Below are 144,179 nucleotides of genomic sequence, written 5' to 3' on the forward strand. Positions count from 1 at the left end.
TGGCTGGGGCTGGGTTTGAACCCGCCACCCTCGGCATATGGGGCGGGCGCCCTACCTGCTGAGCCACAGGCACTGCCCACAGAAAAAATGTTTTTAAAACATAAGCCAGGCATGGTGGTATATTTCTATAGTCCCAGCTACTCAGGAGGCTGAGACCTTAGGAGTTCAAGGTTGCAGTGAGCTATGATTGCACCCCTGTGCTCCAGCCTGGGTAACAGAACAAAATCCTATCTCAAAAAATAATTATAATTTCATAAATTTATAATTATGATCACTTGTATTTCATTTACACAAAACTAATTATTCAGCCTGCTATTATACATTAATCCTCAAGACTTTAGGGGGAGAAAGGTCAACTATTCCCCATGAGAAATGTCTTCAAGGTGTTTTTTTCTTCAAGTAAGAGAATAGTATAGTTGAGGGTTTAAACTATCATAAAAAGTATCCCTAGAAAAATTCAAGAAAATAATTGCATTCCCCACCACCATCAATCGTCACCACCAACTCCATCCCTACTGCACAGTACTTCTTACAGCCCCGTGGCATCTCCATGGGGTTTGAGGTCTCTCTCTGTTTAGAATTTGTATGCTGCCAAGCGTGATGGCTCCTGCCTGTAATCCCAGTACTTGGGAGGCTGAGGCGAGTGGATTGCCTGAGCTCACAGGTTTGAGACCAGCCTGAGCCAGAGGGAGACCTCGTCTCTAAAAGTAGCATGTTGTTGTGGCAGGAGCCTGTAGTTTCAGGACTTCAGAGAATTGCTTAAGTCCAGAAGTTTGAGGTTGCTATGAGCTATTACGCCATGGTACTCTACCAAGGGTGACAAAGTGAGACTCTGTGTCAAGAAAAATAGCATTTGTATGTGGAGCCATATTTCAGTGGTGTATCTTTCCCCAATTTGGTCTGGCCATTTGGGACATTACCACGCAGGTTTTTCTTCTTCTTTTTTTTTTTTTTGAGACAGAGTCTCACTATGTCACCCTCGGTAGAGTGCTGTGGCGTCATAGCTCACAGCAACCTCAAACCCTTGGGCTTAAGCAATTCTGTTGCCTCAGCCTCTCAACAGCTGAGACTATAGGTACCTGCCACAACGCCTGGCTAGTTGTTGTTGTTGTTGTAATTGTCGTTGTTTACCTGGCCCAGGCTGGGTTCGAACCTGTCAGCCTCGGTGCATGTGGCTGGTGCCGTAACCACTGTACTACAGGTGTCAAGCCAGGTTTTCCTTCTTGTTATCAGTTTTCTGTTACTTACAATTTCTGTTGGTGACCGTGCTGGCTGCCTGTGAGTCATCTATTTTTTGGCTTTAGAGGCCATTGGTCATTTTCCTTCTTTGCCAGCAAAATAATAAATTTCTCTTTCCTTCTCCTCAAAAAAAAAAAAAAAAAAGCAAAAGGCACATCTGTTCTGAGCATCATTCTTTCTTTCTTTTTTGAGACAGAGTCTCACTGTTTTGCCATCAGTAGAGTGCTGTGACATCACAGCTCACAGCAACCTCAAACTCTTGGGGTTAAGCAATTCTCTTGCCTCAGCCTCTCAAGTAGCCAGGACTGCAAGTGCCAGCCATAACACCCAGTTATTTTGTTGTTTGTTGTTGTTATTTTTGTTGTTTGTTTAGCAGGCTCAGGCCAGGTTCAAACCCACCAGCCCTGGTGTACGTGGCTGGTGCCATAACCACTGAGCTACGGATGCCAAGCCTGAGGGTCATATTTCTAGAAATATTTATTTTATGTATTTTTTTGTGCTAACTGCTGAGAAATACCTAAATCCCTACTTTCAAGGTTCCCACAGTCTAATAAGGAAAATGGATAAGAAAATCTATTGTAGCACATTTCAATTACTAACTTAATGAGGCATTTCAGGACACTTTGGCCCTCAGAAGAGGAATACTTTTCACATTCTTAGGGAATTACAGATAACTTAAAGAGATTTGACTTCATGACTGGATCTTGAAAAAATGAATAAAGGTGAGCAAAATGGAGAAGGATCTGCTGTTCCCAGCAGAGGGAACAGTTTTACAAAACCCCAGAGGTAATAGAAGGAGGTGGAAAGTTAAAAATATATATATATATTATAATATAAAGAATAAAAAAGAAAGAAAGAAAATAAATAAACAAAAGCTCAGAGGCATAAAAAGACCTGGAGAATTCAAGAAATTCCAAAGGCTAGTAGGAATGCTAACATGATTTTGAACATGCATTTTGAGGAACTTAAACTTTACCTGGAAGAATGGCGTGCCCGTTGAAATAACGGAGTGATTTAAACAGATTTACATTTAGAAATTCAACTCTGGCAATAGTTTGGAGGAGGGATTATAGGAAGACTGGAGACAGTCGTCAGGAGACTGTGTGGCAGTTCATAAGAGGGACGAGCAGGACCTGCACCAGGTGAGAGACAGTTCATGGGCTGCACGGACGGCCTGTGGAAGTCCCACTACCCTGAGTCTGGGGCTGGAGCTCCCAGCAGAGGACAGACTAAGGCAGCTAACAGACAGGCGTCCAGGGTAAAGGCTTGGTCCATTTTTCATAAACTGGAGAAATACCTGATGAAAAATATAACCTGCTATGTCAAGAATTTATAGTCATTAGGACAGAAAAAAATTAAGGATTAGTTAGAGATTTTAATTCAGTGCTGGATCTCATTTACGATATCCCTGCTAAATTCAGATCCAGACTGTTGAATACTTCCAGTGGGAGCAATCATATATTCCCGAAGAAAACTCTCAAATTCGTTCTAATTTAGAAAGAACAAGAGGTCAGGCATAGTAGTTCACACCTGGAATCCTAGCACTCTGGGAGATGAGGTGAACAGTTTCCTTGAGCTCAGAAGTTCACAACCAGCCTGAGCAAGAGGAGACCCCATCTCTACACAAAATAGAAAAATTAGCTGCTATTGTGGCAGGTACTCATAGTCCCAGCTACTTGGGAGGCTGAGGCAGGAGGATCACTTGAGCATAGGAGTTTGAGGTTGCTGTGAGCTATGATGCCACTACACTCTAACCTGGGTGACAGAGTGAGACTCTGTCTAAATAAATAAAAATAAAATGAAATAAAAAAGAAGAAAAACAGGGAAGTATTGTTGCAGCACTTCATTTGCAAGTCATCCTTGAACAATGATGCATGATTTATACATAGGGCTGACTTTATGGACTTGTAAAACGAAGCTATTCCCTAACTAATGTATTTGTGGGGCAAGGAAGCAAAACTTGCCTCCCTCGCCACCACCACTTCAACCCACCAGTCTCAAATCCCACCATTAGCATTTCTGAAGATATAACACATTAAATTAAGTCACAGGAAGGTGTTTATGACATATCAGATAGATTTCTCCCTGACATTGGAGCCTTGGGAAATGCAGAACCACTGGGAAAGGAAAGAGCACTAAAGGAGGAGAGGAGGGTGACTCCAGGCCAGGAAAGGTAAAGAAGAGGAAAGTGAACTAAGGCAAGGGACGGTAAAGGGGAGGAGGGTGACTCCAAGGCAAGGGACGGTAAAGGGGAGGAAGGTGACTCCAAGGCAAGGGACAGTAAAGGGGAGGAGGGTGACTCCAAGGCAAGGGACAGTAAAGGGGAGGAAGGTGACTCTAAGTCAAGGGACGGTAAATGGGAGGAGGGTGACTCCAAGGCAAGGGACGGTAAAGGGGAGGAGGGTGACTAAGGCAAGGGACAGTAAAGGCGATTAGGTTGACTAAGGCAAGGGACGGTAAAGGGGAGGAGGGTGACTCCAAGGCAAGGGATGGTAAAAGGGAGGAAGGTGACTGCAAGGCAAGGGACGGTAAAGGGGAGGAGGGTGACTCCAAGGCAAGGGACGGTAAAGGGGAGGAGGGTGACTAAGGTAAGGGACAGTAAAGGCGAGGAGGGTGACTAATGCAAGGGACGGTAAAGGGGAGGAGGGTGACTCCAAGGCAAGGGATGGTAAAGGGGAGGAGGGTGACTAAGGCAAGGGACGGTAAAGGGGAGGAGGGTGACTCCAAGGCAGGGGATGGTAAAGGGGAGGAGGGTGACTCCAAGGCAAGGGATGGTAAAGGGGAGGAGGGTGACTAAGGCAAGGGACGGTAAAGGGGAGGAGGGTGACTCCAAGGCAAGGGATGGTAAAGGGGAGGAGGGTGACTCCAAGGCGAGGGACAGTAAAGGGGAGGAGGGTGACTAAGGCAAGGGACAGTAAAGGCGAGGAGGGTGACTAAGGCAAGGGACGGTAAAGGGGAGGAGGGTGACTTCAAGGCAAGGGACGGTAAAGGGGAGGAGGGTGACTCCAAGGCAAGGGATGGTAAAGGGGAGGAGGGTGACTCCAAGGCAAGGGACGGTAAAGGCGAGGAGGGTGACTAAGGCAAGGGACTGTAAAGGCGAGGAGGGTGACTAAGGCAAGGGACGGTAAAGGGGAGGAGGGTGACTCCAAGGCAAGGGACGGTAAATGGGAGGAGGGTGACTCCAAGGCAATGGACGGTAAAGGCGAGGAGGGTGACTAAGGTAAGGGACGGTAAAGGCGAGGGTGACTAAGGCAAGGGACGGTAAAGGGGAGGAGGGTGACTCCAAGGCAAGGGACGGTAAAGGGGAGGATGGTGACTCCAAGGGAAGCGGGCCAGGGGCTCCCAGCAGCCCCGAGAGGCCTGGCTGAGCTGAAACGTGTTCCAGATGCTGTGTTCTGGATTCTTCCTATGTTCTTTTGTCTGGACAAGCATGTGGTTGATTCTTGTGTGATTTTGTTGTGCAGTTACGTTTAGTAAGTGCTAACTCTGAATCCACGTAGAAAGGAAGAACAGCCTCCCCCTCCCTTGACTCCTCACCTCACATAACCACACAGAGTCACATCCCATCCTGCCGAGGCCCAGCTCAGTTTGTTCACACCAAAGGCTCTTGCCCTAAAGCCTCTGGAGAAAAAGTTAGGAGGAAAGTCAGGGGCACAATAGGTGCCTCAGGAAATGTGTCACTGTCTTCTTTAAAGTTTCTTTATTTTATTTATTTTATTTATTTTTTTATTAAATCATAGCTGTGTACATTAGTATGATCATGGGGCACCATAAAATGGTAGGTTTTAGGTGAGCAGAACTATGCTAATGATGTGAGCTGGCACCTAACACTTTGCCTTTAAAACTTCAGGCAATTGGAATATTTGTCTCTCTTAGGATAAGGGTTTTATGAGTGTATGAAAAATACCATACCTCATAATAGCTTTGCGAAGTAGCAAGTGGCAAGTTTTTAGCTCTGATTTTTTCTTTGGAAAATTGACAATAAGGTAAAAATGCTTTAAGATACAATAATGCAGTGATTTTTAAAAATGTTCCTACAATTATAGCTGAAGCACTCAGATTAAAGATGTAAAAAGAATTAGCATTTGATTAGTACTTTATAGTTTATAAACTCATTTGCATTTCAGATTCTTCTAACAGGCCTGTGACGTAGGTAAGAGAGGTGTTGAGCCAGTAACTTCATAGTTGAGGACTTTGAGAAACTTGCCGAAGGTTTATGAGAACATTCTAAGTCTTTTTAAAAATCCAGCTATAAGCCAGAGTATATACATTGTTTTCTGTTTTTGAAATAATTATAATAAAATCATAGAGATTGTAACAATTCATACACCGTCTTGTTTAATTTCTCCTAGAAATGGGTAGTAAATAATAATAGAAGTAACTTTTATTGAGCGCCTATTTGGAGCTAAGCACTATGTTGGCTGCATGAATTATCTCTAATCCTCACAACAAAAGTGCGCGATTATCTCATTTTGCAAAAGAGGAAATCCAGTCCCGAGAGAATGGGTAAGCTGCCCAGTGCTGAATAACTATTAAGCAGCAAAGTCAGTGTTCAAACTGTCACCTCTCAGATTCCAAAATTCTTTGGTAAAGTGACAAGAAGGTACATCTTTCTTAAATAACTATAATCATCAATTTTTAGTCACTTCAGAATTACATGTATCACATGCAGGATACATTCATTCACTCACACAACCATGCACACTGAAAACTTCTATCTTCCACAGACTGAGAATGTTTACAACCAGGATGTTAGCTGAGCACTGGAGACAGAGAGGGAGACAAGACGCCTTTGAGGGGTTTGCAGCCTGGGCAGGGACAACACCCTGGGACAGTGAACAAATGACTGTCATGCTAGGGGGTGAGCTGGGAGTTGGGACTGATGACAAAGGGAACTGACAGGCACCTACTCCCGCTGCCTCAGCTGAGCCTCAATACCTTCGTCTTGAATATGTAAAACATGGAATCAAAAGCTCCAGTGGACAATAGTTTATTTAATAGTATATGATGTGCTTACAGGCAATAAAAAGTGGACTTTTAAAGAATTATTTTCATTTTGGGACTGGAAATTCCAGAATAAGTTGCATAGCGAATAAACTGTATAAAGCAGGGTTGAGGAACCTTTCATGTTGGAAGGTCGCATTCAAGAAACTTCAGTTAGATATACTTTAAAATGTACATTATTTTGTAAAAATCAACTACTACACACTTAATTCAAAAAATGAGCACCGTTTGTTAATTTTAAAGTTAACATTTTAATGACGTTATTGTGTCTGCTTTTTGTTGGAAATTGTTTGAGTATGTGGATGCAGCAAGGAAGTCCACAGTGTAAGCTGATGCTCTACCTGGGAGTCTGTCTTACGTGACTTTTTTTTTTTTTAAATAGAGTCTCACTTTGTCCCCCTGGGTAGAGTGCCGTGGCATCACAGCTCACAGCAACCTCAAACTCTTGGGCTCAAGCGATTCTCTTGCCTCAGTCTCCCAAGTAGCTGGGACTATGGGACTACAGGCGCCTGCCACAATGCTTGGCTGTTTTTTAGAGATGGGGTCTTGCTCTTGCTCAGGCTGGTCTTGAACCTGTGAGCTCAGGGCAATCCACCTGCCCGCCTCCCAAGTGTTGGGATTATATTTGTGATCTTAAGGGCACCTTGATTTGGGGTAGGTAGGAGAATGTAGATTCTCGGCATTAAGTGGTTGAAAAGCAAGAAAGCATTTTTTTGGCATGTTGACAAAGGTGTGGGTGTTCCACCGCATTTTTCCGTATTTCTACTGGATCTTTCTTAGCATCAAACAATGACTTTAAATGTCATTACTTAGAGCTCAATCAATTCCGTCTGTAACTCTTTAGGTGCCTTGATGATATCAACTAGATATTGTGAGCATCACACAGGGACATAAAATGCCATCTATTGAGAGCTCAGTAAGTTCCATCACTTGATCTTTAGTGGCTAGGTGATATCAACTGGCTGAAATGCTAATTTGAGGGTGATGTCTTGATTCTCAAAGTCAGTGACTCTTTCATCGTATTCTCCAACTAATGGGTTTATTTAGGTTGAGGGAGGTGGCTCACACGTAATCCCAGCACTTTGGGAGGCTGAGGTGGGAGGATTGCTTGAGCTCAGAAGTTTGAGACCAGCCTGAGCAAGAGTGAGACCCCGTCTCTACTAAAAATAGAAAAATAACCTGAGAGTTGTAGCAAGTGTCTGTAGTCCCAGCTACTCAGGAGGCGGAGGCAGGAGGATCACTTGAACCCAGGAGTTGAAGGTTGTTGTAAGCGAGGCTGATGCCAGGGTACTCTATCCTGGGCAACAGAGGGAAACTTGCTCTCAAAAAAAAATTTTTTTTAATGGGTTTGTTTAATTGGTCTATAATAGCTATGTATTCTTCAGGTGATTCACACATACTATCTTGCCCATCAGTGACCTTGGCTAACTAAGGAAAATGTTTTATGAGATTCACAAAATTCAAGAAATGTAAATCCAAGCAGACAGAAACAGAGGAAGCTCTCCCAGCAAGACAGACAGGCTAAACAGGTTGAAACTTGTGTGGGAGAATCAGAAAAAGTGCTGTCAACTGTGTTTCTTAGAAGTGAAATGTGGGGGCGGCGCCTATGGCTTAAGAGTGGGGCGTCGGCCCCATATACTGGGGGTGGCGCTTCAAGCCCAGCCCCGGCCAAAACTGCAAAAGAAAAAAAAAAGTGAAATGTGGACTGTATCACAGTCTGTCTCAAAACTTTCATAGTGACTCATATATAAATAAAGCTGTCAGAGGTTTGGGCAGCGCCTGTGACTCAAAGGAGTAGGGCGCCAGCCCCATATACTGGAGGTGGTGGGTTCAAACCTGGCCCCGGCTGAAAAAATAACTGCAAAAAAAAAAAAGCCGTCAGAGGTTTATGTAATTGCCGAAGTGGCTAGAGTAATTTTCTCAGTTTAGCACCAGTAATTCTTGGTGAGTCCTCATTTGTTGTCCTGCTGCTCACAATCAGGCAGCCGTAGCAGGCGATTGTAACCATTGTCCATCCCACAGTCCCTTCCCCCTTAGCAAGCACGTCATCTGGTCAGGGTTCCTTGACCCAAAGCTTCATTCTGAAGGCTCTGGGTCATCCGCATTCCCATCTAAGTTATGTTGTTGTAATTTTCCCTCTAACTTTAATCACAGGACAGGGGACCAGCATTCCAGGGATCGCCCACATTCCAGACACACATGCCCTTAACCCATTGTGCAGTAGCAACAGATTTTCCCTTGGTAGTTAAAATCAATCACTCCAGTAACTACAATAACCCCATATTTTTCCTGTTTATTCATTGGCATAAGAACCAGGTAGAAGTCTCAACTTCCAGCTTAATGGAACCATTATTATGTCCTTTGATGGAAACATTCCTACCTTTGAAACTAAAACCTCTGGACTAGCAGAAACTAAAGTCTGTGATAAGAAGCAAAAAGCTCACTAGTGGATGACAAGGGGTAATAACGAAAGAAGCCGTGCCCATGTTCACCCCTCACTTCCCAGACCCATGAGTCTGGCCAGGGAAGCAAGAGCAGTGCGTCAGCTCTGATTTATACAGCGTCCTAGAGGACATTGCCTCAGCCTCAAAAGCTGCGCAGTAATGCTACGTGGCTGGTGCCACACATGAGTCTTCAAAGGCCATTTCATCATTCTATCAGGCCAGTAGCTTCAGGATGAGGGCACAGGGTGAGACCTGTGGGTTCTTTGCGCGTGGTCCCATTGCCACACTTTATTTCTCTACAAAGACTAGTGCTGACGGTGCAGGTATCCTGTGGGAGAAGCTGGCACCTCTCAGCGTGATGCTCAGTGTGTACCTGGCCCAGGAATCAGAGAAGCTGAAGGTGCAGAATTTCTGTCCTACATCAAGGAGGTGAGCCAGCAGACAGGTGACAATGGGCAACCTGCGACAACCCTCAGCCCCTGCACTGGCCCGAAAGGAAAACAGCACGGCTGCTGCCTCGTTCTGACTTTGCAGTCTTGGGCCACGTGTCTCCTGTGGCCATTCTGAGAATGTACAGGGAGGAGAATTCTGGAAAGTACAGTCCAGCCTGGCCACGTCGACACATCACAGAGCCACCACACGAGGTTGGTAAGTGCTGTGGAGGAAAAATGAGCAGGGAAGGACAGATGAGAGCCAGGAAAGGGCAGGTTTCCATTTGTAATGGTAGCAAAGGCAGCATAAGAGCGTAATACTGAACAAACACGTGAAGGGAGAGAGGCGATGACCTTGTGAGTGTCTAGGAGAAGCGCATTCTGAGTCAGAGAACCTCTGCTCCAGGTTCTGTACTGATAAAAGGGGAAAATATCAGTACCCACCTTGACCTCATTAGGACAGTATCAGCACCCACCTCAACTTTTGTGAAGATAAAACAAGGTACTATATGCCAAGCACTTAGAATAATGCCCAGAATTTTAAAAATAGCTTATTATTAAATGCTTTTAAATATTAAATTATTATCGAGCATTATTATTAAATGCTTATATAAAGTGCTATTACTGGCTTGGCACCTATAGCAGAGTGGTTACGGTGCCAGCCACATTCACCGAGGGTGGCAGGTTCAAACCTAGCCCGGGCTAGCTTAACAACAATGACAATTGCAACAAAAAATAGCTGGGTGCAGTGGTGGGCGCCTGTAGTCTCAGCTACTTGGGAGGCTGAGGAAAGAAAATTGCTTAAGCCCAAGAGTTTGAGGTTGCTGTGAGCTATGACGCCATGGCATTCTACCAAGGGCAACACAGTGAAACTCTGTCTCCAAAAAAAAAAAGTGCTATTATTTTTGGCATATTCAGTACCATATGATTCATAAAGCCCTTGCTATAATAGTTCAGATGTGAAATGATCAGGAAAATAATCACGTTTCATATTATTGCCATCTCATTCCTTCCAGATCCAAATTGGCCAGTGATTCCATAGTATCACTCAATTTTACTAGGTTAATGGGCTTCAGATTTCAATGTGAACCATACATTTCTTTAGCTGGAATTCTCTGCATCTTAATTTAAATGTTTAATTTCTTTTCTTTTCTGTTTTTGTTTTGTTTTTGAGACAGAATCTCAAGCTGTTGCCCTGAGTAGAGTGCCATGGTGTCATAGCTCAGAGCAACCTCCAACTCTTGGGCTCAAGCAATCCTCTTGCCTCAGTTTTTCTATTTTTAGTAGAGATGGGGGTCTTGATTTTGCCAGGGCTGGTCTGCAGCTTGTGAGCTCAAGCTATCCACCTACCTTGGCCTCCCAGAGTGCTAGGATTACAGGTGTGAGCCACGGAGCCTGGCCTGTTGTCATATTATGTATTAAAATTAAAACACATTGCATGTTTGTTATTAAGATTAAATTTCAACATATCTTTAGGGGAGAATAAAAAATAACAATAAAAAAAGATTACAAAGTATTACCTTGTTCCAGTGGCCACTTTAGCATCTTATTAGTGGAATGAGCTAGAATGTATTTCCTAAAATGATAAGAGATAAAATACACAATATCATTCATTGTGTTCTAGCCAAAAATGTTTAACTTGAAGCTGTGTAACCTTTATACTGAACTTCCAGTTTATGGGACGTACAGAGGTAGAGAACAAGGGAATGACTTCCCAGGGAAGCCTGCAGACAGATCCAGAATACGGTAGTCACAGGACGTGCGTCTCTTCAGCAAATCCATGTCACAGGTGACAATTCCAGATTTTGAGAGTATCAACATGTCACTGTTTTTTTGAGACAGAGCCTCAAGCTATTGCCCTGGGTAGAATGCTGTGGCATCACAGCTCACAGCAACCTCCAACTCCTGGGCTTAAGTGATTCTCTTGCCTCAGCCTCCCAAGTAGCTGGGACTACAGGCGTCTGCCACAACACCGGCTGTATTTTGGTTTAGTTGTCATTTGGCGGGCCCAGGCTGGATTCTAACCTGCCATCTCTGGTGTATGTGGCTGGCCCCTTAGTCGCTTGAGCTACAGGCGCCAAGCCAACATGTCACTGTTTCAAAATGACTTTTGGACACTGTTCTGTCTCTGGAGGAGAGAGCAGCTGCAGGGGTCAGCTCTGCGCAACCACTTTGCCAGCACCTCGTATGTGGGCAGGCAGCGCTTCACTGCTCACCACCAGGGCTGATGCTTCTCAACTCTTACATCCTGCCTAGAGTTTTCTTGTGATGACAAGGCCGGAAATACTCCGGCTTACCGGGTGCCTGAGCATCTGTAAACCATGGGCTCAGTCTTTGGCCAACAGGAAATACGAATTGGCAGTTAAATCCCCCCTTGTTCCCGCCAGACTTTCCTGAAATGCATTAATTCACCCAGCCTTCCGGAGGATGGCCCCACAGGAACAAGGGACTGGGGCCTGGTGCTGCACACTGAGACTCGTCCTCTGTCTCTGCTGCCCCAACCTCCCTCTCCCTCCTGCAGCCTCGGGGCACACTCTGGAGAGTGCAGCCCCTGGGTGCTTGCTTCTCAGCTCTGCTTGCAGCCACAACAACCAGAGGCAAAGTGTGGAGCTAGAACATGCTAGGGAATAACTAGAAAAACCTGTGTATAGAATGGGTTTTAGCGCATACCAAGGAATTACTCCTTGTGTATATATGATTGTTAGTTTGGTAAGCAAGAAGTATTTCCCTCACACATGCATACTGAAGTACTTAAAAGTGGAATGATATGCTTTAATTCACTTTAAAATACTTCGGCCCTGAAAAAAAGTGAATTAGAGGAAAAATACGTTTCTCTTTGGCTTTGTCAGATGCTAATGATATTAATCCTGGTCAAATTTTGATTTAAAAAAAGGAGGCCCCAAACTGATGAAAAGCTAAATAGGATAACTTAATTTTATGCCAATTTTTATTCATTTTCATAGCTTCTCCATCATGTAGCGTATATCATAAATTTAAGAAAATTTGTATAATGCGTTTATTATTTTTACATATATGAAAAATATGTGTGAAATATATATGTATATATTTTTTATATAATATGATATATAAACTGAAGTCCAGAAAATTAAAATGACGTCCAAGAGTAATGGTAAACCAAGGAGGTTAGTAATAAACTAGGGTTCACTTAGCTTTTTGTAGGACCATACCTACCTCCTCTTTCAGACACTAGCACATCAAAACTGTAAACAAAAAAAACTATAAACAAATCCTAGAATAATCTGAACGTATCATTCATCTCACCTTTCATTGGCCATACAATTCTACTGACAGTTGGTAAAGTTATAGTTTTATCAATGTAATTTTTTTTTGTTTTGAGACAGAGTCTCACTTTGTCACTCTTGGTAGAGTGCAGTGGTATCACAGCTCATGGCAACCTCAAACTCCTGGGCTCAAACGATCCTTCTACCTCAGCCTCCTGAGTAGCTGGGACTACAGGTGCCCGCCACAATGCCTGGCTATTTTTAGAGATGGGGTCTCGGTCTTGCTCAGGCTGGTCTTGAACTCCTGAACTCAAGCAGTCCACCCACCTCAGCCTCCCAGGATAATCAGTTTAGAGTTCAAAGGAGCAAAGGTTTCAGCAGTTTACCACTTACAGAGCAAGAAAATGGACACTTTTTCCTTCTTAAATGTATGTTTCACTTCCTTATTCTTTCCCCAAAATAAACATGATTGTGTGTCTTTTCTATTTTTTGAGACAGGTTCTCACTCTGTCAGCCAAGCTGGAGTGCAATGGTGAGATCATAGCTCACTGGAGCCTCAAAGTCGTGGGTTCAAGCAATACTGCAACCTTGGCCCTAAAGTACTTGGGACTACAGATGCAAGCCACTGTGCCAGGCTAATTTATTATTTTATTATTTATTACTTATTTACTTAAGACAGAGTCTTACTATGTCGCCCTCAGTAGAGTGCTATGGCATCACACCTCACAGCAACCTCTAACTCTTGGGCTTAAACGATTCTCTTGCCCCAGCCTCCCAAGTAGTTGGGACTACAGGCACTCACCACAACACCCAGCTATTTTTTTGTTGGAGTTATCATTGTTGTTTAGCTGGCTTGAACCCACCAGCTTCAGTGTATGTGGCTGGCTCCATAACCACTATGCTATGGGCGCTGAGCCCAGGCTAATTTATTTTTATTTTTATGTTGCCCAGACTCATGTTGAACTTCTGGGCTCAAGTGATCCTATCCTCCTGACCTCACAAAGTGCCCGCTACCTCGCCTACACTATGACAAACGCACTATGGTAAAGGGCACAGCCTCTCTCAATAAAGAATTATGGGCCCACACTGTCTGCAGTGCCAGTATTAAGAAACCCTGATTTAGACCAGCCTGAGCAAGTGAGCCCTCATCTGTACTAAAAACAGAAAAATTAGCCAGATGTTGTGGCAGATGCCTGTACTCCTAGGCACTCAGGTGGCTGAGGCAGGAGGATTGCTTGAGCCCAGGAGTTGGAGGTTGCTGTGAGCTAGGCTGAGGCCATGGCCTGTGCCCAGGGCATCTCAGAGTGAGACTCTGTCTCAAAAGAAAAGAAAAAAGAAACTCTGATTTAAGTCAGTTCATTTTCTTTTAAACTTCATAAAAATATATCTTAAGTGTTTAAATGAGAAGGCACTATCTCATGGAATCCACCCATCAGCCTACCCTACTACCATCAAACCTGTCTTAGAAGTGAGGAAACAGAGGGATAGTGAACATGTCTAAGATGAAACAGCCAGTAAATAGCTGAATTTGGAGTCTGTGGTGCCAGAGATCCCAAGCTTAGCTAATAGGCTGTAACTTATGTCACTGCTATAAATGGAAACCGGTATCACATGTAGTAGAAAAACATGCAAGTAAATCTAAATAATAGCAAAATAGTGGTAAGTTCTGGCCAGATACTCTTGCCTGCTGAAGTCTCCGGGCCTCAAGCTGTGCTCTCTTAAAGGTAAGCCTAAAAAAACAACAAAAAGGGCCTGGCACGGTGGTGCTAATCCCAGCACTCTAGGAGGCCAAGGAAGGTAGATTGCTTGAGTTTGAGACCAGCCTGAGCAAGAGCCAGACCCTAGGGCAGTGCCTGTGGCTCAGTGAGTAGGGCGCTGGCCCCATATACTGAGGGTGGTGAGTTTGAACGAGGCCCCGGCCAAACTGTAACCAAAAAAAAAAAAAAATAGCTGGGCACTGTGGCAGATGCTTGTAGTCCCTGCTACTTGGGAAGCTCAGGCAAGAGAATTGGCTAAGCTCAAGAGCTGGAGGTTGCTGTGAGCTGTGATGCCATGGCACTCTTCACTCTTCTGAGGGCGACAAAGTGAGACTGTCTCTTAAAAAAAAAAAAAAAAGCCAGACCCTATTTGTAGTAAAAATAGAGAAAAATTAGCCAGATATAATGGTGAGCACTTGTAGTCCCAGTTACTTGGGATGCTGAGGCAGGAGGATCGCTTGAACCCAGGAGTCTGAGGTCTCTGTGAGCTATTATGCCATAGCACTCTACTCTGTCTCAAGAAAAAAAAAAAAGAGAGAGAAGGCTGTTGGAAAGCATAAAACCAAGACTTTCTCCTTGATATCATCAGAAAAATGAAAACAAATTTCAAAAGAATAACTTTTCTAATACGTGATTCGTGTTATATAATATTGTGTGTGCCACTTAAAATCCCAATTCTTCACTAAGACAATACCCTGGATGGTTTGATTCTACTAGGTAGACCTGCGTTCAGAATTCTGGATCCAATGCTTACCATGGGTCTTGTATCAGACGTGCGTTAGCCTCCTCATTCGTAGAATTGGAAGCTAACTATCTCTAAGCTTAGCCCTACAGTAACACCTGGCTTATAGGGTTTGGTGATAAGTGAGATGTAAGGAGTCTTGGAAGAATGCTGGCAGAAAATTACACACACAGCAGAAAATAAATATTCGTTCCCTTCATGTCCTGATGGTTCTGTGGCCTCTTTCCAGCACTGGCCTTGGTTCCCACATGCTTTTGTGATGACACAGCTCTCTGCATCCTGGTAGGACGGGCCGTGTGGCTGGCCCCAGGACATCACAGGAAACAGAGAGCCACTTTCGATCCTGTCCAGAGTGACTGCACAGGCCTCGTAGGAGGACCAGGCCTTTTGAGCCATGCTGTGTGGCTGGGGAGGGTTGTTGATGGTTCAATGACAATTTACGGAAATTACAAGCATGACAGTGACTCTGATAGGTGACGCAAGTCCCTGGAGGTTACCACAAGGAGGAAGCAGGCAGGGGAGAAGGAGGCGGCTTAGTTCTCAGGAATAGAATTGCGGGTTTATCTGAATTTCTTTACGCATACCCACCTGCTTTAATTTTAGCCCTGCCATTTGGCCATGCTGTCCTTGAGTCTACAGCTGAAGGCCATACTTTTGATTATTCACAGTAACTTATAGGACTGGACTTGTAATTCTGTGTTATCAACTAAGGCAGATTTCCAGCTGAGAGTTGGAACTAGAGGCCTTCTGTCTTTCTGCTGTGATTCCAGAGCTTCTCTTCTACTTGATTCCTGATACCGTAATTTTTTAAAATAGCGCTTTTTATAAGGCTTGAGATTTTCATGTCATAATTAAGGATAATTAAAATGCAGACATTAAAAAAAGAAAAAAGAAAATAAATAAAATGCAGATATTACTAGGGGTTTTTACACTAACGTACACTCAGAGTACGTCCTCCCCACAAGAATGCAGACTTCATAAGGACAGGGGCTTTGATTCCGACCCTACACCTCTGGCCTCCTCTCTGCCTCTTCCTCTTCAGTCACTCACCCCTTTCACCTGAAGATCCCCTGATCTTTTCAGAGTCACTTTGTGGCAAACTTCTTCTAGATCCTCCCCTTCCTCCTCATGTAAAAGCAACCCTTTCACCAGCTGGGCTCCTGTAGCCCTTTGATCTTGTTTGAAGAGGACACGGTTTGTGCCTTGGTGATGTTTTACCTGTCAGTGTCCACCGCTAGAAACTTGTTCCTTCAAGTTGTGACATGTGTTTCTTCTGTGTCCTCACTTTTAACGTGGTGACTGTTTATGAAGATGGCAGGTGTTTAATGAATCACTAATGGACTGATAAGGGGTCCTTCACCTGCAAGGCTCCAGGAAGGTCTCGAACAGCCCCTGTGAAGACTGCAGGACAAGATCACTGCCTTTAAAAGCTCTATTTTAGGCAGAATATCTTCTTGCTCACCAAGGTTTTCTTTTGCTAACCCCTTTTATTCTGTGTCCAAATGGAATCCCAGAGTACAGTCCATAAACAAGGGATTTGGAAATACTTGGTCACATTTCAAGGTGGGACTGATTACTTGGGTTCTGCTGAGTTTCCTGGTTACTCTGATGCCGTGCAGACTTCAAGGATAATGACAGTGAGGGAGGGTTGGAATATTTCTCCTGAGGAAAAACAAGTGGTTTTACTAGCAGGGACCAGACTCCCGTTGCTACAGGACTGGGGATTGTGTTGTGTAAAGCCTTAGTCTCCAGCTGTGTGAGGATCGTGGGCTGCTCTGGTTGCTATGGTTGTGACTATGATGACTACTGAAAACAGAGGGATGCCAAAAAGAGGATGTGGTAATGGCCGTGGGCGTGAGGGAGCAAACGGCCACAACTAGGGGTTGCTGAGAATCTTGGGGTTCCAGTGCAGAGATTCAAAACCTAAGATGTGACTTGCATATTTTATTCTTTTCATTGATGCAAAACCTCAGCTGCTCATAACTGCTCCCTTTCACCCTCTGGCTCTGCTTTCTGTTGTTCTGAGGGAGGAGGTGGGTGAAGGGCAGCGGTGTTATTACCTAGGGCCAGCTCTAAGGGCTCTGGCAGCTACTGAATTAAGCCAACTGCAAATTGTGTGGGGGAAAGTAACAGCTGCTGATTCCTAGGATATTTTTAAGTTGCACCCAGTTGGGATCTTATGTCTATATATGGTTCTTCAAGCTGAAGGACCTCGCAGAGGTGGGTGCGCTGAAAACAGAGTCCTTGAAGCCACAGCACTATCTTTGGATGGCTGACAGCTTAGCAGCAGCCTGCCCTCTGGGAAACGCCAGCAAGGTTCAAAGGGGAACACTCATCTCACACACTCAGCAACATTATCACCAGGCTTTTTTGAGATTCCAGGAGAGATTTCTGTGTTTAGTTTCCACATGCATTCTAGAAAACAAACTTTTAGAGCACAGCAGATTGAAGCTCCTGCAAACCAAAAAGGCAGCTGGTGGGGTTAATTTTAGACTTTCAGACCTTGGCAGTGTAATATCAATTTGGGAAAAGCAGCTCTGAATGGGCTCACAAAGGAACCACCCTCCCCTCCTCCCTACAGCAGCTATGAAGTGGCTACATGGTTTGAGATTAGCAGAAAAACAATCAATTCTGGTCAATGGTAAACTTGACAGATGAAGAAATTCAGTTCAGTATTCATGGAGCAGGTATAAGGTCCATGATGGAAACTTTTTTCTTTCCTTTTTTCTTATATTTTTTGTTTCTTTTTTTTTTTCTTGAGACAGTGTCTCACTTTGTCACCACAGGTAGAGTGCCTTGGTGTCAGCTCACACCAACCTTAAACTCCTGGGATCAAGCAATTCTCTTGCCTCAGCCTCCCAAGTAGGTGGGACTACAAGCACCTGCCACACGTCTGACTTTTTTTTTTTTAAGAGACAAGGTCTCTTGGGCGGCGCCTGTGGCTCAGTGAGTAGGGTGCCGGCCCCATATGCCGAGGGTGGTGGGTTCGGACCCAGCCCCGGCCAAACTGCAACAGAAAAATAGCTGGGCGTTGTGGCGGGCGCCTGTAGTCCCAGCTGCTCGGGAGGCTGAGGCAAGAGAGTCGCGTAAGCCCAAGAGTTAGAGGTTGCTGTGAGCCGTGTGACGCCATGGCACTCTACCGAGGGCGGTACAGTGAGACTCTGTCTGTACAAAAGAGACAAGGTCTCACTCTTGCTCAGGCTGGTCTTGAACCTGTGAGCTCAGGCAGTCCACCTGCCTTAGCCTTCCAAGTGCTAGGATTACGGGCATGAGCCACCATGCCCAGCCCATGCTGGAAACTTAATTTTTTTTCTTTTTCTTTTTGCAGTTTTTGGCCGGGGCTGGGCTTGAACCTGCCACCTCCAGCATATGGGGCCGGTGCCCTACTCCTTTGAGCCACAGGTGCTGCCCAACTTTTAACCTATGGCCTAAGAGCCTCAAAATTATACCTAAAGTAGTAAAAAGTTCAGAGAGGCAGAGCACAATGGCTCACCCGCTTAATCCCAGCACTCTGGGAGGCCTAGGCAGGCAGATCACCTGAGCTCATAAGTTTGAGCCCAGCCTAGCTACAGCGAGACCCTGTCTCTGGAGATCAACCTGAGCTAGAGCAAGAGAGACCCCATCTCTAAAAAAAAAATAGCCGGGCATTGTGTCGGGTACCTGTAGTGCCAGTTACTTGGGAGGCTGAGGCAAGAGAATCACTTGAGCCCAAGAGTCTGAGGTTGCTATGAGCTGTGATACAATGACACTCTACTGAGGGTGATAAAGTGAGACTTTGTCTCAAAAAAAAAAAAAAAAGTGTTCTGAAAGGCTTTTCAAAAACAAAAATCAATTTCTTTTCTTTTTTTTTTTTGAGACAGAGTCTTACTATGTTGCCCTCCATAGAGTACTGTGGCGTCACAGCTTACAGCAACCTCAAACTCTTAGGCTTAAGCAATTCTCTTGCCTCAGCCTCCCAAGTAGCTGGGACTGCAGGCACTTCCCACAACAACTGGATATTTTTTGTTGCAGATGTTGTTGTTTAGCTGGCCCAGGCCGGGCTCAAACCCCTCAGCCTCAGTGTATGTGGCTGGTGCCATAACAGGGCACTGAGCCACAAAAATCAATTTCTACGTTGTGGTGCCTCAAAACACGAAAGTGATGTTGGCAATGATGAGTGGAGGAAATAGAAGTTTTATTAAATTATTCTGTTTATAAGTACAACTGGAATTTAAATGCAATGAGTAAATATATATTACTCACTTCTGAATATACAGAATCTAATTCTCCCAAACAGTGGAGGTCCCTGAATGATTCACACCTTATAATTCCCTAAAATCTAGTCATTCTATTGCATGGACCTCATATTCAAAAGAATAAACAGCTTGAAGTCACACAGGTTGTGGTTGGCGGAACAGTCCATCTTCCATTTTGCACATTAAGCAAGGAGCTCTGTGTATGATGCTCCATGAGTTTTAGCAATAATGTAGTACACAGGAAGACTGCAAGCCTCAGGGACCGACCTTTCACTCCTCCACTCTCTTCTACTATGTCAATTTAATTTGTCTTTGAGAAGCACTTACAACTGTATATTGGTTTGTCCTTAATGAAGCAAGATGCAGCGTTAAAATTTAAAGACCACTGGTAAGGGCCAGGCTGTTAAGTGAGATTGCGTACATGCCCAAATCCACTTAGAATATATTTATTCTAATTTAGTTCATTCAGGAGATGGAGAGATAAGGGAAATGGACTTTACTGAATTCAGATTGTACTTACTAGCTCTGATCTTGAGCAAGTTTTATAACCTCTTAGCATTACCTTCCTTATTTATAAAATGGGGAAACTAACACCTAATACAGGATTAACTTCATGGGGCAGTATAACAAATAAATAGAAATAAGATATATGAAAATCTTATAAGCCTCTCAGAAGACATTCACAAACAGTAGTCAGAAAACAAAACCCTTATGTAATGAACTAATTAGATGAAATTATGACATCAATCTGAATATTGTGCAGCCACAGCACTCCTACCCAGCAGGATGCACTTCATGGGTTCCCAAGGACATGTTTGCCCAGGTTACATTTTCTAGTTGTTTGTTGCTCAGGTGTCTGTTTTTCAGAGTCAGATCATATTTCTGAGTCAGAAGAGAACAGCTATTCAAGAAATTCTGAGGCCCAGATTTAGTCACAGGATTCGAATTCAGAATTTCTTTACTCAAGCATTAATAGCATTTGCTTTTAGTTTTATAGGTAAATAAACCTGTTTATAATTATAATTAAGCAGAAAAAACTGGCTAATGTGAGGGCAAGGAAAGAAGCTACTAGTCTAAAAAAATTATCTTCAGGCTTGGTGCCCGTAGTACAGTGGTTACGGCACCAGCCACATACACTGAAGGTGGTGGGTTCAAACCTGGCCTGGGCCAGCTAAGCAACTGCAACAAAAAAATAGCCGGGCGTTGTGGTGGGCGCTTGTAGTCCCAGCTACTTGGGAGGCTGAGGCAAGAGAATTGCTTAAGCCTAAGAGTTTAAGGTTGTTGTGAGCTGTGATGCCATGGCCCTCTGCCAAGGGTGACATAGTGAAACTCTGTCTCAAAAACCAAAACAACAACAACAAAAAAACTTCACTTTCAGCAACTTTAAATCCCCATCATTAACAGAAAATTCTAGGTTTTTTTTGTTGTTGGCCAGGGCTGGGTTTGAACCCGCCACCTCCGGCAAATGGGGCCGGCACCCTACTCCTTGAGCCACAGGCGCCACCCTGAAATTCTAGGTTTTTTCAAGAGTGGACTTGTTTTTATTATGGAAAATTTTAAAACTACGCAAAAGTAGACAGCACAGTATGACAATCCCTATGTACTCATTATTGGGCTTTGATAATGACCATCTTGTGGCCAATCTTGTCTTATCTATACTCTCACTTTCCCAGACCTTAAGCAGTCCTCCCACCTTGGCCTCCCAGAGTGCTGGGATTACGTACCTGAGTTACCTCATGGACCCCTCCCATTGTATTCTGAATCAAATCCTAAGCATATTATTTCACCTTTAAATATTTTAGTACATATATCTAAAAGGTAAAGACTCAAAAATAATCTTAACTATAATATCATCACCAATTTTTTTTTTTTTTGAGACAGAGTCTATGTTGCCCTCACAGCTGACAGCAACCTCAAACTCTTGAGCTTAAGCAATTCTCTTGCCTCAGCCTCCAAAATAGGTGGGACTATAGGTGCCCGCCACATCTGGCTACTTTTTGTTGTTGTTGCAGTTGTCATCATTGTTTAGCTGGCCCTGCCCGGGCTCAAACCCGTCAGCCTCAGTGTATGTGGCTAGCACTGTAACCATTGTGCTATGGGCGCCGAGCCCATCAGCAAAATTAATACTAACTTCCTAATACCGTATAAAAAAAAATCCAATCAGGCTGGGTATGGTGGCTCACATCTGTAATCCCAGCACTTTGGAAGGCTGAGGCAGGAGTATTCCTTGAGCCCAAGAATTTGAGACTAGACAGGGCAAGACCCATTTCTGCAAAAAACTTTAAATAATTAGCAGGCATGTGTATCCTAGCTATTTGGGGGGCTGAGGCAGGAGCATTGCTTGAGCCAGGTTGAGGCTGCAGTGAGCTGTGGTTAGGCCACTGTACTCTAGCCTGGGTGATGGAGAGAGAAAAAGAAAAAACATCCAGTAAAAACATCCAGTCAGTGTTCAAATTTTCAGCATACACACATTGCTTATTGTTATTTTTCAGATTGCTTGTTTCAATCAGGATGCAAATAAGTGCATATGTTGCAACTGGTTGATTTTCTCTTATGTTTCTATTATGTCTAGGATTCTTCTTTAGCTCTATTATTTTTTCCTGCAACTCCTCTGTTGAAGAAATTGGGTCTTGCATAGTTTCCGTATGGTTTGGCTTTTGCTGATTGTGCCCATGTGGTATAATTTCAACATGTTCTTTACAACATTATTCTGTTCCTTATATTTCCTGTAAATTGGATCTAGAGACTTGATCAGATTCTGTTCTGCAAGACGTCTTCATTGGTGATGGTATATTCTAACACAAAGTCCAGGTGTCTCTCCTGTGATACTAGTGAACGATTAATGGGCAGATCCCTTAATCCATCAGGGGTTACAAAAATACTAATTCAATCATTCCTATTTGAAAAAAAAAACAAACAAAAAACTGAAATACTCCAATACAAAAAAATGAGTCTCAAGCAGTTGCCCTGGGTAGAGTGCCATGGCGGCATCATAGCTCACAGCAACCTCCAACTCTTGGGCTCAAGTGATCATCTTGTTTCAGTATTTTGTATTTTTAGTAGAGATGGGGTCTTGCTCTGGCTCAGGCTGTTTTCAAACCTGTAAGTGTAAGCAGTCCACCTGCCTTGGCCTCCCAGAGTGCTAGGATTATAGGCATGAGCCACAGTGCCCTGCCAGGAAAAAAACTTTAGAACTGGAAGACATCTTAGAAATCACGTAAAAATCACTTTCACTCATTTTAAAGGGGGGTGAAACTGAAGCTCTGACAGGTTAACTCAACTCTTCCCAACCATACATATATTTCTGAGGCACAGTCTCTGTCACCCAGGCTAGAATGCCATGGTCTTATAGCTCACAGCAACGTCAAACTCCTGGGCTTAAGCAATCCTCCTGCCTTAGCCTCCTTCACTAGCTGGGACTACAGGCGCCCACCATGATGCTGGGCTGGTTTTTCTATTTTTAGCAGAGACAGGTCTCTGCTCTCAGTCTGACGATGCTCCTGTCGCGGCCTCCCAGAGGACTGGCATTATAGGGGTGCACCACCGCGCACCACACCAAACAATTTCTTAGGCTGTAACTAAGGTAACACAATTCTTACTTTCAGCATCAAGCTCTATGTTAAATTTCATATTTTCATTACCTTCAAGTCCATTTTGCCTTTGGAATGATAGAGAAATGTGTGTTAACATATGTACGTATTATGTTTTGTTCAGATTCCTTGAGAACTTACTATTGGATTTGATGTGGGTAAAGAAAATGGTAAGGCTGTGGGGTCACATATTCTAGGTGTACCCGGCATTATGAAATAGAATTTGAAGTGTCGCTCTGGGACTCTTAACTCTGAGAATGAAAGTTCTTCTATCAGAGGCACTAAATTGTTTGCAGCTTCTAGAATGTTTCGTGCATCGCAGCGCTTTATAATAAGCTTCGCCCCACAAACGGTTCACCAGCGTTGCAGCGACGACGGCCTCCCACCCGGGTCACCTTCCCAGCCGCTGCCGCCAGACAGCGACGCCGACCTCCTCCTAGCTCGGGGTTTCAATAAGCCCGTAACACGAAGGAGACCTTGGAACTCATTCTCGCCTCGCTCTGTATTGTGGCAGAAACACACCCAGACCATTCCAGCCGGGCGAAGCTGTCTTGTTTTTACCTGGTGGCAGAGAAAGACTCCGTCACCTTGGTCGCCCTTCGGTGGGCGCTCGACGCTGCGGGACGAGCCCCGCTGGTGACTGCCCCAGGCCCTTCCAGGCCCCCGCCACGACCCCCAGCAGGCGGACAGGCCCCGGAGAGGTCGGGCACGACGCGCACGAACACAGCGCGGCGCGGCGCCTTAGCCGAGAGCCGCGAGACCCCCAGCCGCAGCCGAGGGCGAGGTGGGCGGCGCCGCTCTCGCGAGACTTTGCGAGATCGGCCGGCAGGCGCTGAGGAGGGGGCGCGGCGGCGCGGGTGAGGGGCGGGAGAGCGCCCCGCCCCCTCCCCACCCCTGCCCCCTTCTTTCCCACCCCTACCTCCCGCCTCCCGCCTCCCGCCTCCCGCCGCGGCTCCTGTCGCGCATCCCGCTTCCGCCCCGTCGCTGGAACTCGCTCGGCGGAGCGGCCGCCGGACCGCCGGGCCCCGTCCTCCTCCCGCAGCTTCCTCCTGGGCCGACGCCGTCCGAGGCCTCGCGACCGCCGAGTCCGCAGCCCGCCCCGCGGCCGACATGAGCTTCTTGTTGTGAGTAGCCGGCCCGCGCCGGCTTTGTTCGGGCTTCCCTGGAGCCCCGACCCCACCTCGGCCCTAGTCCGCGGCCCTCTGTCCCCGCCTCAGCCCAGCCCCCGACCCCGGCCGTCCTGACCCCTGCCCTGTCCCCGGCCTCGGCCCCAGGCTCCGGGCTGCCTGCGGCCGCCCCCGCGGGAATCCCAAGCGCGCTGGGCCCTTCAGCCCCAAGGAGGCTGTTCCCCTCGATGTACCCGGAGCTGCGTCCGGGTCTCCCCGCCACCCCAACTCCTGCCTTGGTTCCTGTTCCCGGGTTTACTGTTTGCATGTTCTTGGCGGCCGCCTCCTGCTCTCTGCGCGACCCTGCCCATCCCCTGCTCCTTCTCAGCTCCCCACGCCTCGTTTCTGTTCCCGAGCACGGGCCATCGAGCGCCGTTCTCTGCCGACACCCCAGGACCCTCTAACTTCCCTCTTAGGCCTCAGGACCGGGATGTCGGGATGACCGGGCCTCGGATGTAACGCCGGAATGGCCAGGTGGCGGGTCGGGGCCTCTGTGACAGCCTGGCTCTTCGGGAGGCGGGTCTGGAGCCGCCTTGACCCCGAAGCGTCTCCTCTCGGAGAGCCGCCCTGAGGAGACGGCCACCCGGGCCACCCATGTGGGCGGGGTAGCGTCCTGATGAGAAGGCCACCACTTGGGCGGGGGTAGCGTGTCTTGGGTAGATTAGGTCCCGGAACTTGTCTGCAAATCATTGGTAAATGCCACTCTTCCACTTATCATTTATTCCAGACTAGCGGGGAGGAAAGGGCAGGGAGATGGGCCAACCAGATGTGGGTGTGCGGGCAGCAGACAGGCCTTGGTCCTCCAAAAACAGGGGTCAAACCCCAGGAGTAACCCTTTTGAAGCCCTGGTTCTGACTCACTTACCTGTGTTTAGTCTTTTTGAAAGCAAATCCCACATGCTCCTTTACTGCCGGAGAAAAGATAGCACTTAAATACTATTTTCAGTTATTTCTCTTCTTTCCCTGCCTCCTGTAATTTTTAGTCCTCACATGGGTGTCTGAATCCTGAGAATCACCTTTATTTTCACGTCCTCATTACATGTAGGACGCTAATTCTTCTGAGGGTGTTTCAAACTGAGTGACCACAGAACACTACCCTCTGGCAGACTCAGTAACATTTCCCATCTGCACAGGGCGTGGATTGTGCCACCTTGCCTGACACCTTTAAGCTTGTGAAGCCCCTTTCTTAGGCTCATCTTGGAAGTTGATTCTGAGTTTGTCAGATTGAAATAGTGCTAGAGAGAGACCTGGGTGTCTTTATAAATGTCTTTGTTTTCTGTTTCAGTCTGATTGACATATCCAGGCATCTCAGCTCAAAGCTTTTTAACTTGAAGCTTCTCTTCTTGAGTGTAACTTTACATTTCTGACGTTTGATTTTCTTTGAGAATTTAAAAGCTTTATTTGAAATAGCCTCGTAGATGTCTATGCCTGCTTCCCATGGGGTCATGTCTCTTGGAACTAGTAAACTAAATTGGTTAAAGCAGAGAAGAGCCATATTTGGCTGAAACTAGAGATGGAGAAGGTTCTGGTGCTATGTTCTAAATACAAATACAATAATGTCCTATTTTTACATGTATCACTATTTAATAGATCTAGAAATGTGGTAGATTAGTTCATTTCTTCTAAAGGATATTACCTGCATAAGAAAATCTTGCTGTAACTAATGTATATAGCACCTTAGAGAGTTTGCACTATTTGGGGCACAATTTTTCTGTCAGGTCACATGTAACAGTTAATATATCTTTGACATATATAGGCTGTGTACAATCTGAGAAAGTTGTCCACCAGTAGTTTAAAACTATGAAGACCACATAGAAATGATTATTATTGGAAGTGAAAGAACAAAGTTTTGGATATTTTATCTATTTATTGTTTGGTATCGCTTCCTGAAATCTGTTTTTGTATCAAGAGATGAGCAGTGAATGGGACAGTTATAGTTGGGAGTTGAATACAGATATCTCCCTCCAGTTCCTAGAGGCTTACTGGGAAGCCAGGAATGAGTTGTGGAGGGAGGGAGTGAGGACGCTGTGAGATGGGGCAGTGAAGGTGCTTGAGGGCTGCATATGGAAGGAAAGACTTACTGATTAAAAAATTCACTGTGCTAGGCATGATGTAGACACTGGGTATCATTTATAATAAAACTGACAAAAATTTCTGTGTTAGTGAGGTCTACGTTCTGGTAAATATTCATAAACACAAAACATCAGTACTAGTATAGGACGGTAAAAGTGCTTACGTGCCATGGAACAAAGTGGAGCAGGGTAAGAAAGGTTTCATATAGGGAGTGGCGGTGGGTGAGAATAACCCAAAGAATGGGTCTAGATCACATGCAGGAGTATACCTTTGTGTAGCTTTTTTTTGAGACAGAGTTTCATTTTGTCACCCTGAGTAGAGTGCCGTGGCTTCACAGCTCACAGCAACCTCAAACTCTTGGGCTCAAGCGATTCTCTTGCCTCAGCCTCCCAAGTTGCTGGGACTGCAGGTGCCCACCACAAAGCCCAGCTGGCTGTTTTTAGAAGCAAGATCTCTCTCTGGCTCAGGCTGTTCTCAAACCTGTGAGTTCAGGCAATCCACCTGCTTCAGCCTCCCAGAGAGCTAGGATTACAGGCATGAGCCACCATGCCCTGCCCTTTGTGTAGCTTTTGTACAAATGCTTGGGATAAATTGCACTGCTATGTGGGTCTGGCTGGAGAAAGTTTTGGTTGTGCTGCAGTTTGGCCTCTGTGACTGCAGATTAAGCTGACCTCCCAGATGGTCAGTGCGGAAAGTTCACAGGAACTTAATTTAAGTTTGTAGACTCAAATCTCTATATGTATCGTCAGCACCTCCTATGTGCCAGGCATTGTGCAGGGTGTGAGACCTAGAGATGCTAGACAGTACATAAATAGTGTGAGACACAGTACAACCTGAGGGTATGGAGAATGTGGAGTGGCTGCAGGAAGGTTCATTAGAGCCTTCATGGAGGGGGAACTAGAGCTCTTTAAGAGGGAAAGGGGAAATGGGAGATTTCAGTCAAAGGAAACAATAAGACATGAAATCGCCTCATGAAATGAAAATTGTTTTCATGTTTATGTGAGAGGCTGTAGTTTGGAGCTAGAAGGGGATCTATCCTTGATTACCTACAAACATTTACCTCTTTTCACTAAGAGGCAGGATCACCATCTTCAAGTGGTCTCATTATTATCATCTTTTTTTGTTTGGAGACAGAGTCTCACTGGGTTGTGAGGGCTAGAGTGCTATTGCCTTAGCCTCGCTGACTCAGCCTCAAACTCCTGGACTCACACAATCCTCCTGCCTCAGGCTCCTGAGTAGCTGGGACTACAGGTGTATACTGCTGCTGTTGGCTGGTTTTTCTTATTTTTCGTAGAGACAGGGTCTTGCTGTGTTGCCCCAGGCTGGCCTCAAATTCCTGGCTGCAAGCATTTCTCTGGGCTTAGCCTGTAGAGTAGGTGAGCTTGCAGGCATGTACCACTATGCCTGGCTGCAGTTAACTTTTAAAGAGAAGTCTGTAGTAAAGGTGTTTGGGGATGTAAGTAAATCTAAACCAGGTGTGTTTCTGTTTGGGACAAAACAGGTTGGGAAAGGAAGGAAATATTTATTGAAGACTAGGCTAAGTACCTTCCATTTGTCATTCTGTAAGAATTTAGGAAAGGAGACCCAGGACTTTAGCTGTGTTTATGTTTTTCTCTGTCTCCCAGTCTCCCTCTGTCCTCCATGCTGTCTTTCTTTCTCTTTTTCTTCCTACTGCCCAACCCCCATCTCAGCAATCCTTGTTGTCATACATATAATTTAACTGATTTTAGTGCCTCACTATCCTCATCTGTAAAGTAAGTTAATATTTTAAAAAATAAAAAATAAAGATTTGCTGAGTGCCTATTATATACACTGTTTTAAATAATCAACTTAGTTCAATAACTAGCTGGAATCCCATTTCACAGATACAGAAACTGACACAAAGACGTTATATGATTTTCTCAAAATTATGTAGCCGATAAATGGTGTAGTTTGGATTTGAATCCTGAAAGTTTAGATCCAGAGATTCTGCCTTATTCTGTTTTATCTGTAATTGATAAAACTCTGTCTCTGGGAGGCTGAGGGAGGTGGTTTGCTGGAGCTCACAGGTTGGAGACCAGCCTGAGCCAGAGTGAGACTCTGTCTCTAAAAATAGCTGGGCCTTGTGGTGGGCGCCTGTAGTCCCAGCTACTTGGGAGGCTGAGGCAAGAGAATTGCTTGAGCTCAAAGAGACTGAAGTTGCTATGAGCTATGACATCATAGTACTCATCATAGGGCGATGAAGTGAGACTCTGTCTGAAAAAACAAAGCAGAACAAGCTTTCTGACACATTCATATGTGTATGTATGTATGCCATCTATGTGTGTGTGTGTGTTCAAAAGGTGATATTCAAGTAGGTCTTTTTTTTTTTTTTGAGACAGAGTCTCACTTTGTTGCCCCTGGTAGAGTGTCATGGCGTCATAGCTCACAGCAACCTCAAACTCTTAGGCTTAAGCAATTCTCTTGCCTCAGCCTCGAGTAACTGGGACTACAGGTACCCAGCTATTTTTAGAGACAAGGTCTCGCTCTTGCTCAGGCTGGTCTCGAACCTGTGAGCTCAGGCGTCCACCTGCCTTGGCTGCCCAAAGTGCTTGGATTACAGACGTGAGTTACTGTGCCCGGCCATTTTTTTGTGTTTTAAAGAATCCCAGATAATCTAAAGGCCTTCCTTTTCTAGGATTCTTCAAGAATACAGCAGTGGAAGAGAAAATAGAAACTTTTAAATGTAAATAATAATATAAAATTATTATTTTTTTTGAGACAGACTATTACTTTATTGTCCTCAGTTAGAGTGCAGTGGTGTCACAGCTCACAGCAACGTCAGACTCTTGGACTTAAGTGATCCTCTTGCCTCAGCCTCTTCAGTAGCTAGGACTACAAGCTCCTACATAATGCTCTGCTAGTTTTTCCATTTTTAGGAGTGACACTTTTGAACTCCTGAGCTCAGGCAGTCTGCCTGCCTTGGCCTTCCAGAGTGCTAGGATTATAGGCATGAGCCATCACTCCTGGCCTTTTTAAAAATTATTTTTTAGACAGAGTCTTGCTGTGTTGTCCAGGCCAAAGCAATTGTCCTGTCTCAGCCTTCTGAGTAGCTGGGACTATAGCACATGCTACTATTCCTGGCTAATTTTACATATACTGAGAGTGCCAAACAAATGTATACACATTTTAAGAAAGGAAAAAACTGTATTAAAATCATAAGAATCGGTATATACCAATAACAAAAAATGAATACAAGTCATGTTTGAGGACCTGTTGTAATTGCAGAAGTCAAATGGTGACTTGAGCATTATGCACCCTGTGTATGTACATGTAATATATATTTACCTTATATATCATATATGAATGTAATAAAAAATAATATATTTTTGAGCTCTTTATTTTTATTTCCGATTAATACCAGGGTACAGACGATTAGGTTACATTGCTTGTGTTAGGTAGAGTCCAAGTTGTTGTTGTGCCACACCCAGGCGGTGTGCCAGGTGCCACCTACACCGTGTCCATCAGGTGGGAGCACACCACTCCCCTCCCTCCTGTCTTCCTTCCCCTCCCCTCCCCGCTTGAGTTTAATTGTGTTTTTCTTTTTTTTTTTTTTTTTGCTATTCTAAAAACTGGTTTTAATTTTTTTAAAAAGAAATATTATAATTTAAAAAGAGAGTTCCAAGAAATTTAATAGAATCCCCACCAATAATTATTTATAAAACATCTGAGATTTAAAACATAATTATAAAACGCTAAAAACCAAAAGGACTCATTCTTGCTGTTTCTTTTTAACAAAAATCCATCAAGAGAGTTTGGCAAGTTGTGGCAGCTACAGCCCTAGTCACCCTCAGAATCACTGTCCCTCCTCTTGGGGACAGAGCACTGTACAGAGGACAGTAATACGTCTTCAGTCGGTTTCTTAGGGTTCTCCTCCAGGTCTTTCTTGATCACGCCAGACTCAAGACAGTTTCCACTCCAACACATCTCTTGTCAGGTTCATGCCACCAAATACCAGGGGACCAATAAACTGAGCCTTGATTTCACCTTCAAGGGAAACAAGTATTGTGGGCAGATTCCTATCAGGGTAGTTGGGTATGCAGGTTGTTGAAATGGCTTTGATAAATTTTACATCAGGAAACTTCCTGGCAAGTTCATTGAAGTGTTGATTTATCAGGGCACAGAGGGGAATCCCTTGTTTGTAAAGGTGCAAGATTACCCATAAGCCCTCACCGGCTTTGATAACTTCTTGAACATAATCCTTTCCTGAGATTTCCAAAACTTCTCCAAATTTATTTTTCAGTTTACTTGCTTTCCACTCAGCCAGTCTTTGCTGCCTGTACATTTCAATAGCATGTTCATCCTCCTCATTAAATTCATCTTCATGATCCTCTAGCTCTGCCAAAGTCGTATCTTGGTATGTTTTCACCACTGACTGCTGGAGGGCTCTCTGCTCCTCCTCTTCTGCCTCCTTTACCGAATCTTTCAGACTTTCCTTCGAGGGCAAGATGCCCTTTTTGCGTAAGATGTCATTCCACTCAGTGTCTGCATTGGGGTCATTTTATCTTGGGTCGTTCACGCCACTCCGGCCACAGCACCCCAGCCCCTGAGCTCCCTTCTGCGCACGCTAGTTGTGTTTTTCTCTTTATGTGGGTGTGTTTTTGTCTGTCTCCTGGTTTCATATTAGTATTGAGTACATTGGATACTTTTCTATTCTTGTGATACATAACTAAGTAGAATGTTCTCCAATTCCAGGTTAATATAAAAGGTATAAAGTCTCCCATCTTTTAAAAAAATTTGTAATAATATATTAATTACACATCATTATATATCAAATATATAAAAATTATGTAAACTATGTGATATATTCTTTTTTTTTATTTTTTAAAGAATTGCCATTTTATTTTATTTTATTTATGCAGTTTTTGGCCAGGGCTGAGTTTAACATGCTACCTCCAGTATATGGGGCACCCTACTCCTTGAGCCACAGGTGCTGCCCTATATGATATATTCTTATAAGTAAATAATCTATATTGTATATATTTGTGTATATATGTCCATTCTTGCTATGTTGCCTCGGCTTGAACTCCTGGAATCAAGCAATTGTCCCAGCTTGGCCTCCCCAAAGTACTGGGATTATAGGTGTGACCTGCTGTACCAAGCTTGCCCAGCCTTTTAAACTATGAGCAATAAATTTCTGTTGTTTATAAATTACCCAGTCTGGCCCAGGCACGGTGGCTCACGCCTGTAATCCTAGCATTCTGGGAGGCCAAGACGGGTGGGTTGCCTGAGCTCACAGGTTCAAGACCAGCCTGAGCCAGAGCAAGACCTCATCTCTAAGAAATAGCTGGGCCTTGTGGCGGGCATCTATAGTCTCAGCTACTCGGGAGGCTGAGGCAAGAGAATCACTTAAGCCCAAGAATTTGTTTTGAGGTTGCTGTAAGTTGTGACATCATGGCACTCTATTGAGGGTGACAAAGTGAGCCTCTGTTCCCCACCCCCAAATAAAAACCAAACTATAAATTACCCAGTAGAAGGTATTTTGATGTTGCAGCTCAGTCTGACTAAGACGGTGTGGACTTGTGGGTTTCTGTTACTCATGGAATTATAATCTGTAACTACCATTATTTATTTTGGTCTCAAACTGTCCCAGTTTTGGATAGTAGGAGCCATAGTCAGGATGGCTTCTGTGTCCTTTTGACTCATTCCCATCTTTCTCTGAGCACTTCCTTAGTTTCCGGCTGAAGTTCTAGGTTTATCTTGTATTGGTTTGTTTTCTGCTCACATTCTGGAAGTGGCCATTTATCTGAGGACCTTGGTTCTGTTCAGTGGAGAATGATATTTTAGAAACCAAAGTCTAGCTATAAGTGTGCTGATTACTAAGATGTGTTGCTGCTGACAGACCATCCCATTAGACAGTGCTAGAAAATACAAAATACACACACTCATTTATATCCACATACTTTTAAAACACTGTCTACATGTATGTATCAGACAAGTCCACACCACTGCCTTCAGTTCCAAACCAGTAGTGCAGCCATCTTCCTTTCCATGTTTTCATTTTCTTCATTGTCATTGAGAAATCTGCCTTCTGTTATCCTCAGATATTTATTACTCAGTCTCCTCCCTGTGTGCATCACAGCTGCTCTCTGAGCCTGTCTGGCTCCCCTTCTTGTCACTATACGCACAGTTGTATACGGCCACCATTACTGGCTCCCCTCCTGGTGTGTGTGTGCCCTATTACAGCCGTATTCAGGATGAAAGTGCTTGGAGACTCCCTTGTGTGTGGTATTTGCGCGACAGTGATGTGTTTTTCCTGTGAATTCTGTGTTTACAATTAACACTGCAGAAATGTTGGAAGGATAGGAGATACTGAATGTAAAAGGCCTAGCTCAATAAATTGCAGTTGTGTGCAACAGTGATACCAGATGCACAGGTATTGATATTTCAATGCTGATGATTGCTGGTGCTGTTTAAGGACCATTCCTTAAATTACAGCAAATTCCTGTAGGTTTATTATGGTATATGTCAATGTTACTTTGATTTTCTGAGTTAAAATTTAAAAGCAGGAGTTTGAAGATAAGCAAACATTATTTGGGTAGTAGATTAAACATTCATAGCAAAGTAGCCTTATTATTATTTGCAATGTAAAGGTTGAGTTTTCTTTTATTGCTAACTCTTGCTTCATCTTTCTGCCTATGTTTTTTGTTCTAAAATTGCAATTTGGTAAGAGTCACTGGGTGTGGTGACATACCTGTAATCCTACCTTGGATTAGGAGGGTGAGGCTGGAGGATCCCTTGAGGGATCCAGGGTGAGGCTGGAGGAACTCTTGAGGTCAGGAGCTCGAGATAGGCTTGAGCAAGATCTTTACCTTGTCTCTACTAAAAATAGAAAAAAATTAACCAGGTGTTATAGCAGGCGCTGGTAGTCTCAGTACTTAGGAGGCTGAGACAGGAGGATTGCTTGAACCCAGGAGTTTGAGGTTGCTGTGAGCAATGGTAATGCCACTGTGCTCTAGCCCCAGGGACAGAGGGAGTCTGTTTCAAAAAGACAAAACAAAACAAAAGAAATTTGATTAGAATTTAGTAGTTGTAGTTTTGTAATAGGTTAGGGGTGGGGAACCTGTGGCCTGAAGACCACATGAAAAGCAAAAGCAAAGATAATTGCAATAAGACCTGCCAATAATGCCACAGAAGCCACTGACACAGTTGCTTATATGTTTGGGAAAAAGGAAAGTTGCGCAGTCATTCAGAAATTGTGAAGGAATGCATTTCCAAGTTGCGGAATGCTTAGATCTTGATAACATTTCAAGGTACAAACCACTGCTTCTTTCAAAGAGAACATACGTGATCAGCAATATGAATTAGCCTTCAACTTAACAGAAATTTCATGCAATATGTCAAAAGGAAAATGTGTATTTTTCAGTTGCTTTGAATAAATCAACTGATACTACTGACTCCACACAGGTTTTATACTTCATTTGGGTCATAACAAGATTTTCTTTGCTATAAAGAGTTACTTTTTGGGGGCATCATTGGAAGAAAACACAGAGAATAGATATCTTCAATAACTTTTAAGACTTAAAATGTCGTGAAATTGGACTGAGTTTGGTAAACTGAATGTATGTACAGAGGGTGCACCTTCCATGACAGGAAAACATGAAGGGTTTGTTAATTAACAGATCCAGCTCCTCTCATTTCTTTTTCTTTTCTTTTCTTTTTTTTTTTTTTGAGACAGAGTCTCACTTTGTTGCCCTTGGTAGAGTTCTGTGGTGTTACAGCTCACAGCAACCTCCAACTCTTGGGCTTAGGCGATTCTCTTGCCTCAGCCTCCTGAGTAGCTGGGACTACAGGTGCCCACCACAACACTGGCTATTTTTTGTTGGTATTGTTACTGATGTTTTAGCTGGCAGGGACGGGTCCCAACCCACCACCCTTGGTATATGGGGCCTGTGCCCTAGCCACTGAGCCCCGGGCACCACCCCAGCTGCTCTCATTTCTATTCATAGTATCTTGCATCAGCAAAATCTGCATGCCAAAGCACTTTGCAACCAGTTTTAAGTACCGTTAACTATATTTGTGCGAATACAACATGTCTCCTAACATGCTGAAGTTGAACAATGAGGATCTCAGTGTGGATTTGCTGTACATTCCAAAGTGCACTGGATATCACAGGGGCAGGGACCAGCCCATGTTTTATCTCTACAAGAACAGGTAGTTAAATTTTATGAAGAACGGAATCGGCAGAGGTGAGTTAACTTTAACAAATAGTGTTCAGGTTTTGAAATTATTAAGTACTTAGTAGATTTTTTATTTTTTTTTAGAGACAGAGTTTCACTTTATGGCCCTCGGTAGAGTGCCGTGGCGTCACACAGCTCACAGCAACCTCCAACTCCTGGGCTTAAGCGATTCTCTTGCCTCAGCCTCCCGAGTAGCTGGGACTACAGGCGCCTGCCACAACGCCCGGCTATTTTTTGGTTGCAGTTTGGCCGAGGCCTGCCACCCTCGGTATATGGGGACGGTGCCCTACCGACTGAGCCACAGGCGCCGCCCCAATACTTAGTAGATTTTTACAAAATAATGTTCATTTTATTTTTTATTTATTTATTTTTTTGAAACAGAATCTTACTTTCTTGTTCCTGGTAGAGTGCTGTGGTGTGATAGCTCACAGCAACCTTATACTCCTGGGCTCAAGTGATCCTCTTGTCTTAGCCTTCTAGGTAGCTGGGACCATAGGCACCCACCACAACACCCAGCTATTTTTTAGAGATGGGGTCTCGCTCTTGCTCAGGCTGGTCTTTAACTCATGAGCTCAAGCAATCCACTGGTCTTGGCCTCACAGAATGCTGGGATTATAATAATGTGCATTTTAAAATATATCTAATTGAAGTTTCTTAAGTGCAGCCTTATTTGATTACAGCTAAATTAATGTGGCTTTAGAACATGAAAAGTTTCCCCATCTCTGTATTAAGTATTGGAAATAATTTTTTTTTTTTGAGACAGAGCCTCAAGCTATTGCCTATTGCCCTGGGTAGAGTGCTGTGTCATCACAGCTCACAGCAACCTCCAACTCCTGGACTTAAGTGATTCTCTTGGCTCACCCCCCTGAGTAGCTGGGACTACAGGTGCCCGCCGCAACGCCCGGCTATTTTTTGGTTGTAGTTGTCATTGTTTGGCAGACTCTGGCTGAATTTGAACCCGCCAGCTCTGGTGTATGTGGCTAGCACCTTAGCCCCTTGAACTACAGGCACTGAGCCTGGAAAGAATATTTTTTATGTGAATATTCTTTTGTAGAAATAAGTAATGGCATAAGTAGTGTAAATGTATAACTTGATGTAAATGATGAATAATTACTGAGAAACAGTAGGGAAAAGCAATTTAAGGCAACTTTACTGGTATCACGGTGTCTTGGATCATCTGAGAAGACAGATGAGCACCACATGGGTCTCTTGCCCTTTAGAAACCCTCTGTTTTCTAGAACTTTCTGCAGTAGCTCCTTGTCTGAATACTCCCTGGGGTTGTAGTGTCTGTTCATATGGCCCTGGTTCCTATCTAACTCACCTTTCCCCACACTCTGCCAGATATGCATTTGTCTCTCTTATTTTCAGCTCTTAAAAATGGCACTTTTGAGTGGGTCAACATCAGACTGATTGTGCAACAGTATTTTGAGGTCTGCTTATGTCTTGACTTACTGTTGAGGACTCCAAAGGGGTCTTACCAGGCAGACCCTTCAGCCCTTTAATTAGTCCTTTGTCAAGCATATCAGTTTTTCATTTGGAAAATGGCAAACCATTAAGAACTGAACATCAATTAGCTGGGTGTTTTAGTGGTACCTGTAGTCCCAGCTACTGGGAGGCTAAGGCAGAAGGATCGCTTGAACCCAGGAGTTTGAGGTTGCTGTGAGCTAGGCTGACAGCCCGAACTTTAGTCTGGGGAATAGAGTGAGACTAAGAAGAACTGAAAATTTATTTTTACTTTTTATTTATTTTTATTTTTATTTTTTGGAGACAGTCTGACTTTGTTACCCTTGGTAGAGTGCCGTGGCATCTACCTCAAATTCTTGGGCTTAAGCGATTCTCTTGCTTCAGCCTCCTGAGTAGCTGGGACTACAGGCGCCCGCCACAACACCTGGCTGTTTTTAGAGACAGAGTGTCACTCTGGTTCAGGCTGGTCTCAAACTCCTAAACTTAGGCAATCCACCTGCCTTGGCCGCCCAGAGTGCTGGGATTAAGGCTAGAGCCACCATGCTCAGCCTTAAGAATTGAAAATTTAAAAAGTTTACGTTTCAATTTTTTTTTTTTTAGACAGAGTCTCACTGTGTTGCCCTAGGTAGAGTTCCCCAATTGTAGTTAGAACCAAACTAAAGCAAAAAAGTACAATTCTAATTGGCAAGACATTTGGAGATGAAAATGTGTGTCAATTGAGCTCTGTTGATTTTAGCTTTTTTTTAGTGGGAAGATATTTGTGAGGTATTGCAGTGTTTAGTGATTACTTATTAGAGGCATTTATGTCATTCAACATCTAGGAAGAAATACAACTGTCATGTAGCAGAAGAAAAGCTGCTCTTGGCAGGGATCAATAACTCTACGTAACTATAATTCCTTGAGAAGTCTGCTTTAGACAGCTTAAAGTGTGGAGCTTTTGTTCTACCTAGGTGCATGTTAAAAATGCAAGTACAAGATTTCAGGTCCCAATCCTTAGATTAGAATGCATTTAAAAAAGATCCCTAGATAATTTGACAGCACCTTCCAAGTAGGAGAAGCTTTAACAATAGTAAATGGGTGGATGGATGCTTGTATATTGACTTAAGTGATTCAACATAAGGTAAAGAAGAAACATCCTTGGTATTTAATACAGTGCTACCTCTTGTCCTTGAGAGGTGCCCAGTAAGGAGCTTCAGTGTAGATCCCCCCTATTGTTCTTATACACTTGTAATTATTTTATTGTTTGAGATCTTTTTTTCACTTTCTGGACTGTAAGTTTCATGAATGTTCACCACTTTATTTCTCAGCATGTTAGTACATTGCTTAGCAAATAATTTTTTTCTCTCTATGTATTTTTAAATTAACTGAACGTGGAGAGAACAGTGGCCTGAGTGAGGAGATGTGGGTTTCAGAGTCCTTGGTAGGTGAACAACTCCATGTGACCTTGGGCAGATAATTTAATTTCTTAGCTTCTGTTTCCTCTGTCTAGTGAGGGGAAAGGAATGCTTTCCCATTGGGTTAATGTGGGCCTTGAATGACAGAAGATATATGAAAGCTTTTCATAAACCAGAAAGTCCTATATAAACACTGTCATTATGCTTATTTATAAATTTCTAAGCCTAGTGTATAAACTCTTTCCTCATTCCAATTTTCAAAGCTATTTTATAAATGTATGGTGTTACTGCATAATACAGTAAATATTTATTGGCCACCTCCTATCGGTGCTGGTGGTGGAAGGAGGAAGGACCAGGATCAGAAATTAGTAAGAGGTGGTCATTGCTTTCAAGAATCTTAAAATTGGAGACCAGCACGTTAAATGGATGTGTTCTTTTATAGTTGTTTTAACTCAGTTCCAACTCGTCTGGCTAATTATAGTTAAGGATTCTGACGTTGCATTGAGTATACAAACTTATTTAGGTGTTGGTATGAAATAGTTGCAGTTTCAGAGGGGAGAGATGCATAGAAATTAGGAAGGCTGCTTGACTTGAACGCATCTTTCAGAGAGTCACAATTCTGCAGTTCAGCCAGTTCCATTTGGTAAATCGTATCCACATTTTCAGTGTCGATAGAAAATGGGTTGCGGAAAAGCTGTATGTCCTGTTCATGGAGATGAAGCTCTTTAAATCTAAAGTGGAACTCCTTTTACAACTTTTCCAGTGAATCCATACATGTTTTATTTGGGAATGCAACCAATGTTTTTTCTGCTAACAGATTTTGAGTTGTGGGGAGATGGCAGAAATTTTCCTCCTTCATTTGTTTGATGAGGAGGCCTAATTTTACTTCAAATGCTTTCACATGTGATTGCATATCACAGATGAGCTTCCCCTTTCCTTGAAGTTGCACATTGAAATTGTTGAGTAGCTCTGTTAACATCTGTCAGAAAGGCAAGGTGCCATTTCCATTCTGTATCACTGAGCTCTGGTACTTCTTTGTTTTTTGAAAGCAGAAAAGCTGTAATCTATGGAAGTAAGTCATAGAAATGTTTCAAAACTCTCCCTGGACTCAGCCAGTGGACTTGTGTGTGGTACAGAACATCTTCACAGGCAACATTTAGCTCAGACAGAAATTCCTGAAATTGTCTGTGGTTTAGTGCATTACCTCTAATGAAGTTAACACAAGATACCACAATGTTCATAACAGAGTCCCACTTCAGTGATTTACTACACAGCACTTGTTGGTGGATGAGGCAGTGTATGGCTGTTGGATGAGAATGGTTACGTTTGTCCATCTCTTGGTTAATGCGAGCAATTACTCCTTTTGTAGACCCCACCATGCTAGGAGCACTATCAGTTGTCACACTGGCTAGTTTTGCCCAGTTCAGCTCCAAACTATTCACGGGTTGGCAAACCTTTTCATAGATATCCTCTCCTGTAGTTGTTCCTTTGATGCTTTGCAGTGCAGCAAGCTCTTCTGTGACTTTGAAATAGTCATTTGTCCCATGAATAAAAATTAGAAGTTGTGCAGAATCATGAGCATCATTACTTTCATCAAGTGCCAAGGAAAAATAGGAAAGGGTTTTTGCGGAGTTTTGCAAATGCTGATGTGCAAATTGTCTCCCATTTCTTCAATCCTTCATGTAATTGTAGGTCCTGAAAGACTCACTGTATTAAATAAATCGGCCTTCTCTGGACACATCTCTTTGGCAACAGAAAGAAGGCATTCTTTAACAAATTCTCCCTCCACAAATGGTCTGCCAGTGCACGCTATTAGCTTGGCAACTTGAAAACTTGCTCACAGGGATGAAGTATTTAGCTGTTTCTGCTTCACAAAAGTATTTTGCTGAGTTGTCAATGTGTATTTCAGTTTTAATATTTTATCTTTTCTCACTTCTCCGACCAAACAATCATATTTATCTTTATGTTGAGTTTGATAATGTCGACACAAATTGTCTTCTTTGAACACAGACGCTATATTCTGGCATATCAAACACACAGCTCTTTCCTTGTACTGCATGAAAAAGTAATCATAAGTCCACTGTTCTTTGAATATCCTACATTCCTAGTCAATTTTTCTCTTTCTTGATATCATTGTTTCCTAGGGATTCCAAATTGCTATTAGTAAAATACCAATATATATATACATACAGCACTACAAAAACAATATATCAGCAATAACTTTGACCACACAGAGACATATAGACTGCCCTGCCCATCAATACAGTCTGATCAGTGTCCATCAATGCAGTCTGATCAGTGTGCATCAATGCAGTCTGATCAGTATCATCAATGCAGCCTTGCCAGTCCACATCATTTCAGCCTCACCAGTGCCCATATGGTGGAAGTCCACTTTTACCTCAGGTTCACACTGGTGTGGTGCAGGAACAGGCACGATTACAGAGCCGGTTCCTCCACCACCTTTCCAGTTCACACTACCCTGTGTGAACTGTACTGCGATCTGTGAACTCACACAGGAATCTGATCGCATGGGTGAGAAGACCCATGCGATCAGATTCCACTGCAGGAAAAAAGAAGGCACATATGCCTTTTTTCTTCCGAATCTAATGCATATGGCTACAAGCATATGGCTGAACTCGCACTGCTCAGAGATTGCAACAGTGTGACCTGGGGCTTACACAGCACACAACATACAACATCGTATACAACTGAATAGCAATCCGAATATAAATGCACTTACTGTCAATTAAATTGGGTTTCCTGCTCCTCAGCTGTCTGCAGAACCGGATTAAGTTCCCACGGGGCCCTAGGCAGATTACCAGTTTGGGGCCCCCATGCGATAACACTGAGCACTGACCATTTGCGATAACACTGTCTGCTGACAATTTGCATTAACACTGAGCGCTAAACAATTTGCATTAACACTGAGCACTTACAATTATCATTACCACTGAGCACTGACTGTTTGCATTACCTCTGAGCACTGACAATTTGCATTAGCACTGAGCGCTGACTATTTGCATTATCATTGTGATGCAACCCCCCTAGAAACCACCCCCAACCAACTAACCAACTTAAAAAAAAGGCTTTCCTAACTTCAAAAAAAGAGGCTCTTCTAACTTCAAAAAAAGGTGCCCCCATCTGCAAAAAAAAAAAAGACCTCCTAACTTCAGGAAAAAAAAGGCCCCTCCTTAACTGCAAAAAAGGGGCCTTACTAACTGCAAAAAAAAAGACCACCTAACTGCAAAAAAAAAAAAAAAATCCTGACTTGTTCTTACCTTGGTCCTTAGGCAGCAGCAGGCTCTGCACAGGCAACCTGGTGACTCCTCCGATTACACAAGAGACTGAGATGAGGAGTCGAGAGACAGAGAGAAGGAGGGGCAGGGAAAGACAGAGAGAAGGAGCAGAGTCAGAGAGTAGGAGGGGAATTGGAGAGTGTGGGGCACATTCCACACATGCACACTGCGGCTGGAACAGTGGGTTGCTAAGCAGGAGGGCAATAACACCCGGCGGGGAGAGACAGAAGGAACGGAGTTGGAGAGTTGGCACACGTTCCACACATGCGCAGGACAAGTCGGCTACTAAGCAGGACAGGCAGCTGTGGCAAAAACACCCGGCGGGCCAGATAAATGTCCACGGTGGGCCGCAGTTTGAGGACCTCTGCTCTAAACGCTCGCTAGAAACAGTAAGAGGAAGGTGAATATTCTGAAACCTTATATAATTCAATATAACCTTGTCTTTGATTTGTATTATGTCAGAGGAGTGTAAGTTCTAGGTTGGAAAGAATTTTTCCACAGAATTTAGCTTTAATTTATCTGGGGTCTGAGTTCCACTTGTTATTGAGAAGTCTATATATCATTCTGATTCCTGGTCTTTTGTATGAAACTTTTTTCCCCTGGATTATTTTACAGTCTTTGTACTACTGAAATGTCATAATGTCATTTTCCAGTATGGGTCTTTTTTCATCTACAAAGGTAGAACCTTTTTTTGGGAGGTTCTTTTGTAATCTACAAAGGTTTTTTTTTTTTGTAGAAACAGAGTCTCACTGTACAGTCCTCAGGTAGAGTGCCGTGGTGTCACACGGCTCACAGCAACCTCTAACTCTTGGGCTTACGCGATTCTCTTGTCTCAGCCTCCCGAGTAGCTGGGACTACAGGCACGCGCCACAACGCCCAGCTATTTTTCTGTTGCAGTTTGGCCGGGGCTGGGTCCAAACCCGCCACCCTCGGCATATGGGGCTGGCGCCCTACTCACTGAGCCACAGGCGCCGCCCACAAAGGTATTTTTAATTCTATGAAAATTCCTGCTTTATATTGTTGGTGAAATATATATATGTTTTTTAATGCATTGTTCTGAAAAAAAAAAAATTTTTTTTTTTTTTTTTTTTTGAGACAAGAGTCTCAAGCTGTCGCCCTTAGTAGAGTGCCATGGCATCACAGCACACAGCAACCTCAAACTCTTGGGCTTAAGCGATTCTCTTGTCTCAGCCTCCCAAGTAGCTGGGACTACAGGCGCCCTCCACAACATCTGCTATTTTGTTGCTGTAGTTGTCATTGTTGTTTGGCAGGCCTCCGCTGGATTGGAACCCGCCAGCTCTGGTGTATGTGGCGGGCGCCATAGCCACTGAGCTACAGGTGCCGAACCTGTTCTGAATTTTCTGTGTCTTCAATGCCAGTCTTGGACTGGTCCTTGATTTTCTTTTCTTTTTCCTCCATCTTTTTGTTCTTATGCTTTATGTTCTAGGAAATTTTCAGTTTTATTTTCTATTTCTTGAATTTTTCATTTTAAAAAAAGTTAAGCATTCTATTTAGTTTTCTTTTTTAATATAGTATCCTGTTATTTCAGGAAACATCTTTTTCTTGTTGCTGAGAATATTATTGATGGTTTTGGAGGTTTTTTGGACCTTTTTATTCTGTATAGTTTCTCCCCCAAGTTACTTTTTTCTGTTTTGGTGTCTTTCTTGTTAGAGGCTTCCTTACAGTGTCTGGTAACCCCTTTGCTTTCTGCTTTTATTTAAAAGTGGGACAACTAAAAAGCTAATTGGCTCTCTGAGTATTTTGTAGTGGCAGGTGCATCCAAACCTATTCCCAAAGGCTGAGGGAGCTGAGAGACTGAGGAAAGAAACTGACAAGTCCAGTTTCTCAGAAAGAAATACTTAATAGGGACCTAGTAATAAAAACAGTGTCTTGAGTGGCCAGCAGGAAAGTGGGGGCCCTGCACATTCCCCCAGAAGGCACCTTGACACAGCAGCTTTGGGTAAGACGCAGCTTCCGCATCTCACACCTGGCTGTAGAACTTGTGACCACTGGTGGGGGTGTTAGATAAGCATCTTGGTGAGGAGCTGGTCATCTGTGCTGTAGGCAGTACTTACAGACCTCCCACAGGACCCGGACCCTGCCTGAGTGCAGCATCAGGCGTCACCTGGCATTGCTTCCAAAGGGCATTGCTCTGGCCGTGCGGCAGCTGTTCTCTCACAGTGTGAGTGTGTGTGGAGGACATGTCATCTGCAGGCTTTTTGGGATATGAGGATCTGTCTAGGGTATCCTTGATGACCTCCTGGTATAGATTTCTTTCTACGTCTTTATACCTGCTGTGGTTAGATTTGCCAAGAAAAGCTTTTCTGGCTTTTCTATCAGGCTGACTTCTTTTTTTCATTTCTTTTTTTTTTTTATTGAGACAGAGCCTCAAACTGTCACCCTGGGTAGAGTGCTATGACATCACAGCTCACAGCAAACTCCAACTCCTGGGCTCAAGTGATTCTCCTGCCTTTGCCTCCCAAGTAGCTGGGACTATAGGCTCCCACCACAACGCCTGGCTGTTTTTTGGTTGCAGCCATCTTTGTTGTTTGGCGGGCCCAGGCTGGATTCAAACCCGCCAGCTCAGGTGTATGTGGCTGGTGCCTTAGCCGCTGGAGCCATAGGCGCCAAGCCTCAGGCTGCCTTCTTGACTATCAGATTTTAATGCAAAGCATTTAGGCAACTGCTAAGTCACTGAGATCTAAGTCACTTGAGATCTGTATCTCCTGTAAAGATTGTGTTTCATCACTGCCAAGGAGGCGGAGTTAATCTTTTATTGTACCTTTTCTTCAGTTTTGAGGTATATGTCAAGTGAAATTCTGCCTTTATACTTTACGGGAGAAAATAAAACCGAGGGTGGCGGGTTCAAACCCGGCCCTGGCTGAACTGCAACAAAAAAATAGCTGGCCGTTGTGGCGGGCGCCTGTAGTCCCAGCTACTCGGGAGGCTGAAGCAAGAGAATCGCTTAAGCCCAGGAGTTGGAGGTTGCTGTGAGCTGTGTGATGCCATGGAACTCTACCGAGGGCCATAAAGTGAGACTCTGTCTCTACAAAAAAAAAAAAAAAGTTATTTTATTATGGAGAAGCATATATTAGCTTTATTATTTTTTTTTTGAGAGATAGTCTCTTACTTTTTGTATATACATATCCCCTCTACCCCCCAGTTCAAAGTAATAGGCTTGCTTACAATTGCTAAGATACTTTGGTTTGGTTGACCTGTTTTTGTTTTTGTTTTTTAAGAGACAGAGTCTTACTTCGTCACCCTTAGTAGAGTGCCATGGCATCACAGCTCACAGCAACCTCAACATCCAGCTCTTGGGCTTAGCTGATTCTCTTGCCTCAGCCTCCCAAGTAGCTGGAACTACAGGCACCTGCCACAATGCCTGGCAATTTTTTTGTTGTTGTTGCAGTTTGGCTGGGGCTGGGTTTGAACCCACCACCCTTGCTATATGGGGCCAGCACCCTACTCACTGAGCCACAGGCACTGCCCTGTTGACCTGTTTTTTTAGCCAAGTTTATGTAGGGCAGGATTGTAAAAGCTCTAACATTGACAATGAAATTTTGATGTTAAGATTAGGAAATATTCCTCAATTTATCAGTTACCTATTTTTTTTTTATTATTATTATTTTTTTTTATTGTTGGGGATTCATTGAGGGTACAATAAGCCAGGTTACACTGATTGCAATTGTTAGGTAAAGTCCCTCTTGCAATCATGTCTTGCCCCCATAAAGTGTGACACACACCAAGGCCCCACCCACCTCCCTCCTTCCCTCTTTCTGTTTCCCCCCCATAACCATAATTGTCATTAATTGTCCTCATATCAAAATTGAGTACATAGGATTCATGCTTCTCCATTCTTGTGATGCTTTACTAAGAATAATATCTTCCACGTCCATCCAGGTTAATACGAAGGATGTAAAGTCTCCATTTTTTTTAATGGCTGAATAGTATTCCATGGTATACATATACCACAGCTTGTTAATCCATTCCTGGGTTGGTGGGCATTTAGGCTGTTTCCACATTTTGGTGATTGTAAATTGAGCTGCAATAAACAGTCTAGTACAAGTGTCCTTATGATAAAAGGATTTCTTTCCTTCTGGGTAGATGCCCAGTAATGGGATTGCAGGATCAAATGGGAGGTCTAGCTTGAGTGCTTTGAGGATTCTCCATACTTCCTTCCAGAAAGGTTGTACTAGTTTGCAGTCCCACCAGCAGTGTAAAAGTGTTCACTTCTCTCCACATCCACGCCAGCATCTGCAGTTTTGAGATTTTGTGATGTGGGCCATTCTCACTGGGGTTAGATGATATCTCAGGGTTGTTTTGATTTGCATTTCTCTAATATATAGAGATGATGAACATTTTTTCATGTGTTTGTTAGCCATTCGTCTGTCGTCTTTAGAGAAAGTTCTATTCATGTCTCTTGCCCATTGATATAAGGGATTGTTGGCTTTTTTCATGTGGATTAATTTGAGTTCTCTATAGATCCTAGTTATCAAGCTTTTGTCTGATTGAAAATATGCAAATATCCTTTCCCATTGTGTAGGTTGTCTCTTTGCTTTGGTTGTTGTCTCCTTAGCTGTACAGAAGCTTTTCAGTTTAATGAAGTCCCATTTGTTTATTTTTGTTGTTGTTGCAATTGCCATGGCAGTCTTCTTCATGAAGTCTTTCCGCAGGCCAATATCTTCCAGTGTTTTTCCTATGCTTTCTTGGAGGATTTTTATTGTTTCATGCCTTAAGTTTAAGTCCTTTATCCATCTTGAATCAATTTTTGTGAGTGGGGAAAGGTGTGGGTCCAGTTTCAGTCTTTTACATGTAGACATCCAGTTCTCCCAACACCATTTATTGAATAGGGAGTCTTTCCCCCAAGGTATGTTCTTGTTAGGTTTATCAAAGATTAGGTGGTTGTAAGATGTTAGTTTCATTTCTTGGTTTTCCATTCGATTCCAAGTGTCTATGTCTCTGTTTTTGTGCCAGTACCATGCTGTCTTGAGCACTATGGCTTTGTAGTACAGACTAAAATCTGGTATGCTGATGCCCCTAGCTTTATTTTTATTACAGAGAACTGCCTTAGCTATACGGGGTTTTTTCCAGTTCCATACAAAACGCAGAATCATTTTTTCCAAATCTTGAAAGTATGATGTTGGTATTTTGATAGGAATGGCATTGAATAGGTAGATTGCTTTGGGAAGTATGGACATTTTAACAATGTTGATTCTTCCCATCCATGAGCATGGTATGTTCTTCCATTTGTTAATATCCTCTGCTATTTCCTTTCTGAGGATTTCATAGTTTTCTTTATAGAGGTCCTTCACCTCCTTCGTTAGGTATATTCCTACGTATTTCATTTTCTTTGAAACTATTGTGAAGGGAGTTGTGTCCTTAATTAGCTTCTCATCTTGACTGTTATTGGTGTACACAAAGGCTACTGACTTGTGGACATTGATTTTGTATCCTGAAACATTACTGTATTTTTTGATGACTTCTACGAGTCTTGTGGTTGAGTCTTTGGGGTTCTCTAAGTATAAGATCATGTCGTCAGCAAAGAGGGAGAGTTTGACCTCCTCTGCTCCCATTTGGATTCCCTTTATTTCCTTGTCTTGCGTAATTGTATTGGCTAGAACTTCCAGCACTATGTTGAATAGTAAAGGTGACAGAGGACAACCTTGTCTGGTTCCAGTTCTAAGAGGAAAAGCTTTCAGTTTTACTCCATTCAGTAAAATATTGGCTGTGGGTTTGTCATAGATAGCTTCAATCAGTTTTAGAAATGTGCCACCTATGCCTATACTCTTCAGAGTTCTAATTAGAAAAGGATGCTGGATTTTATCAAATGCTTTTTCTGCATCTATTGAGAGGATCATGTGATCTTTATTTTTGCCTCTGTTAATATGGTGGATAACGTTTATAGACTTGTGTATGTTAAACCAGCCTTGCATCCCTGGGATGAAGCCTACTTGATCATGATGAAATGACTTTTTTGATAAGCTGTAATCTATTGGCTAGGATTTTGTTGAGAATTTTTGCGTCTATGTTCATGAGTGAGATTGGTCTGAAATTCTCCTTTTTGTTTGGGTCTTTTCCTGGTTTTGGTATCAGGGTGATGTTTGCTTCATAGAATGTGTTGGGGAAGATTCCTTCTTCCTCAATTTTTTGGAATAATTTCTGCAGTACAGGAATAAGCTCTTCCTTGAAGGTTTGATAGAATTCTGGAGTGAAGCCATCTGGACCAGGGCATTTTTTGGTTGGAAGCTTTTTTATTGTTTCTTTGATCTCAGTGCTTGAAATTGGTCTGTTCAGGAGCTCTATTTCTTCCTGGCTGAGTCTAGCGAGATGGTGAGATTCCAAATATTGATGCATTTCTTTCACATTGTCAAATTTCTGGGCATAGAGTTTCTGGTAGTATTCAGAGATGATCTCTTGTATCTCTGTGGGATCAGTTGTTATTTCCCCTTTATCATTTCTGATTGAGGTTACTAGAGATTTTACTTTTCTATTCCTGGTTAGTCTGGCCAGTGGTTTATCTATTTTATTTATTTTTTCAAAAAACCAACTCCTTGTTTCATTAATTTTCTGAATGATTCTTTTGTTTTCAATTTCATTGATCTCTGATTTGATTTTGGATATTTCTTTTCTTCTACTGAGTTTAGGCTTAGATTGTTCTTCTTTTTCCAATTCCATAAGATCTCTTGTGAGATTGTTGATGTGCTCTCTTTCAGTTTTTTGAATGTAGGCATCTAAAGCGATGAATTTTCCTCTCAAAACTGCTTTTGCAGTATCCCACACGTTTTCGTAGCTTGTGTCTTCATTGTTGTTATGCTCAAGGAAGTTAATGATTTCCTGTTTAATTTCTTCCTTCACCCATCTGTTATTCAACAGAAGATTGTTTAGTTTCCATGCCTTTGGGTGGGGTCGAGCATTTTTGTTAGTGTTGAGTTCCACCTTTAGTGCCTTATGGTCTGAGAAGATACAAGGTAAAATTTCAATTCTTTTGATTCTGTTGATATTTGTTTTGTGTCCCAGGATATGATCAATTTTGGAGAATGTTCCATGGGGTGATGAGAAGAATGTATATTCTTTATCTTTGGGATGGAGTGTTCTATATGCGTCTATCAAGCACAGTTGTTCTAGAGTCTCATTTAAGTCTCTTATATCCTTGTTTAATTTCTGTTTAGAGGATCTGTCCAGCTCTGTAAGAGGAGTGTTAAAGTCCCCTGTTATGATGGTATTATCAGATATCATATTGCTCAGACTGAGTAAGGTCTGCTTCAAGAATCTGGGAGCATTTAAATTGGGTGCATAAATATTTAGAATTGAAATGTCTTCTTGTTGTAGTTTTCCCTTGACCAATATAAAGTGACCATCTTTGTCTTTTTTGACTTTAGTTGCTTTAAATCCACATGTGTCTGAAAATAAGATTGCAACTCCTCTTTTCTTCTGAATTCCATTTGCCTGAAAAATTGTCTTCCAACCCTTGACTCGGAGCTTTAATTTCTCTTTTGAAGCCGGGTGTGTTTCTTGCAGACAGCAAATGGATGGCTTGTGTTTTTTAATCCAGTCAACCAATCTATGTCTCTTCAGTGGGGAATTCAAGCCATTAACATTTATTGAGATAATTGACAAGTGTGGTAGTATTCTATTCGTCTTATTTTGTGAGAGTCCATTGCTTAGTTTTATCTTTTGCATCAGTGTGGAGGTTAGGTTCTGTCCTTTAATTTCTGAGTTCTTACTTTGCTGCTGATCCATTGTGGTGGTCAGTGTGCAGAACAGGTTGAAGTATTTCCTGTAGAGCTGGTCTTGTTGTGGCGAATTTCCTCAATGTTTGTATATCCGTAAATGATTTGATTTCTCCGTCAATTTTGAAGCTTAGCTTAGCAGGGTACAGAATTCTGGGCTGAAAATTGTTCTGTTTAAGTAGATTAAAGGTAGATGACCATTGTCTTCTTGCTTGGAAAGTTTCATTAGAGAAGTCTGCGGTCAATCTAATGGATTTGCCCCTGTAGGTCAACTGGCGCTTACTCCTGGCAGCTTGCAGAATCTTTTCTTTGGTCTTGACTTTGGACAGGTTCATCACAATGTGTCTTGGAGAAGCTCGGTTAGAGTTGAGGCGACCTGGGGTCCGATATTCCTCTGAAAGCAGTGTGTCAGAATCTTTGGTGATATTTGGGAAATTTTCTTTTATAATATTCTCTAGTATGGCTTCCATTCCTCTGGGGCATTCTTCTTCCCCTTCTGGAATTCCTATAACTCGTATGTTGGAACGCTTCATGAAGTCCCATAATTCTGACAGTGAACGTTCTGCTTTCTCTCTCTTCTTTTCTGCCTCTTTTACTATCTGAGTTATCTCAAAAACTTTGTCTTCTACCTCTGAAATTCTTTCTTCTGCATGGTCTAACCTGTTGCTGATACTTTCCATTGCGTCTTTAAGTTCCCTGATTGACTGTTTCATTTCCTTCAGCTCTGCTATATCCTTTTTATATTCTTCATATCGTTCATCTCTTATTTGATTCTGTTTTTGAATTTCCTTTTGGTTATTTTCCACTTTATTAACAGTTTCCTTCATTGTTTCCATCATTTCCTTCATTGTTTTCAACATGTGTATTCTAAATTCCCTTTCTGTCATTCCTAACATTTCTGTATAGGTGGAATCCTCTGCAGTAGCTACCTCATGGTCCCTTGGCGGGGTAGTTCTGGACTGGTTCTTCATGTTGCCTGGAGTTTTCTGCTGATTCTTCTTCATGGGTGATTTCTTTTATCTGTTTACTTGCCCTAATTTTCCTTTCAATTCCTCTTGCTCTTTAAGTTCTTGTGCCTGTGGACTAAGGGTTACAGGACCAGAAGGGTGAGAACGTTTAAGAGCAAAAAAGCGATGAAAGAAATGAGGACCAAGTGATAAGAAAAAAAAAAAATGAAAAAAAAGAAAAATAGAGAAAGGAGAGTGGTTGGGTGAAAGGAATATTGACAAAAAGAAGAGAGGCACAGAAAGAGGGAGACAGAGCAATATAGGTGTACAGTAGGGTACTTTGATACAACCTTAAAAAAAAAAACAACACCTTCTGGGGGTGCCCAGTGGGGTGGTTCCCTTGAGGTCAGCAGCTCTTTGCTAACCTGATCAGACACAGTACCCCACCTCCACCAAGTAGAGAGGAAAGACAAAAATGCTATAAATCAAACCAAAACAAGCAAACAGAAAACTTTACGGGATAAAATTGGCTGGAAAAACCAAATAATAGTGGTAGAAACACTAACAAAAATGAAGTTCTGATTATTGAAATAGGCAGCAATGGGAAATTATAATTAAACTAGAAAAATTGAGAAAGAAAAAGGATGTGTATGGAAAAGGTTGAACTTAAAAAACAAAACAACAATCTAGAACGTCAAAATAAACAAAGAAAACAACCAAACCAAAAAAAAAAACCAAACAAACAAACAAAAAAAACCACACACGCAACCAAAAACAAAGCAGTATGTATATGGAATTGAATATTGTCTGGGCAACACGTGGTCTTCTGGGGTATGAGATGTTAATCACAGTTCTGATATGACTGGAGGCTGCTAGTTTCTCGAACCCCAGCAGGTAGACACCCTAAATCTCTCTTCAGCCCACTTAAAAGGCACTTTGAACTTGTTCACTTACTGAGCAGAAGCTTTCTCAGTGAAGTGCTTGTTGCTGGAATCACTGCTGAAGTGGCCATCCACTTACCCTGTGTGTCAAAACTGGTCTCCCTCTGCCCCCGAGGGTTAGGGCTGCAAGGCGGCTCAGACCCCGCCCTTAGGCTACTTGGTCGCTGGGTTACCAGCTCCCACCCAATTCCAGCTCTGCGACCCTGAGGGCGGAGCTTGCCAGGGCAGATCGCTCACAATGTCTGCCTGTGACCCAGAGCCAAACTCTATTAGCTCCGTCTGGCTCAGCGGCTCAGACTGGGGCCCTAGACAAGGGCCAAAGTTCTCCGCACTCCCGCTCAGGCTCTCCCCAAGGCAGTTCAGCTGAGTGCCAAGTCCAAAGACACCAAAACAGTTCACCGGTAAGGCCTTTCTGGTTTGCAGTCTCGCTGCTACTGAACTTACAGTTGCGGGCGGGTTTAGGCGGATTGAACACACGTGACCACTTGCCGGTTTTCCACTGTTTTAGTCCTCCTCTTGGGGTCCAGAAGTCTCTCGCTGACTCCCTGTATCCTCTCAGGGGTGATGATAGGCAGATCCCACCAGCCAGAGATGCCTGGAGTCCTATATCCCCAGACTCACGGTGCCCAGATGCAAGGAAGCTGTTACTCGGCTGCCATCTTGCTCTACCCTATCCCTATTTTTTTTTTTTTGCCACAGTTAAAATCTTTTAGTTTTGTCATACTGAATGAACTGAAGATGACAGATTGATTCTTTTCTTTAATATTGGTAACAATAGCTTCCTTTTTTTTTTTTTTTTCCTGAGACAGAGTCTCACTATGTAGCCCTCAATAGAGGGCTGTGGCATCACAGCTCATAGCAACCTCAAACTCTTTGGCTTATGCGATTCTCTTGCCTCAGCCTCCCAAGTAGCTGGGACTATAGGTACCCGCCAGAATGCCTGGCTATTTTTTTGTTGCAGTTGTTTAGCTGGCCAGGGCCGAGTTCAACCTGCCACCTCACTTGGTGTATGTGCCCAGAGCCCTGCCGACTGAGCTATGGGCGCCGCCCAGTAATAATAGCTTCTTACTGGCTTCTTGCAACAAGATAGATATTTCCCCCCTTCATTGTAAATAATTAAGATAATAAACATTTATCAGACATTCTGTTATGCTCCTGGTTCTGTGTTAGGTCCTGGGGATTCAAGGATGTCTAAGGCATGATTCATATCCGTGAGTAACTCTCAGTCTGTGTGTGGGTGTGGGAAGGAGAGGAGTGTGAACAAACACACAGCAGGAGGTGAGCCTGCCCTTTATGGATCAGTAGAAGTGTGGCAGGGCATGAGGTGAGGAAGGTTGTTTTATTTACACATATACATGTGCAGGTAAATGTACACGTACATATAGTCATTAATTGAACATTTCTAAAATGTCAGTTCTTACATTGGGCGTTTGCTATGTGACAGCTACTTCAAAACAAAGGTGCTTTAAATGTAGCACTCATTTATCCTAATAGTCCTGCAAAATCAATGGTGTCATCCTCAATTTTTTAGTTGTAAGCCTAGGGAGGTTGCATAATTTGCCTGAGATTTCATTAGCCAGTAAGTTACAGGATCTGAAACTGGCTATGAAATCTTAGACAAATTATACAACTTCCCTAAACTTTACAACTAAAAACTTGGGCATGGTGTCACCACTTTTGCAGCACTGTTATAGCAAAAGAGTCAGGAATCTGAAAAGACAGAATCTGAAACTGGGACTTTTCTTGCAGTTTCTGGCTGGGGCTGGGTTTGAACCCACCACCTCCGGCACATGGGGCTTTTCTTTAAATCCTTTGCCCTTGAAACATCCCTGATGCCATGTACTCAGTGAAGTTAGAAAAGCAAAGGAGACTCAGCTCGCATCTTGAAGAGCCATCTAAAGAGAACAAACGTGTGTAGACACGTAGGGTGCTGCAGACTGCAGCAAGACACAACCAGGAATGCAATTTCCCATCTCAGCTTAGGAAAATCTTTATTTAAAAAAAGATGCTTGAGCCCTCAAGTTGTTTCTTGGTCGAGATACTGATATATTTGGAATTACTATCAGCTCCGTTGCCAAGTTGAGGCTCAGTCTGAGCTCAGTATATGAAGTTTTGGTTTCTTCCTTTTAACTATCCAGCAAATTGTATAGAATTCTGAAAGTAGAGTTGCTGCTATTGCGTGGAAATCACCCAGTCATTCCACTATGGGTGTTTTCTAAAAATATCCTGTGGTTTCAGTACCTGTTCAGTGACAATAATGTATTTAGTGCTGGTGTGATAACACCTCAGATAACTTCACAGGAGTAGAAACAAATTGTTCTTTGCTTGTGAAGTGCTACGTTATTTCTTAAGGATTAGATGGTAAAAGTTTATAGGATATTGAATATTGAATTGACCTACCCTCCTTCCATTCTTGTGTAAAGTCGTGAAGTTAAACTTCATAAAACTGAAGGTTTTGTTGTTGTTATTTTGTTTTTTTGTTTTATTTTGAGACAGAGTCTCACTTTGTCACTGTGGGTAGAGTGCCATGGCATCATAGTTCACAGTAACATCAAACTCTTGGGCTCAAGCAATCCTCTTGCCTCAACCTCCCCAGTAGCTGGGACTACAGGCGCTCACTACAATGCCTGGCTGTTTTTTTTTTTTTTTTTTTTCATGGTTTTTGGCCAGGGCTGGGTTTGAACCCGCCACCTCCGGCAATTGGGGCCGGCGCCCTACTCCTTTGAGCCATAGCTGCCGCCCATTGCCTGGCTGTTTTTAGAGATGGGAGTCGCTCTTTGGCTCAGGCTGGTCTCAAACTTGTGAGCTTAGGCCATGCGCCCACTTTGGCTTCCCAAAGTGCTGAGATTACAGGTGTGAGCAACGTGACTTTGGGAGGCAACACAGCAGTTTCATGTCCAAGTGCAGCATTCCCTAGTATGTGTTCAAGAGCAGGGTACTAAATGCAGAAGAAAAGTTTCCATGGCTGAAGATGTTTGGGAAATCCTAGACTTGACCCCAAGCAGTTTTTTTCACTGTAGGATCTGTTCAGCTTTCACAGTGCTTGTTGTTTTAATAGTAGATGAATTCTCCTTTCACGGCAACACTCATTTAAGGCTTCCTCGTGTCGCTTGTGGCTTGATAGCTTACTTCTTTTCATTGCCGAACACACAGCCCTGGTATGAACGTACTGCATCTGTTTATTCATTCACTTGTCAGGGGGCTTTTGGTTGTGTAACAGCTTCTGGCTGTTGTGGTTAAAGCTACTATAATTATTTGTGAGCAGGTTTTTGTGTGGACATAGGTGTTCAGATCTATTAGATAAATACTAGGAGTGTGATTGCTGGATTCTGTGAAAAGATTGTACTTAGGTTTGTAACAAAGGGCCTAACTGACTTCCAGAGTGACTTTACCATTTCTGTGTTCCTACCAGGAAGGCATGAGAGTTCATGTTGCCCTGAGGCCTCTATATTTAGTGTCACCAGTTTTTCAGGTCTCAGCCATTCTTTTTCTTTCTTTCTTTCTTTTTTTTTTTTTTTAGAGACAGAGTCTCACTTTTTCGCCCTCAGTAGAGTGCTGTGGCATCACACAGCTCACAGCAACCTCCCACTCCTGGGCTTAGGTGATTCTTTTGCCTCAGCCTCCCGAGTAGCTGGGACTACAGGTGCCACAATGCCACTATTTTTTTTGTTGTCGCAGTTTGGCTAGGGCTGTGTTTGAACCTGAACCTTGGTATATGGGGCCGGCGCCCTACCCACTGAGTCAGAGGCTCCGTGCGGGACTCAGCCATTCTAATAGGTGTGTAGTGGCATTGCATTGTTTTAATTTGTGATTCCCTGGTGACACTTTGTAGTGATCACTTTTCATGTGCTTGTTTGCCATTGTAGATCTCATTTGATGGAGTTCTTTTCTTTTTCTATTTCTTCATTGTTTTCTTCTTTTTGAATTTTAAGAACCCTTATATATTTTTGGTACAAGTCCATCAGGATGTGGTGTACAATTTCTGCCGTCTAGCCTATGACTTGAATTTTGGTATTCTTTACAGCACCTTTTATAGAACAATTTAACATTTTCCCTATAAAGTTCTAATTTATCAAGTTTTTCTTTCATGATCATACTTCTACTAGTTTAATATCTAGAAACTCATCATCAAATCCAAGGTCATACAGATTTTCTCCTGTGTTTTCTTCTAGAAATTTTCTAAGGTTGTGTTGTTTTTTTAGGTCTATAATTGAATTCAAGTTCATTTCTGTGAAAGGCGTAATGTTGGAATCTAAGTTTATTCACATTCGGGTGTTGCCGTGTTTTACTATCACCTGCTAAAAGACTGTCATTTCTCCACAGAGTTGCCTTTTCCCCTTTGTCAAGATCAGTTGACGTATATTTATGTGGGCTGACTTCAATTCATTTTTTTTTTTGTGCCCTAAAAAATTTTTTTCTTTGTGCCTTAAAAAAAGTTTTATTGAGGTATACACACATACCATACAAATCACCCATTTAAAGTGTACTATTTGAAGTTTTTAAGTTTTTTCCTAGCATTGTGCAGCCATCTTCACAATCAATCATATTTAAACCTCATTTTAAACACTTTTGCTCACTGTGGACAGTATCTCTTGACTTGACCTTGCTTTGTTAAAGGAGAACTTCAACCTCTCTACCCTTCCCTAATTGTTTCTTTTTTGTCCGCTTTTTCAAGGGGATAACAGTCTCTTATTTCTTTTTTTTTTTTTTTTTTTTTGTAGAGACAGAGTCTCACTGTACCGCCCTCGGGTAGAGAGCCGTGGCGTCACACGGCTCACAGCAACCTCTAACTCTTGGGCTTACGCGATTCTCTTGCCTCAGCCTCCTGAGCAGCTGGGACTACAGGCGCCCGCCACAACGCCCGGCTATTTTTTTTTTTGTTGCAGTTTGGCCGGGGCTGGGTTTGAACCCGCCACCCTCGGCATATGGGGCCCGGCGCCCCACTCACTGAGCCACAGGCGCCGCCCAACAGTCTCTTATTTCTAAAGGTATTACTTATATTTATATTTGACATACCCTCTGTTTGCTAAGTTTTCTTTAGTATTAGATATGTTGTTGAGTTCAATAGTTCCTTTTGGTGTTGGTTTTACTGGAATATTTAGGGATTTGGGATTTGGGACTTTCTGCTCACTTGGGTGAGAACATTGCCTCTGAGGATAGGAAAGAGCATGAGCTGATGTCCTGTGTAGGGCTGTGCTGGTAGGCGCTCTCTCTCTCTCCTTTTTTTAAAAGACAGAGTCTCGCTTTATTACCCCAGGCTGGAGTACAGTGGCATGATCATAAGTCACAGCAACCTCGAATTCCTGTGCTTAAGTAAAAAGTGGTGGTTTTTAAGTAAGAAAAAACAAATGAGGTTCCAGTTGAAAAACTTTGAGTAATAATCACATAGTTAGTCTTACTGACTCAAACTTTAAGAAAATTGTAAGCAAAACATTCGTTTTTCATGTATTTTAAAATATCTCAACCAATTTTCTATTAGAATAAGGTTTTTACTATTTATTTTTTGGTTTATGTGGCTCAAAGAAATGTTTGCAGACTCTTATCAAGGATATAATTGGCTTGCAAATGAGGTTCTGCCAGCCAGGTACTGAGATGCTTTCCATCAAATTAAGGGATTTTTCTTTCCTAATTGAAAGCCACTAATAATGCTATGCCTATTCAAAATAAAGATATCTGCATTTTTTTTTTTTTTTTAGATAATCAGTAATAGGCTACTCTGAATTAAAGGGGTAACTTTGAATGCAAATGTAGGTAGAATGTTTGTATTTCTGCATGAATGAGAACTAATTTTGTATATAAAGAAAAACGTGCAATCTCCATTTATGATAAAACTTACTTTTACATTTTCCGATCATTAAAAACAATTTACATTAAAAAAAAAAAAAAAAAGAGATCCTCCTGCCTTAGGCTCCTGAGTAGCTCCTTAGCCACCTGGTGAGTCTACAGGTGCCCACCATGATTCCTGATACTTTTTCTATTTTTATTTTTTTTTTTTTTTGAGACAGAGCCTCAAGTTGTCATCCTCGGTAGAGTGCTGTAGTGTCACAGCTCACAGAAACCTCCAACTCCTGGGCTTAAGTGATTCTTTTGCCTCAGCCTCCGAAGTAGCTGGGACTACAGGCGCCTGCCACAACACCCGGCTATTTTTTGGTTGTAGATGTCATTGTTGTTTGGCAGGCCTGGGCTGGATTCGAACCCGCCAGTTCTGGTGTATGTGGCTGGCGCCTTAGCCACTTGAGCTACAGGAGCTGAGCCAGTTTTTCTATTTTTAGTAGAGATGGGGTCTAGCTCTTGCTCAGGCAGGTATGCAACTCCTGAATACAAATGATTCACTCACCTCAGCCTCCCAAGTAGCTGGGACTACAGGCACCTGCCATCTTGCCCAGCTTGGGGAGGAATCTTCATATGCTGATGTGGGTCCAAGACTGACCTTTGGATTAATCTCAGTACTTGGGAAAGGCAGTGAGTGGTTCTAAGCAGAGGACATCATCTGAGGAGTGTATTTAAAGCGATCCCTTGGGCACTGAGCAGAGATGGGAGAGTGTATGTGTCAGAGTTGAGGAGCATCAGTTCAGTTCTAATTAAACATCTGAGAAGAGACATACTTTAAAAAGAGGGTGTCAGTACTTTCGAATGAAAAATGCCTAAGTATTTGTCATTTGACTTGGATATTTGGGTTGATGGGTGTCTCAAAACAAAAAACAAACAAAAAACCTTTCTTTTTTAAAGGGATGGGAATCTTTCTTTCTTTTCTTTTCTTTCTTCTTTCTAAAGACATGTAGTCTTGCTGGGTTGTCCAGGGCGTAGTTGGGTGGCTCTTCACAGGTCTACTGACAGCCTGGCATAGCCTTGAACTCTCGGCCTTAAGGGATCCCCTGGCCTCGGCCTCCGGAATAGCTGTAACTGCGCAGTGCACTGCTGTGCCCTCCTCCCTTAAAAACTCCTAAACCATTTCTAAGCCTAGTTTCAGTTGACCTGTTTAAAACGTTATATATGTATATATTGTATAGATGTGTGTGTGTGTGTGTGTGTGTGTGTGTGTATGCATTCAGAAATTTGAGTGAACTAGCCATTGCTGATGTTTGGCTACCTAACTGCTTAATGAGAAGTCTGGATTAAGATTGATTACTGATGCTTCCTATAATTGGGTAGAAGAAAATGTGGCTTCTCTTTCTTGCTTCAGGATTTTTGTGTGTGTTTTTTTTTTTTTTTTGATATAAAATTGTATCCTTATGCCTTTTATAGGAGGAAAACTAGGCTCAGCGTCCATAGCACAGTGGTTCCGGCACCAGCCACGTGCACCCAGGCTGGCGGGCTCGAACCCAGCCCAGGCAACAAAAAAGTAGCCGGTCATTGTGGTGGGTACCTATAGTCCCCGCTACTTGGGAGGCTGAGGCAAGAGAATCGCTTGAGCACAAGTGTTGGAGGTTGCTGTGAGCTGTGATGCCACGGCCCTGTACCGAGGGCAACATAGTAAGACTGTCTCAAAAAAAAAGGAGGAAGAAAACCAATTTATTTGTATGAGGATAGGAGACTTACAATAGGCATAAAATGAATAAAATGAGTAAAACTTATCATGGAAGTATTTTTCATTTTTTATATTATAAGCTATAATCCTGAGTCATTAATTTGTTGTCAAGAGCTGGATTAATTGCAACTAACATTTTTTTCTCCTTGTGAGTTAAGGTAGGGAATATAGAGAAAATTTGTTGGGGTTTGGGTAGAGAACATAGTAGTTATAGTAATTATATTGCTGGAATCTAATGTGTCCAGCAAAATTCAGCTCAAGGGGGCTGAAAGGATATCCGCTGCTTATTTGTGGGCACTTGAGATCACCTCTGCTGCTATTTTATCAGGCGATATAGTACAGTGGACTCTGGAAGGTCATGCCTTAAATATTGAAGTGCCTTTTTTTTTTTCTATTCACAGTGGTAGTCGCTCTTCTAAAACTTTTAAACCAAAGAAGAATATTCCAGAAGGTTCTCACCAGTATGAACTCTTAAAACATGCAGAAGCCACACTTGGCAGTGGCAACCTCCGGATGGCTGTCATGCTTCCTGAAGGGGAGGATCTGAACGAGTGGGTTGCAGTCAACAGTAAGTGCCTTTCTGTTTCTCAGCAGACTGCGACTTGAGCATTGGGTGTTATCTCGTCTAGGATCTAGTCAGCATCCCAGTATCACATAGTGATGTCTCAATTCAACTTTAGCTGTTATATTACTTCATTTCTGAATATGGCATTTTATAAAATTCTTGTGTCCTGTATAACGTATTATAAAACATATATTTACTATTTTCAGTGCAGTGATAATAATGATAATAATAACAATATTTGTCCAACAAAAATTATGTGTTTGTCACTCTGCTGTCCTTTCTACATGGATGATTTTATTTCTTCTTTACAACCTTATGATGTAGGTACAATTATTATCCCAGTTTAAAAGGTAGGGAAGCTGAGACAGGTAACTTGCTGAAGTCATGCAGCTGTTCAATTCAAAGTGTGGGCTCAATGAAGCAGCTATGGAATTTGAAAGTCTATACTTTAATCACTATGCTAAGGGTGCTAATTTAAAAAAAATACATTTGAGGCTTAGTGCCCATAGCTCAGTGGTTAGGATGCCAGCCACATACACCTGGGCTGGGCAGGTTCGAACCCGGCCTGGGCCTGCCACACAACAACAGTGACAACTACAACAACACTAATAAAAAGTACATTTGAGTAGTTATCTAATGAAATTAGGAAAATATGTTCTTGAGATACTCTTAATTCCTAGAGAGAATAACATATAAGTAAAAATTAAATATATTTTGAGGACTTAAGCCAGAGAAAGTCAGGGAATAAAAGAGTTAGGGTTTTTCATCATTAGTTAAAAAAGATAATAGAATTTATAATCGAAGGAAGTTTATTTGAATTTAGTAGAAATAAAATCAAATCTAATTGAAAGCATACATGAAATATCTAGGCTTTAAGGAAAACCAAAACAGTATTTCTCTTACATGTATGTAATGTTTGATGATATCTTACTATAATTTGAACTATGTCATAGGATTTATGAATTAAGCTGTCACACATACTAGTAACTTCTAGAAACTGGAAGGATTTTACTGAGATGTCTTAAAACCTTACTGTGACAGCATTTGCACAAGAACTGTCTTGTTATGATGTGGTTATCCTCCAAGACCAAGAGAGTATAGTTATTTGAAATAAAGAAAGTGATTTGTTGGTTTTATTAATGAGACCCATATTACCTATAAGATGATTCTGTGGAACCTCAAAGACATTACTGAGGATAAATCTCAGTATATGTGCACATTCTTCTTTTTGTACTTGTGCTTTTTTGTACTATTTGAGAGCTTATTTACTAGGCAGTCACTGGGTCATGGACAAGATAGATCCTGTAGGTTTTTTTTTTGTTTTTTTTTTGAGACAAAGTCTCACTATGTCACCCTGGGTAGAGTGCTGTGGCGTGACAACTCACAGCAACCTCAAACTCTTGTACTTGAGCAATTCTCTTGCCTCAGCCTCCCAAGTAGCTGGGACTACAGGTGCCCGCCACATCACCCAGCTATTTTTTGTTGCTTTTGTCATTGTTGTTTAGCTGGCCCAGGCTGGGTTTGAACCCACCAGCCTTGGTATGTGTGGCTGGCACCGTAACGACTATGCTACAGGTACCCAGCCAGGAGGTTTGTTCTTAAGTTGAATTTGTATGCAAGTTTGAACAGGTACATTGACCTATTGCCTGTAATAGCCATCGTTCATAAGTGTGAGTCGTACACAAGCCTGATGTTTGTAACTCAGGGACTGCCTGTAATTCTAAAAATGTAAAGATGGCTACATACAGCTTTTGTACTATAAGAGAATTCTACCTTTTAAGTATAAAAGCAGACCATCATTTTCTGTCTATATTCTATCTCTGTCTCGGTTGCCATAGGTAAGTGTCTACACAGTAGGCTCCCCTTCTTTGCAGGGATACATTCCAAGACCCCCAGTGGAGGCCTAAACGTGTGGATAGTACTGAATCCAATGTTTTTTAAAAATAAATATGTATGATAAAATTTAATTTATAAATTATAGTAAGAGATTTATAATAATAGAATGATTATAACATTATACTGCAATACAAGTTATGTGAACATGGTCTTTCTCTCCCTGTCTCTTTCGGAATATCTTACTGTACTGTACTCAGCCTCCTCCTTGTGCTCTGTCAAGGCTGACAACCGGGGGGCCGCTGAGTGGTTAGTGGGAGGGCAGCAGGTACACGGGGGCATGCTGGTCTGAAGGGTGAATCACATCTGGGGCTGAATGGAGTGGGATGGTGAGATTGTATCATTTTATTCAGGATAGCACATAATTTACAACTTATGAATTATTTATTTCCGGAATTTTCCTTTTAATATTTTCAGCCTATGGTTGATTACGAGTAACTAAAGCATGGAAAGTGAAACTCCAGATAAGGGGGTGGTGACCGTTTACTATTGAAATGCCTAGAACTTTGAGAACTTCACTGGCTGGCGTTGCACAGTTTTATCGTAGCTAGACAGAAGTGATTTTGACTGAAGCAGGTCATCTGCTTAGAACATATAATTACACTTTGAAACTACAGCCCTGCCTTTGAAGCATTTCTTATTTATGGTCATCTTCCCAAGTGACATTCAGCAAGGTGCATAGGATTTAAGTCTAGACATACTTCTTTCTTTTTTTTTTGAGACAGAGCCTCAAGCCGTCCCCCTGGGTAGAGCGCCATGGCATCACAGCTCACAGCAACCTCCAACTCCTGGGCTCAAGCGATTCTCCTGCCCACGCCTCTCAAGTAGCTGGGACTACAGGTGCCCACCACAACGCCCAGCTATTTTTTGTTTGCAGCCGTCATTGTCGTTTGGTGGGCTGGGCTGGATTCGAACCCATCAGCTCAGGTGTATGAGGCTGGCGCCTTAACCATTTGAGCCGTAGGCACTGAGCCGAGTCTAGACATATTTCTAAACATTTCAGGTACATAAAGGAATAAAGAGAGTTGTTGATGAGATTTTTATCTTAGCGGAAAGTGAATATAATTACCTACCTAATTAGGGGAGAAAAATAGACTAACAAAATAAAATCCTAAAGAACTTAAAGAGAGAAAAAGAATCATCTAATAAGTGAGATAAGTAGATAGCAAACAGCAAGAGAGTGGGTTAAAATCAAAGTTTTCGTAATTATATTAAATGTAAAGGACAAAATGACCCAATAAAAAAGACTACAATCAGGCTGTGGCCTGTGCCTTTGGTCCCAGCTCCTCGAGAGGCCAGAGGACTGCCGAGCCCAGGCGTTGGCACCTGCAGTGAGCTGGGCCTGCCTCTGCACTCCAGCCTGGTGACAGAGAGATCTCATCACTAAACAAAGAGGGCAGCAGGTATGGCACGATGGCAACAAAACAAAACAAATCTGAATGCTGCTTCTAAGGGACATACTTTAAATGTACACATGCAAAGTGATAAATGATTTTATTCACAAAGAGTATAAAATTCCAAATTTATATCTTTAATAACATCTCAAAATTGTAATAAAAGGAGGGGGAGGAGTCAAATAAACATTCTTCTGTCAGTAATTGATAGGAAATGTAGACAAAAAAAAAATCAGTAAAGAATTAGGAAATTTTGGCTGGGCTCAGTGGCTCATGCTTGTGATCCTAGCACTCTGGAGGCTGAGGCAGGTGGATCACTTGAGCTCCGGAATTTGAGACTAGCCTGAACAAGAGACGGTTTCTACAAGAACTAGAAAAATTAGCTGGGTGTGGTGCTGAGTACACTGTTCTTATAACACTATGATTATTATTACTAATAGTATTAAATTTAATAATAAGATTGTTCACTCTGAGGTCAATATAAAAATTATGAATAGCATTAAAATATATTAAAAACCTATTAATCTGATGAGAGATTTGGAAAACTATTCCTTTATAATAAGTGCTTTTTGTGCTCTGCTTAAGAAATATATTCATGTAAAAGGACATGAGTATGTTTTCTGTGCTCTTTTAAACTTTTGTCTTTCACATTTAGAGGAACCACTCTTACTTGGGATTGCTTTTTGGGTATGATGAGTAAAAAGTCAAGTTTTGTTTTGTCCGTAGCAATAACCAGCTGGTGCAGAGATGCCGTCTGCGCCACCGTCCTCTGCCTGCTGCTCTGCGTGGCCAGGGCTCTGGTCCAGGCTGTGTGTATGTTGCTCTTCCCCCCCTGCTAGGACCACTCTGCTCTATTCCTTATAAATCTTAATCTGCACCTTGTTCTTTAAGAATTTGTTGAATAGTCTTGGCTCTTTGCATTTTTGAATAAATTTTAGTGTTTTGGGGCCTGTGGAATGGTGTCCCCTGTCATTTAAATTTACAGCTCCAGTATTGTCAGCATCTTTTCTTAGGACTTTCGGCATCTGAAAACTTCTTTTGTGAAGTGACAGTTCGAAACTGTCTCACATTTTTCTCCTGCATTGTCTTTTTCTCATTGGTCTGTAGGAGTTCTTCATACATTCTGGATGCAAGAGTTTTATTGTTTCTATGAGTTGCAAATAATTTCTCCTGCTTTGTGCTTGTCTTTTTGCTCTCTTAATGGAGTCACTTGATGACCACAAACTCCCAACTTCAGTGCAGTCAAATACCGATGCTTTTCTTCATGCTTTTCACCCATTTTTTTTTTATAGGGGAAAGAACACTGATAAACCTAAGATTTTAATTAGGTAAAATTAGAATTTAATTCCGGCCATTTAGTTTTACTTACACCTGCTACATATTTTTGCAGCTGTGGATTTCTTCAATCAGATCAACATGCTGTATGGAACCATCACAGACTTCTGCACAGAAGAAAGCTGTCCTGTGATGTCAGCCGGCCCCAAGTAAGACAGTTAAAGATTGTTCTCATTGTCAGGAAGAAGGTCTCACCATATGATTTCTCTACTTAGCATCTTTTTCCGTGATTTGCCAATGACTAATTTGTTTTTCAGATTAATGTAGGGATACGTGCTATTAGGTTACATTGTTTGCATTTGTAGGGCAAGTTTGTGTTTAAGCCTTTCACCTAGGAGGCGTGCCATAGACCCCTGCGTTGTGCCCAGTAGGTGGGGGCTCACTGAGCCTCTCCTCCTCCCTCTACTCCCTTCTTGAATTGAATTGTGTTTTTCCTTTCATGTGGGCCAGTAGTTCATCTGGCCTGAGCCTCTCAACACTTACAAAAATCGACTAATGCTGGATAAAAGATTTAAGTCTAAGATGTCAAGGATAAAAACTCTAGAAAAAAGCATGAAGAAAACTCTTGCTATAGGCCTGGGGAGAGATTTTATGAGGAAGACCCCGTTGGCGACTGCATCAGCAACAAAAATAAACAAATGGGACCTGATCAAGCTTAAAAGCTGGTGCACAGCTAAGGACACAGTAAATAAAGCAAATAAACAATCTTCAGAATGGGAAAAAATATTTGCATGATACGAATCTGACAAACGGTGATAACTAGAGTCTACAGAGAACCAAATCAACAAGAAAAGAGCAAACAGTCCTATCTGTGACTGGGCAAGAGAAATGAACAGAACCTTCTCCTAGGAAGATGGAATGATGGCCAAGGAACACATGGGAAATGTACTTTGTCCCTAGGCACCAGAGAAATGCAAATCAAAACCACCTTGAAATACCATCCGACTCCAGCAAGAATGGGCTACATCACAAAGTCCCAAAGCCACAGGTGTTGATGAGGGTGTGGAGACAGGGGACACGCATAAACCTTGTGGGGTTACAAACTAATACATCCTCTATGGAAAGAAGTATGGAGAATTTTTTTTTTTTCCTTTTTTTGCAGTTTTTGTCTGGGGCCTTGTTTGAACCTGCCACCTCCGGTATATGGGGCCGGCGCCTCACTCCTTTGAGCCACAGGCACCGTCCAATATAGAGAATTCTTACGGAGCTAAACATAGACCTCCCATTTGATCCCATAGTTCCATTATCAGGTATCTACTCGGAAGAAAAAAAAATCATTGTACCGTAAGGATACGTGTACTCGAATGTTTATAGCAGCTCCGTTCACAGTTGCAAAGACATGGAAACAGCCCAGTGGCCACCAACCCATGAGTGGCCAATAAACTGTGGTCTGTGTACACTATGGAATACTGTATAGCTGTAGAAAAAGATGGAGACTTTTCATCTTTTGTATTTACCTGGATGGAGTTGATGCACCTTCTCTTTAGCAGAGTCATCTCAAGAATGGAAAAGCAAGCATCCCATGTGCTTAGTACTAACGACTGGTCTTTGAAGTACAGAGTCTTCAGTCTTAGCTACCATGGATGCTCCTGTATCATAATTCCCTCTGCCCTGTTCTCTCTGTTCTTATGTGTCTTCCCTGGTCTGCCCAGACTAGATTACTGGGTGCACCTTGCTGCTCTCCCCGTACTTATGTGCTCTGAAAGCTTGGCTGCTATGTTGTCCTGGGTATTTTTCTTCTCTTCCATTTCTGTCCTATCATCTTCTGCTAATATTTTAAGAATCTTACTCATCTTCAAGTCCAAAATCAAATGCTTGTTCTTCTTATTTCTTCAAACTAGATGTATCTTTCTGTTTAATTTTTCACCATTATAATGATTTCATTTCTTTGTTCCATTACTCTTATACTATTTGTCTTAACCTGTTAGATTTATTTTTCTTTTAAGTACCTTTTGTTGTAAGGGCAGAGCCTGCCACTTAATTAATATCCAATCAGTGTGGATTGGATCAGTATGTTTTTGAAGCTGGTTTTTATCATCACTATTACTGATAAGAATGGCAGCTGCCATTTATTTGATGCCACTTGAAGGCATTTCATGCATTGTAACTTTCACTTCATGTAGCAAGATCCATCACAAAAATATTGTTCCATACATTGCCGTGGTCTCAAAGAAATTTAGTCAAATGATGAAGGAGCTGTTACAGGGCTTCAAGAGCTCAGGAAAGTTCTGGAGATACCACATAAGGAAGTTAAACATAAACTGCCAATTCTCAGTAAAGAAAAAGGAAGAGCACAGTGGAAAAGCAGATGGCTGTGTCTGCATGCTCTTTCCAACTGGGGAGGAGGAGCCGCAGAACTGTCCAGAATCCACTGCCTCTGAATCTGCCCCAGGGCCTCTGTCCCTGCCCATGGGCTCTCGGCCCTGCCTCTGCGTAGACTTCTTCCTGGCAGAGGTGTGTGTCCTATGATTTTCACCCTGCAGGGGACTGTTCTCTTTGGAGAGGTGTCCACTGTGGACTCCGTATGGGTTGTAGGTGCAGATACCTCTTTTGTTTTCAACATACTCTGTTTGAACTCCTCCCTCCCTTCCCATCCCCTCTCATCTTTCCTTCTTCCTTTTTTGAGAGAATCCTGAGTTATAGTTATCACTGAGGAGATGCAGTGGTCCTGGTTCTTTATCCATTGGCGGATGCAGGGCTGTGTGGGATCACCCCTTGTAAGCCCTGAGCACTGGCTTGCACAGTGGTCTGAATAATGGCTCAGAGGACTTTGTTTATTATCATTAAAAAAGAAATGGTAGGCTGGGCTCAGTGGCTCACACCTGGAATCCTAGCACTATGGGAGGCCAAAGCGGGTGAATTGCCTGAGCTCATAGGTTGGAGACCAGCCTGAGCCAGAGCGAGACCCCATCTCTAAAAATAGCTGGGTGTTGTGGCAGGCGCCTGTAGTCCCAGCTACTTGGGAGGCTGAGGCAAGAGAATTGCTTGAGCCCAGGAGTTTGAGGTTGCTGTGAGCTGTGATGCCACAGCATTCTAGCCAGGGTGACAAAATGAGACTCTTGTCTCCAAAAAAAAAAAAAAGTGACTGTTTTGAAGTTTGCAATTTACAAAATCAGAGTTTGATGACAGAAATGAATTTCAAAGAGAGTAGTCTGTCAAAAGTAGAATAAAAAATCACTGAGGGTAAAAATAGAGCTAGAAAATGAAGGAAGTGCAAATGTGACAGAAGAGAAAGAATAGATCAGGGAATTACAGTTGCGAGCTGTAGTAGACATATAGCTCATGGCGAGAAAAAGTGAGAGCTAAGCTCAGAACACTCAGTAATCATAAGAAACACCCGAACATCTCAGTAATATGACACCTTGGTGATAAAGTCGTGGGGAGGGACAAGAACAGCAGTGACTGGCAGTCCCCACACCTGTGGTGCAAGAGCCCCAGGATCATGTCTATAAGAAGCTGCAGGAGAAGGTGGTCAGGGACCCTCATTCTTTCACAGACTCGCTCACAGTGACTCTTTGCTTTTCCTGCCTACAGAACGCCTGCACGGCGCCTCTTTACGAAAGACTGCTAAGATTTATTCTCTTACTAAAACTGCTTCAATCCCTGCAAGACTCTCTCTCTCCCTCTCCCTTCTGCTAAAGCGAATAGCCCTCAGGCACTTAAGGGTGATTGTTCCAGAGCTAGACAGCACAGTGGTCCTTGTTTGTAACATAGCTAAGCCGGGGCTGGAGACCTGGCCAGTCCTGGGCCCTGATAACTGGCACCCTGGATGGAACCTGGCAGTGAGCTCCAGAGGTTTGTGCAGCCTACAATTCTTTATTTCTCAAAAAGCCTCAGGATGTTGAAAGTTGATAGTATTCTGCTAATACCTAAAACCTATAGGCCTCTTTGTTTGGGTTGCTCCTTTTTTTGTTTGTTTGTTTGTTTGTTTGTTTGTTGTGGGGACTATAAGCACCCACCACCACGCCTGGATAATTTTTCTACTTTTTGTACAGATGGAGTCTCACTTTGCTCAGGCTCGTCTCACCTTCTCACCTCAAGTGATCCTCCTACCTTGGCCTTCCAGAGTGCTAGGATTACAGGCATGAGCCAAGGTTCCCAGCCAGAGAAATCATTTTTAAGGAAGAAAAAACATAAAGTTTAAAAATGGTCATAGTAGAACTAGGAAGTAATCTAGTTTTTCTACTGCAGTAATATGTGATTCTAAAATATAAATGGTGTCTATGAGAGAAAACTGTGTAAGAAAATGCATACACATGAGGGTGATATAGAAACATGAAATGTCAATTTAATGGGAATGCTTAGTTTGAATTATAATAAATGCAAAACAGTCCACTGTTAAAAATGCATTTTTATTTGGAAAAATAGATTGTTTGAAAAATGTCTGTATAGGCCTGGTGCCTAAAGCTCAGTGGTTAGGGTGCCGGCCATATACACTGAGGCTGGAGGGTTCAAACCCGGCCTGGGCCTGCTAAACAACAATGACAACTGCAACAAAAAAAGTAGCCGGGTGTTATGGTGGGTGCCTGCAGTCCCAGCTACTTGGGAGGCTGAGGCGAGAGAATCGCTTAAGCCCAAGAGTTTGAGGTTGCTGTGAGCTGTGACACGACAGCACTCTACCAAGGATGACATAGTGAAACTCTGTCTAAAAAGAAAAAAAGACAAATGTCTGTATATATTCATTATATACCACATCCATGTATTATGTACTGATACTCTGTGTTTTATCTTTCCAATGCAGATATGAGTATCACTGGGCAGATGGAACAAACATAAAGAAGCCTATTAAGTGCTCTGCACCAAAGTACATTGATTACCTGATGACTTGGGTTCAGGACCAGTTGGACGATGAGACCTTATTTCCATCAAAAATTGGTATAATTATTTTATATAATTGGGATTTATCTTGATTTATCTAATTTTATGTATTTCTGGAATTGTTCTCTCTCCTGCACTGTCTAGCTGGAGAGTTCTTTGGCTGTGCTGATGTATGTGTATGTTATAAAATTTACAAGGGAAGGCACAGAAGTCTGTTCACCCAGTGGAAGAATAAGCAGGTTGTCTATCTGACTTGAGTGTAGCCTCTTGAGTAGCGGGGACGACAGGTGCATGCCCGCCTCATTAGAATTTGTTTTTGCAGAGACTGGGTCTTCTGTGTTTTCCAGGCTGGGCACGACCTCCTGGCCTCCTCCCAAGGTGGTCCTCTTGCATTGGCCCCACAAAGTACTGGGACTGTAGGCATGAGCCACCATAACCAGCTGATGTTAATATTTCAGAAGAGTGTACATTATTTTTTAGAATGCCCTTTTACTTCGGTTCATCCTGTTTCCTTCTGAATTACAATATTTTAAATGACCAGTAGGCAATGTGATGACACTCAACCCAATAGTACTAGTATTTGGTTTTTGTGGCAGTTGGCATGTGGGATTTTATATATATTTTTAAAAATAAATTTTATCATGTATATTTAAGGTATACAATATGAAGTAATGAGATTTATATAGTAAAATGGTTACTATGGTGAAACAAATAAACATATCCATCATGTCACAGGGACCCCCCCCAGCAATAGCATCTAATTTACTCATTCAGCAAAGATCCTTAATATAAGAAACTTTTCTTCACCAGCGTCCTCATGTTGTGTATTAGATGTTCACACTTGTTCATCCTATATATCTGCTACTTTTTTTTTTGAGTCAGAGTCTCACTCTTGCCTAAGCTGGAGTGTGGTGGCGTCATAGTTCACAGCAACCTCAAATTCCTGCGCTCAAGCCATCCTCCCTAAGCATTCTGTATAGCTAGGACTATGGGCACCCGCCTTGACGCCGGGCTAATTTTTTCTATTTTTTTGTTGGTTTGTTTTTTGAGACAGATTCTCACTTATGTCACCCTTGGTAGAGTGCTGTGGTGTCACAGCTCACAGTAACCTCAAACTCTTGGGCTTAAGCAATTCTGTAGCCTTAGCCTCCCAAGTAGCTGGGACTACAGGCGCCCGCCACAAATTTGTTGTAGTTGTCATTGTTTAGCAGGCCCAGGCCAGGTGTACGTGGCCAGTGCCCTAACCACTGAGCTATGAGTGCCAAGCCTAATTTTTTCTATTTTTTAGTGGTGATGGGGTCTCACTTGAATCAGGCTGGTCTCAAATTCCTGAACTCAAGCAATCCTCCTGCCTTGGCCTCCCAGAGTACTGGGATTACAGAGGTGAGCCACGTGCCCCGGCCTATCTGCTACTTCATATCCTTTGATTTATATCTCCCTATTCTTGCTCCCCCACTTCTAGCCCCTGGTAATTACATTTTTATTCTCTCTATATATTTGACTTTTTAAAAAAGATTCCACATGTGAGTGAGGTCCTGCAGTGTTTTTCTTTTTGTGTCAGTCTTATTTCACCTCGCACAGTGGTTCTCACCCTTCCTTATGCTGTGGCCCTAATACAGTTCCTGTCGCGGCCCACAGGTTGAGAACCGCTGACCTAGCATAACATCCTTCAGCTCTATGAATGTTATAAATGACAGAATCACCTTTTTAAAGGCTGAATAGTATTCCATTGTGTGTTTGCATGTGTGTTAGAAACACCACACTTGTGTTACCCTTGTTTGTTGAGGGACCCCTAGGTTGTTTCCATATCTTGGCTACTGTGAATTTGGGAGTGCAGGTATCTTTACGAATTTGGGAGTATAGGTATCTTTACGATGTGATGATTTCACTTCCTTGGGGTACATATCCAGAAGAAGGATTGCTGGGTCATATGATAGTTCTATTTTTAAATTTTTTAGGAACTTCCATCCTGTTGTCCAAAATGGCTACACCAATCTCTTTTCCCACCATTAATGTACAAGAGTTCTTTTTCCTCCACAGGGATTTTGTATTTTTCTAGTTTTGTATTTTTTTAATGCTGTATAAGTGCTTTAATAGACAAACATTGAGTCTAATTGAGCACAGACTAGCTCATTTTGTATATATACATACATACACACACACACATACACCTGGAGTAGTAATAATTTCCATAGGAAAAAATCTCATTATTACGTATTTGTACAGTTAATCATTGTAATAAACTTATGTTATTTAAAACACTAAATGTGTGGAAGTGTACATAAAACCAAAAAGAGCCAGCGCATTAATTGTGTTCAGCACGTTTGTACCAACATTCTTGGTGTTAAGAAATCCAAGGATCTGAGTGAGTTTTTAGCTTCACTGCCATCCTAGGGGTCTGTTTCATCTTAGTGAAATGGGGTGCTATACATACTGAAGGGCATAGTGAAGACGACTTCTTATTTCTTGGAAGCTTTGAAGTTTCTTTTCTTTCTTTTTTTTTTTTTTGAGACAGAGCCTCAAGCTGTCACCCTGGATAGAGTGCCGTGGCATCACAGCTCACAGCAACCTCCAACTCCTGGGCTCAAGCGATTCACCCCCACCCCCCTCCCTCCCCCCAAGTAGCTGGGACTACGAGCGCCCACCATAACACCTGGCTATCTTTTAGTTGCAGCCGTCATTGTTGTTTGGTGGGCCAAGGCTGGATTCGAACCCACCAGCTCAGGTGTATGTGGCTGGCGCCTTAGCCACTTGAGCCACAGGCGCCAAGCCTGAAGTTTATTTTCATTCATGATAATGTTGAGAACTTCTGAAAGGTGTTGGTTATTTATGGCAAATTCACATTGCCTTTTCTTATCTCTTTACTAGGTGTCCCATTTCCGAAGAATTTCATGTCTGTGGCAAAAACTATACTGAAGCGCCTCTTCAGGGTTTATGCACACATTTATCACCAGCACTTTGACCCTGTGATCCAGCTGCAGGAGGAAGCGCATCTCAATACATCTTTCAAGCACTTTATTTTTTTTGTCCAGGTAAGTTGGATAAGGAGGCCTTTCATGCTTTGTGCTAGGTGTTCACCTTCATAGTGTTAAGGTGGGCATGCATCTGTGCTGTCAGGTGGAGTCCAGCCTCCTGTAGTCTGTGTCCTCTCCACACTTCACATGAATGGTAAGAAGGACGGGCCTTCTGATTCTGAAATTCCTTAGTCTCCGGGTTGATGGCCTGCAGTGGCATCTGAGAGGATGCGTCTGAGATCTAGAATGGATCTGAGTGGTCTTGCATCGGTTCTTGCATCAGAAGCGAGTGAGAAGCTCGAGTGGTTCTGTAGCTCTGCAGGTAGACATGCCTCTCGGACATTGGTACTTCCTGCACTCCCTCAGCCCTCCGCTCCTGTCCACCCTGGACCTTTTTTTTTTTTGTAGAGACGGAGTCTCACTTTATGGCCCTCTATAGAGTGCCGTGGCCTCACACAGCTCACAGCAACTTCCAACTCCTGGGCTTAAGTGATTCTCTTGCCTCAGCCTCCCAAGCAGCTGGGACTACAGGCGCCCGCCACAAAGCTCCGGCTATTTTTTGGTTGCAGTTTGGCCGGGGCTGGGTTTGAACCCGCCACCCTCGGTATATGGGGCCAGCGCCTTACCGACTGAGCCACAGGCGCCGCCCCCTGGACCTTTTTTTTTAGCAGAAAAGGGTTCTAGAAATGGGTTTTGAATATCACATCCTTTTTTCCTCTTCTTTAAAAAAATTTTTTTAATTATGGGTACATAATAGTTGTATATCATTATAAGGTACAAGTGATGTTTTGATGTAGTCATATAGTGTGAACTAATAAATCAGGGCAATTGGGGTATCCATCGGTCACCTCAGGCATTTAACATTTCTTTGTACTAGGAATATTCTAGTTGTACTTTTTTAGTTATTTACAAAGTGTACCCTAACTTATTGATTGTAGCCACTTTGTTGTGCTATCAGATATTGCTCCTTCTATCTAACTTAACTATATTTTTGCACCCATTAACCATCCCCACTTTATCCTCTCTTCCCTGCTACCCTTCCTGGCCTCTCTTAATCACCCTTCTGCTCCCTGTCTCATGAAGTCAAGCGTTTTTACCGTTTAGCTCCTACATGTGAGCTTTGTCTTTGTTTGGCTTATTTCACTTAACATGATGCTCTCCAGTTCCATCCATGTTGTTGTAAATGGCAGAATTTCATTATTTTTTACGGCTGTATAATATTCTACTGTGTGTATGCACTACAATTTATTTTTTCCCTTTCTTTTAAAAACCACATTCTAAAATTTAAGTTAGGGACTGTCCATTATGTCTGAAGAAAAAAATTAATTAGAGTGTTTCTATTTCCAAGATTTGTTACTCTTTGATCTGTCTGTCTGGTTGACCTCCCCTTTGTTTAGTTCTCTAAGAACTAGCCTTCAAAAAAACGCAGACTTGGCTTGGTGCCCATAGCTCAGCTGCTAGGGCGCTGGCCACATACACCAAGGCTGGTGGGTTTGAACCCAGCCCGGGCCTGCCAAACAACAATGACAACTACAAAAAAAAAAAAAAAGTAGCCAAGTGTTGTGATGGTCACCTGTAGTCCCAGCTACTTGGGAGGCTGAGGCAAGAGAATTGTTTAAGCCCAAGAGTTTGAGGTTGATGTGATCTATGCCATCACGGCACTCTACTGAGGGCGACATAATGAGACTCTGTCTCAAAAAAAAAAAAAAAAAAAAAAATGCAGACCTAAGAGGATGGTCTCATCTGCTGTAATAATTTGAGAAGTAACAGGCAAAAGTGAAAAAGAGGTGGAAATGGATAAGCTGTTGGTCAGGAAAAGCCCAAGGCATATATTAATAAATGCCTTCTCCACTTTCCATTGCCACTGAAGAGAATTTTGTTCGTTTTATGTTAATACATACGCCTCACACTGAAGACACACATTTTTATGTCTTAATTTCATTTGTGAAAACATATTTTAGTAATTTCATTTGTGAAAACACATTTTAGAGGCTGGGCGCACTGGCTCACACCTATAATTCTAGCACACTGGGAGGCTGAGGGAGGTAAATTGCCTGAGCTCAGGAGTTTGAGACCAGCCTGAGTAAGAGCGAGACCTTGTCTCTGCTAAAAATAGAAAAACTAGCCGGTGTTGTGGCAGGCATCTATAGTCCCAGTTACTCAGGAGGCTGAGGCAAGAGGGTCACTTTAGCCCAAAAGACTGAGGTTGCAGTGAGCTGTGATGTCACAACTAGTCTGGATGACAGAGTCAGGCTCTGTTTAAAAAAAGGGAAAGAAAACACATTTTAGAAGGTTGTAACTTGCCAAAACTGTTGTTATGAAGAATCACTTTACTATGCTATTCCATCTCCAGACCTATAGGAACGAAAAATATGTTGTCCCAAAACTTGCATCTGTGTTTTGGTGGTTTAGGAGAGTGTTATTTTCCCTCCAAAGGGTTATTTTTACTTTACTTTGTGATCTTAGAGTACACTATGTTTCCCAACTAGTGCTAGGAGGTGAGCACCTAGCATGGATTGCATCTCATTCTGTCTGCATCTCAGAGCACTGTGAGTCGCTTACTATCAGGTACACAGCATCGCCCTGTGAATGGGGGCACCTGCCTTAGGCCTTCTACAGCTGTACCCTCCTCCTAGACTAAGGAGGCCACAGGGCCCAGAACATCGCCGCCTAAATCCCTTCTGCTGCACGTATGGGTATCTGAGACCACAGGTACCCTGCTCACATTTCTAGCATCTTCAGGGGTCTTTTCTTGTTGTCCATTCTCTTGAGGGCAGGTCACATCTCTCACTGTGTGCTCTGTGGCTGCTGTTTATGAGGGCAGGCAGATGTTTTGTTACCTGTGCACCAGCCCAGGAAACCATACTGACCTGCACGAGACCTTTTTAGGTTCAGGGCAGATGGGGTTGGAAGAGCAGGGAGGTTTCCTGAGGGCCACAGGTCAGGGACCTGGGGCTGGCTGTCCTCCTGTCTCTCCTTTCAAGTGTAGAATCCTAAGGAGTTTTGAGAATTCTAGATTTGAATCTGCTTTCCAGGTCGTGATGAATGTGTATTTGTCAAAGTAGGAGGACAGGATGTGTTTTATTTGGCACCATAATAGTTCAATGCACAATTTAGCAATCTAGTCGTATAATCTGCGCATTTGTGTTCTTCACCCAGACCCCAGATATCTTAGGGGTGAGCCTTGTCAATGGTATTAAATGCCACCTGATGCTTCTCCCCAGCATTTACTGTAGTGTTTGGCATATAATAGATTCTAATAAAGGAATTAAATTGGTAGTTGAGAATGCCTCACCTTGGCAGAAGATCAGAAGTGTTCATAAGTGAACTGAAGTGGCAGAATGGAACTTGTAAAAAAGCACAAATTGAATTCAGGCTTTCTTATTTGCTCTTCACAGCATTTCAGTTTAACTTTGTGAATGCCCCTTATGCCTGTCACCGCACACCGTGTCCTGTGCCTGCCTGCGGGGATGCTGGTTCACAGCACCCTTTACCCTTCACGCAGGGTGCATGCTGGCCTGAACTGCTCATTCCTTTAGGTCTCTGCTTGGCTGATGATGCACATTTTTAAATTTGCCAGGTTATCCTTTCCACAGGAAGCAGCAACTGCCACTTACTGGTACTTAGTGCCAGGCATCACATGACATGGTCAACATCCAATGTGACAGTATCTACAGTAATTTTATGAGATAGAGGGATTTACGCTAATATGACAGGTGTAAAAAATAACATCAGGAATGGCCAAGTGATTTATGCCCAGGACTCAAAGCTGGTGAATAGAAAAAAAAAATCAAATGTACTTTTATTTACTTCAAAAGCTAATTTCCAACAAATGTGAATGGCGATCTGCTTTGCAGTGAGATGCCAGTGATGTTTTTGCTCTGCCTTTCTTTATCCTGCATAGGAATTCAACCTTATTGATAGAAGAGAACTCGCGCCACTCCAGGAACTGATTGAAAAACTCACCTCAAAGGACAGATGAGGGACGCAGAGCTGTGGAGATCGCTCCTCAGATGATGCAGCATGCAGTGTCTTTGGGGTTCTGTTGTATTTTGTTTTTATCTGGATCATTTCTGTCTTAGATTTGGGGCTTGTTTGGGGTCCTTCTTCTTTATTCTGAATGTATAAAACCATTTTTTGTTGCCAGAGAAAGCAAGGACATTCTCTATACATTTGAGTGGGGTAAATTTTGTCTTAGTAGCATATGATATATATATATTTTTAACTTGGTTTTGGTTACTTGAGGAGTTTTTAAATAATATTGTGTGCTGAAAGGAAATGGTCATTGATCAAACTGCCAATGGATGGAGTTCTGTGTTATGTAAATTGTGGCCCATTTTGAAGTCCCCAAAAGACTTAAGTTTTTAAGTGCCTTGGCGGGCTCACTTCTGAGGTACAAAGCACAGATATAGGCACAGAACTGAACAGGGCTTGAAACAATGTTAGGATTACTTCCCAGGGCACTTACTGGTGCATGTTGTGACAAATATCTGTGACAAAAGCCATAGTTTACCTAAATTGGTGATCTCCAGCTTTTACTACTTTGAAGAAATGTAATTTATAAAGATATGCATGTAGAACATAAAAAAATCAGTGTTTCTTAATTATTTTTGATATTGACAGTAGTATGTTCTGTTCAACAAGTGCTTTAAGTTCTTTTTCCATCTCCTGATAATCTGTGATATTGAGATTTGAGGATATTGAAATGTAATACGCATTTTGGCTTTTTCCACATGTTAACTACACTGTAGGTGAATAATTCAGGTCATACATAGGATTGCCATCCTCAGAGGTGATGCTGAACTGTGAGGTTTCTTAGCGATTGCCAAAAGAGTCATAAGGGGCTGCAGAAGCCCCTTCTCCTTTGAAGAGGAGGTGATAGAAGTATGTGTGGTTGGGGGCCGGTGAGGGAAGGGAAATTAAGTATGGAAAGTCAAGTTCTAGAAAATCCTGTCTTTAAAACCCTTGAATAGGATGGTGTGAAGATTTTAGTCAATAACTTATAAACAAGTCTTAGAGACTTCTTTTTAGGAAGCAACTTCCATGAGAAGTTAAAAATAAATTAGTAATTTTAAGTATAGACATTAAATATAGAATATAAGGACTGTTTGGGGAAATTGATCACTTTTTAACATTTCCATTCAGTGAATGGAGCTGATGTTTGGCTATCATTTTAAAATGATACAGTACCTTCTTAACTTATCATAGGCCCAATTTGAAGCATTCTGACTTCTGATTTTTCCACTGTGAAAGGAAATCTTTTTCTTTGCAGTGATATCAAATAATGAAAATGCTAATTAAGTAGTTAATAACTTTTAAATCTTATTTGTCATGACTTCCTAGTGAGTTATTACCTTAAGTAACAAGTTCACATACTTAGTTTTTAAAAAGTTACTAATTTTTTTTACTTCAGTTTTATTCTTAAGAGATATCCTTTTTAGATTTCTAGTTCTAATCTTGTCATTTCTGGTAAATGTGCTTTTTTCAGTTAGAATTATATTCCTTCAGTTGAAACATAGACTTTTTCCTTGTAGAATAGAAATGCTTGTTCTGAAATTGTACAGATTAAAAACAATAGAAAAGAATATAAAATGAAATCAATTTGTTTTTGCCATTAACAAATAGAGCAGTGGTACAATCTAATGCCATTACAATTATGAACACCAGGAGCTGCCTTCTTCTCCATTTCCTTTCTAGCAATTATTAACCAGGTACCAACAGTGCAGGTAACAGGAGAGAGCCTGACAGAGGCAAATACATTGGACATTTATTGGTATAGTTCATTTATAAACTGCATTGAGAACTAGTTGACTTAGTTAAGCAATCTTTTAGTGTCCAAGTAGATAATAACAACCACTGTGGGTTGATTCAGAAATAAAATTGGTGTTAAGTGATTCTGAGTCTTACCTGTTTGGGAAAATGAAGCACAGCATTACACAAATAGTCTTCCAGTCTGCATCTGACTTCCTGTGAAATAGCCAAGTATAAAGAGAATAGTGAAAACGTGTTCTTTCTCTTTTAAGCCTTATATAGTAGTATGCTGTAAAAAATGTAAAAATATTTCTATAAATTAATGTTTAGTAGTAGGCACATTCTCCCTTTGTATATAGATAGAAGATTATTTTCCCTGTGCCATAATCTCAGGTGCCTGTTTCTGAGTTTTTCTTTTAGAATTATTAGAAAATAAGGACGTATGTATATAGAGGATAACAAAGCCTGGAAGTTAACTAGGAGAAGGCCTGGCGCTGTACATGGTGTTATATGGCTACACGTAAGGAAGTCACAGAGAATATGAGGAAGAACTGATTTAATAAAAAGATGGAAGTTAACTAGGAGAAGGCCTGGTGCTGTACACGGTGTTATATGGCTACAAGTAAGGAAATTACAGAGAATATGAGAAAGAACTGATTTAATAAAAAGATTTGATTTGGTTGGTTCCAATGAAAGTTAGTAAGATGTCTTTTTAAAAATAAGAATCAAAACTTGGCTTTGCAGCAGAGTTTGGTTATAAATGTCTATTTTGTTCTTTTTAGAGTTCTTTAATTTATAAATAACAAGGATAATTATTTCCTCCTGCTTTTTATACGTGAATATAAAGCAAAGTCGGTTTTCTCATCCTTTGTTAAGAGCGTCCCATAAAATATAAAGCACTAATCGTGTTACTGTCAGTCACGGTACTTTGGTTAATGTTAATATGAAGCAAGTTTTTGGAATTATTTTAGATAATGGAGAAAAGTTGTGGTAGAGAGAAATTAACTGAGTGAACGTCTTTTGGTCGGGAGTAGGTGACTGTCTTTCTTTGCTGTCTTTCTTTGATGTTCCCTTGCCCATAAACACCAGGGTGTCACACTGCACTGTGCAGTAAGCAAGTGTTAGCTGGGAGAGACTTGGGAGCTTGGTTTACTTTAAACCAAAAGATTTCAGATTGTTTCTCTCTACTTTCCCTCTGTTAGTCATTTATAAATTCTAAATGGTCAGCATAGAATGTATCAGGTAGATGTGTTCAGTGTGTAATAGATCTAAGACTGAGTTACAGCCCGGCTTATCAGGATGGATAAAACACTACAGTCTCTTATCAGGAAACATGGATGATGTGAGTATTTATATTGTACATAATCACAAGACTCCATGTTATGTGTTAGCATTTTCCTTGCTTATGGGAAAATAGCAAAATAGCATTTCCTTTATACCTTGTCTACACCCTCTCTGAGAGAGGTTTTGATTACCACCGAAATAGTACAATATGTGAGATATATATATTAAGTTGTAGAACTTTCTTTTAGAATGATTGCGTCACATCTGAACATCCACAGGACAGTTGATCTTGAGAGTGGTTCACTTGGGCACTGCTCACCTCAGCCATGTACAAAGTGTGGTGCATTTGAATCCTCCTAGTGACACCAGGAGTCAGTTTGTGACCAGGCAGGAAAATCAGTTGCATCATTGATTCAAAATCAATTGCATTATTGTTGTAGTTGCACCACATATTTGGCAGCTTAATATGACCTCTTTTAATCACCAAAGTATGATAACTTAGCTGTTCTCTCAGAACTAAAGCATTATGGATGTTCAAAAGAATGTTGCATAGCTTTAGAATTTGCAGAAGAAAATATTTTAAGCATTGGTATCATCTTTGAATAAAGGAATAAATTCCAATGTCATTCTGAAGTGGACAATATCATTGGATGTGTAGGTTTTACTTTTAAAAAAATTCAGTTCAATTACCTTCTAATTAAATAGCATATTAATTAAAACAAAACTAAGAACTTTTCTATTTTCTTTGTTTTCCTGAAATTGTTTCAATTTTATCTTGACTCTTGTATTATAATTTTGATTGAATGCATAGTATCAAAAATGGATCCAATATTTAACATAGAAGTAGTTCAAGGAAATAGCCTTTACCTCTATTCTTTTTTTTTTTTTTTTGGAGACAGAGTCTCACTTTGTCACCCTCGGTAGAGTGCTGTGGCATCACAGCTCACAGCAGCCTCCTTCTATTGCCCCTTATCTTTTTATAAACGAAAGTTTTCACTTAAATGAATAATTTGATTTTAATTAAAGAGTGGGGATTATTGGGCAGTGCCTGTGGCTCAGTGGGTGGGGTGCTGGCCCCATATACCAAGGGTGGTGGGTTCGAGCCCAGCCCTGGCCAAACTGCAACAAAGAGATAGCCGGGCGTTGTGGCGGGCACCTTTGGTCCCAGCTACTGGGAGGCTGAGCCAAGAGAATTGCCTAGGCCCAGAAGTTGGAGGTTGCTGTGAGCTGTGTGACGCCATGGCACTCAACCGAGGGCGATAAAGTGAGACTCTGTCTCTACAAAAAAAAAAAAAGAGTGGGGATTATTATACAAAGAAATTGGAATAAGTTTTATGTATTATGCTGAGTTTTAAGCCTATATTTCACAAAATATTTAGAACTATATAACCATTTCCTATATTATCTGTAACTTAAAATTTTAAATGTCTTTTCAGAAGATGTGGGACCAAAAGTACATTTGTAATATGGAAATGTGACTGCATACCAATAAGAAAATTTCTCTTACTTTGAAACTTAACAGGACTAGGAAAGAATATACCAATTTTTAGAAACACAGATCTGTACTTCAAGGACCACTGTAAGATAATTTAAATAATTACCACAATTATTTTGTCATAATGTTAAGAATCACCATTATTCAGCTATCAGCTTAAGTGAGTGAGTTGATCAGAGTTTAGAGGTAAAGCTATGTCAAGATTGAATGGAAAAGTTTAATTTGAAAATGTAACAAAAATTCTGATGGCAGATGATTTGAACTTTTAAGGCTTTCCTAATAAACTAATCACAATTCATTTTGAAGTTATCAAGCTATGCTTCGCATCTGTCACTCATAATCAAACTGGTTCGCATTTTGGCAAAAGGCAAATATAGATTAAAATGTTGGGCACTCTCAGTTTTGTAAGTGTAATACAGGTTTTTCTTCATGTAAAACAATACAACAGAAAACTTTGGATTACAATTCTCAAAGATAGCAAAATCATAGGCCTTTTCCAGCTGTATGTTTGCCCCCTCATCCCTCATGTGGGCACACACCTGTGCACAGTTGTGCATATATACACATACACACCCCCGCACACACTTGAAAAGAAAGCAGGTAGGTGGATTTTGCAGGTCTTTATTGTTAGAGATTCTCAGTGCTTACTGTTAATTTCAATACAGAGGTTTCAGTTTGTTTTGGTTGACAGCTTTCTTTAAATTATATCAACCAAATCTGAGACTATAAATGATAGAAAGTTAAAATTTTTATTAATAATTTATTCATATATTATTCTTATAGGTGGGTGTTTGTTACAGTTTTGCACAATTTTTATTTTTATTTTTTGTTTCTGAAATACTTAGATGTGCAGGTTGTAAAATAGATTAGTGTATTTTGATTTTAAAACATTTTTCTCCTTAAATTGTTTTGCAGGCAGAAATGACTATTTTTAGGGAAAATAGTTTTTTATAGCCATGAAATTGTATTTGTTATTTTTGTACATGCATGATGCGGGCGGTGAAGGCACTAATCTTGTAGAGGACACTGACTTTTGTTCTACTTGAACTTTTCCTATTCATTTGTTACTTACAAGTACCACTAGCAACAGTGTATGAAACTGGGGTTGAGAGAGAATACAATATATAATATGAGAACATGTAAAGATTGAACAGAAATCATTTCTGAACACAAAAACAGAGGAATACTGCCATTGCCGTGTAATGGAAGCATAAGGGTAGCCTTTACACTGTGGAGGTGTTAAAAGAACACATAAAGATGGGCATCCTGCTCTCCTGGGGATACAGTTCTGTATTACAACAGCTAGGAGGGGGAAATTGTGTTCTAAGATAGGACATTGAACATGGGCTCTAAATTATAACCTATGTCAAGATAATGCAAATTCTAGTTGTTTATCAAAGTTTAATTGCTTTATCATTTTTATTTTAAAAGGGGATGCTGAATGTCAGAAAATCTGTAGTATGTTTATTTGAAAGATGTAAATGTGTACAGACTTGTATGTGAAAGGATGGGAAATATTTAAATTCTAGGTTTTTCTTTTAAGGAAGAAACTGAATGTTTATAAGAAAAGATTAATAAATACTTATGTTTGGCCATGAATTCTGACATTGTATTAGTTTTTGTTTTTGCTATAGGTAGTCCCAAACTAAACACATTCCAAGGGAAATATTGATGGCATATAGAACATGTTGAACATTTAAAATGTTACACATCATTTTCTGTAATGTTCATAACAACCCTGTGTTGGTATCTCAGTGACTTACATACTAGAAAGCTAAAGCTCAGAAATTGTATGTGGTCTTGATTTGGACTAAGATTTAAAAACTCTAATATGCCTGAACTTGAAGTCAGTGTTTTTTTTTTTTTCTTTAGTGTGTAGTACGACGAGAATAATTGTCAGCAAAATAATGAATCATTTGTTGGCCTTTCCACCTAGCTGTTATCTAATGTCTTCTTTATATGTCATTAAGAAACATTAATAAATCTGGAGAATCATTTACTCTGATGTCTAAGCTCCTAAAGGAAATCTTAGAACTATTCTCAGAGTACCATTATTTAGAGGTATTTATGTTAGAGGCATTTGTATTCGGACCTTCTGGTTGAGAATATTTAATGGTAGTAGCCACAGTTGCTCAAAGTTATTGCTGAAGAAGAGTTGAGGAGTTTAAATGCTTGTCTGTGATGTTGACTGTCTGCTTTATAAACACCTTGTTACTTTGCATACAGTACTTATTAGAAAGCATCTGCTGTTTGTAAAGAAGTATACACACATTAACTGTATTTTGATAATTAGGTTCATTTACCTCCATTGTACTTTTTTTTTAATTTCAAGATACTTTATTCTTAAAACAGGTCACAACACTAAGCTTTTGGCCCATTCTGCCACTGTACAAGCTACAAATGCTTGCTGAGCAGCGGAGGGGCGCTCTTTCATAGCATGTCTGAAAAGTGAATAAAACCATATAAAACAAATATTCAAATAGTTTCCATAGGAACACAGATAAGTGTGACCCCATCTCCTAATCTTACATATTGCTGCATCAGTGCCAACCCTATTCTTACAAAGACATTTCAAAACTAGCAATAATTAAGTTAAATGGTCCCCCCAAATCCCTTAATTCAAGCTAAACTCGCAGTTAACAGCTACAGAATGATATCTACACGTTAATACTGGCTGAAGCACAAGTTGCTGGGGGACGTTTCATTCCACTTTCCCAAGCACAAGACACAGGCAGAGTGCCAACATCCTGTTCTTCTACTTCAGGTAGGGAGTCGGGGTTCTGGATTTGTTGCACGAGTTGCCACATCGGTCCTGACATCACATAGTAGAAAGTCGGCCTCTGGAATCCATTGAAAGTAGAAGCAGCAGCTACAGTGTAAGCACCCATATTTTCAAAGAGCATCCAGTCGCACACATGCATTTCTGGCAGGTCACAGCGCTCAACAATCCGGTCAAGGCCATCACATGTTGGTCCCCATAGGCTAGATGAATAATACTTCTCATCTGGTTTAGGTCTCTTTTGCAGAAGAGGCTTTACATAAGCATGATCAAAAAGGATGCAATTAAACGATCCATATACTCCATCATTCACGTAACACACAAAGGTTTGTTCACTGGACTCATCTTCATCATCAGAGCCTGTCTGTTCCTTTAATACAAGTTTTTTGGCAATGATATTAACTGCAAGTGTGAAAGCTGATGCAACATAATATCTGCCTGGCTCAGCTATGATTCTCACTCCAGAGTCTGATGGAAAGTACTTGTCCAATGCTGGGTTGATTACACCAGTGATCTCTTCAAATTTAAGCTTCACGTCCTCAGATCCAGGAAAGCCACTGCCAATATCAAGCAGGTACATGCTGAAACCAACCTCAGTTCCCATGTCAAAGACACAGCGGGCATCAGAGATTGCCTGCACGAAGGTCTCAGGATCAGTACAGCCACTTCCTACATGGAAGCTGACACCAATGACATCAATATTTAGCTCTTTTTGCCTGTTCCAAAAGAAGTCTGCTGGTTTTGAGTGTTGCACGAAATTTAACACTGAGTCCACAGACTGCTTTGGAATCATCAGTGGCAATCCGCAAAACCAACTTAGCCTTTGGATGTGCTCTGGCAACTTTCATCAACTCAACTTCATGTCAAAAGTCATCATCTGGATTCCATTATTGGCAGCGTACTTAATTTGAGACACTTGTTTACAAGGGTTTGCATAGATAATCCTCTCTGGAGGCACTCAGAGACTTTGCACCAATTGTATTTCAGTCTTGCTAGCACAGTCACATCCTGTCCCAATGGCAGCGAGGGTCTTCACAATGGCTCTACTTTCATTACATTTGACTGCATAAAAGGGAGTACAAGAGGAAGAGCTTTTAGCCATCTTCGGTGTTTCTTCAGAACATCTTCGAGGTCTGCTACATAGAAGGCATCCTAATCATCAGAAGAGGAAACTTCATTGATTTTTTGGTCCAGAATGTCCTTGGCAGTAAAACCTTCATCAAGCAAGTGGTGAACTCTTCATTACTAATGTTGTTCATGGTTTCTTGATGTTTCTCTGAAATGCAACAAACTCAGAGCATCTGGGCGCTGCAGGCCAGCTCCATGGAGAAGCCAGGAAGCCACCGCCCTTGCAGAGCCAGAGCCAGAGCCGGAGCCGCAGGAGTGCTTGGCTGCCCCCGCCGCACCGGTCAGCACCTGGCTCCCGCCTGCCGGAGACCTCGGCCCTAGGTGGCACTGGGGTGGCTGGGGCGGCTTGGGCGGCGACTTCAGGGACTGACCTACCTCCATTGTACTTAATGTAAATGATTAATTCCTCATATAACATTTAGAATGATGCATTTTTCACCATAAATATTCTGAATAGTTACTACTTTAAGACTTAAAACTTTTAATAGAAGTGGCTCGGCACTTGTAGCTCAAGCAGCTAAGGCTCTGGCCACATAAACCAGAGTTGGTGGGTTCGAATCCAGCCCAGGGGCCCCAAACAACAATGACAACTATAACAAAAATGGCCAAGCGTAGCTTGTGCCTGTAGTCCCAGCTATTTGGGAGGCTGAGGGAGGAGGATCACTTAGGCCCAAGAGTTTGAAGTTGCTGTGAGTGGTAACACTGCAGCACTCTACCTGGGGCGACAGCTTGAGACTGTCTCAAAAAAAAAAAAGTTTTACTACAAGATTGCACATACTCCTGTTTTAAACAGCATAATGAATTCAGTGTCACATTTTTTGCTGACCTCAGTTAACCTTTACGAGCAAAACATACTGTGTAGCTTCCTTTGTTAATCTGTATACATCTGGCCACTCCTGTGCTCTTGTGTTATTTTACTTTGACATTTCAGATTTGCTTGAAGCACCCTAACTCCTTACTCTTGCATTTAAGATGGCTTCTCCATCTCCCTGTTTTCTAGGCACCAAAGAAGGTTGCAAGGGGAAATATATTACAGAGTTTATTAAGGTGATACACATTTTACTGAAGGAGTTGGGTTGGTGTGGACAAATGCATGGGCAGGAACCACGGCTTACTAGCAGTGTTCAAGGCCGGCTGCTTTTTCTGTCCTTGTTCTCATTTCCTGGGTTGGTTTAGCGTTTTCTTAGTAAACTTGTATAGTAGCTAGTCAGGACCCTGTCCCATTTTTTAGGTATAACAGAATTCCCACAGGAGAAAAATAATTCTCAAACTGAAGTATAGTAACATTTCTGGCAAGGGTTAAGATGTTAGCATGCTCATGACTGGCTGGGTGCCCCATATGTCTCTCTTACATGTACTTTGAAAATCTGAAAAGTTCAGAAAACGAAGTATTTTTTTGAATTCGGTGCAAACTTAATGACCTGAGGTTAATAGTCTTTATCCACTAATGTTAAAACTTATGTTTCACTGCAAAATATCAGTTCATTTAATTTAACACTTCTGGGGGAGTGGGAGTGGTTACTTAATGTATACAGTAGATGCACTGTATTTCTTTTATAAAGTCTTGAATTCTGAAATTTTACATTTCTTTTGTAAAATGTTTTCTAAAACATTTGCCTGCAAGGGTTCAGTTAAGGGATTGTAGACCAAAATCAGGAAGGTGTTTTCAAAAGTGCTTTTCTGTGATGTCTTCCTTGTCACCTACAGTTTATGTAGGAAAATGGAAAATTATGCAGGACTTAATGACAGAAGAGCCCGGGTTACCTTTTGGCTCTTTTTACCTTCAGTACACTCTTAGTCTCTCACAACCAGAAACCTGCAGACTTGGGATTTGAAATCTCACTTTCCAATGCTTACATTCTTTGTAATTCCTGCACTGTACTGCTTTTACTGTGGAAACCACATTCAGGGAGTTCTGCTGACGCCCAAGCCTCTGTCAAATCCCATAGGACTAAAGGTGCACACCCCTCCTGCAGAAGGTCTGAGACTTGCCTTGTCTCACTCCTCTAAGCAGCTGCCAACGTTCCTGACCTTTCCTGGGTTTTCCTTAGCCTTGGGTGCTCAGGTAGAATGGGTGGTACAATGTGCTACCCAGTAGCTTCCCCAGCACTTTTCCCCCAGCTTCTTGTCATACTTAGGACAGCTACTCCGGCCTTTTCCATTTCAGGGATCTTGCTGTTAATCACTATGTGGATAAATAAAAGTATATGCATAAATTAATGGCATAGATATAAAATAGGGCAGTTACAAAGAATGATTCTTGCTGTTGTCACGTTAGAGTTTCCCAGGGAATCACATTTTAATTGAAGATGGGGTAGTCATTTCTCCTCATGGCTCCGCTTTTAGGTGCTTTTCAGGTCTGATGATAGTTGAAAGGTAAAAAATAGGCGGGCCTTTCGTTTCCATAGACAATTTGAACCAGATAACTTCCAGACCGAGTAACACCCAGTTTATTAGATCTTTACTCCGATTGAAAGTGAACTACTCTGGGTCCTCCTACACTGCATTTGTCCCCAGCTAGCCAAGGGGACCACGTGGCACTGAAGTGGGCGTTCAGAAAGTCACGTCACCGCGTCTGTCAACTCCATGCCAGGTGCTTGGGCGCCTGGACGCTGGAACGGGCCCTCAGCGCCGGAGTCCTCGCTGGTAGGTAAATGGGCTGATAATGGCATCTCCGGTGCTAGGTTCCTGACCTTAATGGAAAAGCACTTAGAGCCACGCGGGGCAGTGAGAGGGCGGCAGACTTCCCGGGGGCCACCCTGACTGAGAAGCCGGAGCAGTCCCGCGGGTTCCCAGACACGCAGCGCCCTCCCCTGATGAGCTCACAGGTTCAAGTCAGTTCCTTTCTGTCCAGACACCGCTCTAGGTCTCCACTTGCCGCAGAGGACAGGCCAGTTCTCCAAAACCCGCCTCCCGCTCAACCCACGCCCGGTGACGCGGCAGGTGACGTGAGCAGGTGACGTCCAGCGCGATGCCTTCTGGCCTCTGGAGCGCCGGCTGGCTCGCGCCGGAGTCGGGAACCTCCTCCCCGCACCCCGCTCCCGCGTCTGGCCCCGCCACTCCCGCGCGGCCTGGCCCCAGCTTTGCGTCACCCGCCTGCGGAGCGAGCACCCTGGGTCGCCGGGCCCGGGCGGGGCACAGTCAGAGGTGCGGAAGGGGGCGTGGCTACGCTGCAGGCCCCGCCCTCCAGCGGTCGCCTCCGCGCGCCAAAGTCAAACGCCCGGAGTCGCCGGCGGCCGGGAGCCCGCGCACCCGCCTGTCTCCTCACGCGCGGCGGCTCCGCGAGTTCGGCGCGCATCTGTGCCGCCGCCAGCCTCTCCGCCTACCCTCTCGGAGCCAGGTCAGGTCTAAACATGGCCACCCCGCCCAAGAGAAGCTGCCCGTCTCCCGCAGTCAGCTCTCAGGGGACCCGCATCAAGAAAGTCTCCGTCGAAGGGAACATCGGTAAGGAGCCGCGGAGACGCTGGGCCGCGCGCGGGGCGGCCGGGGGGCCGTCGTCGCCCTCTCTGCCGCTCCTCGGGCCGCCCCTCCCGGCGCCGTCAGGGGGTGCTTGGGTCCGAACGCGCCTGCTGGCCAGCGAGGCGCGGCGGGCCTGGCGGAGGGTCCGGGAGGTGCGGCTGTGATCCGTGGCCCGCGCGTCCCGCGCCCCTCTCCTGGCGGTCCCTGCTGTCGCGACCGGCCACCTCTCCGACCTGCGAAGGCCCCTCCCCGCGCCCTCCCCTCCTGCGGGGCCTGTCTCCGCGCGTCGCGCCCTGGCGGACGGCGCAGATGGACACGGTGGAAGAGCGCGCGGCTCTCGTCCACGCGCGCGTCTGAGGCCCGGGCGTGTCCCTCGTTTGAGTCCCAGCGAGCGCGCTCCGGGCGTTCGGGGTTCTCAGGCACCTTCTGCCCCTGAGGACACGCTGCGCTGCCATTCTGGGAGCGCTGCCCTGACCCGACAGAGAGTGAAAGGTTTCTGTTTCGGTCTAGACGGGGACAGGCCACCCGTGCGTGTCACTTTGCAGGCACTGGGCTATTTCCCACCGCTGGACACCCGCTGGGCTTCCTGTGTTGACAGGTGTCCCGCCCCCCTTCGGGCCCCGGCTCTGGCCCCGACCTGTAAGGCGGGGGATGCGGTTAGGTGAACAGAGGAAGGCCGCTCGCATCCTGGGGAGGACGTGTTTCGGAAATGCTGCACCGAGAGCCTCGCTTCACTGGGCGGCGCGCGTGTGTTTGCAAGCAGGTGCCTCGAAGCCGCTCCTGGATGGGGGGACCAGGGGGACCCGAGGAGGCGGCGGGACGGAGCAGCACCGCCTGGATTAACAGCCTCCTCTCTCAAATCCAGTTAGGCAGAGTGTCATATTTAGAAATCTGCTTTCCTCCAAGCATCTTCAGTCTTACCAGCACCTGAAATAACTTTGCAACATATCACCCATCTCCAGGGTTCCCGTATGCAAATGTCATTGCATTGTCCTCATTTTTTTTTTCTTTTTAAAAAACCCTTTTATTTCAATAATTTCTTTTTTTTTTATTAAATCATAACTGTATACAATGATATGATTATGGGGCATCATACACTCACTTCATAAACCATTTGACACATTTTTATCACAGTGGTTAACATAGCCTTTCCGGCGTTATCTCAGTTACTGTGCCAAAACATTTACATTCAACATTTACCAAGTTTCGCAAATACCCCGCATTGTCCTCATTTAAAATTCTTCACTGACTTCCTCATTTCGACAGCAACACCTAAAGGAGTTGCAAACTGATGGCCTGCATTTGCACAGTATTGGCCTGTGCACATTGAAAAAAAATTTTTTTAACTTGTTGCTAGCTTTAAAAAGTTTTGGGATTTCCTATAAATGTCTAGATTATTGCCTTTTAAAGCTTTGCCATCTGGGCCTACATTTCCTCTGTATGGCAACAGTTGATGTTTGGAGGGAGAACGTCCCTCACCATTTGTTGTCTCCTTAACAATAGGCTTTGTCAGTTGCTGTTTATTATTATTGCTCTTGTACTGTTGTTCATGTCTCTTTCACGTATTTGCCAGATCCAAACAAACTATACATGTACAAGTTGTTAATCTGTGTATAGAAGACTATTTTATAGTTCTTCTGTTCTTCCTAGAATTAGAACTTTACCTGATCATTTCAGTTTTATATTCATGTAACCCATCTTCATAAGTTTTGTGTTACTAAAGTACTCCCTTACCTTAGACTTATGGAGGACTTACCTATGCCTTAATAGTCTGTTCACAATGACTTAGCATCATAGTGCCTACATGGTATTAGGGATTCTTTGAGTTTCCATGACTTTTTTAAAGTATTAACATCAGTGTCTTTGGTTATTATTCTCTTGGCCTTCATAAAAAATTAACTTATCAGTTAGCTTATTTTCCAGCCCTCACTTTCCCCCCAAAAGTTAATGAAATTGGATGTTAGTCTGATTGGGAACTACAGCTAACTACTGTTGTTACTCTGATGAAATTAAACATAACCACTATGAGGCTGGGAGTTCAAAATTCAAGACCAGCCTGGAGAACATAATGAGACCATTCTCTCTACAAAAATGGAAAAATTAGTCAGGTGTGGTAGCACATGCCTGTAGCTGAAGCTACTTGGGAGACCGCTACAGGAAGATCACTTGAGCCCAGGAGTTTGAGGACTTGCGCTATTATGATATCACTGTACTCCATCCTGGGGTGACAGAGTGAGACCCTGTCTAAAAATAAAAATGTATGACCACATGAACTTTTTCTGCTTGAAAGCAGCGTTAGAAGAAAGTTGAATGCCCTAGGCCTAAGTGCTTTCAGACTCTAGCGTATGCCTGACTTTTAAAACCTGTTCTTGGGTGCTCTTTCTGAACATCTTGTTCTCCTTTCCCTTTCCATCTAGCTCAGTGATTGGTGAATTTTTTTTATTTATTATTTTTTTTTAGAGACAGAGTCTCATTTTATCATCCTTGGTAGAGTGCTGTGGCGTCACAGCTCTCAGCAACCTCCAACTCCTGGGCTTAGGCGATTCTCTTGCCTCAGCCTCCCAAGTAGCTGGGACTAGAGGTACCCGCCACAATACCCAGTTATTATTTTTTTTTTTTGCAGTTTGTCTGGGGCTGGGTTCGAACCCAACACCCTCGGTATATGGGGCTGGCGCCCTACCCACTGAGCCACAGGTGCCGCCTAATTGGTGAATTTTTTGATGTGCTTCCGTTTCCCATTGTTTTAAATGCCTTGCAGTCCCTTAGCTTACCCTCTCCGTGCTAAATTTTGGTTACCAGTATTTTTCCCATGATTAAATCTAATGGTCATTTAGTTTATCCTTAAAAGTTTTCTCCTTTGCTCTAGATATAATATGACTTTTGTGTATTGCTCTCTGTGTCACCTTATTTACTTCCTCCCCTTCCTTCTTTTGCTCTGTGTGTGATTCTCTGAAGTTCTTCCAGTTTTTCCTTCCTTTCTGTTGCCCTTTGTAATGTCCTGGATTTGAATAGAATTCTGTAAGTCAAAGGTAACTTCTTTTTGATCTCCTTGGGTCTAATGTATAAGGAAGATGAAGATTTACTTGTTAGCATATTAAAGTTATTTATATGTCTTTTGTTGTGTGTGTACATAAATATAGGGTCTGGCAGAAGTGATACCCTTTTGTGCTTGAGTTTGATATTGTTATGTCACAGAATTACATGCTTATGATTTTGTAATAAAAGGTTACAGTTCATAAAAAATGGGCTTTATTTGTGCCATTATTTGTTTATGTAATTCTGTTATATAACAATGTCATGCTCAAACACAAAAGCGTTCCTTCCGCTAGACCCTGTATATATATATATACATATATATAATAATGTTTTCTCTATATATACATACATATATACAAAAATACTGGTAACCAAAATTTAGCATGAGAGGGTAAGCTAAGGGACTGCATATATACATATACATATGTATATATAGATAGAACATTATTTGACTAGATGTCTAATACAACCACATTTGGTGTCAGATACTAATATGTAAGGGGTGCGGTGGGAATTGTGAGTATTGATACACCCTGTATTCTAGGTTAAGACTGTTCTTACTATTAAATATAATGTATTCCTGGGTAATTTTAAATTAGTGAACACAATAGGTCCTTATCACAAATGATCTATTTTCCTTTTCTTAACCCTAGATGTCTCAGAAACTAGTCCATGATCAGGGAGAAGTAAAGTATATATTTTTTTTCTTTTAAGGGTTTGGTAGAGTACGCGCACAGTACTTCATGGTGTAGAACCATGAAGCAGTAGGGACAGGGCAATTGCTTGTAGGAAGGGCTCGGCAAAAATGCTTTTATAATTTCTTTAGACTATAGTGCCTATTAGAGTATATAGTAATAATCATATTATTTTCCATTTTAAAACTCTAGGCCTGAGAGCAGTTGTTCTCAACCTTCTTAATGCCATGGTCCTTTAATACAGTCCCTGTGGGTTGCGACCCACAGGTTGAGAACCACCGCCTTAGAGTTATCTTCATATTGATTTTATAGTTATTTGGCTGTTTCTTAATTAGTTTAGGTGAGAGAGAACTGAGGTTGTCTGAAAGAGAGGAGCTAGTAAAGAGGAAATTTTTGAAAATGCGGGAGCCTAGAATGACCGTCACTGTCCTGGTGGTTTACTTGTTATCAAAACATAGAGTACTGTTATCTCCATTGTATTGTGAGGAAACTGGCTTAGAGGGCTTCGGGACTTGTCTAGAATCACACACCTAGTTAAATGGGACAATAGCCTTGACCACTTCTCAGAAAGCTGTGTCTCTAATTGCTTAGCTAAAGAAAGTGAGTCTAGGAGTAGGATTTTTTTTTTCCTGCGGTAATAACATTGTGTGTACAATTTCCTCGGGTTTCTAATTCCTCTCTTTCAGGGCTTTACTAGACTAAAAATAATAACAAACAAATGTGTGTAACACATTTGGGCAGCGAGGCTTTTCATTTTCTTTTAAAAAAAAACATGAAGAGAAAGTGAATACTTGTGGGTTTTTTGGTATTGTTTGCTATAATAAATCTTGTAAAAGCTCAGGACTATTTGGAATTTTTTTTTTTCTGACGAGTTTTTTTCCTCAATTTTACCTTTCCTCTCTCAACAGCTGCAGGGAAGTCAACATTTGTAAATATCCTTAAACAAGTCTGCGAGGATTGGGAAGTGGTTCCTGAACCTGTTGCCAGATGGTGCAATGTTCAAAGTACTCAAGATGAATTTGAGGTATGAAAATAAAATTTTAGGGAATAAAAATAAAATCGTTTTGGTTTAGAGGAGCGGTAGTATTTAATCCCTTGGTTTTTTTTTTTCTTTTCCAGTGAAACTTTCAAATCTAGTTTTAAGTCTGTATTTCCATCTGGGCTGTAGTTGCATGGCTGTATCTGTACAGGCTCCCTCCATATCCACTGGGTTCTGCATCTGTGGATTCAGTCAACCATGAATTGAAAATATTCAGAAAAAAATAATACAAATAAGAAGTACTGTGTAACAGCTATAACATAGCATATACGTATATTAGGTATTATAAATAATCTAGAGGTGACTTAAAATATATGAGAGAATATGTATAGGTTATATGCAAATTCTAGGCCATTTTATATAAGAGACTTGAGCATCTGTGGAGTTTGGTATCCCACAGGGGGTCCTGGAACCAATCTCACACAGATGCCAAGGGATGGATGTATATGTAAACAGTCATCAAACTATGCACTTAAGATTTGTGCACTTTATTGTATCTAAGTAGTTTTTAAAGTTTTTAAAAAGTTAAAATGAGTAAAAAATTTTTAAAAACTATAATTTCAAGTTAAATTCCTTGAGTAGTTTTTAACAAGCAAACAAGAAAAAGAAAATAAAAAAAAAAAAAAAAAGATGAACCAATAACTGAGTTTTATCAGTTTACCTTTAAGCTTTTTGTGTTAGAAAACATCACTTCTAATTTCTTTGTACTTTCAGTCTTGCCAGACTTTCTGGGCACAAGTTTCAGTTTCTCCAGCACTTTTCTGTTCTGCATTGCAAATAGGGAAGAAAGAGAATAACGGAGTTAAATTTCATTTTTTTATAGCAAAATTTTCGGCTATATTAGAGAGTGTTAAAATTGTTATTTCTACAGAAATGAGAATTGAAATTGAAAGCAGTAAAGCAGAAACCTTAATAGAAATGTATGCTAGAAACTTACTTTGTTTCAAGTGGAGAAACGATTGAAAAAAATGTCTCCTAAACTTTAAATGTTGGTATGAGGAATTCTGAAAACAGTAATTGTGTATTTAAAATGTAAATCACATGTACAAGGAAGAATCACTAGCCAGATATTAGGTTTATGGTTTTGAATAATCATAAATGCTTTTTGTCCACACAGCTTTTATTTGCTATGCTTAGTTAACTTTAGGCTGAGGCCCAGTTCAGTGTACTCTAATCCTTAGAATAGCCAGGACTATATCATAAAGGGACTTTCTTCCCATATGGACCTCATTTTATTAAGGTATTGATGTTTTACATCTGGTCTTTAGGGGAAAGGCATGGTTAGTGTTGGAGGGCCTTCAGTAGAATTTTAAGGTGGGTAAATTTATTTATTTGCTTTTTTCCCCATTTTTTTAGTAGACATATGTGTTTGTAGAAAAGTATATGAGCCCAGTGTATACGTATAGTTTGAAGAACAGTTGTTTTTTTTTTTTTTTTTTGAGACAGAGTCCTACTATGTTGCCCTCTGTAGAGTGCCTTGGTGTCACAGCTCATAACAATCTCAAACTCTTGAGTTTAAGCAATTCTCTTAACCTCAGCCTCCCAAGTAGCTGGGACTACAGGTGCCTGCCACAACACCCGGCTATTTTTTTGTTGCATTTGTCATTGTTGTTTAGCTGGCCCGTGCTGGGTTCGAACCCACTAGCCTCGGTGTGTGTTGCTGGCGCCGTAACCACTGTTCTGTGGGTGCCAAGCCTAAAGAACAGTTTTAAAGCCAACATCTTTGTAACAATTAACCAGGTCAAAAATAAAACGTTATCATCATTCCAGAAGTTCCTCCTTGTCTTTTTACAATCAAATATTTTCTTTCATAAAGTTATAACTCTTTTAGGAGTAATCATTAATATATTCTTTTTTTATTTTTTATTTTTTTGAGACAGTCTTAGTATGTTGCTCTCAGTAGAGTGCTGTGGCATCGCAGCTTACAGCAAACTCTTGGGCTTAAATGATTCTCTTGCCTCAGCCTTCCAAGTAGCTGGGACTACAGAAACCTGCCACAACACCTGGCTATTTTTTGTTGCATTTGTTTAGCTGGCCCTGGGCCGGGTTCGAACCCGCCACCCTCAGTGTATGTGGCTGGTGCCATAACCACTGTGCTACGGTCGCTGAGCCAATTGACATATTCTTGTGATAGTAGTTTTCCTATGCTCTAAAAATGATTTGACTATACATGAACATAACTAAGAAATATAATTTAGTTTTGTCTGTCTTTGAATGTTATAGAAATGGAATTGCACTGTTTGTATTCCTTTTCTCTTTTACTTAATAATTTTATAAAATTTGTCCATATTGTTGAATGCAGCTATAGATTGTTCATTTTTATTGTGATTTATAGTATTTAATTTTATTTAATACTGTTTGTCCATTTTATACCTTTGAGTTTTGAGTAGTTTCTAATTTAGTTGCTGTTATAAACAGTATTGCTCTGAACATGAATTCTGATGTACACATGTAAGAGTTTCTCTAGGAATAAGAAGTGAGATTACTGAGTGGGAGGGTATGCTTTTGAAATTTGTTTTCCGTAGTGGTTATCAATTTTCTCTCCTTACAGTATTATTAAGCTCTCATTAGTCCATTTCTTTGCCAACATTTACTGTTGTCTGGCTCCCTAATTTTTGTCATTCTCCTGAGTGTTTATTATCTTTTATGTTTTAAATTTATATTTTCCTGATTGCTAATTAGATTGTTTCCCTTTTTATATGTTTATTAGCCATTTGGATTTCTTTGGTGAAGTTCCTTTTGCCATTTACCTCTGGGTCATCTGTCTTATTTCTCTGGCATTTAATTTACCTCCCAAAATATGTTTAGTGGACTCTGGATTTTTAAAGCCTTTTATTCAAGTGCCAATTCAATGTTGTATACCTTTTAAAATGAGAGATTTGAGTTCTAAAAACACCATTTTTAGCCATGGGCTCCCCACTTTGGGAGGTAGGAGGATCACTTGATTTCAGGAATTCAAGACCAGCCTTGGCAACTTAGCAAGACCCATCTCTAAAAAAATAAAAAGTTAGCTAGGTGTGGTGGCATGCACCTATGTCTAAGCTACTTGGAAGGCTGAGGCAAGAGGATTGTTCGAGTCTAGCAGTTTGAGGTTGTGGTGAACTATGACACCATTGTGCTCTAGCCTAGGAGACCAACCAAGACCCTGTCTCAGAAAAAAAAAGGGGGTGGTCATTGAATTTAGATCAGTCTATTCTATTAGGCCCATAATTCTTAACCAGTGTAAGGAATCCTTTAGTTATGGTGCAGAGGAGAGGTTGAAAACCTAGCATTGATATATATGGGACCATAACTTATAATAAGGTTATTAGTTGTAATTTGAACCCAGAGGAATTAAATTATGTTAATAACTAATATCATCAGACTATGAGAAATCAGTACAGTTGTTTGCAATTTTAAGACTTTTGTGACTTCATGAGTCTGATATTCATTTTATGGGCTGAGGCATTTTCTTTCCATGTACTGAAGTCAGAATACCAAACTGGCCATTTTTCATAACTAGCATGAACATACGATGTCATCAGATAGTTCAGTGCAGTCCAGGCATGTCTCTATGATGTTGCAATTTGATTACCGTTGTTGGATTTTGAGGCACATTCTTGGAGGGTAGCTTTAATTTTTTTTTTTTTGTAGTTTTTGGCCAGGGCTGGGTTTGAACCTGCCACCTCTGGTATATGGGGCCAGTGCCCTACTCCTTGAGTCACAGGCACCGCCCAGTAGCTTTAATTTTTTTGTGTGTATTGAGGGCTGCTGTGTTGTTAGTCCTTTATATTTTTTAGGCACAGTTTCAGATAGTATGAAGATAGTATAATATTTTGGGGATAAGTTTGTAGAATATGAGGGTGAGTGGGTGGGTGGCTTCCCTGTATCTTTGAAACTGAGATTTTTCTCGTGGAGCACTTCTTCTCCAAACCCCTAATCAGTGTATCCATTGGGGCTATCGTGTGAATGACCCGCTATCCAGATCTCAGCTTTCTCAGAAGGCTATCAACAATGAGAAGTAGACTGTTTTCCCATCCACTTGTGATCATTTGTTGAATTTAAAGAGTTGGGCTTTTGGTATCTCTGATCCCTTCTCTTAGAAACTAGTTGTACAACTGAATGTTTAGATTTGTTTCATTTTAGCTTTTCTTACCTGCCACCTAGTGGCTGAAATGTTGCAATACTATTGATAAACTACCACTAATTTTGGCAAAATACCTAAGATTATGTAGACTCCTCTACCTTCCCCTGGTAAGATGATCTTTAAAATATACTAGTCAGAGGATTATTTATCTTTGTATTGAAGGTTTATTTCAAATAATAATAATTATGTACTTTATTTGGTAATTTATATTATTTAGGCCTAAAACTTTGATTTAATTGCTTTCTTTTAGCTTATATTTAAGATACACAAGCTGTTATGGCAGGTACCATAGTTCATGCCTGTAATCTTAGCACTCTGGGAGGCCTAGAAGGGAGGATTCCTTGAGTTCAGAAGTGAGTTCTACTGAAAATAGAAAAAATTAGCTGGGTGTGGTTGCAAGAGCCTGTAGTCCTATCTACTAGGAGGATGACTTGAGCCCAGGAGTTCAAGGTTGCTCTGAGCTATGATGATGCCAGTGCAGTCTAGCCTGGGCAATAGAGCAAGACCCTGTCTCAAAAAAAAAAAAATAGATATACAGGTCATTAGGAAAATATTTGTCCTTTTTAAAATTAAGTTGAATTCTTTTGGGGTATCATTGTTTTAATAGTGAAGTACTATTTTACTTTTGTAATTTCTAATTTTTTAAATTGACAGATAAAATTATTTATGGTATACAGCAGATGTTTTAAAATATGTACAAGGTACCTTCCATTTGATCTTTCAATCTCATTACTAGGCATGTACCCAGAAGAAAAAAAAAATAATTTTATCATAAGGACATTTGTACCAAACTATTTATTGCAGCTCAATTTGCAATCACCAAAATGTGGAAACAGCCTAAATGCCCACCAACCCAGGAATGGATTAACAAGCTGTGGTATATGTATACCATGGAATACTGTTTAGCCATTAAAAAGATGGAGAATTTACATCTTTTATATTAACTTGGATAGAGTTGGAACACATTCTTTTTTTTTTTGTGGTTTTTGGCCGAGGCTGGGTTTGAACCCACCACCTCCAGCATATGGGACTGGCGCTCTGTCCCTTTGAGCCACAGGCGCCGCCCTGAACGCTTCTTCTTAGTAAAGCATCACAAGAATGGAGAATCAAGAACCTAGTGTACTCAATTCTAATATAAAGCCAATAGAGTATCTAATACATACCCTCATAAGAGAAAAACTTGAATCAATTCAAGGTGGGGGTTGGGGAATGAGAGGGGAAGGGAGGGAAATTGGGGGGTTAAAGTGTATGACACACTTCTTGGGGGTGGGACTTTACCTAACAAATGCAAACAGTATAACCTAATTTTTGTACCCTCAATGATCCTGAAATAATAAAAAAAATGTACAAGGGCTGTCCAGACTCATCCTATTCTCTATAATTCATATCAATTGTCGCTTTTTCATAACATACTTCATTGTTTTATGGGAAGTATAGATTACATAACATCAAAGTAGGAAACCAGACCTCTTCTCTTTGTTGACAGAATTCTGAGAAAGCTGAGATTTGGATAGTGCGGCATTCACACGATAGCCCTAGTGAATACACTGATGAGGGGTCTGGAGAAGGGCTCGAGAACGAGCCCTGTTTGGGCTGGATACTTTCTGGACAGCCCTTGTGCTGAATGGTCAAGCTAATTAACATGCATCACTACTACTATTTTACTTTTATTCAATACTTTTTAATACTAAGAAGCCACTGTGAGCAAGAAAGTATAAAATATATGTGTCTGAAACAATAGCATATTTTTTACTTTTGATAGGTCATTCTGTAAAATTAGGATTTCTTGATAGAGTACTTCTACTTGTGCCTTCTGAAATTATGTGACAACTTTTGTTGGCTATTTTATAATTGGTAGACTCTGATCTGAAGTATGCTGTGATAAAGCAGCAATGGATATGAAGTATAGAGAACAGAATAAAAATTATCCATAATCTTACCGTCTTATACATCTTTTATTAAATATATAGTTGAGATAATAATTTATTATATTCAATTTTGGTGGGACGTTACATAATTTTAATATTATAAAGTAATACCTGTTCACTGTTCCAAGTTAAGAAAATATCGGCAATTACCAGAGATTGTTAAAAGAGAATAAAATTTACCTATAACTGGTAATGAGAGATAACTACAGATTTTACTTAATAATTAAAACAGTGTAGAATTTCATACTTTCTTTCCTTGCCCCAATAATATTTATGTCAAAGCAATTAAAAATGTTATTAAGAATTAACTATGGCTTGGTATCCATAGTTCAGTGGTTAGGGCACCAGCCACCTATGCTGGAGGTGGTGGGTTCGAACCTGGCCTGAGCCAGCTAAGCAACAATGACAACTACAAGGAAAAAAAAAGCTGGGCATTGTGGTGGGCACTTGTAGTCCCAGCTACTTGGGAGGCTGAAGCAGGATTTTTAAAAGCAGCCTAATTGATTGTAGTATTATCAACTTAAATACCCAATAATAGTGGAATAACATCCCGTTTGTTTAGCACTGTGATATACATTGTTGAATGTAAGTCTGCATAGATTATTTCTTTAAAATACATTTCCAAAAGCAGAATTAATTAGCCCAAAAGGTACAGACTTTATTTTTTTAAAATAAATTTAGCTAAACTACGAATTTTTACTTAATGTGGTTTGACTCTGAGGCATTCACATTTTTTATTTCTAAAATAAAAAAATTTATTTTATTTATTTATTTCTATTTTTATTTTTTCAGAGGGAAAAACTTCATAAAATTGGGTGGCACCTGTGGCTCAACGGAGTAGGGCCCCAGCCCCGTATGCCAGAGGCGCCGGGTTCAAACCCAGCCCCAGCCAAAAACTGCAAAAAAAAAAAAAAACTTCATAAAATTAACACATTTTGGTAAAGATTGGTGCCCAGTATTTTTGGATAAACTTCTAATATGTATTTTAACCCTAACATTGACAATCGCATGCAAAAAACCTAGCAATTTGTGTCAAGAATTTCTTCCTTAGGACCAAATAGGTTTTCTGAATAATCAGAAAATGTATTCTATTAGACCCATAATTCTTAACCACTGGAATGAACTCATGAAGAATCTCAGGGTATACTAATTGGTACACTATTAAGCTGAGACAAAAACTAACATCTTCAAATCTGAAAATTCTATTAGAGACCTTTGATTTAGTTTTACTTTATCCTGCTTCTGTCTCTCAAAATGCTAGGATTACAGGCATAAGCCCCACATCTGGTCTAAATTCTTTTTTGGCAAAATTCCTACTTGGTAATGTGTATTTCCTTAAATCAGGAGGATGTCTTTTGTGACGTTAACATTGGTCAATTTAGGTGTTGTCAGCCGTACTTAACCATTATAAAATTCCTTATCAACTTTTCTCTAATGTTTTTTAGCATCTTTTTTCTAATTGTTGCCTCACTGCACATTTGTTGTTATAAAAGGTGGTATTCTTTCATCTTTTTTCTAATTGTTGCCTCACTGCACATTTGTTGTTATAAAAGGTGGTATTCTTTCTCAAGCCTTCCGAGTTTATTGGCTGGGAAAGAATACCATTTTTTATACTCTGAAAGCATTTTTACAGAAAAGGCCAGAATAAAAATGCCTGATATGGTATTTTCCTCTTTACCTACAAAATTTTCAGAATAATTCATTGGACCATAGCAACCTCAAAAGATGACTAGAGTTTGGAGTTTTTTTTAGTACTATAAACTCATGGATTTTAGCCTTTCATTCTTTTTGGATGTCCAAATTGTTCCATCTTTGATCAGTGGAAGTCCCTTCATGTTGGCTTCTTTGCCCTTGGGACAATCCTACTAGTCGTTTTTTTTGGCTTGGGCCAGGTTTGAACCCGCCACCTCCAGTATATGGGGCCAGCGCCCTACTCCTTGAGCCACAGGCGCCGCCCAATCCTACTAGTCTTTAATAGTTTCCTTGTTTTCTGGAACAATATGTATGAAGGTTGTTTTGTACATTTCCTTTCCCATATTTAGAATCAGATATAGAATCCTAATTCCTTTCAATGGGAAATGATATTTAGAGATCATAATCTGGGTGGTTTTCATGTTTATTCCTTCAGGGTTGTCATAGTTCATAGGCTTTTTGGTGTACAGAACTAGGAAAACTATATCTTATAAAAGAAAAATAATTCATGTGGTTTAGATGCTGTTTCTAATTCAGAATAAAGATTATAGAGTTTTTACACATACTTCTTTTTTTTTTTTTTTCTTTTGAGACCGAGTCTCACTGTGTGGCCCTCAGTAGAATGCTGTGGTGTCACAGCTCACAGCAACCTCAAACTCTTGGGCTTAAGTGATTCTCTTGCCTCAGCCTCCTGAGTAGCTGGGACTACAGGTGCCTGCCATGATGCCCTGCTGTTTTTAGAGGCTGAAGTCTTGCTCTGGCTCAGGCTAGTCTCCAGCTGGTGAGCTCAAGCAGTCCGTCCACCTCAGCCCCTGCACAGCTGGCCTTACATACACTTCATTTTTAATTTTACATTTGTAAATTTTTTTTCTCAACACTGAAAATAATTGGTTCTAACCATAATTATTATTGAATTGCAAAGTTATAGGGAGGCTATTTTGTTACATTAGAAGATTGGGTTACAAATTCAAATACCCATGGGACCAGGCAGCCAAATGAATAAATCAAGCTCATTATGAGAACCATCAGAGAAAAGTAGGGGCTGACAGACTGGACAGCACATATCCCACCCCATGGAGGCATGTGGGCCTTGGTGCTAGCTGATTTTTGCCAAAAGGAAATGCAGGCAGAGGATTGCTTGGTTTTTCCATTAAACAAAAGAGAATATAAATCCAAATATATTACGTGAAATTATTTAGCTTTTAAATATCGACAGCTAATTCAAAGTTTTAAAATGTCCTGTTTGGTCAAAACACATGATTTCTTTTGTAGGTGTTAGTTTGTGGCCTCTTGTAATAAAGATCTAAGGATTTTAATTACCTTCTCTTTTTGAACCTTTAAAAAAAAAGGTAAAGTAACTCTATTAATTAACTTTGCTTTTTGTTTCTCTTTGCACATTCAAAATAGGAACTGACAACATCTCAGAAAAATGGTGGAAATGTTCTTCAGATGATGTATGAGAAACCTGAACGATGGTCTTTTACCTTCCAATCGTATGCCTGTCTCAGTAGAATACGAGCTCAGCTTGCCGCTCTTAATGGCAAGCTCAAAGATGCGGAGAAACCTGTATTATTTTTTGAACGATCTGTGTATAGTGACAGGTATGTATAAATGGCTTGTATTTGGCTATTTCAAGTCTTGACTCAGAATTGGATCTTCCCGTCCCTTTCCTGGGAATCAAAGTAATTTGAGAGTTTGAATTGGGTATTTGAGATGGAAAATGACATTTTAATCTGTGATATTAAGGACATGGGGTAAGTTCTAGTATTTATAATCTCTAGCTTCCACAGAAATTGTAGGGAATATGGTAGCCATCTCATTCAGATTTGCAGAGAAGTTATTTTTCCCCTCCAACCCTTTTAAAATTTTCATCTGCTCTAAAAGAGATAACAGTCTCTATGCATCTTTAGAATTGCCCTTGGACTTTGGGGGTCCAAGTATTCCTTTGACTCCCCCTCAGAGTTAGCTCAGAATACAGGTTCTCAAACTTTGTGGTCTCAGGACTCCTTTTCATTCTTAATAATTATTGAAGGGTTCAAGGGGCAATGTCTATTATAAATTAAGATTGATAAATAGCAGAACATTTTTTATTTAAAACTAGAAATAATAAACTCATTACATATTAACACAAATGATATACTTTTGACAAAAACAATTTTTCAAAACAAAAAGTAGTGAGAAGAGTAGCATTGTTTCACACTGTGTGCATCTCTTTAGTGTCTTACTTAATGCAAGATAGCTGTATTTTTATGCTTTGATACTTTTGTTTGAAGTATAGTAGTATGTGAAATATAATCTGACCTTTCACAGTACCTCTCCCTTCCAGGAGTCCTCACACCACATTTTGAAAACCACTGGCCAAGAACGCATTGGAGAGACTTGTTTTTTCCTGCCTTTTCAGTGTACTGTCTCCTACTGGATTTAGGAGAATGGTCCATGTCCGTTTAATAGATCTGTTTTTTCTTTTCTACTTATTTGTGTGTGTGTGTTTGAAATTATACAAGTGCTGATGAAGGCTCTTTTCCAGGTATATTTTTGCATCTAATTTGTATGAATCTGACTGCATGAATGAAACAGAGTGGACTATTTATCAAGACTGGCATGACTGGATGAATAACCAGTTTGGCCAAAGCCTTGAATTGGATGGAATCATTTATCTTCGAGCCACTCCACAAGTGAGACCCAATAAAAATTTGTTTGCTTCATTGAAAATTTAAAGTAATAGTTAGAAATCTTATTTATTTATTTTTTTTTTTTAGAGACAGAGTCTCACTCAGTTGCCCTGGGGTTGAGTGCTGTGGTGTCATAGCTCACAGCAATCTCAAACTCTTGGGCTCAAGCTTCTCAGCCTTCCTGAGGAGGTGGGACTACAGACACCCACCACAATGCCTGGCTAGTTTCTCTATGATTTTACTGGAGATGGGGTCTTGCTTTGCTCAGGCTGGTCTCAAATCCGTAAGCTCAGGCAGTCTACCCATCCACCTTGGCCTCCCAGAGTGCTAGGATTACAGGCATGAGCCGATGCACCTGTCCCTTATTCTTTGCTAACTTTTTTTTGCGAGCTCTCTTGTCCATCACAGCTAGAATAAGGAACTTGCTCAAGCAAATCCTAGAAAATAGGCTTCATGAGATGGGACTTCGGGTATTTTAATTACTGTTGAATTTCCAGTGCCTAAAACAGGGCTTGCATATATAAAATAGCTCAGTAAATATTTGCTGAATAAATGGCAAAGTTGATGGAGGTCTGTTCTAAGAATTTTTTAATGGTTGTTTGTGGCTTAGAATTAGCTACAGATGGGAAGAAGTTTAGAAAACCTTTGCTATTTTCAGTTACTGGAGCTCACTTAAAAATACACCTTTTCCAATAGATTATAACATAGCTATTCTATTTACACATGGTATTATGCAGCGGCTGTAGGGACATTAGGTGGATCCCTTTCATAAAATTAACCTAGAAAATAAAAATCTTCCATTTAATAAGAGGCTTTCTGGTTTTGGTGCTTGCATTCCCATTGTTTCTCTGTTTTTTTATTCCTATTTCTTTCTTAAGTCATACAGTAGGCTGTGATGAATGCAAATATCAGACTTATAGACTGAAATTAAATACTTTGTTGCTAATGAAGCTGAATTTTCAAAGAAACCAGGTTTCTGATTCCAATGGATGATTTTGTTGTTCTTCAAACCAAAAGCTAGAATTTAGCTTCAAAAAGATTTTTTTGTTTTTGAAGGTTTTTTTGCTTTTGAAGCTAGAATTTAGCTTTAAAAAGGTTTTTTTGTATTTAATTACAAAAACAGCAAATACAGATGTAAAAAAAGAACATAAATAGTACTAATAATTTCATTTTGTTTGGAACATTTAGAGTCGATATCTTAATGTCTAACACAAAACTTTATTTCATCAGTGTATGTAGCAGCCCATATAGCCTATGTCTAGGAGGAGTGAGAGTTATAAGAAATACCTGTATAGCTCAATAATAGAACACCTTGGTGGAAATGGCATGGAGAGGGATTTAGCTCTCCTAAACAAGCATGAGAGCTCACGAGATGAGAGAGTGGTGAATTGGCAGCCTCTACACCTGTGGTGTTGAGAGGCACGAGATCAGCCACGTATTAGGCTGGAGGAGAAGGCAGTCAGGAGCGTGCGCATTCTATCATGGACCTGCTTACTCTCTGTCTCCCCTCCTGCCTGCAGAACGCCAGCATGGTGTCTCTCTGCTGAAGATTTCCAAGCTATACTAAAGACTAAGATCTATCTTTCTAAGAAGACTGCTTTACTCTCAGACACTCTCTCTCTTTCCAGCTAAAGTAGATAGCCCTCATGCATCTAACAGACCTGAGCAAGGTAACTTAGCAGTCCGTGTCCCGAACCTAGTTAAGTAGGGCCTGAGACCTGGCCAGTCTTGGGCCCTGACAAGTGGTGTCACGAATGAGATGTGACAAGTGTAGTTTCTGACATCTTTTGGTTAAAATATTGTTTATTGAAAAAATAATTTATAATTTAAATTCTTAAATTTAAAAGACTTTGAGGCTGCCATAGACTTGCATATCATTTAAGTTAGAGATTCTTATTTGTTGGGGTACATGGGTGAGTTTCTGAGGGTCTGTGAATCCCTACAAATTGCACCAAATTTTGTATGTGTGCATATTTTGGGGGAAAATAATCTAGAGCTTCCCTGTTCAGTGCAGCTGTTTTAATTTAAGGTTATTACAATTAAATGACATTTTAGAATATGGATCCTTGGTTACCATGCTGGCCGTATTTCAAGTGCTCAAAAGCCATAGGTGGCTAATGGCTACCTTATTCAGTAATGCAGATATAGGATGGGTATAAAACATCAGAGTTGTTTTGGCTGTGCTAGTCTAGAGGTTTCATCACATTAGGAACCACTGCCTTTAGTGGTTTACATAGACATTTTATTTTATTTTATTATTTATTTTGTTTTGAGACAGAACCTCAAGCTGTCGCCCTGGGTAGAGTGCCACGGTCTCACAGTTCACGGCAGCCTCCAACTCCTAGTCTAAAGCGACTCTCCTGCCTCAGCCTCCGGAGTAGTTGGGACCACAGGAGGCTGCCGCAACTCCTGGCTGTTTTTTGGTTGTAGTTGTCATTGTTTGACAGGCCCCGGCTGGATTCCAACCCGCCAGCTCTGGTGTATAGCTGCTTGAGCTACAGGCACCGAGCCCATAGACATTTTATAAGCAAATTTGATTAACAACAAAGTCGAATTACATTGGAAGATTGGCATATCTTTTAGTGGTCCTCTGTAAAAATTTTAAGTAGATTTTTTTTCTCCTTTTTTTCAAACTTATATTAATGTATTTCATTGTGGATAGCAAAAATTTATACGCTTACTTTTGAAAGTTCTGCATAGGTCAGAGCACCAAAAGGCTAAAAAGCACATAAAGGGAAAAATGAACTATTTCAACTTTCTAGAAGGAATAAGTAGAGATTTTGGCTAACACGCAGGGGTCCTCAAACTTTTTAAACGGGGGGCCAGTTTACTGTCTCTCAGACCGTTGGAGGGCTGGACTATAGTTTAAAATAAATACTATGAACAAATTCCTATGCACACTGCACATATCTTATATTGAAGTAAAAAAACAAAACAGGAACAAATATAATCACACAGCCTCATGTGGCCTGCGGGCCGTAGTTTGAGGACCCCTGCATAGAGAGACACTAGAAAAGAAAATTTTGATGGCAACAAACAAGAATAATTGTTCCCTTACCTTTTCCCCCTGTTCTTACTGCTTACTTTTAGAAATGCTTAAATAGAATATATTTACGGGGACGAAATGAAGAGCAAGGCATTCCTCTTGAATATTTACAGAAGCTTCACTATAAACATGAAAGCTGGCTCCTGCATAGAACATTGAAGTAAGACTTGCATATTCTTGACTATTCAATTTAATGCTTTCATCAAATTTTAATCTAAAATTTGGAAGATGTAATTAGAAACATGTACAATATTTCTCATTTCCTGACATTTTATTTATTGGTATTTTCCAGAATCAGATGTGGGTTTTTTTTTGTGTGTGTGGGTTTTTTTTTTTTTTTTGGCCGGGGCTGGGTTTGAACCCACCACCTCCAGCGTATGGGACTGGTGCCCTATCCCTTTGAGCCACAGGCGCCGCCCCAGATGTGGGTTTTGATTCTCTTGTTGCAATGAGATCCTATTTCCTTAAAGTTCTTAAAATTATTACAGTATCCCCCCGTGGTATTGACAGCATAATATATGGAATTTCACTTTAAGTGATAAAGTAGGAAATATAAGAAAATGGATTTCAAATCTGTTTCTTAGATCGTAGCTTAGAGGAGAGTGTTGCCTAGTTGTTGAGAGCATAGACTTTATCATTAGTCAGGTCTTGGTTCAAGTCCAGTCTTACTTACTAGTGTGTGACCTTGGACGGCCTCTGCGCCTCAGAATGATGTGTCTGAGCTTTAGTGTTCTCATCTTTAAAATGCAGGTAGGAATTATTCCTAATTTATTGTATGTTCCATGTTTTTTGAGGAGAATCATATGCTTAGCTCTATATATTTTATACCTGAGATTTTTAGCTACATTATTAGTAAATCTAGATGAGAAAAAAATGGCTAACAGATAAAATACATGTAGGGTAACTTAAGTATAAAATGGTTTACAACATTTTGATTTCCCGGTGACACAAGAAAGAATTTTTAATGTTTCTGTTTTATTTAATGCTTTTCTGATTATTTTATTAATCTCTTGCTTTTTAAACAGAACCAACTTTGATTATTTACAAGAGGTGCCTATTTTAACACTGGATGTTAATGAAGACTTCAAAGACAAGCATGAGAGTCTGGTTGAAAAGGTAGATTTAGACAAAGACCATAAACTAATGCAGCATATTTGTTTTGTCTAAAAAAGTATACTAGCTTGTGAAAAAACAGTTTTCCAACAGAAAGCTTATATAGATTAACATAAAAAAAGTTAAGGCTGGGTGCAATGGCTCACACCTATAGTCCCAGCACCCTGGGAAGTCAAGGTGGGTAGATCATCTGAGCTCAGGAATTCAAGACCAGCCTGAGCAAGAGTGAGACCCCATTTATAAAAAAATAGCTGGCTGTTGCAGTGGGTGCCTTGCACAGTTCCAGCTACTTGGAAGGCTGAGGCAAGAGGATCACTTGAGCCCAAGAGTTTGCTTTTGCTGTGAGCTATGATACCAGAGCACTCTATTGAGGGTGACAAAGTGAGATTGTCCCAAAATAAATAAAATAAAATAAAAAGTGCCTTCAGAAAATACAAATTAAAAAAAGTTAAGACCTTTAGAGGACTTTAGACTGTTTAGATTCTAGTCCTGACTAAATTTTATCTTTGTGGTCTGAGCTAAAATGAGGACCATTTTTTATCCTTTAGTTCCTTTATCTGTAAGATAGGGATAATTACAATAACAAATGTTCTTTCTCACTCCCGTGCCTGTGTTTTTTCCCTTTTTGTTTCCTCTTCCCCACACTACCAATTTTTAGATACTTTAATAATAAACTTCTTATGAAATTAAATTTATCTTTTTCAATAAATTCAGTATGGAGGCTATTTAAAGTTGTAGGATATAGATCTCATTCATTTTTACATTAGCTGAAGTCATGAGGTTAGCAGTGGTCCCCAGCCTTTTTGGTACCAGGGACTGGTTTCATGGAGAACAATCTTTACACAGGGGTTGGGAGTAAGGGGAGGAGGGTAAGGATCTGACAGGAAGCTGAGCTTAGGGGGTTGATGCTAGTGGTGGGGAGGGGCTGTAAACGCAGGGAAAGTCCTCTTGCCCATGCACATCTGCTGTGCAGCCGGCCCAGTGTTTGACATGCCCCTGACCAATACTAGTCCATGGCTTGGAAACTGGGTCTGCAGGATTAAGGGGTTTTAGGTTTGAGTTTCATTTGAGACTGTGTTAAAGGTGAATTTATATCGACTAATCATTGAGTCATTGTCTTATTCAGAGTTAATTTATCAGCCAGATAATTGGAGTTAACCTATTTGATGCCCCTACTGATGGGAGAGAATTTATTGATGAGTACTTGAGAGAGAATAGTAAGGGAATTGTATAATTGAATATCCCTATATTCCTTTAATAATGTATCAATCTACAGTGTAAAGAATCTACAACTTTTTTTTTTTGGTTTAGTTTTGAGAAGAATTTGATGTTTCCTTTTGCCTATAACAAAATGTCTGTTGTTCACTATATATAGACTTGAGATTCATAAGGGATGTATCTCAACAATTTTTAAAATCTCAACATTTTATATAAATGCCACAGTTATTTTGTCCATGATATGAAATAGAGAATTTCTGGGAAATTCAAGTGACCTCTTCATACTATAATTTATATTACCAACACAGGCTATAATTCACTTATGATACTATTAAAATAAAATTAAGTGAGCCATCATAGGATGAATAGCTAACCATCAATTTAACTGAACTATAAAACCACTTTTTAATTTTGTCTACCACTTCTTTGATTTGACTAAGAATCATTTCTCAGTCGTGTATGTTTTTACTTTTAGTAATAATGGTGGCAGTTGACTTTTCTTTTTAAGGGATTTTTACAAAGCAATAATTTTTGTTCTTTCAGGAGAATTATTGAGTAATCTAGATAGAGAGAACAAGAGTGTTCTGACCTTGTGGTGGTCTTCAGTTGCTACTTACTTGACTTCCCTACACATTAACACTGCAGCATCTGTGATCCAGACTTGTGCTTCAGAAACAGTACAGGTCTACTGCATGCTTAACCTGCAGAGTTGTTTAAATCATCACTATATTAATCTTATCAACATTAAAACTGCACATGTCAGTGGTACATGGTATTCTGATAAAGAGATTATAAAATTAGTGTTACAACCGCTTTAGAACTGTATCAATCTTAGATGTAAATTAAATAGCTCCTATAATGACTTCATAGGTCATTCATCTCTTACTATTGAAGTATTTAATAGTATTTCTTTGGAAAGTAAATGCTATGGCATTGTGATGGAATTACTTATACAGTCGGGGTCTTTAAATACTATACAAAGATGAGTATTAGTTACCTCAAACTAGGCAAGGAATTATACTAATATTTTTTTCTTCCCCTTAGGTCAAAGAATTTTTGAGTACTCTGTGATCTTGCTGAAGACTACAGGCAGCCAAATGCTTCCAGAGACTTCAGCTCTGTGTATCTTTGTAGCTGCACATTCATACAGGTCTCTTTGGAAAACCTGAGTTTTTAATCATTTTTGTTCCAAGAAAAAAATTTTTTAATGAATCCTATATAAAACTGTATTACCAGTTTCTTTTCTCTTTTCTTATCTTTGTAAAAACAAAGACATTACCTCTCACAATAGGAAGTCTGGAGGTGGATGGTTTCAGAATCTGTACAGTGGCTAACCTGTGTTATAAAAGATTTAGCTTCCTTTTGTTTTTATTTTCTGTTTTCTTCTTCAGTAGGTTAGCTTTTTTCTGTGGTGCTTCTCACCCCACTGTTGACCAGTTTCTTTTCTTTTCTTTTTTTTTTGAGACAGAATTTCACTTTGTCAGCCTTGGTATGGTAGAGTGCCATGGCGTCATAGCTCACAAGCAACCTCAAACTCTTGGGCTCAAGCGATGCTCTTGTCTCAGCTTCCCGAGTAGCTGAGACTACAGGTACCTTCCACAAGGCCCAGCTATTTTTAGAGACAAGGTCTCACTCTTGCTCAGGCTGGTCATGAACCTGTGAGCTCAGGCATTCTACCCATCTTGGCTTCTCAGGTGCTGGGATTACAGGCTGAGCTACCACACCCTGCCCTGGTGACCAATTTCTTATTGGAAAGTTTTAATGCCACATAGTGGCAGCGTGTCCTGTGTACATTAGTGTATCTATTAAAAGCTGAAAAGTGGAATTTAAGGAATCATTAAATAAGGATTCTGAAATTTTTTTTATCAGGTGCCTCCCTTTCTCTTTTATGTTGGAAGATAAGACCAACTTTTGTGTTTAATCATTCACTGATACTCACTAATGCATCTATGACACCTTCATTAGAGAGGCACCTTAGGCTTTGTTCTCAGTTGGGTAATGGCATTACCTGCTCTAAGGTAATGAATTAATCTTAGAGCTCATTTAATCTTAGGCTCATTTAATCTTTTCTCTACCTTTGTTTCTTCATATATGGCATGGATGATACCATTTTTCATTTTTTTACATAAGATTTTGAAGGATTAAAGAGGAAATCTATCTATACTTAATAGATAACTGGAAGTTATTACATGAGTACATGTAAGATTCACTTTACATGGAGCCAATAGTTACTTGCTTTCTTCTTCCTTAGACTATTGTTTTTAGAATGAAAACTCATTACTATGTTAAAAGATTTGTTTAAACTATGATTGTCCTTAAATCATTTGAGGTAGAAGTATAGTTTTTTTCAAAATTTCTTCCCATTTTGATGACGTTGGTGAAACATAGCAAAGGGTGAGACTGTCAGTGAGCATCTCGCTTTACCTCTCTAGTTGGTGCAGAGTCAGAAATTGAAACCAGGGTAGATTATCTTCATCATTCTGTCTGTTTAGTCCCACTTCTTACTTTCTGCCTATTCTGTTTTCCCTGTTGTCTAGATGAATTAGGTAGCGTGCTATTTTAAAGTTTAAATAAAAGTCACACATTTGAACTTTGAGAACATTGTGATCATTCACTGCAAAGTTCGCTTTGCTTTGTAGGGTTTGTCTTAGGGTTATTTCCCCTTTCAGAGAAAATAACTGATAAAAATGATCTTGCTTTATGTGTGATATCTTATGAAAGCATTCTTGTTTTTATTGAACTAGGAAATAAAACTAGCAAAGCTGGGGGTAAGGTTCCATTAAGAAGGCATACTTAATTATGTGTGAAGTATTTATGTGAATAGTTGTAAAAATCTGCATGGATTCATCTTAGGTCTGTATATAATTAAAGAGTTTTTTCCCCTAGTTTCTTAGTTAAGGTATGCAGTGTTTTTTCTGTATATCTAATTTTTATATTTTAGAAAAATACATCTTTTTGTAATGAGGAAAGGCCACTTTTCACTTTGAAACTACCATTTTGCCTTTCTAAAATTTTCTCTTTTGTTTTTGGCTTCTTATTCAAAGATGATAATTTAGTAGGTTAGCCAGTCCACATGCACTGATCTTTGAAAACTTAAATTCAAATCTGTAACTATCATAAATATTTAAACTAATTCATTATATGTGTGGATTTTTGGGGGGTTGTTTTTGTTATAAATGAATTTGTCTACTTAAGTATTTGTTAATAGTAAGTATACATTTCGTGAACTACACTGGAGCTATGCTCATTGAAATGATTACATCATTTTAGAATAAAAATTTCTTTTAACTTTTGAAGAAGAATTATGAATATAAAAGGTGAAAATTATATAATTGTATCAATACTATTTTAAGTAGAGGCTTAAAATTCAATGATTTTCAATAACCTTTTGAAGTGTTTAATACTTGAAATATGTAGAATTGAAAGAACCTAATAAAAATATTATTATTTATTTGTTATGACTCAAAATAAAAATTGTACTGGTGTGGTAGGCATAAGAGAATTGAGCCTGATGGACCTCATTCTCTTGGATCTGTTTCTCATGGAGTATCTTTCATTAGAGTTAATGTATTACCTTTTATAGTTGCTCTTTCAAAAAAGTAATTGATAGTATAAGACTTATTTTCCTTAACCGGAATTTTCTGTTCTACTGTGCCTGAAACTTAGAGCATTACATACCAAGCCATTTAGAAATTAGGTCTGTCATATTTTAAAGGGGAGTTGCAAAGTAAATGGAGCCAGCACATTGTACCTCATGATTACATTATCGTACACAGCTATGATTTAATAAAAAAAGTAGAGATATAAATCTTATTACCTCCAGAAAAATGCTAAATAAGTTAAAACTGATAACTGTGTTATCAGTATGAATTCTGATAAATAATAACCTTCCTTCATCTGGCAAACTTACCTTCTTTTAAAGTATTATTTTGAAAAAAGTTTTAGAGTCATGAAAAGTTGCAAGAATATTAGAGTTCCTGTGTACCTGCCCTCAGCCTTCTCCTTTACTTAATGGTAGGTAACACTTTAACCATAGTATATTATCAAACTAAAAATTAACTTTGGTACATTGCTATGAACTGAAGCATCACAGCTCACAGCAACCTCAAACTCTTGGGCTCAAGCGATTCTCTTGCCTCAGCCTTCCAAGTATATGGGACTACAAGCGCCTGCCACAATGTCTGGCTTTGTTTTAGAGACAAGGTCTTGCTCTGGCTCAGACTGGTCTCCAGCTCTTAAGCTTAGGCAATTCACCTGCTTCAACCTCCCGGAGTGCTAGAATTACAGGCGTGAGCCACTGGGCCTGGCCTATTAACTGATTTTGAATGTTGAATCAGCCATACATACGTAGGGTAAATCCAACTTAATCATTATTTTGTAATTCTTTTTGAATGTTGTTGTATATAATTCACATTGAATTGAATATTTTATGGAGGATTTTAGCATTTATATTTCTGAGAGATACTGGTCTATAGTTTACTTATAATGTCTTTGGTTTTGGTATTAAAATGACACTGACTATATAGAATGGGTTAGGAAGTGTTCCCTCTGTTTCTACCCTCTGGGAGAGATTGTAGAGAATTGGTATAATCTATTCCTTAAATGTTCAATAGAATTCATCACTGAACCAATCTAGGCCTGGTGCTTTCTGTCTTGGAATTTTGTTAATTATTGATTTTTTTTTTTTAATAGATAGATACTTAGATACTCTATTTTGTGAATTTTGACAGACTGTATCTTTTCAAGGAATGGATCCATTTCACTTAGTTTGCTAAATTTGTGGGCATAGAGTTATCCATAATATCCCTCTGTTACCTTTTTAATTCCATGGGATCTGTAGTGATATCCCCTCTTCATTTCTGATGTTAATAATTTGTGTCTTCTGTTTTTCTGAATTGGCCTGGCTAAGGCATAGCAATTTCTATTGATCTTCTTAAAGAACTACCTTTTGGTTTTCCTGATTTTCTCTGTTTTCCTATTTCATTGATTTGTACTCTAATTTTCATTATTTCTTATATTTACTTTGAATTTATTAAATATTTTATTTCAAAATATTAATTAAGGGGGTATAAGTGTTTTTGTTGCATGGTTATCTTGTTTAATACTCAAGTCAGGGAGTTTGGTGCCCACCACCAGAATAGTGTTCATTGTACCCAGTAGGTAGGTTTTAATCCCACTCCTACCTTCCCAGTCTTGGCTCCTTGTGTCTCTTGTGTGTGTCACTTTGTGTGTGCACTATCTGTTAGCTCTCACTGATTAGTGAGAACATACAGCGTTTGGCTTTCTGTTCCCAACATACTTCACTTAGGATAACGGTCTCCGGTTCACTCTGCTTTGCTGCAGATGATACTATTTCATTCCTTTTTATGGCCAAGTTTACTTTGAATTTAATTAGCTCTTTTGTTTCCTATGGTGAAAACTTAGATTTTTTTATTTTAGATCCCATTTTCTAATACACATATTCAATATCATAAATTTCCCTCCAAGCACTAATTTCACTGCACCCTAATTTAAAACCTGATGTTACAGTTTTATTTTCATTTAGTTCAGACTATTTGAAAATCTCCCTAGTTCTTCTTTGATGCATATGTTATGTAGAAATATTGTGGGTTTTTTCCAAGTATCTTTCTGTAATTGATTTCTAGTTTAATTCATTGTAGTCTGAGAGCAAATATTGTATGATTTCTATTTTTAAAAATTTATTTAAATGTCTTTTATGAATGTTTTACATGAACTTGAAATGAATGTGTATTCTGCTGTTGGATGAACTAGTCTGTAGATGTTAATTATACCCAGTTGATTGATGGTGTTGTCGAAGTCAATTGTGTCTTTACTGATTTTCTCCTTCTAGATCTTTCTATTACTGATAGAGGGATATTAAAATATCAAAGTATAATCATGGACCTAACATATAGTTGGGTCTTGTTTTTTATCCACTCTGACAATCTCTTTTATTTAGTATATTTAGACCATTGATGTTTAAGGTGATTTTTTTTTTGGATTAATGTCCCATGTGTTTGTAACTCAATAATGATGCCAGGCCTGGGTGCTGGTGGCTTACGTTTGTAATCCTAACACTCTGGGAAGCCATGGTGGGTGGATTACTTGAGCTCCAGACCAGCCTGAGCAAGAGCAAGACCTCGTGTCTAGTCTCTACAAAAAATAGCCAGGTATTGTGGCAGATACCTATAGTCCCAGCTATTCAGGAGGCTGAGGCAAGAGGATTGCTTGAGCCCGAGTTTGAGGTTGCTGTGAGCAATGACACCATGGCACTCAGGGAGACAAAGTGAGACTCTGTCTCAAGGGAAAAAAAAATGAAAATGATACCAAGAGTACACATTGTGAAAAGAACAGTCTCTTAAATAAAGGGTGTTGGCAAACCTGGGTTTCCACATGCAGAAGAATAAAATTGGACATTTGTATGCCATATATACAAATCAACTCAAAATGGATTAAAGTCTTAAACTAAAGTCCCGAAACTGTAAAACTGCTGAAGAAAACATAGAGGGAAAGTTCCCTAACATTGGTTTGGGCAATGGTATCTTTTTCTTTGGATTTTATCCCCAAAGCTCAGGCAACAAGAGCAAAAATAGATACATGTGATTACATCAAACTAAAAAAAGCTTCAGCATGGTAAAGGAAACAACTGAGTGAAAGACAACCTATAGATTGGGAAAAAGTATTTGCAATTTATTCACCTGAGAAGGGGGTTAATATCCAAAATATGTAAGGAATAATTCAATAATGAGAAAAATTGCCTGTTTAGAAAATGGACAAAGGGCCTGAATAGACAGTTCTTCATAGAAGGCATACACATGACTAGTAGTTATAGGACAAAAAGCATATACATACAAATGATCAAAATCATTTATCATCAGGAAGATGTAAATCAAAACCATGATGAGGGGCTCAGGTGTCTCTGTCACAGCCTCTGTTACCCTGTGACCTACAGTTACCACATGATGTGATGGAGGATGCCAGGACAACAAAAAAGCCAGGAAATGGAACTGTTGACATTCTGGGATGTGGCCATAGAATTCTCTCCAGAGGAGTGGAAATACCTGGACCCTGCTCAGCGAAATATGTGTAGGGATGTGATGTTAGAACTATAGAAACCTGGTCTCTGTGGAACTTGCTGTCTCTAAGCTGGACCTGATCACCCTTGGGGGAAAAAAAAGAGCCCTGCAATGTAAAGAGAGAAAAAACAATAGCCAACCACCCAGGGTGTGCTATCAAGATGTCATCCATATAGGCAGAGAATGATGGGAAGATGGCGGACTGAAGCCAGCTTTCCACAGAGGCTCCCATCCTGAAGGAGAGTTAGGGGACGAAAATTTAGCAAGTAACCTAATGGATTCCAGCAACACCAAGCGAGAAAGTTGAAGAACCACATCAACCACACTGAGGAGAGCTGCGACCACAAGGAAGCAAACAAAAGGTACAAAACCCATCACCAAGCGGACGGGAGTCCCCCCTCCCCCACCTGATCGGCTTAAGGGCCCCACAAACAAAAGGGCAGAAATCAAAGGCCATCCCACTACACTTCACGGGAGAGACCTACTACAAACTGGACCTACCTCCCTTACTAGGATGCCTAGGCATTATCCTGCCAGGCATAAAACTGTATAAATCTGTAAATATCCTTTGCCGGCAACTCTGAGCACCCAGCACTTCCCTCCACTCTCACTGAGGTCTGAAAGCCTGTCCCCCAGGAGTTCGGATTCTTGGGTGACTCCTAAAGGGGAGAGGACAGTCCACGAGCTGTGGCTGGTCAGCGCTGATTCTGGGGCACGGGAGAGGTCAGGACAGTCAGCGGAGGGAGACCCTCACCAGGGTGGTGCTTCCCTGAGGTGAGGTGCAGCAGCCCTCCTTGGGCAACAATACAACCAGGCATATAGCTGAGTCGAACTCACTACCAGCTGCTCTGAGTGCCTGGTGCTCCCCTTGCCCTCATTCTGTGGTCTGGAGACCTGAACGCCTGCTGTGTGGCCGGGCAGGGAACTGGGGGTAGCCAAGTCTGTTTGCTGCCCAGCGGTTCTGGGCTCTAGCCGCTCCCCGCCACCCCGCCCCCACTCTGAAGCCTGAAGGCTTGAGCTGCGGTGGTACAACCGGGCGAGAGACTGGGAGAAACTGAATTTGCTCGCTGCCAACTGGGCTCCCTGCAGCTCTGAGCCCTTGCTGGCTCTGGGCTCCTGGCGCTCACCCCGCCCTCGCTCTGTGGTCCGGAGACCTGAGTGCCTGTGCATTTCTGGGCTCCAGCTGCTCCCTCCACCCCACCCACACTCTGAAGCCTGAGGGCTTGAGCTGCAGCGGTACAACTAGACGAAAGACTGGGAGAAACTGAATTTGCTCGCTGCCGACTGGGCTCCCTGCAGCTCTGAGCCCTTACTGGCTCTGGGCTCCTGGCGCTCGCCCCACCCTCGCTGTATGGTCCAAAACCTGAGTGCCTGCCGTGTGACCGGGCAGGGAACTGGGTGGAGCTGAGTCTGTTTGCTGCCCGGTGGTTCTGGGCTCCAGCCGCTCCCTCCACTCTGCCCCCACTCTGAAGCCTGAAGGCTTGAGCTGCGGCGGTACAACCGGGCGAGAGTCTGGGAGGAATTCAGTTTGCTAGCTGCCGACTGGGCTCCCTGCGGCTTGGAGCCCCTGCTGGCTCTGGGCTCCTGGAGCTCTCCCCGCCCTCGCTCTGTGCTCTGGAGACCTGAGTGTCTGCAGTGTAGCCAGGCAGGGAACTGGGTGGAGCTGAGTCTGTTCGCTGCTCGGTCCTGGGCTCCAGCCACTCCCCCACCCCCCCATTCTGAAGCCTGGAGGCTTGGGCTGCGGCGGTGCAGTGGAGCCAAAGATTGGGAGAAAAGGAGTGAGCTTGCTGCCGGTGGCTCTGAGTTCCCAGCATCCCACCCCTCCCACACTCTGGGATCTGGAGGCCTGTCCCCCCGGGAGTCCAGATTCTTGAGGGATTTTTCAGGGCGTGGACAGTGCCCGAACTGTGGCTTGTCGGTCCTGACTCTGGGACACAGGAGTGAGGCTGGGGGAGACCCACATCAGAGCGGCAGTTCCCTGAGGCAGCTGAAACCATACCCCCTGCCTCCCTGGGAAACCAGAGGAGACCACCCCTGAGTATAGGATTTGCCTGAGGTGACTCACAGACCCCGGAAACATCCAGGGTAGGGCCGACTCTGAGAACTGAGACTTCAACCCAGAGTAAGTGCTTCACTGAGGTTAAACAGAAGCCAGCTGACAATAAGTCAGAACCACTCAGCCCCACCACATCAGACAGGGCCCCAGTCTCTCAGGCTACAACACTGAACGGGCCCTCAACAAAACCCTAGGGGAAAAATCAAAGGGAGTAAAACAACCATGGGGCGGAATCAGCAGAAAAACTCCGGTAACATGAATAACCAGAATAGATCAACCCCCCGCCCCAAGAAAAGAAATGGCGGATGTAACTGAAGATCCCATTCATAAACAACTGGCAGACATGTCAGAAATCGAATTCAGAATTTGGATTGCATACAAGATCGATAAAAGGGAATTAGGAATCTGAGGAGAAATTCAAAAGTTGTCTCAAGAATTTAACGAATTTAAAGACAAAACCACCAAAGACTTAGACACACTGAAGCAAGAATTTGCAGCCCTTAAAGATATGAAAAATACAGTAGAATCCCTCAGCAACAGAATGGACCAAGCAGAAGAAAGGATTTCTGACATCAAAGATAAAGCCTTCGAATGCTCCCAAACTCTCAAAGAGGAAGAGAAATGGAGAGCAAAAATGGATCTTTCTCTTAGAGAGCTCTGGGATAATTCAAAGAAGGCAAACATACGAATAATAGGAGTTCTGGAAAACAATGAAGTGGCATCGAGGGACACAGAGGCCTTTCTGCATGACATTATGAAAGAGAATTTTCCAGACATGCCTAGAGATTCTGAAATTCAGATAGCAGACAGTTTCAGAACTCCAGCACGATTCAACTCCAATAAGTCATCCCCCAGACATATCATAATTAGCTTCACTAAAGTCAACATGAAGGAGAAAATTCTCAAGGTTATCAGGCGAAAGAAAGCCATTACCTACAAAGGTAAGAACATTAGAATGACTGCAGATCTCTCTGCTGAAACTTTTCAAGCCAGAAGAGGGTGGTCATCGACTTTTAATCTCCTAAAGCAAAATAACTTTCAACCCCGGATCTTGTACCCAGCTAAACTGAGTTTCATCTATGATGGAGAAATTAAATACTTTAACGACATTCATATATTGAAGAAATTTGCCACAACCAAACCAGCTCTTCAGGATATTCTCAGACCTATCCTCCGTAATGACCAACCCAATCCTCTACTACAAACATAAACTCACTCAGAAACTCCTGATCAAACTCCAAATTCTACAATGGTGAAAAGATTAAATTCGTCCACCAGACTTTTGAAAAACTCGATACCCAAAATTTCACTAAATTTATCAATAATCTCCATTAATGTGAATGGCTTAAACTGTCCTCTAAAGAGACATGGGTTAGCTGACTGGATACAAAAACTCAGACCAGATATCTGTTGCTTACAAGAGTCACATCTTAACTTAAAAGACAAATACAGACTCAGGGTCAAAGGATGGTCATCCATATTTCAGGCAAATGGTAACCAGAAAAAAGCAGGTGTTGCAATTTTATTTGCAGACTCAATAGGCTTTAAACCAACAAAGGTAAGGAAGGACAAGAATGGTCACTTCATATTTGTTAAGGGTAATACTCAATATGAGATTTCAATTATTAATATCTATGCACCCAATCAGAATGCACCTCAATTCATAAGAGAAACTCTAACAGACATGAGCAACTTGATTTACTCCAGCTCCATAATAGTTGGAGATTTTAACACTCCTTTGGCAGTAAGGGATTGATCCTCCAACAAAAAGCTGAGTAAAGAAATTTTAGATTTAAATCTAACCATCCAGCATTTAGATCTAGCAGACATCTACAGAACATTTCACCCTAACAAAACTGAATACACATACTTCTCATCAGCCCACGGAACTTACTCCAAAATTGATCACATCTTAGGTCACAAATCTAACCTCAGTAAATTTAAAGGAATAGAAGTTATTCCATGCATCTTCTCGGACCATCATGGAATAAAACTTGAGCTGAGTAACAACAGGAATCTACATACTCATACAAAAACATGGAAGTTAAATAACCTCATGCTGAACGATAGCTGGGTCAGAGATGAGATCAAGAAGGAAATTGCCAAATTTTTGAAACTAAACGACAGTGAAGACGAGCTATCAGAACCTCTGGGACACCGCAAAGGCAGTTCTAAGAGGGAAATTTATAGTGCTGCAAGCCTTCCTCAGGAGAACAGAAAGAGAGGAAGTTAGCAACTTAATGGGACATCTCAAGCAACTGGAAAAGGAAGAACACTCCAACCCCAAACCCAGTAGAAGAAAAGAAACAACCAAAATCAGAGCAGAACTAAATGAAATTGAAAACAAAAGAACAATACAACAGATCAATAAATCAAAAAGCTGGTTTTTTGAAAAGGTCAACAAAATAGATAAACCGTTGGCCAACCTAATCAGGAAAAAAAGAGTAAAATCTCTAATCTCATCAATCAGAAATGACAAAAACGAAATAACAACAGACTCCTCAGAAATCCAAAAAATCCTTAATGAATATTACAAGAAACTTTATTCTCAGAAATATGAAAACCTGAAGGAAATGGACAGATACTTGGAAGCTCATCACCTTCCAAGACTTAACCAGAATCAAGTGGAAATGTTGAACAGGCCCATTTCAAGTTCAGAAATAACATCAACCATACAAAACCTCCCCAAAAAGAAAAGCCCGGGACCAGATGGTTTCACATCAGAATTCTACTTCCTTTAAAGAGGAAGTAATACCTATATTACTCAAACTCTTCCAAAACATAGAAAAAGAAGGAAGACTCCCCAACACGTTCTATGAAGCAAACATCACCCTGATCCCCAAACCAGGAAAAGACCCAACAAAAAAAGAAAATTATAGACCGATATCACTAATGAATATAGACGCAAAAATATTCAACAAGATACTAACAAACAGAATCCAGCATCATATCAAACAAATTATACATCATGATCAAGTTGGCTTTATCCCAGGGTCTCAAGGCTGGTTCAATATATGTAAATCTATAAATGTAATTCAGCACATAAACAAAGTAAGAAACAAAGATCATATGATCCTCTCAATCGATGCAGAAAAAGCTTTTGGTAACATCCAACATCCCTTCATGATCAGAACACTTAAGAAAATGGGTATAGAAGGGACATTTCTTAAACTGATAGAGGCCATATACAGCAAACCGACAGCCAATATCATATTGAATGGAGTTAAATTGGAATCATTTCCACTTAGATCTGGAACCAGACAAGGCTGTCCATTGTCTCCATTGCTTTTTAACAATGGCGTTCAAGGGCATCCACATAGGGTCAGAAGAGATCAAACTTTTGCTCTTCGCAGATGATATGATTGTATATCTGGAAAACACCAGGGACTCTACTACAAAACTCTTAGAGTAGTAAAAACCCACCTAATGGTACAGTGAGTGCTATTCAAATGGGGTCAACACTCAACAGCCCTGACAAAAGCATCACAAAAGTTATCCATGTTACAAAAACATTCGTGTTCCCTTAATGTTTTGAAATAAAGAAAAATCATGGAAGCAGAAAGTAGAATGGTGGTTACCAGACGGTGGGTAGTAGAGGAATGTGGAGATAATTGGTGGAGGGTGCAAAGTGTCAGGTAGGCCGGAGGAATGTTTTTTTGAGATGAATTGCATAGCATGCTGATGAAATAATAGCATACGTTTCAAAATTACTGAATAATTTTTTTTTAGATTATTCATGCATGCATTTTATTATTTTTTTATTATTAAATCATAGCTGTGTACATTAATGCGATCATGGGGCACCATACACTGGTTTTATAAACAGTTTGACACATTTTCATCACACTGGTTAACATAGCCTTCCCGGCATTTTCTTAGTTATTGTGTTAAGACAATTATATTCTACATTTAATAAGTTTCACATGTGCCCTTGTAAGATGCACCGTGGGTGTAATCCCACCAATCACCCTCCCTCCGCCCATCCTCCCACCTCCTTCCCCTCCCTCTCCCCCTTCCCCCTATCCTTAGGTTATAACTGGGTTATAGCCTTCATGTGAAAGCCATAAATTAGTTTCCTAGTAGGGCTGAGTACATTGGATACTTTTTCTTCCATTCTTGAGATACTTTACTAAGAAGAATATGTTCCAGCTCCATCCATGTAAACATGAAAGAGGTAAAGTCTCCATCTTTCTTTAAGGCTGCATAATATTCCATGGCGTACATATACCACAATTTATTAATCCATTCGTGGATCAATGGGCACTTGGGCTTTTTCCATGACTTAGCAAGTACGATTGGGCTGCAATAAACATTCTGGTACAAATATCTTTGTTATGATGTGATTTTTGGTCTTCTGGGTATATACATAGTAGAGGAATTATAGGATTGAATGGCAGATCTATTTTTAGATCTCTAAGTGTTCTTCAAACATCTTTCCAAAAGGAATGTATTAATTTGCATTCCCACCAGCAGTGTAGAAGTGTTCCCCTTTCTCCACATCCACACCAACATCTCTGGTCTTGGGATTTTGTGATATGGGCTAATCTTACTGGAGTTAGATGATATCTCAAAGTAGTTTTGATTTGCATTTCTCTGATGATTAAAGATGATGAGCAGTTTTTCATATGTCTGTAGGCTGTGCGTCTTTCTTCTTCAGAGATGTTTCTCTTCAAGTCCCTTGCCCAGCCTGCGATGGGATCACTTGTTCCTTTCTTGCTTATATGTTTGAGGTCTCTGTGGATTCTGGTTATTAAGCCTTTCTTGGAGATATAACCTGCAAACATCTTCTCCCATTCTGAGGGCTGTTTGCTTGCTTTACTTACTGTGTTCTTGGCTGTGCAGAAGCTTTTTAGTTTGATCAGGAAAACTACTGAATAAATTTTAAGTCTTCTCACTACAAAATAAGTATTTTAGGTGATGGATATTAATTATTATAGCTTGATATAATCATTCCACCTTGCACTTTCTACTCCATAAATATGTATAATAATAAAAAATGAAATTATGCTTTAGTAGGGAAAATATCAGTAGTTACAGCCATCTGCCACATGAGGTCATTACACACTGTACTCTTTACTGTACTCTGGCTAGCATCTAGGCGTCGTTATTTTGATGATGAGTAGTTGGAAAAAGGAGCTGATGAGAGGTCTTTTGTATTGTCAGATCAAAAGTGTTATTGATTAAATACTTCATAGAGTGAGATATAATGTGTACAGATGCAGGGGGAAAATAAACTATTGGATTAAACGTAGGCAATGTAGTGCTTTTAGAATTACTTTAAGAAAATCTGCTTTACAACTCCCAATTGCTTCTCTAGGTATTAGATTGAATATCAGTTGTTGGGTATTCATGGGATAGGACCAAATTAGGTAATTATCTTTAACAGTTTTCCAGGAAATTTAAAGTTTGTTTGTTTGTTTGTTTGTTTTTAGACAGCCTCATTTTGTTGTCGCTGGTAGAGTGCTGGAGCATCACAGCTCACAGCAGCCTCAGACTCTTCGGCTTAAGTGATTATCTTGCTTCAGTCTCCTAAGAAGCTGGGACTACAGGTGCCTGGCATGACACCCGGCTATTTTTTTTGTTGTAGTTGTCATTGTTTAGCTGGCCTGGGCCGGGTTTGAACCACCAGCCTTGGTGCATGTGGCTGGTGTTGTAACTACAGTGCTGCAGGAGCCAAGCCTCTTCTGAAACCTTTCAGTGTTCTTTGGTGTCACTTGAAAGCTGTGGTGATGTCTCTTCTTTGGTAACATTGAATGTACTTCTGTGTGCATCACTGTGCTGTTCTTACTGTAACCCTGTTTAATAATCCAGTACAGCATTTCTTGAGGCTGCCATTTTATCCTTGCTGTTTCTGTCAGTGAGGATAGAATCATTTTATATTATATTGAAAATTAGCTAATGTTATTATATAAATTAGCTTGTGTTCTGCTTGGCTCAGCAACACTGCTGATGTTATACAGTGCTTAGAATACTAGCTATTGGATCATTGGATCATTGGGGAACTATAGTCAATATGGGTATAGATTATGTTGCTGATGGTTGATGTGAACTGGTTGCTGGTTTAGTAAATTGTTTTGTTTTGGACAGAATACCACAGAATAGGTAATTTATAAAGAACAAAAATTTATTTTCTCACAGTTCTTTAGGCTGGGAAGCCCAAGATCAAGGGATTTTCAGGCTTCAGGTCTCATATGGGTAGGGCCTTCACAACCAAGACACCTCCCAGCACCATTTCTTTGGAGATTAAATTTCAACATGAGCTTTGATGGAGACCAAAACATTGAAAAACCATACCAAGTATGAGATAAACTTGTGAAACATAGTAGCCAACTTTTAATAAAATGACCTTAAACTGACAATTGTTGTTTCAGAATTGTTCTACTTTCAGTGACTGTTTTTTTCTCAGAAGACTCTGCTATTCAAAACAATCTTGGATCTGAATTTAGAATCTGAGTCATATTTTTAAATGTGATTTAGGGTTTTTGTGTGTGTGTGAGAGAGACTAGATACCTTTTTATTTTTTTTAATTAATTGATTTATTTGAGGCAGAGTCTCACTTTGTCACCACCCTTGGTACAGTCCTATGGTGTCATAGCTCACAGGAACTTCAAACTCTTGGGCTGAAGCGATCTTCTTGCCTCAGCCTCACAAGTAGCTGGGACTACAGGTGCCTGCCACAACACCTAGCTATTTTTACAGACGGGTTCTTGCTCTTGCTCAGGCTAGTCTTGAACCTGCGAGCTCAAGCAGTCCACCTGCCTTGGCCTCCAAGAGTGCTGGGATTACAGGTGTGAGCCACCGCACCTGGCCAGTGGATTTTTTTTTTATTATTATTAAATGGCCATAAATCATTTAGTGACGAGTCTAGTGAATAAGGTAAGTAGTTAAACTTGAAAAATCTGCTTTGGGTTATGAAAGAAGATAGCAATAAGGCATTTACACTTATTTTCTTGTTCAGTTTACAAACTATATGTGAAGGAATTTTTTTTACTGATTCAAATGTTATTGACTAATAGCAGACTCTAAACTGAACATTTAGTATAACCTCTCATTATAGTTACTTTGAAGGCACTATTAAGTATAGGAAATTGTACCCTATTAAGTTTACATCTGGTATATACCAGAAATCATAGTTACATTTGAATGTTTTTAACTTTATAGAGGCAGTAGTAATTAAGAACAAAGTTTTCCAATACAGAATGCTGGCTACAAATTCTGATCCTGAAACTTATTGTCTAACTTTAGGAAGTCACTAAAACCTTAGGCAAGTATTGTGGTCTAATTTCTTTATCTATTAGAGGGTCATAAATAATAGTACCTACTTATAATATTGTGCCCTTTCTTTTCTTTTTTTTTTATTATTGTTAAATCATAGCTGTGTACATTAGTGCAATCAAGGGGTACATTGTGCTGGTTTCATATACAATCTGAAATATTCTCATCAAACTGTTCAACATAGCCTTCATGTCATTTTCTTAGTTATTGTATGTAGACATTTGTATTCTGCATTTAGTAAGTTTTGCCTGTACCCATTCTAAGATGCACCATAGGTGTGGCCCCATCCATTACTCTCCCTCCACCATAACCTCCCCTCTCCCTTCCCCTTCCTTGGCCCTTTCCCCATATTCTTGTGCTATAGTTGGGTTATAGCCTTCATATGAAAGCTATAATTTAGCTTCATAGTAGGGCTGAGTACATTGGATACTTTTTCTTCCATTCTTGAGATACTTTGCTAAGAAGAATATGTTTCAGCTCCATCCGTGTAAACATGAAAGAGGTAAAGTCTCTATCTCTCTTTAAGGCTGCATAATATTCCATGGCATACATGTACCACAATTTGCTAGTCCATTTGTGGGTCGATGTGCACTTGGGCTTCTTCCATGACTTAGCCATTATGAATTGGGCTGCAGTAAACATTCTGGTACAGATGTCTTTGTTATATTGTGATTTTTGGTCTTCTGGGTATAAACCTAGTAACGGATGGAATGGCAGGTCTATTTTTAGGTCTCTAAGTATTCTCCAAACATCCTTCCAGAAGGAATGTATTAGTGTGCATTCCCACCAGCAGTGTAGGAGTGTGCCCTTTTCTCCACATCCACCCCAACATCTCTGGTTTTGGGATTTTGTTATGTGGGCTACTTTGAGGTGATACCTCAAAGTAGTTTTGATTTGCATTCCTCTGATGATTAAGGATGATGAGCATTTTTTCATGTGTTTGTAGATTGTGCATCTGTCTTCTTCAGAGAAGTTACTCTTCAGGTCACTTGCCCACCCTGAGATGGGATCACGTGTTCTTTTCTTGTTAATACGTTTGAGTTCTCTGTGGATTCTGTTGATTAGACCTTTATCGGAAGTATAACCTGCAAATATTTTCTCCCATTCTGAGGGCTGTCTGCTTGCTTTACTTACTATGTTCTTGGCTGTGCAGAAGCTTTTTAGTTTGATCAGGTCCCAGTAGTGGATTTTTGATACTGCTTCAATTGCCTGGGGAGTCCTCCTCATAAAATATTTGCCCAGGCGGATTCCTTCAAGAATTTTCCCTGCACTTTCTTCAAGTATTTTTATAGTTTCATGTCTTAAGTTTAAATCTTTTATCCAGTGAGAGTCTATCTTAGTTAATGGTGAAAGGTGTGGGACCAGTTTAATCTTCTACAGGTTGCCAGCCAGTTCACCCAGCACTATTTGTTAAATAGGGAATCTTTTCCCCACTGAATGTTTTTTTTTTTGTAGAGACAGAGTCTCACTGTACCGCCCTCGGGTAGAGTGCCGTGGCGTCACATGGCTCACAGCAACCTCTAACTCTTGGGCTTACACGATTCTCTTGCCTCAGCCTCCCAAGCAGCTGGGACTACAGGCACCCGCCACAACACCTGGCTATTTTTTATTGCAGTTTGGCCGGGGCTGGGTTTGAACCCGCCACCCTCGGCATATGGGGCCGGTGCCCTACTCACTGAGCCACAGGCGCCGCCCCCCACTGAATGTTTTTAATTGGCTTGTCAAATTAAAGATCAAATGTTTTTAATTGGCTTGTCAAATTAAAGATCAAATAATGGTAAGTAGCTGGATTCATCTCTAGGTTCTCTATTCTGTTCCAGACATCTACTCTGTTTTTGTGCCAATACCATGCTGTTTTGATCACTATGGATTTATAGTACAGTCTCACGTCTGGTAGCATGATTCCTACTGCTGTGTTTTTATTGCTGAGTGATGTTTTGGCTATTCGAGGTTTTTTTCTGATTCCATATAAAATGAACTATTATTTTTTCAAGATTTTTAAAATATGACAATGGAGCTTTCATAGGAATTGCATTAAAATTATGTATTGCTTTGGGTAGTATAGACATTTTAAGAATGTTGATTCTTCCCAGCCATGAGCATGGTATGTTTTTCCATTTGTTAACATCCTCAGCTATTTCTTTTCTTAAAGTTTCATAGTTCTCTTTATAGAGATCTTTCACGTGCTTTGTTAGGTATACTCCCAAATATTTCATCTTCTTTGGCACTACTGTGAAAGGAATAGAGTCCTTGACTGTTTTTTCGGCTTGGTTATTGTTGGTATATATATAGGCTACAGATTTATGGGTGTTGATTTTGTAGCCTGAGACATTGCTGTATTCCTTGATCACTTCTAAAAGTTTTGTAGTAGAATCCCTAGTGTTTTCCAGATATACGATCATATCATCTGCGAAGAGTGAAAGTTTGATCTCTTCTGACCCTATGTGGATACCCTTGATTGCATTTTCTTCCCTAATTGCAATGGCTAAAACTTCCATTACAATGTTGAAGAGCAATGGAGACAATGGGCAACCTTGCCTGGTTGCTGATCTAAGTGGAAATGATTTCAATTTAACTCCATTCAACACGATATTGGCTGTGGGTTTGCTTTAGATGGCCTCTATTAGTTTAAGAAATATCCCTTCTATACCAATTTTCTTAAATGTTCTGATCATGAAGGGATGCTGGATATTATCAAAAGCTTTTTCCGCATCAATTGAAAGAAACATATGGTCCTTATTTTTTAGTTTGTTTATGTGTTGAATTACATTTATAGATATACGTATATTGAACCAGCCTTAAGACCCCGGGATAAATCCGAGTTGGTCATGGTGTATAATTTTTTTGATGTGTTGTTGGATTCTGTTTGTTAGGATCTTATTGAGTATTTTAGCATCAATATTCATTAGTGATATTGGTCTATAATTTTCTTTTCATGTTGGGTCTTTCCCTGGTTTGGGGATCAAGGTGATGTTTGCTTCGCAGAATGTGTTGGGTAATATTCCTTCTTTTTCTATATTTTGGAAGAGGTTTAGTAGTATAGGTACTAGTTCTTCTTTAAAAGTTTGGTAGAATTCTGACGTAAAGCCATCTGGCCCTGGGCTTTTCTTTTTAGGGAGATTTTGTATAGTTGATGCTATTTCAGAACTTGATATAGGCCTGTTCAACATTTCCACTTCGTTCTGGCTAAGTCTTAGTAGGTGGTGTACTTTCAGGTATTGGTCGATTCCTTTCAGATTTTCCTATTTGTGAGAGTAGAGTTTCTTGTAGTATTCGTTAAGGATTTTTTGAATTTCTGAGGGGTCTGTTATCTCATCTTTACAATTTCTGATTGATGAAATTAGAGATTTTGCTCTTTTTTTCCTGGTTAGGTTGGCCAAAGGTTTATCTATTTTATTGATCTTTTCAAAAATCCAACTTTTGTATTTATTGATCTGTTGTATAATTCTTTTGTTTTCCATTTCATTTAGTTCTGCTCTGATTTTGGTTATTTCTTTTCTTCTGCTGGGTTTGGGGTTGGAGTGTTCTTCCTTTTCCAGTTGCTTGAGATGTCCCATTAAGTTATTAACTTCCTCTCTTTCCGTTTTCTTGAGGAAGGCTTGCAGTGCTATAAATTTCCCTCTTAGGACTGCCTTTGCAGTATCCCAAAAGTTCTGGTAATTCGTGTCTTGATTGTTGTTTTTTCCAAAAATTTGGTGATTTCCTTCTTAATCTCGTCTATAAGCCATCTATCCTTCAGCATAAGGTTGTTTAGCTTCCATGTTTTTGTATGGGTATGCAGGTTCCTGTTGTTATTGAGTTCAACTTTTATTCCATGATGTTCTGAGAAGGTGCAAGGAATAATTTCTATTTTTTTAAATTTGCTGAGGTTAGATTTGTGGCATAGGATATGGTCTATTTTGGAGTATGTTCCGTGGGCTGATGAGAAGAATGTGTTTTCAGTTCTGTTGGGATGAAATGTTCTGTAGATGTCTGTTAAGTCCAGATGTTGAATGGTTGAGTTTAAATCTAAGATTTCTTTGCTTAGCTTCTTTTTGGAGGATCTATGCAGCACTGTTAAAGGGGTGTTAAAATCTCCAAGTACTATGGAAGTGGAGGAAATTGAGTTGCTCATGTCTGTTAGAGTTTCTCTTATAAATTGAGGTGCGTTCTGGTTGGGTGCATAAATATTAATACTTGATATCTCATCATATTTAACAAATATGAAGTGTCCATCCTTATCCTTAATTATTTTGGTTGGTTTAAAGCCTCTTGTGTGTGCAAACAGGATTGTAACGCCTGCCTTTTCTGCTTTCCATTTGCCTGGAATATAGATGACCATCCCTTCACCTTGAGTCTATATTTGTCTTTTAATGTAAGATGCGATTCTTGTATGCAGCAGATATCTGGCTTGAGTTTTTGTATCCAGTCAGCCATCCTGTGTCTCTTTAGAGGACAGTTTAAACCATTTACATTAATTGAGAATATTGATAAGCCTTTCAAGAGTCCAGTGGACATTTTTAATCCTTTTGCAACTGTGGAAGTTGGAATTTGATCAAAATTTTCTGGGTAAGTTTACTTTTGTGGTAGAGGATTATGCTGGTCTTTATGGAGGATAGGTCTGAGAATATCCTGGAGAGCTGGTTTAGTTATGGCAAATTTCTTCAACATGTGAATGTCATTGAAGTATTTAATTTCTCTGTCATAAATGAAACTCAGTTTAGCTGGGTATAGGATCCTGGGTTGGAAGTTATTTTGTTTTAGGAGATTAAAAGTTGATGACCATCCTCTTCTAGCTTGAAAGGTTTCAGCAGAGAGATCTGCAGTTATTCTAATATTCTTGCCCTTGTAGGTAATGGTTTTCTTTCATTTGGCAGCTTTCAGAATTTTCTCCTTCATATTAACTTTAGTGAAATTGATTATGATGTGTCTGGGGGATGTCTTATTTGGGTTGAGTTGCGCTGGAGTTCTGAAACTGTCTGCTATCTGAATATCAGATTCTCTTGGCATGTCTGGAAAGTCCTCCTTCATAATCTCATGAAGAAGAGACTGTGCCTTGTGAAGCCAGTTCGTCGCTTTCAGGGATCCCTATAAGACGAATATTAGTTTTCTTTGAATTATCCCAGAGTTCTCTGAGAGAGTGATCTGTTTTTGCCCTCTATTTCTCATCCTCTTTGAGAGTTTGGGAGCGTTTGAAAACTTTGTCTTCAATGTCAGAAATCCTTTCTTCTTTTTGCTCCATTCTGTTACTGAGGGATTCTACTGTGTTTCTCAGATCTCTGAGGGCTGCAACTTCTTGTCTCAATGTGTCAAAATCTTTGGTCATTTGGTCTTTGAATTTGTTGAATTCTTGAGATATCTTTTGGGTTACTGCTTGGAGTTCTAATTCAATCTTATTTTCTATCCAGATTCTGAATTTTATTTCTGACATCTCAGCTATTTGTTTGTGCATGTGATCTTGTGCTGTGTCTGCCCCATTGATCCTTGGGGGAGTTGATCTACTCTGATTATTTATATTGCCAGAGGTTTTCTGTTGATTTCGCCTCATGATTGTTTTTCACCGTTGCCTCTGGCTGTTCTCAGAGTTGGGTTGCTGTCTCTCCAAGATTAGATCCCAGCGGGATCATTTTATTGTTGCTTGATCTTTGTAGGGAGTGACCCTGTGTAGTTCCTCTGTGGCTGCTCTAGCTAGAGAGTTCTGGTTGTGGGAGCAGCGCTGGCATGTGACACACCAGGATCCAGCAACAGGGTGGAGGTGGTGTGCATGGTTCTGCGAGTGCCTGGTGTCCAGTGACTTTGGCACAGAGAGCCCAAGGCTCCAGCAGTCTCTAGCCAGGAGAAGGGCTCTGCACAGAGGCAGGGAGGGCTCCAGGGGCACGCAGCTACCTGTATCCCTGGCCAGATGAGCGGGCCAGTGTGGAGGCTGGGAGGACACAGGAGGCAGGACGCAGGGTTGCACGGCTTTCATAGTTCCTGGTCAGGGCATGCGGAGGCCCAGTTCGTGTGGGGTCGCAGCACAGATCTTATGGAGGTCCGGGCAGTGCCAAGCCCAGGAATTTGAGGTTGCTATGAGCTGTGACACCATGGCGCTCTACCCAGGGCAAAAGCCCAAGCCTCCAGTGTGCCAAAACCGTCTTACTTTGCCCCTAAGGGTTAAGGCTGTAAGGCAGCTCAGTCCCTGCCTTTATGCTGCTCAGTCACTAGGTTACTAGGTCCCGCCCGATTCTTGCTCTGGGACCCTGAGGGCAGAGCTTCCTGGGGCAGTTCTCTCATACAATGGCTCCCTGCAGCCCACCTCAGTGGCTCTGTCTGGAGCCCCAGATAATGCTCAAAGTTCTCCGCACTCCTGTTCAAGCTCTCCCCAAGGCAGTTCAACTGAGTGCCAAGTCCAAAAACACCGAAACAGTTCACAGGTAAGGCCTTTCCGGTTTGCAGTCTCACTGCTGCTTGTACTTACGGTTGCCGGCGTGATTAGGTTGATCGAACACACGCAACCACTTTCCAGTTTCCCACTGTTTTTCGCCTCCTCTTGGGGTCCAGAAGTCCCTTGCTGACTCCCTGTATCCTCAAAGGGATGATTATAGGCAGATCCCACCAGCCAGAGATGCCTGGAGTCTTATCTCCCCAGACTCACCCTACCCAGTTGCAGGGAAGCTGTTACACGGCCGCAATCTTTAATCTCTCCCCAAGTTCTGTTAATTTTAAATGTAAAAGTAAAAGTAGCTTTATTGTTTGCAGGTAATGAAAATAATAAACATTTATTATGGAAAACTCTCAAGAGAATTTGATGTTTAATACTCTTAACACCAAGAAACTTTCTTTCTCTTGGGATGAAGATAAGGTTAATACGCTATAGTTATTATCTATTGTTTTTAAACAAGGTACATAAGGATCTTTGTGCCCCTTCCTAGAAGATAGATTGCAATGAAGAGAACTCTTACTACCTATGCATTCGTTATCTTTAAAGTGTTTGTTTGGAAATTGCTCTTGCTATTTCTATTTTTGCAAACATTTGAAGCCTATTACTCTTTTTTTCATTTGGGTAAAAAAATACGATTAGTGTTGTAAGTCCAATATTTTTGCCCAGGAGAATTGATACAAGGGACAGAATATGAGTTTATACTCTTATCCAGTTAGTCAGATGTTTCTTCAAGGGTGTGCTTGTAAGCTGCAAACAAAATTCCTGCATTCATCTTTTAACTGGTCAGAACCTCAGGACTCTTCAGACAGTTACAGAATGCCTTTAGTGGAGCCCCACAGATGATGCCTGGGTGATACTCCATCTAAAGGTGGCTTAAAGGAAAGTGAATGAGACTCTTTGGTGTCTGTCTCTTGGTGTTCTGCAATTTCTGTTTTATTGTAAACAAGGTAAGCAAGGTAAAGAAGAATATTTAATATAGAAAATTAAATACTCTGGACAATTATAGAGAAAAATGGTCTCTTGGAAATCCCACTACATCCTTGCCTTTCACTGTGTATATATCCTGACATGTGTGCACACATGCACATATATAGACCTGTTATCTACATTTGTGTGTATCGGTAATCCTTAGAGTCTTGTTTTTTTCAGAAACCGAAATCTTCAATTACATATTGGAAGTGTCACACATAATGCTTGGCTTGATACTGAGATTTGATTATCAGCAAAATTTATTGAGGCTTATCTTTCATATTATAGGAGAGACACCTGTACTTAAAAGCCATGAAACGGAACAGTTTTTATAAATTGGACGTTGGGTACTTTAATATTTTCCCACTGATTTATAATTTGAGTGTTTGGGTTTTTTTACTTTCACTTGATGTCCAGTTAGTTGGCAATGACAATAAACACATTTTTTTCTTTATGAAAGTACAAATATGTCCATTAAAACAATTTGGAGGCTCGGCACCTGTAGCTCAAGGGGCTAAGGTGCCAGCCACATGCACCAGAGCTGGCATGTTCAAATCCAGCCTGGCCTGCCAAACAACAATGAAAACTTCAACCAAAAAATAGCCAGGCATTGCATCCGGTGCCTGTAGTCTAGCTGCTTGGGATGCTGAGGCAAGAGAATCACTTAAACCCAGGAGTTGGAGGTTGCCGTGAGCTGTGATGCCATGGCACTCTACCCAGGATGACAGCTTGAGGTTATGTCACCAAAAAAAAAAAAAAAAACAAAAACATTTGGAGATTGCAGAAATGTTTAAATAAGAAAATAGCCTCCTAGATCTCATCATGCAGAGATAATGCTATCCTATCTGAATGTTGTCTTCCAGCTTTCTGTAGTTGCATTTACAAAGAAACATTTTTCTTTTTTACCAAAAAGAGATTATTTTATAGATTGTGTGTCATGGTTTTTTCCCTTAAAGCATATTTTGAAAATTTTCTTATGTCTAAGTTATGTTTGAATGCAACTAAAATAGCTTATAGTTTATTGATTCTATAATGGTCTAAAAGAAACATTTTATGTTTTAATGAAAACATGAGAAAGGAAAAAACTGTAATCCTACTATGGAAATAAAACAACTTATATATTAGTATTTTCTTCTAAGTTGTTTCTTTTCCTTCCACCTTCAAACTAACAAAACTTAAGTGTCCATAGAACTCCTTATTCAATTTTTTCAAGTGAATAATAATCTTGAAAAATAAATTTTTTAAAGAAGTTATTATATAATTAATATGGTTAGGAAATTCATATTTTCACATTTTGTAGAACATTTACATTTATAAAGGACCACTGATTCAAGAAAATTTGTTGTGATATTTTCTTATAAAATATATTTGTGTGTTCTTGTGTGTATATGTGTTAGATGGAGTACTAGCTCATAGTTTTTGATGGTTTATTACCATGGAGAGTACCCAGGACTTCTTTATGGCATAGATCTGAGTCATTCCTGAATTTGACATTCTACTTTTTATTTATCATAAACCACCATTTTCCTAGTTCTTTTATTGACTTTTTATTCTTTTATAACCAGCTGAAGCAGTTAGCATTTTTTTTTTTCTTCTGGATTATGTTTAAGGAAATTCTCTCCCTCCCTCCCTCTCTTACTTTTTTTTTTTAAGAGACAGGGTCTTGCTCTGTTTCCCAGATTTGAGTACTTGATGCAATCATAGTTTACTATAACCTTGAACTCCTGGGCTCAATTCTCCTGCCTCAGCCTTCTAAGTAGCTAGGACTACAGGCCTATGTCATCACATCTGGCTATTTTTTTTAGTTTTCAGAGACTCAGGGTCTCTGTTGCCCAAGCTGGTCTTGAACTCCCAGCCTCAACCTCCCAAAGTGCTGGGATTACAGTTGTTAGCAATTGTGCCTAGCTGGAAATTTTCTTTATTTCTTAAAGTTGCCTAATATAAGATGATTAGTAAATAATAAAGATATTAATACACAGAAGCTATGCAAAGGACACTCATTCTATAAATCATTTGCTTCCTCGTCCTACTCTTACAGTGCAAGATTAAAATTTGTGGTTAAAGCAAAATCACAATTCATTACACATTAAGGACCTTAGGTATTGTTCTCTAGTAGCTGAAACTTTAAATGTTAAATCCTTAAATTCCACTTTTGAATGACTTTATGTCAGAATCTTCAGGGATAAAGAGAGACTGTGTGTGTGAGAGAGTGTGTGTTTGAGAGAGAGAGACAGAGAAAGAGAGATGAATGTGGAATTTGAAGACATTTATCTGGACCTTCAGCAGGCTTCAACTTCTGTTAGCCTCAGTTTGCTCATTTTTCAAATTGTGATACTAGAGTCTTTTCAATGCACAGACTATTTTTTTTTTTTCGTAGAGACAGAGTCTCACTGTACCGCCCTCAGGTAGAGTGCCATGACTTCACACGGCTCACAGCAACCTATAACTCTTGGGCTTACACGATTCTCTTGCCTCAGCCTCCCAAGCAGCTGGGACTACAGGCGCCCGCCACAACACCTGGCTATTTTTTTGTTGCAGTTTGGCCAGGGCTGGGTTTGAACCTGCCACCCTCAGCATATGGGGCCGGCGCCTTACTCACTGAGCCACAGGCACCGCCCAGACTTTTTATTTTTTATTTATTTATTTTTTGAGACAGAGCCTCAAGCTGTTGCCCTGGGTAGAGTGCTGTGGCATCACAGCTCACAGCAACCCCCAACTCCTGGGCTCAAGTGATTCTCCTGCCTCTGCTTCCCAAGTAGCTGGGACTACAGGCGCTGCCACAACCCCCGGCTGTTTTTTGGTTGCAGCCATCATTGTTGTTTGGTGGGCCTGGGCTGGATTCGAACCTGCCAGCTCAGGTGTATGTGGCTGGCGCCTTAGCTGCTTGAGCCACTGGCGCTAAGCCGCACAGACTTTTTCTACGGAACCTATAGCATAAAGTCTGTGAAAAGACTTTGTAAATTATAAAACATACAAATATTAATAGTTATTCAAGGAGCTCCAGGAAAGTAAAGGAAAAGGGAATACTTTATTCCAGCAAGTTATGGTCAGTTTCTTTTCAGCACAAACGGAAGCTGAGCATGGGAATCTTCCTGTGCAGAAATAGCTTTGCCTTGACTTTCACATCTTCTTTGGTAAAATATATAAATGTTTAAAGTGACCATTTCTCCAGGTTTTAGGGCAAAAGGGAATATTATCTGTTTGGGCTGTTTTAATTTTGAACAACCCGTGTTTATGGTACCTAGCCCATAGGGGGAAAATGAGCGAGGGAGAAATGGTCTATCTGTCCACCACCACCTGCTATTTTTAGATTGGCGAGGAAGCCCTGTTTGGCTGCCTTTGCCATCTTATTTGGCAACTCTTGAGCCTGCATCATTCAGAAGATGTAAGAAGCATAGGAGGTGGAAAGTGGAAAGTGGATTTCTTTGATTTTCCAGACATCATTGATGAAAACTTACCAGCACAGACAGTTTGAAGGACGCTGACAGTAAGTAAAGCAGTGGGTGTTCTCGTTTGGTGTTGGGGCAGATGCCACATGGAAGACGAGATGCGTTTCCACCCTGCTGCCCTGACGGGTGAGCAAGCAGTGAGCTTGCTGTCTGTCCTGATTTGATTTTCATCCATTATCAGAAGAAATATTAATTTAGGAAAAGATCTTAGTAATATGCATATACACACAAATACATATATGTTTGCGTATTTTTATGGCATTTTAGAATAAAATCCTTTGAAAAGAAAAGGAAAGAATATGAATGCCAGGGGGAAGAAGTAATCCTGGAAATGACAGACTTTAATGTTAATGTACTAAGAGAAATGAATTTGAAAGCTAGAGAAATAGGGGGTAAATAAATCTAATTTTCCATTTATTTGGATAAGGCGACATGCTGTTATCCTCATGGATCAGTTTAAAATGAGCATACCTGTGGGCATATTAGAAATAATACCGTTTAACCAATTTTATTTGTAGTTTCTTTAAAGTGTCTAGAAACATCGTGTTGTTGGGTATAATAATTTGTGACAATTTCATTAAAAATCAGGTTATATGTGCTATGTGGTTCTGCTTTTGCCTATATTGTTTTATTCTACTAGCTTCTTAACTTTGAGTATTGTTAAATTATCATTTTATCAGAACCGAAGAATTTTATTAAATGAGTTAATAAATGTTAAGTGTTCAATAAATATTTTCTATTATTATAATTGTATCTGGTATTTTTAATATGTCACAAGTTCCAACAAAATTATATTTGAAAAATTATTAAAACCAGCCCAATTTCAGGCCATGTGATTGTTTTACATAATTGCACATTTAAGAAGAATTTCACTTTTTCAATAGTTCTTCCAAAGTTGGCATTTTCTTCCTCCAAAAGTGTTTGTGAAAAGCTTACCTTATAAACTTAATCATATGTATAGTAGTAATGTAGCACAGTTTTGCCTCCTGGGATGTATTGCTCTATTTAAATTTATGTTTATAAAAGCAGTGATACATAAGGGAGGATCCACTTAGTAGCTTCAAAGGTAAGTTTTTGCTTTTTCTTTTTTAACAGATCTAACTTGCATGTAAAGAAAGTTTAGGAAGCATTTGAAAAGTGCTTTATTGTTTATAAGGACCTTTACATACTTTATCATTTAATACTCACAATAACTCTGTGAGGTAAATGGTACTATTCCCTTCTACAGGTGAGAAAGCTCAGGCTCATGGAGGTCTCACGTAGTATGAGACAAAGCCAGAATTTCAACAAGAGACTGGATCATTGGAGAGGCTTCTGTAGGAAAGATGTCTACATAGGGAGAAATCTTTTAAGAGATTCCAGCTAGCCCTTTTGAATCCACATTTCTGTGACTTTTATAGTTTTAGGGAGGCAGTGTGGTATAGGAAAACCGTGGGAAGACCTAGATTTACTGTGTCCTGGCCCTGAGCAAGTAATTCAGCCTTTCTGAACCTTAATTCCTCTTTTGTAAACTGGGACAATTTTTAATAACTTGATGAAATGAGATAATATATAAAAGGCTCATGGTCTTAACTATTGTTAATATGTGTAGTTTCAAATACTATGTATAGCAGTCCTTCCAGTGTGCCTCAGATGCTGCACAGCCTGCTGCAGCCGTGCCTTTGCAGGGAGATTTACTACTAATCAGCAACTGTTTCTGGTGAATTGGGAAGGTGAATGGAGAATTTGTTGAAGATGTTAAGAGTAAAGGAAGGAATTAGATAAAATAGAACTCATGGAGATATTCTGAAATGAAAACCAAAATTACAATAAAATAATACAGATGGAAGGAAGAACACTGCAGGAGTAAGAAATGTGCCATGACCTCACTCCATGGAGGGAGAGAGTGAGAGCCACTGGGCTAAATTCTGGCACACAGTTCCAGGACCAATCATGCATCAGGGAAGCCTCCGGCAACCTCTGTGGTTCACGGAAATGGAAAAGGTTAGCAGTGGAGTGGAATGGCTCACACTGGACACGAGGTTTATGGTCTGACAGATCTAGGTACAATTTCGGCTGTGCCACTTGCTAGCTATATGATCTCAGACAAGTTATTTTAAATCTTTACGTCTCTTTTATCAAATGAGGGTGATAAATCCTACCTTTCATAGTTGTACCATATATATCAGTAAGGTATATATGTGAAGTGTTAACTTCTTTTTCTGCTTGTTTCCTCCTCCACTGCTAACAAAAATATAAGATCTGCATGGGCAGGACGTGGCGGATAAAATACAATAGTAGACCCACAAATATTTGTTGAATGACTGAACAGATGAACTTATCAAACTATCTATATTCACATGCCTCACTGAATAATATCACGAAAATACTCCCAAGTTGCAGTGGCGTTTGTAAGATTTTTATCATGATCAATCATTATCTGAATTTCTATTGTATTTATTGTCCACCCATTCAAATAGCATTTAACCACATGCTGTTTTATGTCATTATCCAGTTTATGTTTTATTTTTCTAAATGGACTGTTAAATTAATGAGAGGTAGAAAATGGCATTTATCCATCATCATCTAGTCCAACGCTATGGTGGTAGTATCACCAGATTGAAATAGAATATATATTATGAATTATCTGGCCATATAACCAGGAATTTATACTTGATAATTGTGATTTGTGAATGGAATGTGTACTTGATCCTGGTAGGATTTTGGCTGAAGATGAAAATACATTTTCTTCACTTGGTATTTGTGAGATATAAGACTTAAAGTCATGATGTTAATGGACAAGAAAACAGAAAGCTCCTCATGAGAGTCTAATTTTAAGAGAGTGTTTTCTAATTCCAGAACAGGGCATGTGGTGGTGGGTACTTCTAGGTAATCTTAGACAAACATGATCTCTCTTGCTTCTGGGACTTTGCACATGTCTTTGGGGAAATTATGCATACTCCTTCCCCTTCATGTGATAATTACTGCTGGGTTTTCAGTCCAGTATCACTTTCTGTGAGGACCGACCTAAGTCTAGATGAGATGTCTCTTCTCTGAGTTCTGATAGCACCATAAATTTCTATATAAAAGTGTACTGAATTGCCTATTTGGTTCCCTGCTCAGTGATAGCTTCATGAGGACAGGAGTTATCTGTATCCTAATCACCATTGTAGTCTAATTCAGTGCCTACTACTCAGTAAATATTTGTTGAATAAATGAATAAAAAACGTCTAAAAGGAAAAACCCTCAGAATGATAGCCATCATTTACTGGATGTCTGTTAAGTCACAGCCTTTATAGATGTTAGTATTTAATCCTTACAACACTCTAGATGGGGCAGTTGAGCTTCAAAGGGCTTAACTTGGTCAGAGAATACTGCTGAGGTTTGAACCAGGATCTCTCTGGGTCCAGTGCCTCTGATCTTTCCACTTGGTGCCTCTCGTTATAAGCAGCACGCTTCTTTACTCCTTGTAGCAGCCTGTGATGGGAGGTGTTAAGTCCCTACTCTATAAGCAGGGGGTGGCAAAGCCATGACTTTCACATTAGATATTCTGGATCAAGATGTGTTCCTTTCCACATTTGTCTCATTCTAAAAGATCCATTTACAAAAATGGTAAGATAATAAATGTTTAACAATAACAAGGACTTTTTGGTTTATAAATCACAGAAATAGTTCCAGATAGAAGTATTGTAGGAGGGCTGGAATAAACTCTTATTTTCATTTGTCTTTTTTTTTTTTCTAGGAAAGATAAACTAATAACACTGGGAATAATTGCTGTTAGTGCTGTCAAATTCTTCTCTTCATTGTCAGATTATTTTTTAGCCTCCTGTTGCTCTGAGCTAGGGATTCATAGAATTCCTACAGAAGAAACCTTTGCTGACGGGATAAAATGATTCTCTTGGGTGAATTTAATGCAGCTTCTTCCTACCATGGACCCTCCTTGTAGCAGTTAGCTTAGCATTCACTTCGCTTATCCCACATCCCTCACGTTTCGGCTTCTGGCGGGGGAGCTTTGTGGGTGTGCCCGAGAGCTGACTTTGGCCGTACTTTCTCTGCAACTTGACTTTCCTCTTTACCCTCCTGCCAGAAGTTATTTTTGTTGAGAGGGAAGGAAGTAGGAATGAGGTAGTGGGAAGTGTTGTATGTTTTACTAAAACGAGAGGAGGTGCCTAACTAAGGGAAGAGATTCTCCACAACTTCTTCTTGAAGTTCACACATGCAAAGAAAAAACGCTCAGTGTGCAAAGAAAATCCAAATGTATTTTCTTAGTATTGCCAGAGTGTTTGGCAGCTGCTGTGACGCATAGAGGTCACTGACTGTAGGGCAATAAAAATACAGAGTCTCAAAAAGAAAGAGTATTTTTTTAATGTTCAAAACCATTTTTTAAAGCTTTAAAAGATTAGTTTTATAAAACCAAAATTAACCAAAGTTCTATTATGATCTCTTAAGAAAACGTTAGATTTAATTGCAAGACTTAAAAACCAATTGCAGTTTTGAAATCAATTTTGCTCTAAAACAAATATAATCTGGATGTATACCTTAATTATTGGTTATTTTTTTTCTGCCCTATACTGTTCTGGGTTCACTGCTTTTCTGTGATCTCTCTGCCAGCTAAACATATTAGTGTTTCTGTTTTCCTTGTGCCTTTGCATCTGTACTGTCTGGCATTGGAGTTCTGTTGAATCTGCGATTGACTGCTTGTGGGAGAGAAAGAGGGGATTATGGAAAACCCAAGCCCCACATAGGTTGTGATTAAATAGAAGGAAATGCTGGGCCAACTTTTTAAAAATTCAGGTATAGTTTATATACAGTAAAGTCTGTGAATCTTAACCCAACATTTAAAAGTATGTATACACCTGTCTGACCATCACTCAGTTCAAAACATAGGACATATTCAGTATCACAAAAGGCTCCCAGGACAAACTTTTTTAATAGTGCTTTCCACACAAAACATGAATAGGAATGATTGACAAGAAGTTTGGGAGTGAGGACTCAGTTCAAATTCCTTGGCATGACATGTCTGACAGTTGTGTGTCCACTGCATCCCAATCACAGGAACTCTCAGCTGGTTCTGTTCAGTTACACATTTGTTAGGGGCGGGTTTTTCCCCTTAGGTGTCCGTCTCCACATGGGATGTCCACCTTCCACACATGAAGTCCCACTGTCCCTTTGAGGAGTACTGTCTGCAGGCAGAGCATCAGTGTGGGGTCCACTCTTAAGGACAGCGAGTCCTCTTCTCGCCATTCCTGGGATCTTCTTCCCCTTCCCACACTGAAGGGGCCCCCAGTCTTAAACCCTACCCAGCTCTGTTTTCCATCTCTACTTGTCCTTTACCTCAATTCCAGGCTTGTTTACTCTGGGATGAAAAGCCGGGAAAGCTTTTTTTCCTGTCCATTAGGTTTTTTTTGCTTTCAGGCAAGGGGACAATGACAGTGAGAACGAAGAGATGGAGGGAAATGTGTGTGGGAATGCAGAGGCCAGGGTTGGCAGGGATGGCCCCATAGGAAGCCACATGTGATGAAGTCCTGCCAGCTTCTCCAGCCTCACCTCTCTTGGCTTCCTTTCTACTCACCTTCCCCACGATCAAAGCACATCAAGGTTGTTGTTTCCATGTTTTACACAATCTATTCTTTTTTCCTGGGGTGCTTCATAAGCTCCACTTATTCCAAGCTAATTTCTGCTTTACTTTCATGCATTATCACTCAGCTTTAAATTATTTGTTTATATATTTCCCTTTTACGCGATGCCACAAGTTCTTTGAAAGCGTGGGCCTAGTCTTAGTGTCCTTATCCCCAGGGACTAGTGCAATGCCTTATGGCTACAAATGAAGTGGCCATGTGACCAGTTCTGCCCAATGAGATGAAAGGGGAAGTATCTAGGAGAGTAGTCCTTTAAAAAAAAAAACCTTACAAGAATCATAGGCGGCATCTGTGGCTCACTGGCCCCATACACCAAGGGTGGCAGGATCGAACCCGACCCCAACAACAACAAAAACTAGCCTGGCATTGTGGCGGGCGCCTGTAGTCTCAGCTACTCAGGAGGCTGAGGCAGGAGAATCACCTAAGTCCAGGAGTTGGAGGTTGCTGTGAGCTGTGACACCACAGCACTCTACCAAGGGCCACAAAGTGAGACTCTGTCTCTACAAAAAAAGAAAAAAGGCTTCTTGATGAAAGTAACTCATAACCCTTTCATATTTTATTGGCCACAGTGAGTCATGTGGCCAATCTCCAGATGACAGCGACATGAAATACCACCCTACCCCAAATAGAGGAGAACTATAGAATATTTAAATAGCTCTAATGACTGTGTTTTTTGATTAATACAAAATCAGAGATATTGACATGCAAATTCTGTCACTGGCAACATAGGGGGCTAGGTATCTGGGTTGTTCATTCTACTAAAAGCAACCTGTGGTGCATCTTACAGGGGTATTTGCGAAACTTGGTAAATGTAGAATGTAAATGTTTTGGCACAGTAACTGAGATAACGCCAGAAAGGCTATGTTAACCACTGTGATAAAAATGTGTCAAATGGTTTATGAAGCGAGTGTATGATGCCCCATGATCATATCAATGTATACAGTTATGATTTAATAAAAAAAAAAGAAAGAAAGAAAAAAAATAAAAAGCAACTAGTAATTGTGGTTTCATAAAACAATTCTCAAATGCTTCCACAAACAGAAAATAAAATAAGGAACATTCACATCAGAGAAGGAGTGAAGATGGTAACATAGAGACACTGCAATGAAAACTGCATTTTGAAACTCACTGCTAAGTGCAGTGGAGGCTGGAGCAGTAGTAGTTCCAGCAGGGACCCGAAAGCCTGTATTTTAAAAATCTAACATTTGTCAATAGTTTTACTCTGTTACATCAGTTTCTCAGTAACTTTTAGAAATTCAACAGCTAGGTAAAGCACGGAAGAGTTCAGCCTTTAAAAATAAGTTTTCTTACTAAAAGGATCCTGTAGACAGATCTAAGACCGGATTCTAGACTTCCTTGTTCTCATGTAGCAGTTTAAGAAATATATTTTCTTCATTTCCATGGTATGGGGCTATCAAAAAAGAAATTTTAAAAAACATATTTACTAATCGTAAACTATTAAAATACTAGTTTATTTATTGTTTTGAATACAATATACATACAGTATAAAATTCAAAACCTATTAATGGACATAATTGAAAATTAGATTTTTTTTTTCCATTTTCTGCTTCTGGTTAGTTTCCCAGAAGCAATCATTACTACCAGCTTCTTAAGTTACCCTTCTGGAGATATATGAACATGTGTGTATGTACATATACATACACATGTACATTTTATTCACATACACGTACATATTATTCATATACGCATACACACGTACATTATTCATATACACGAGATTCTTTTTAAAAATCTCACAAATGGGCCAGGCGTGGTGGCTCACACCTGTAATTCTAGCACTCTGGGAAGCTAAAGTGGGTGGATCCCCTGAGCTCAGAAGTTTGAGACCAGCTTGAAGCAAGAGCAAGACCCCATCTCTACTAAAAGTAGAAAAACTAGCCAGGTGTTGTGGCAGGTGACTGTAGTCCCAGCTACTCAGGAGGCTGAGGCAAGAGGATTGCTTGAGGCCAAGAGTTTGAAGTTGCTGTGAGCTATGACTCCACAGCATTCAACTCCAGAGCACAGAGTGAGACTCTGAGAAAAAAAAAAAAAAACAAACCTCACAAATGACAGCATACTAAGTTCATCAATTATTTATTTATTTATATCTTGGAGATCATTCTATATCAAAACATATAGATTTATTTGTCTTACTTTTGGAAGGTTGCTTATGATTCCATTAACAAATGTATCTCAGTTGTTTCACTATTTTAAATAATGGTGCATAAATACCTTTGTACATGTCTTTTCTCACATGTGTCAGTAGATACATGGAATAAATTCCTGGAAATGGAATTTCCACGTCAAAGATACATACACTTAAAGATTTAATTTTAATAGTACCAAATTGCTCTCTACAGAACTGGCACCCATTTCTATTTCTACAGCAATGTATGAATGTTTTGTTTTCTTTTTGTTAAAAATATATTTATTTTGATTTTGCTTTTTGCCATGTGGAATTTTTTTTATTTTTATGTATTTGAATTTATTACTTTTTAATGATTTCAATGTTTTGTGTAATATTTAGTAAGGCCTTTCTCTTAGTCTATTAAAAAATTGTTTCTAGGGCTTTATTTTATTTTATTTTTGAGACAGAGTCTCACTATGTTGCCCTGGGTGGAGGCCATGGTGTCACAGCTCACAGCAACCTCAAACTCTTGGGCTTAAGCAATTCTCTTGCCTCAGCCTCCCAAGTAGCCGGGACTACAGGCGCCCGCCACAACGCAGCTTTGGTGTATGTGGCTGGCACCATAACCGCTGTGCTATGGATGCCAAGCCACTAGGGCTTTTTTTGTTTGTTTGTTTAAAACATTTACATACTGAAAATTAATTTTGGTATGAAGGATATGACATAATTTTTTTTAAAGATGGCTAACTCTTTACTTCCTAATTCATCTCAAAGGTGCTACCTTTAATCATATGCTTAAATGCCTTAATATATTTACATCTATTTATTGATTTTCAATTTTGTTTCATTCATCCATTTGGTGAAGCTTCAAAATAATATTTATTGAAAATAAATATAATAAGCTTCTTTCTTTCTTTTTTTTTTAAAGTTTTTCAGCCTTCTGGCTTTTTCTGTAGGCACTTTAGATATAGCTTTCTATTTTTCTAACAAAAATTCTGTTGGTATTTTTATTGAGATTGCATTAAATTTATAGCTATGAGAGAATTGCTATCTTCCTGATGTTGACTCTCCCTAATCATGAAACTAATATTTATTTTTGTGTTCAGCTATTTTTAAATTCCTTAGTAGCATTTCAAACTTTTATTCATAATTCTTGCACATTTCTTGTCAAGTGTATTCCTAAGTATTTTGCCTTTTTCTGGTTGCTATTGTAAATGAGATGTTATCTTCTTTTGTATTTTTGGACTGTTGTTCTTGTATTAATGTATGTGAAAGCAAATAAGGTTTTTATTTTAATTGTGTAACCACCTTGCTGAATTCTCTTTCAGTTGTGAGTTTATTCCTTTTAAGTTGAAGCAATTGACAGATTATCTACAGATTATGAAGTTTACCTCCTTTTTTGCTATTATGATACCTAATTTCTTCTATTGACCTATTTCATTGGCTACTGTCTTTTCTACAATAGTAGCAGATAATAATGAAGAGAACAGTCTTTCTGACATATTTACACTTGTGTAAAGTGTTCAAAAGGATATTTAAAAAAATGCTTCCTTAAAACTGCCACAGAGAGGCTCAGTGCCTGTAGCTCAGTGGCTAGGACGCCAGCCACATACACTAGAGCTAGCGGGTTCGAATCCAGCCCAGGCCTGCCACACAGCAATGACAACGACAACCAAAAAATAGCTGGACGTTGTGGCAGGCCCCTGTAGTCCCAGCTACTTGGGAGGCTGAGGCAAGAGAATTGCTTCAGCCCAGGAGTTTGAGGTTGCTGTGAGCTGTGATGCCATGGCACTCTACCCAGGGTGACACAGTAAGACTCTGCCTCAAAGAAAACAAAACGAAACTGCCCCAGAGAATGTGTAGAAAGAAAATGAAGTGAAAATACTTACCACCTGTTTAAAATCACACCCCCGTCCTGCTGTAGCTTATTTTTCTTCACAGCATTTATCACCGTTTCACAAAACGTGTACTCCACATACTTGTTTTTTACAATGTATGTTTCTCTCCACCAGAATGTGAGTGTCACTACAGCAAGACCCTTTGTTGCACCTGTGTTGGTACTGCCACATCTCTGGAACATATACAAAAAGTCAAGTACTGAGGGATGAAACTTCCTAAGAACACCCAGGACAGGTGCGGTGAGAGATTTGCTCACCCCCAGGTAGATGTTAGCACCTAAAGAACTTAATGGGATTGAAATATTTTTGTGACCTCATTTATTTCTTTACTTTATCTGTTTGTCCATAGTAATGAATAATCAGTGAGAACCTTCACATCCCAGGGGTTCTGGGAAGATGAGGATCCAGGC

At 40.8% G+C, this 144,179-nt stretch overlaps 3 protein-coding genes and 2 pseudogenes across 4 annotated transcripts; 2 read left to right on the plus strand and 3 right to left on the minus strand.

Moving 5' to 3' along the window:
* Positions 1–8,533: 8,533 nt before the first annotated feature.
* LOC128587931 (translation initiation factor IF-2-like) lies at positions 8,534–23,796 on the minus strand. The gene is made up of 3 exons (XM_053594454.1): positions 23,246–23,796; positions 10,639–10,694; positions 8,534–9,342 (listed from the first exon to the last, which is right to left on the minus strand). Exons 1-3 carry the CDS (start codon positions 23,794–23,796, stop codon positions 9,104–9,106), a joined length of 846 nt encoding a protein of 281 aa, XP_053450429.1. The 3' UTR covers positions 8,534–9,103.
* MOB1B (MOB kinase activator 1B) lies at positions 23,643–80,953 on the plus strand. Of its 2 annotated transcripts, none has more exons than XM_053562328.1 (6): positions 23,643–23,808; positions 57,822–57,988; positions 62,663–62,756; positions 67,349–67,482; positions 70,294–70,457; positions 74,344–80,953. In XM_053562328.1, the coding sequence occupies exons 1-6, from the start codon at positions 23,795–23,797 to the stop codon at positions 74,419–74,421; spliced, it is 651 nt and encodes a 216-aa protein (XP_053418303.1). In that variant the 5' UTR covers positions 23,643–23,794; the 3' UTR covers positions 74,422–80,953. The 2 variants fall into 2 exon arrangements, with proteins under 2 accessions (XP_053418303.1, XP_053418994.1); XM_053563019.1 differs by lacking the exon at positions 23,643–23,808 and adding an exon at positions 54,649–54,880.
* Positions 29,506–30,441, minus strand: LOC128581235 (phosducin-like protein 3; annotated as a pseudogene).
* Positions 80,954–81,293: 340 nt separating the features above from the next.
* On the minus strand, positions 81,294–83,007 carry LOC128566702 (ornithine decarboxylase-like; annotated as a pseudogene).
* Positions 83,008–85,888: 2,881 nt separating this feature from the next.
* Positions 85,889–112,758, plus strand: DCK (deoxycytidine kinase). Its single transcript, XM_053564999.1, has 7 exons — positions 85,889–86,320; positions 90,975–91,090; positions 100,259–100,452; positions 101,379–101,526; positions 104,614–104,729; positions 105,595–105,685; positions 107,945–112,758. The coding sequence occupies exons 1-7, from the start codon at positions 86,230–86,232 to the stop codon at positions 107,969–107,971; spliced, it is 783 nt and encodes a 260-aa protein (XP_053420974.1). The 5' UTR covers positions 85,889–86,229; the 3' UTR covers positions 107,972–112,758.
* Positions 112,759–144,179: the final 31,421 nt, after the last annotated feature.

Source organism: Nycticebus coucang, chromosome 1 (genome assembly GCF_027406575.1).
Source record: "Nycticebus coucang isolate mNycCou1 chromosome 1, mNycCou1.pri, whole genome shotgun sequence".
NCBI classification, from domain to species: domain Eukaryota; kingdom Metazoa; phylum Chordata; class Mammalia; order Primates; family Lorisidae; genus Nycticebus; species Nycticebus coucang.

Excerpts from the sequence above, each read along its gene's own strand:
- MOB1B (XM_053562328.1), top strand. Across the intron at positions 57,989-62,662 it reads CGAGTGGGTTGCAGTCAACA|CTGTGGATTTCTTCAATCAG; the intron begins GTAAGTGCCTTT and ends ATATTTTTGCAG. Across the intron at positions 67,483-70,293 it reads CTTATTTCCATCAAAAATTG|GTGTCCCATTTCCGAAGAAT; the intron begins GTATAATTATTT and ends TCTCTTTACTAG.
- LOC128587931 (XM_053594454.1), bottom strand. The coding sequence starts at position 23,796 with ATGTCGGCCGCGGGGCGGGCTGCGGACTCGGCGGTCGCGAGGCCTCGG. Across the intron at positions 10,695-23,245 it reads GAGTCTTTCTCTGCCACCAG|GAAATACATTCTAGCTCATT; the intron begins GTAAAAACAAGA and ends TTATCATTTTAG. Across the intron at positions 9,343-10,638 it reads AAAGTGGCCACTGGAACAAG|CACTTACCAACCTCGTGTGG; the intron begins GTAATACTTTGT and ends TTTCCTCCACAG.
- DCK (XM_053564999.1), top strand. The coding sequence starts at position 86,230 with ATGGCCACCCCGCCCAAGAGAAGCTGCCCGTCTCCCGCAGTCAGCTCT. Across the intron at positions 91,091-100,258 it reads GTACTCAAGATGAATTTGAG|GAACTGACAACATCTCAGAA; the intron begins GTATGAAAATAA and ends CATTCAAAATAG. Across the intron at positions 100,453-101,378 it reads CGATCTGTGTATAGTGACAG|GTATATTTTTGCATCTAATT; the intron begins GTATGTATAAAT and ends GCTCTTTTCCAG.